The following is a 144179-nucleotide window of genomic DNA, read 5'->3' as shown; positions in this document are numbered from 1 at the left end:
TAGTTAGATTTGAGCCACGAGAGGAAATCTGGGACAGTCTGTAAGCACGTTCCTTCAGGAAATTTTTCAGCATGTTTCTTCCACTGAGGGCATTTCTCATGGTCTTCATTCTCCCTAGAGGTATTCTTTCACCGAGCATTTGACAAAGAAAACAAAGAAGATGCTACAACAAGCTGTCGGTATTAAGGTATAACTTTCATTGTAATGGCCCTGTGTATTTTCTAATCATTTTTATGAGGCACATTATTATCAGAATTTTATGCATATACCATGGCAAAAACATCAATTTTAATGCAAGTTCTCTTCTGCAATCTTGGATAAGCCATATGACCATGTGGTGTCTCAGTCTCCCCTTCGGTGAAATGGTGGAATGTAACAATACAAATCCTCCAAATAGAATATCTTGGGGATAAGTGAAGTGATAGATATAAGGTACCTGATAAATAGAAAGTCTCAACATGACATCCATTAGCACTGTTGTTGCCATCCTTTTCAAAGAACACTATCCTTTTCAAAGAACCTCAAGGAAGGAGGTAGAAGAGGGATTCTTTTACAAGGGAGCAATAAGTTGACTATGGTCACACTGCTTGTCAGATAGAAAACAGTGTATATAAAACAGTGTATCTTTCTCCACGTTGAAAGAGAAGTGAGAGTTGAAAACAGAATCTAAGTTTTAGGGAACAAGTAAGGGAAATTCAGAGGCTTGAGAAGGAAGAAAGAGTCAAATGAAAAATTAAAAGAAAACAACAGAGAGAAATACACTCCCAGTGACCTCCAAAGAGATGGAGAGATAAATGACAGTGATACAGAGATGCAGACATAGACATATACACACTGAGGTAGACCAGGAAAAAAGAGGACATGTTGAAAATAATGTAGAAAAGTACTATTCTACAGGACCACATCAACATCAACATAGGCTGTGCACTGAACAGTTGCAAGGATTTGCACTTTCAATAGGTCATGACATGACGGGACCCCAAGATCTGTGCAACCCAAATCTGCACCAAGACCGTGGGATCCACAGTTCCTACAGCAAGTTACTTGACAATAAGATAGAGTTGAACTTTAAGACTCTTAGGGAAATATTCCATTCCCTTCTAAACCTGATGGGTGGAAGAATAGTCAGATGAGAAGAAATCCAAGAAAGGAATATGATGTGACTTACAGTCCCCATACTTTCTTGACTATGAACTCTGAGAAAGCCACCAGCCTGAGGAGCACAAGCCACTTCATGTTTCTTTCCTTCTCCAAGTACTCAGGTAAGTTTGGATTCTTAGCATGTAATGCTGACTAGGAGCCGCTAGTTATATATGCTCTGACCTACCCTAGTTTTCTACTTTAGGCCAATAAAAGATTGGAAAAAAACACAAAGCTCTTGATAAAAACATTACCTTCATCAACGTCCTTGGCGAGTGTCCTTTGAAGCTTTTCAGAATACAGAGAATTGAACTGTAATATCTTCTTTGAAGCTTGGCTGGAAAAACAAACTGATCTCCATGAACATCTAAGAAGACGGAAAACCTTGCCTACTTGGAGAAAAAAAATACTAAAACATCATGAAATAGATACTAGGGGCCATGCTCGACACTCGTGGTTTCATGTAATTTTTCTAGAGACTTCATGAGATATTCATTCCTGTTTTTCATTGGAGAGGAGACTGCTAGGAGGATAAGTTGTCAAATGGCAATCTGAAGACTTCAGGAACAGGCCAGGGACATAAAACTGGCTTTAGGTAGTGGGTCTAATGGCAGACATCAGGGGCACCTATGATACAGGCTGCATCAAAGATTTACGGCAGAGCAGTACTTCAATTACATGGTTTCAATATTGGAAGAAATCTCATATGCATCCACAAGATATTATATATCATTCAACTACCTTACAAGGAAGAACTGCGTGCTAGGTTGTGGGTTAAAATCTTCAAAGTTAAAGCTGATCATGTCAAAAGTAGTCTTTATCTTAAGAGAGCTAGCAGTCTAGTTCTCAGAAACTAATGGCCCCAGGAGGCAGGAAATATGATACTAGGACCAGGTGGCCATGTTCAAATCTGGGCAACACAGGACTTACCACTGGGAGCAGCCTTTCCTCTACTTCACACATGCTGGAAAGCAGGCCAGTTGGCCATGTTTTCAAGAGAATCAGAAGTTTAGATATTTATTTACAACCTACTGATTTTAATGTTAGCAACAATTTCCCTCCCCCCCCTCAAAAAAAAAAATTGGGAATGAAAGCTCCACTGGGATGTGCTGAAATCAGCCTTCAGTCACTGCAGGTTTTTGTTTCTGGCCTAGAGTTGGGACTGCTGTGGGGACAGAGAGGAATTTAATTCATGTTGGTTGATTTTAAAAGAGACTGAATGCATACTAAACATGCTGACTTATTGGAAAAGACCCTGATATTAGGAAAGATTAAAGGCATGAAGAGAAGTAGAAGGCAGAGGATGAGACGTGTGGATGGCATCACCAAGTTGATGGATATGAGACTGAGCAAGCTCTGGGAGTTGGAGATGGATAGGGAAGCCTGGCATGATGCAGTCTATGGCATTGTAAAGAGATGGACACAACTGAAGGACCGAACTGAACTGTACAAATTGAGAACAAAGACTAATCTAATTGCGTCAAGTTGTTGACTAGCTACCTACAACAACACATTACTTAAGTGGCTTTAAAATTCAGACTTAAGATTCTATATTCAGAGTGGAATATCTTCTAAGGAAAAACAAAAATACTGCCCATCAAAAACAAAACCAAAGAAAACCAAAAGAAATAAAGGAAAGAAATCTGACACTATATTCAACAACTATATTCCCTTGGTATCTCTACTTTTCTTGAAGAAACCTCTAGTTTTTCCCATTCTATTGTTTTCCTCTATGTCTTTGCATTGATCACTGAGGAAGGCTTTCTTATCTCTCCTTGCTATTCTTTGGAACTCTGCATTCCAATGGATATATCTTTGCTTTTCTCCTTGGCTTTTTGCTTCTCTTCTTTACCCAGCTCTCTGTAAAGCCTCCTCAGACAGCCATTACGATTTTTGCATTTCTTTTTCTTAGGGATGGTCTTGATTCTTGTCTCCTGTACAATGTCATGAACCTCTGCCCATAGTTCATCAGACACTCTGTCTATTAGACCTAGTCCCATAAATCTATTTCTCACTTCCTCTGTATAGTCATAAGGGATTTGATTTAGGTCATACCTGAATGGTCTAGTGCTTTTCTCCACTTTCTTCAATTTCAGTCTGAATTTGGCAATAAGATGTTCATGATCTGAGCCACCGTCAGCTCCCAGTCTTGTTTTTGCTGACTGTATAGAGCTTCTCCATTTTTGGCTGCAAAGAATATAATCGATCTGATTTTGGTGTCGACCCTCTGGTGATGTCCATGTGTAGAGTCTTCTCTTGTGTTATTGGAAGAGGGTGTTTGCTATGACCAGTGCATTCTCTTCACAGAACTCTTAGCCTTTGCCCTGCTTCATTCTGTACTCCAAGGACAAATTTACATGTTACTCCTGGTGTTTCTTGACTCCTACTTTGGCATTCCAGTCCCCTATAATGAAAATGATATCTTTTTTGGATGTTAGTTCTAGAAGGTCTTGTAGGTCTTCATAGAACTGTTCAACTTCAGTTTCTTCAGCATTACTGATCAGGGCATAGACTTGGATTACCATAGTATTGAGTGGTTTGCCTTGGAAATGAACAGAGATCATACTGTCATTTTTGAGATTGCATCCAAGTACTGCACTTTGGCCACCTCATGCAAAGAGTTGACTCATTGGAAACAATTCTGATGCTGGGAGCGATTGGAGGCAGGAGGAGAAGGGGACAACAGAAGATGAGATGGCTGGATGGCATCACTGACACTGTGGACGTGAATCTGAGTGAACTCCGGGAATTCGTGTTAGACAGGAAGGCCTGGCGTGCTGTGATTCATGGGGTCGCAAAGAGTCAGACACGACTGAGCGACTGAACTAAACTAAACTTCATTTCAGACTCTTTTGTTGACTATGATGTCTACTCCATTCCTTCTAAGACATTCCTGCCCACAGTTGTAGATATAATGGTCATCTGAGTTAAATTCACCTATTCCAGTCCATCTAAGTTTGCTGATTCCTAGAATGGCTATGTTCACTCTTGTCATCTCCTGTTTGACCACTTCCAATTTGTCTTGATTCATGGACCTAACAGTCTAGGTTCCTATGCAATATTGCTCTCTACAGCATCTAATCTTGCTTCTACCACAAGTCCCACCCACAAGTAGGTGTTGTCTTTGCTTTGGCTCCATCCCTTCTTTCTTCCTGGAGTGATTTCTCCACTGATCTACAGTAGCATATTGGGCGCCTACCGACCTGGAGAGTTCATCTTTCAGTGTCCTAACTTTTTGCCTTATCATAGTGTTCATGGGGTTCTCAAGGCAAGAATACAGAAGTGGTTTGCCATTCTCTTCTCCAGTGGACCACGTTCTGTCAGACCTTTCCACCATGACCCATCTTTCTTGGGTGATCCCACATAGCATGGCTTAGTTTCATTGAGTTAGACAAGGCTGTGATCCATGTGACAGATTGGCTAGTTGTCTGTGATTGTGGTTTCAGTTTCTCTGCCCTCTGATGCCCTATCTCAGTGCCCACCATCTTACTTGGTTTTCTCTTACCTTGGACGTGGGGTTTCTCTTCATGGCTGCTCCAGCAAAGTGAAGCCACTGCTATTTACCTTGGAAGTATGGTAGCTCCTCTAGGCTACTGCATCTGATTTGGACATGGGGAAGTTCCTCTCCGCCACACTTCTGTGCTGCTGGTGCAGCTGCCAGGCATTTGCACTGCCATCACAATTGAGGCGAGCAATAACTCAACAACTTATTGTTCCTCATATTGTTTCTATTATTGTGAAAGAATCATATTTATGTTAACAGGTGTAAGCAAGACAATAATTAAAACTAACGTTCTGAAGTAAGCCTTTCAGTGGCTAGAAAAAAAAGGTTCACTCATAACATAAAGAACTTTGATTCAAACCCTGCTGTCTTAAATCTGGAACTGAAAGCATAAGTTTGTACTAACTAATTATATTCCTTTTTGTTTTATTTTTTAAGGAAAAGTGTTATTCTTACTGTGAACAATGTAAAGCCTACAAGCAATGACAGCTTGGTAACAGTGACTATTCAGAGGTCTAACATCTAGATTCTAAATACATTTCCCATCAGACCATCTTAAGGAGATGCCTGATTTCAGGACTGGGTAAAGAAATGCAAAAAATAATCTTGGGAATTGTGAATGACCAGAAAGCTGATAGGACGTTGTTTCTTATCATTTTGCTGTATCCCCAACACCCACTTCTCCCCTCCCCGAAACCCTTCCTCATGGCAAGCGCATGTCTTGTCCCATTTTGGTTTTGGATGAACTCTCACATCCCCTGCTGCTCATAAAACCCCTTAATACTTACCAAAAGAGGGAAATAAAACCAAGAATTTTGCTGGGTCTGAATATTGGTGGGAGTCACAGGTAAGAGATCAGGCTGACTGGTGTGTGTCTCTGACTCCCCCAGGATTCTAGGGGACACTGCTATACCACCTTGAAAGAGAACACAGTGAGTATATGTACAGACCTGGATCCTGGGTGACGTCTTCCTGAGGCAGTACTTCTCGGTTTATGATCAAGGAAATGACAGGATTGGCCTGGCACAGGCAGTGTATATGCTTGGTGTGGCTCAGGAATCAGTAAGGCCGCTCTGAGCAAACACTCACTCACACTTAGGGTACTCCTGCCCAGGATGCTGGTGAACTGTATTTGGTGGGCTGCAAACCCTACTCCCATTAAAGAATAAAGGGTTTCACTCTAATGGTGCTGAAACAAATGTATGTCTCTGTTTGAGTCTGGGAGGTGTACAATGATCGGGAAAGACCTAAAACAAAGTCTCAATCACAGTTGAGAGGAACCATCCCCAAACTGGACCCAAGAAATCAGAAGTCATCAATTCTCTCTCACCCTCTCTCTTTCCCTTCCCTCTTCTTTGATGGTCTTAGTCTCACAACATTCCACCTTAAGGCTTCTACACCTAGTGAGGAAGTCAAGCTACATGCACTAGAGTTTTATATCCTGAAAGCATCTTCCAGTAAGGAAAGAAGCTCAGAGCCATTAGAGTTGAAGGTTGTTCTCTGAATGACTCACCTCAGTTCACATGTACAGCCCTAGGTCAGCCATTCTGGCAGGGCCATGGTGTCCTATGATTGGCTTTATATGGTCATTGACCCTGACCCAGCAGCACACATGACTGCCAATTTCCTCCAGAACTACATGACTGAAGCTGGGGAGAGGCAGCCCCAAGGATAACGACTAGGGGGTGGTCTAGGCCATGGAAGAGTTCGTGATGACTCACCAACTCCATCACCTTCTCATTCAGAGGAATTATAAGGAGTAATGAACTAGACTCTCTTCATCACATCTAAGATGATCTTATTGCTGGGCTTCTCTTTCAGGGGATTTTGGGTGTGGTACTTCATGCAAAGCTGCTTTCCTTTTGTTCCCACAGCCCAGGCAGCAGCTCTCTGCCATATATGCCTGCTCTGTCCTTTCCAGTCTTACTTGGTAAGTGGTGGCACCAGTGGATCCCTGAACCATCCCCCTCCTCCAGGGCACACAATGCCCCTTCCTTGGCCTCCAATTCTGCTGGGGAGAATGCAGTGCATGTATTGAGAGACCCAGGGTACACAGAGCCTTCAGCCTTTCTGAGCTTCCTCCAGGGGTGGAGCTACAAACTATTTGCTTGGAGCTGCCATGGTTAGGCACTTTTGCAGTGGAAACATCTGTTTTTTCCATCTGGAGACCCTCAGTAGATCCCTCAACTAAGATACCAGGGTCAGAGGTTGATTTCCTTTCAGACTGACTGGTTTGAACTCCTTGTTGTATAAAGCACTCTCAAGAATCTTCTCAAGCACCACAGTTCAAAAGCTCAGTTCTTTGGCATTCATCCTTTCGTATGGTCCAGATCTCACATCTGCACATTATTACTGGAAAAACCACAGCTTCGACACTACAGACCTCACTAGCAAAGTGAGTTCTGGTTTTTAATACATTGTGCAGGTTTTTCATAGCCTTTCTTCCTTCCAAGGAGCAAGTGTGTTTTAATTTTGTGGCTGCAGTCAAGGTCCATAGTGACTTTGGAGCCCAAGAAAATAAAATCTGCCACTTTTCCCCCTTTTTCCTCATCTGTATGCCATGAAATGGTGAGACTGGATGCCATGAAAGTTGAGTGTCTTTTTGTGAATAGTTTTTTGAATGTTGAGTTTTAAGCCAGCTTTTTTCATCTCCTCTCCTTATTAATTAGTCTTTAGTTCTTTGATTTCTGCTATTAGTGTGGTGTCATCTTCTTAACTGGATGTTGATATTTCTCCCAGCAATCTTGATTCCATCTTGGGGTTTATACAGTCCAGCCTATCGAATTATTTTTCCTACATACAAGTTCAATAACCTGAGTGACAATGTATACCTTGTCATGCTCCTTTCCCAATTTAAAATCTTTTAGTTGTCCGTGTCTGATTCTAACTGCCACTTTTTGACCTACATACAGACTTTCAGGAGACAGGTAAGGTGATCTGCTACTCCCATTCTCTTAAGAATTTTCCACAGTTTGTTGTGGTCCACACAGTGAAAGGCTTTAGCATAGTCAGTGAAGCAGATGTAGATTTTTTTCTGGAATTTCCTTGCTTTCTCTATGATCCAATGGATGTTGACAATTTGATCACAGTTTCCTCAAACCAGTTTGTACATCTGGAAGTTCTCATTTCATGTATTGTGAAGCTTAGCTTGAAGGATGTTGAGCATTATCTTGCTAGCAAGTGAAATGAGCACAATGGCATGATAGGCTGAAGATTCTTTGGAATTGCCTTTTTTTTTTTTTCCCATTGGATTGAAAACTGACCTTTTCCAGCACTGTGGACACTGCTGAGTTTCCCAAATTTGGTGAAATTTTAAATGCAGCACTTTTACAGTCTCATTCTTTAGGACGTTTTAAACAGCTCAGCTGGAATTCCATCACCTCCACTACTTTGCTTGTAGTGACGCTTCGTAAGGCCCACTTGACTTCACGCTCTAGTATGTCTGGCTTTACATGAGTGACACCAACATCATCTCTATCTGGGTCATTATGACCATTTTTGTATAATTATAATTTGTATAATTCTTCTGTGTTATCTTTTCTCAATCTCATTTGCTTCTGTTAGGCATTTGAATTTCCTGTCCTTTATTGTGTCTGTCTTTGTATGAAGCATTCCTATGGTGTCTTCAGTTTTCCTAAAGAGATCTATACTCTTCACAATTTATTATTTTCCTCTAATTCCTGCACTTTTCACTTACAAAGACTTTCTTATCTCTCCTTGCTATTCTCTGGAAGTCTGCATTTCATTGGGTATATCTTTCCTTTTCTTGTTTGCTGTTCACTTCTCCTATTTTCTCAGCTGTTTTGAAGGCCTCCTCAGGCAACCACTTTGCCTTCTCACATTTGTTTTTCTTGGGGAAGGTTTTGGTCACCACTTACTGTTCTATAACACAGCACTTCCCATATGGTCTAGCAGTTAAGATTCCTGGTTTTCACCCAGGAAGCCCAGGTATTACTCCGGGTATGGGAACGTGGTAACACTTTTCAAAACTACTGTGGGCAGGAATCCCTCAGAAGAAATGGAGTAGCCATCATGGTCAACAAAAGAGTCCAAAATGCTGTACTTGGATGCAATCTCAAAAACGACAGAATGATCTCTGGTCGTCTCCAAGGCAAACCATTCAATATCACAGTTATCCAAGCCTATGCCCCAACCAGTAACACTGAAGCAGCTGAAGGTGAATGGTTCCATGAAGACCTACAAGACCTTTTAGAACTAATACCCCCAAAAGATGTCCTTTTCATTATAGGGGACTGGAATGCAAAAGTAGGAAGTCAAGAAAAACCTGGAGTAACAGGCAAAATTGGCCTTGGAATGTGCAATGAAGCAGGACAAGGACTGATAGAGTTTTGGCAAGAAAATGCATTGGTCATAGCAAACACCCTCTTCGAACAACACAAGAGAGGACTCTACACATGGGCATCACCAGATGGTCAAAACCGAAATCAGATTGTTTACATTCTTTGCAGCCAAAGATGGAGAAGCTCTATACAGTCAACAAAAACAAGACCAGGAGCTGACTGTGGTTCAGATCATGAACTCCTTATTACCAAATTCAGACTGAAATTGAAGAAAGTAGGGAAAACCGCTAGACCATTCAGGTATGGCTTAAATCAAATCCCTTATGATTATGCAGTGGAAGTGAGAAATAGATTTAAGGGCCTAGATCTGATAGATAGAGTGCCTGATGAACTATGGAATGAGGTTCGTGACATTGTACAGGAGACAGGGACCAAGATCATCCCCATGGAAAGGAAATGCAAAAAAGCAAAATGGCTGTCTGGGGAGGCCTTACAAATAGCTGTGAAAAGAAGAGAAGTGAAAAGCAAGTGAGTAAAGGAAAGATAAAAGCATCTGAATGCAGAGTTCCAAAGAAGAGCAAAGAGATAAGAAAGTCTTCTTCAGTTATCAATGCAAAGAAATAGAGGAAAACAACAGAATGGGAAAGACTTGAGATCTCTTCAAGAAATTAGAGATAGAAAGGGAACATTTCATGCAAAGATGGGCTTGATAAAGGACAGAAATAGTATGGACCTAAGAGAAGCATAGGATATTAAGAAGAGGTGCAACAATACACAGAAGAACTGTACAAAAATGATCTTCATGCCCCAGATAATCAAGATGGTGTGATCACTCATCTAGAGCCAGAAATCCTGGAATGTGAAGTCAAGTGGGCCTTAGAAAGCATCACTACGAACAAAGCTGGTGGAGGTGATGAAATCCCAATTGAGCTGTTTCAAATCCTGAAAGATGATTCTATGAAAGTGCTGTACTCAATATGCCAACAAATTTGGAAAACATAGCAATGGCTGCAGGGCTGGAAAAGGTCAGTTTCATTTCAATCCCAAAGAAATGCAATGCCAAAGAATGCACAAACTACCACACAATTGCATTAATCTCACATGCTAGTAAAGTAATGCTCAAAATTCTCCAAGACAGGCTTCAGCAATACGTGAACTATGAACTTCCTGATGTTCAAGCTGGTTTTAGAAAAGGCATAGGAACCAGAGATCAAATTGCCAACATCAGCTGATTCACGGAAAAAGCATGAGAGTTCCAGAAAAACATCTATTTTTGCTTTATTGACTATGCCAAACCCTTTGACTGTGTGGATCACAATAAATTGAGGAAACCTCTGAAAGAGATGGGAATACCAGTCCACCTGACTTGCCTCTTGAGAAACCTGTATGCAGGTCAGGAAGCAACAGTAACAACTGGACATGGAACAACAGACTGGTTCCAAATAGGAAAAGGAGTACGTCAAGGCTTTATATTGACACCCCGCATATTTAACTTATTTGCAGAGTACATCATGAGAAATGCTGGGCTGGAAGAAGCACAAGCTGGAATCAAGATTGCCAGGAGAAATATCAATATCCTCAGATACTCAGATGACACCACCCTCTTGGCAGAAAATGAAGAGAAACTAAAAAGCCTTCTGCACAACAAAGGAAAATATAAGCAAGGTGAAAAGACAGCCTTCTGAATGGGAGAAAATAATAGCAAATGAAGCAACTGACAAACAACTAATCTCAAAAATATACAAGCAACTTATGCAGCTCAATTCCAGAAAAATAAACGACCCAATCAAAAAATGGGCCAAAGAACTAAATAGACATTTCTCCAAAGAAGACATACGGATGGCTAACAAACACATGAAAAGATGCTCAACATCACTCATTATTAGAGAAATGCAAATCAAAACAACAATGAGGTGCCACTTCACACCAGTCAGAATGTCTGTGATCCAAAAATCTGCAAGCAATAAATGCTGGAGAGGGTGTGGAGAAAAGGGAACCCTCCTACACTGTTGGTGGGAATGCAAACTAGTACAGCCACTATGGAGAACAGTGTGGAGATTCCTTAAAAAATTGCAAATAGAACTATCTTATGACCCAGCAATCCCACTGCTGGGCATACACACCGAGGAAACCAGAATTGAAAGAGACACATGTACCCCAATGTTCATCGCAGCACTGTTTATAATAGCCAGGACATGGAAACAACCTAGATGTCCATCAGCAGATGAATGGATAAGAAAGCTGTGGTACATATACACAATGGAGTATTACTCAGCCATTAAAAAGAATTCATTTGAATCAGTTCTGATGAGATGGATGAAACTGGAGCCGATTATACAGAGTGAAGTAAGCCAGAAAGAAAAACACCAATACAGTATACTAACACAAATATATGGAATTTAGGAAGATGGCAATGACGACCTTGTATGCAAGACAGGAAAAAAGACACAGATGTGTATAACGGACTTTTGGACTCAGAGGGAGAGGGAGAGGGTGGGATGATTTGGGAGAATGGCATTCTAACATGTATACTATCATGTAAGAATTAAATCGCCAGTCTATGTCTGATGCAGGATACAGCATGCTTGGAGCTGGTGCATGGGGATGACCCAGAGAGATGTTATGGGGAGGGAGGTGGGAGGGGGGTTCATGTTTGGGAACGCATGTAAGAATTAAAGATTTTAAAATTTAAAAACTAAAAAACTAAAAAAAAAAAAAAGCCTCTTGATGAAAGTGAAAGAGGAGAGTGAAAAAGTTGGCTTAAAGCTCAACATTCAGAAAATGAAGATCATGGCATCTGGTCCCATCACTTCATGGGAAATAGATGGGGAATCAGTGGAAACAGTGTCAGACTTTATGTTTTGGGGCTCCAATATCACTGCAGATGGTGACTACAGCCATGAAATTAAAAGACGCTTACATCTTGGAAGGAAATTTATGACCAACCTAGATAGTATATTCAAAAGCAGAGACATTACTTTGCCAACAACGGTCCATCTAGTCAAGGCTATGGTTTTTCCAGTGGTCATGTATGGATGTGAGAGTTGGACTGTGAAGAAAGCTGAGCACCGAAGAATTGGTGCTTTTGAACTGTGGTGTTGGAGAAGACCTTTGAGAGTCCCTTGGACTGCAAGCAGATCCAAACAGTCCATCCTAAAAGAGATCAGTTCTGTGTATTCATTGGAAAGACTGATGCTGAATCTGAAACTCCAATACTTTGGCCACCTCATGTGAAGAGTTGACTCATTGGAAAAGACCCTAATGCTTGAGGGATTAGGGGCAGGATGAGAAGTGGATGACGGAGGGTGAGACGGCTGGATGGCATCACTGACTCGATGAACGTGAGTCTAAGTGAACTCCGGGAGTTGGTGATGGACAGGGAGGCTTTTAATTTTGTGGCTGCAGTCAAGTTCCATAGTGATTTTGGAGCCCAAATAAATAAAATCTGCCACTGTTTCCACTTTTCCCTCACCTTGAAGTGGTGGGACTGGATGCCATGAATGTTGCGTATCTTTTTGTGAATAGTTTTTTAAATGTTGGGTTTAAGCTAGGTTTTTAATATCCTCTCCTCATCGAGAGGCTCTTTAGTTCTTCTTTGCTTTCTGCTATTTTGGGAGATCTTCATATTAGTGGATGTTGATACTTCTCCCAGTAATCTTGATTCCAGCTTGGGATTTATCCAGACCAGTATATTGGATGATGTATCCTTCATATAAGTTTAATACCAGAGTGACAATGTATGCCTTGTCATTCCCTTTTCCCAATTTTAAATCTTTCAGTTGTTCCATGTTTGATTCTAAAGGCCGCTTTTTGACCTACATACAGACTTGTTAGGAGAAAGGTAAGGTGATCTGGTATTCTCATTTCCTTAAGAATTTTCCACAGTTTGTTGTGGTCCACACAGTGAAAGGCTTTAGCATAGTCAGTGAAGCAGATGGAAACATTTTTCTGGGATTCCCTTGCTTTCTCTATTATCCAATGTATGTTGGCAATTTGATCTCTGTTTCCTCAAACCAGTCTGTATAGCTGGAAGTTATCAGTTCATGTACTGTTGAAACTTAGCTTGAAACATATTGAGCATTATCTTTCTAGCAAGTGAGATGAGCTCAATAGCATGATAGGTTGAACATTCTTTGCGATTGCCTTTCTTTTGGATTGGAAAGAAAACTGATCTTTTCCAGCACTGGGGCCACTAATGAGTTTTCCAAATTTGCTGACATATTGAATGCAGCATATTTACAGCCTCATTCTTTAGAAGTTTTAAGCATTTCAGCTGAAATTTCATCACCTTCCCTGGCTTTTCTTGTAGTGATGCTTCCTAAAGCCCACTTGACTTCATACTCCAGCATATCTGGCTTATGTAAGTGACCCCAGCATCATCCCTATCCTGGTCATTATGACCATTTTTGTATGGTTCTTCTGTGCATTCTTGCCAACTCTTCTTACTCTCATCTGCTTCTCTTAGGTCTTTGAATTTTGTGTCCTTTTGTGCCCATATTTGCATGAAGTGTTCCTCTGGTATCTCCACTTTCCTTAAACAGTTCTAAGTCTTTACAATTATATTGTTTTCCTCTAATTCTTTCAATATTCACTTATGAAGACGTTCTTATCTCTCCTTGCTATTCTCTGGAAGTCTGCATTCCATTAGGTATATCTTTTCCTTTCTCCTTTGCCTTTCACTTCTCTTATTTTCTCAGCTACCTTTAAGCCCTCCTCAGGCAAACAATTTGCCTTGTCACATTTGTTTCTCTTCAGGATGCTTTTGATGACCACCTCCTGTACAATGTTACAAGGCTCCATCCATAGCTCTTCAGGCTAACAAACCTAATCACTTGAATCTAGTTTTTATCTACACTATATAATCATATGGGATTTTAATTAGGTCATAGTTGAATGTTTTAGTTCTAAGTTTCCTTACTTTCTTCTATTTCAATGTGAATATTGTTTGCTTCTGCCTAAGCATTGCTTCCAGATCACCACCCACCACTCCCAGTGGGTGTGGAGCAAAAACACACAATTTGAGGACTGTTACCTTGGGTTTGTGCTTGGTTTTTCACATGCTTAGCAGTGTGAGCTTGATCAAGTCTCTTAACCTCAGTTTTCTCATCTGGAAAATGGGCACCATGGTGATAATTCCACCTTCTAGGTTGCATGTGTGCCTGCGAAGTGCAAATGGCCTTGAGAGGGCTTTCTGGGTTTCTGAGTCTGGAACAAATATGAATTATTCTGCCACATGGGGGGAAGGAAATCTTCTGTTTAGAGGTTATGGCTGCCATCCCCAAGGCTAAATATTGGTTCAAGCCAAATGACATCTGTTTCTGAACCCTGACCCAGAACTCTGACTGAGCCGATGCTTCTGTTTTCTGGGCTTACACAAGAGCTAATGACTACTTGCTCAGATTACTCCCTTCCTCACCCTTACCAGTCAGCCTTTCCTTGTCAACTACTCCCCTGAAACCACACTCCAAGGAAAATCGTAAAGGCTTTTGGTCTCTTGTCAGTGCCCACATCTCCAGCATAGAAATAAGAAGCTGTTATGGCTACTTGTCATAGCAACAACTATGGCTACCTGTATAGCCCAATCTCAGCCTGTTAAATGAATCTTTCCCCATTTGCCCCTTCATGTTTAAATTACCTACAGTTGCCTTAGTAACCTTCCTATGCTTGCTGTTTAATGTCAAAATATGTATGGACCTCATCTAGTATTCTTTCCCAAGCATGATTCCAACCATGCAAATAAGTAACGAAGTATTTAGTCATCTAAGTACCTACAGAAATAGACAAAAGCAAACAACTCTTCATGCATTTCTTGCTTGCCCAAAAACACCATTAAGGTGATCTGCTGAAACGATATAATACATTGACATGTACACTCTAGAAGGGACATGTTTTTCTCTGGATTTGTTTTCCATCTAGTGCAGAATGTCTATCATAAGCCTGACCCTCCAGCAGCTGGTCACCTAATTTCTGCAGACTCAGCCCACTCCATATCCCTTCATATCCTTCAGTAAAATCGAGAGAATAGACTCAGTCAAAGTTCTCACTCCTGAAGAAAACAGTTTTTTTGCCTTTTAAGAAAACAATATTTGGTAACACATTCAAAATCTGGTGCTCCTTGCCTTGGATTCAAGGACCTGCACCAGAGGAAGGGAAGCCTCCCCTTCCCTCTAAATCTTTCACCACTCCCACCAGGGCCACAGGCTTGACTGGACCCCAAAGACTTCTGCCTGCTCCCTGATGTCCTCTGTACATCAGTTCAGTTCAGTCTCTCAGTCATATATCATGGGGTGCATCATGCCAGGTTTCCCTGTCCATCACCAACTCCCTGACATTGCTCAAACTCATGTTCATCAGGTCGGTGATGCCACCCAACAATTTCATCTTCTGTCTTCCCCTTTGCCTTCTGCCTTTAATCTTTCCCTGCATCAAGTCTTTTCTGATGAGTCAGTTCTTCCCATCAGGTGGCCAAAGCATTGGAGGTTCAGCTTCTGCATCGATCCTTCCAATGAATATTCAGGACTTATTTCCTTAACATGAACTGGTTGGATCTACTTGCAGTCCAAGGGACTCTCAAGAGTCTTGTCCAACACCACAGTTTAAAACCATCAATTCTTTGATAGTCAGATTTCTTTATGGTCCAACTCTCACATCCACTCACGATTTCTGGTAAAACCATAGCTTTGAGCACACAGACCTCTGCTGGTAAAGTAATGTCTCTGCTTTTTAGTATGCTGTGGTGTTTTTCTTAGATTTTCTTCCAAGGAGCTAATGTCTTTTTCTTCACAACTGCAGTCGCTACCTAGAGTGATTTTGGAGCCCAGGGAAATAAAGTATGTCACTGTTTTCATTGTTTTTCCAGGAATCTGCCATGAAGTGATCTAACTGAATGCCATGATCTTAAATTTTTGATCTGTATATACCACATCAATATGATCTAAAGAAAAAAAAATGCAAAAAGGCAAAATGGTTGCCTGAGGAGGCCTGACAAAGAAGTTAGAAAAGAAGAAAAGCAAAAGGCAAAGGAGAAAAGAAAGACATATCCATCTGAATGCAGAGCTCCAAAGAATAGCAAGAAGAGACAAAAAAAAAAAAAAAAAAAAAAAAAAAAAAAAGCCTTCCTAAGTGATCAGTGCAAAGAAAGAGAGGAAAACTTTAGAATGGGAAAGACCAGAGATCTCTTTAAGAAAGAGATGGAATGTTCAAGGAAGAAATGTTTCAGGCAAAGATTGACACCATAAAAGAGACATGGGATGGACCTAACAGAAGCAGAATATATTAAGAAGAGGGTGAAAGAAAACATAGAAAAACTGCAAAAAAATATATTGATGACTGAGATAACACTGATGGTGTGATTACTCACCTAGAGCTAGACAATCCTGAAATGTGAAATCAAATGGGTCTTCAGAAGCATCACTACAAGCAAAGCTATTGGAGGAGATGTCACTGCAGTAGAGCTATATCAGATCCTAAAAGATGATGCTGTTAAAGTGCTGTACTCAATATGCCAGCAAATGTGGAAAACTCAGCAGTGGTCCCAGGACTGGAAAGGTTGTTTTCCTTGCAATCCCCAAAAACGGCGATTTAAAAAAATGTTCAACTATCACACAGTTGCACTCATCTCCCATGCTACCAAAGTAACTTCTCCAAGCAAGTCTTCAACAGTACATGAACTGTGAAATTCCATATGTTCAAGCTGAATTTAGAAAAGGCAGAGGAACCAGAGATCAAATTGTCAACATTCGTTGGATCATAGAAAAAGCAAGAGATTTCTAGAAAAACACCTACTTCTGCTTTATTGACCACACAAAAGCCTTTGACTGTCTGGATCACAACAAACTGTGGAAAACTTACAGAGATGGGAATACCAGACCATCTTACCTGCCTTCTGAGAAATCTGTATGCAAGTCAAGAAACAACAGTTAGAACTGAACATGGAAAAGCAGACTGGTTCCAAATCGGGAAAGCATTATATAAAGGCTGTATATTGGCACCTTGCTTATTTAACTTATATTCAGAGTACATCATGTGAAATGCCCAACTGGATGAAGCACAAGCTGGAATCAAGATTGCTGGGAGAAATATCAATAGCCTCAGATGTCCAGAAGACACCACCCTCACAGCAGAATTTGAAGTGGAACTAAAGAACCTCTTGATAAAAGTGAAATAGGAGAGTGAAATATTTGGTTTAAACTGCACATTCAGAGAATGAAGATAATGGCATTTGGTCCCAGCACTTCATGGTAAATAGATAGGGAAACAATGGAAACAGTGAGAGACTTTATTTTCAGGGGTTCCAAAATCACTGCAGATGATGACTGCAGCCATGAAATTAAAATAGGCTTGCTCTTTTGAAGAAAATGTATGACAAACCTATACAATTTTTTCAAAAGTAGAGAGATTACTTTGCTGAAAAAGTTCAGTATAATCAAAGCTAAGATTTTTCCAGTTGTCATGTATGGATGTGACAGTTGCACCATAAAGAATGGTGAGCAATGAAGAATTGATGGTTTTGAACTGTGGTGTTTGGCAAGACTCTTGAGAGTCTCTTGGACTGCAAGGAGATCGACCCAGTCATCCTAAAGGAAATCAAAACTGAATATTCATTGGAAGGATTGATGCTGAAATTGAGCCTCCAATACTTTGGCCAACTGATGTGAAAAACTGACTCATTAGAAACAACCCTGTTACTGGGAAAGATTGAAGGCAGGAGGAGAAGAGGTTGACAGAGGATGAGATGTTTGGATGAATCCTCCAACTCAATGGACTTGAGTTTGCCCAAGCTGCAGGTGTTGGTGAAGAACAGCAAGCCCTCTCATGCTGCAGTCCATGGGGTTACAGAGTTGGACATTACTGAGCGACTGAACTGAACTGAACATAGCACATAGCAAATACTATTTGAAATTGGCATGTTTCTTCAGCAAGACTGGGGCTCCATAAGGCCCCAACACATATCCCCAGTCAAGTTTGCAGCTATGCTTAGAAGTCATTGCTTAGCATTCACAGGGCATTCTGGGGGACCTCCATTTTAGTTGACATAAAGAATAAAGGACACATTTATTCTCCTGTCTCATATAATTCCAAAGTCGAAAAGACAAATGAAAGAGCATTGATTTACATCAAACATCTGGCAGCAGAAAATGGATTCCTGAGTCAGGGAGCAAGCCAGGAGAGTTCTACAATTGCCTTAACTCTAAAAATAGTTTCCAACAGATACATGGAAGGTGTACGTAGGCATAGACAAACAGTCTCCCCAAAAAGAGAGATTTATGACTCTATATAGTTAGAGTTCACAGGAGACAGCTACATACAGAGAACTGTAGGAAGTAGATATGATACCATTCCAGGTTTCAGCAGAGGTGATTGTACCGGTCTGAATTCTAGGGAACAATCCTTGAGGCTCAAATTGCACCAAGTCTAATTGTGCCCCCATTACCAGTGTGGAAATTACTCATTTTTTCAACTATAAATTTATTTACTTTAATTTGAGGCTAACTACGTTACAATATTGTATCAGTTTTGCCAGATATTGTCATGACCCACCACGCGTGTACACGGGTTCCTCATCCTGTACTCACCTCCATCTCCCTCCCCGTAACATCCCTCTGAATCATCCCAGTGCACCAACCCCGAGCATCCGGAATCATGCATTGAACCTGGACTAGCAATTCGTTTCACATATGATAATATACATGTTTCAATGCCATCCCCCCAAATCATCCCAACCTCGCCCTCTGCCACAGAGTTCAGAAGACAATTCTATATGTCTGTGTCTCCTTTGCTGTCTTGCATACAAGGTTATTACCATCTTTCTAAATTCCATATATATGCATTCAGTTCAGTTCGCTTGCTCAGTCGTGTCTGAATCTTTACGACCCCATGAACTGAAGCAAGCCAGGCCTACAAGTCCATCACCAACTCCTGGGGTTCACTCAAACTCACATCCATCTTGTCCGTGATGCCATACAGCCATCTCATCCTCTGTCGTCCCCTTCTCCTCCTGCCCCCAATCCTTCCCAGCATCAGAGTCCTTTCCAAAAAGTCAAATCTTCACATGAGGTGGACAAAGTACCGGAGTTTCAGCCTCAGCACCATTTCTTTCAAAAAACACCCAGGGCTGATCTCCTTTAGAATGGACTTGTTAGATCTCCCTGCAGTACAAGGAACTCTCAAGAGTCTTCTCCAAGACCACAGTTCAAAAGCATCAATTCTTTGGCACTCAGCTTTCTTCACAGTCCAGCTTTCACATCCATATGTGACTATTGGAAAAACCATAGCCTTGACTAGACGAACCTTTGTTGGCAAAGAAATGTTTCTGCTTCTCAATATGCTATCTAGTTTGGTCATAACTTTCCTTCTAAGGAGTAAGTGTCTTTTAATTTTATGGCTGCAGTCACCATCTGCTATGATTTTGGAGCCCCCCCCCCCCACCAAAAATAGACTCTGACACTGTTTCCACTGTTTCCCCACCTATTTCCCATGAAGTGATGGGACCAGATACCATGATCTTCATTTTCTGAATGTTAAACTTTAAGTCAACTATTTCACTCTCCTCTTTCACTTTCATCAAGAGGCTTTTTAGCTCCTCTTCAATTTCTGCCATAAGGGTGCTGTCATCTGCATATCTGAGGTTATTGATATTTCTCCCAGCAATCTTGATTCCAGCTTGTGCTTCTTCCAGCCCAGCGTTTCTCATGATGTACTCTGCAAATAAGTTAAAGAAGCAGGGTGACAATATACAGCCTTGACGCACTCCTTTTCCTATTTGGAACCAATCTGTTGTTCCATGTCCAGTTGTTACTGTTGCTTCCTGACCTGCATATAGTTCTCTCAAGAGGCAGGTCAAGTTGTCTTGTATTCCCATCACTTTCAGAGTTTTCCACAGTTTATTGTGATCCACAAAGTCAAAGGCACAGGCATAGTCAATAAAGCAGAAATAGATGTTTTTCTGGAACTCTCATGCTTTTTCCATGATCCAGCGGATGTTGGCAATTGGATCTCTGGTTCCTCTGCCTTTTCTAAAACCACTTTGAATATCTGGAAGTTCATGGTTCACATATTGCTGAAGCCTGGCTTGGAGAATTTGGAGCATTACTTTACTAGCATGTGAGATGAGTACAATTGTGTGGTAGTTTGAGCATTCTTTGGCATTGCGTTCTTTGGGATTGGAATGAAAACTGATGTTTTCCAGTCTTGTGGCCACTGCTGAGTTTTCCAAATTTGCTGGCATATTGAGTGCAGCACTTTCACAGCATCATCTTTCAGGATTTGAAATAGCTCAACTGGAATTCCATCACATCCACTAGCTTTGTTAATAGTGATGCTTTCTAAGGCCAACTTGACCTTACATTCCAAGATATCTGGCTCTAGATGACTGATCATACCATCGTGGTTATTTTGGTGGTGACGATCTTTTTTGTACAGTTCTGTGTATCCCTGCCACCACTTCTTTATATCTTCTGCTTCTGTTAGGTTAGTACAATTGCTGTACTATTTTGAGCCCATCTGTGTATGAAATCTTCCCTTGGTATCTCTAATTTTCTTGAAGGGTTCTCTAGTCTTTCCCATTCTATTCTTTTCCTCTATTTATTTGCATTGATCACTGAGGAAGGCTTTCTTATCTCTTTTTCCTGTTAGTATACTGTATTGGTGTATTTGCAATATTTTATCAGTTTTGCCAGATATTGTCATGACCCACCACGCATGTACACGGGTTCCTCATCCTATACCCCCCTCCATCTCCCTCCCCTTTCTGGCTTACTTCACTCTGTATAATAGGCTCTAGTTCCATCCACCTCATTAGAACTGATTCAAAAGTATTCTTTTTAATGGCTGAGTAATACTCCATTGTGTATATGTACCATAGCTTTCTTATTCATTTGTCTGTTGATGGACGTCTAGTTTGCTTCCATGACTGGGCTATTATAAACAGTTCTGTGATGAACATTGGGGTACCCGTGTCTTTTTCAACTCTGGTTTCCTTGGTGTGTATGCCCAGCAGTGGGATTTCTGGGTCTTATGGTAGTTCCATTTCCAGTTTTTAAGGAATCTCCACACTGTTCTCCATAGTGGCTGTACTAGTTTGCATTCCCACCAACAGTGTCTCCACACCCTCTCCAGCATTTATTGCTTGTAGACTTTTGGATAGCAGCCATTCTGACTGGCATGAAATGGTACCTCATTGTTGTTTTGATTTGCATTTCTCTGATAATGAGTGATGTTGAGCACCTTTTCATGTGTTTGGCAGCGATCTGTATGTGTTCTTTGGAGAAATGTCTGTTCAGTTCTTTGGCTCATTTTTTGATTGGGTCATTTATTTTTCTGGAATTGAGCTGCAGGATTTGCTTGTATATTTTTGAGACTAATTATCAGTTGTTTCATTTGCCATAATTTTCTCTCAATCTAAAGGCTGTCTTTTCACCTTGCTTAGAGTTTCCTTTGTTGTGCAGAAGCTTTTAATTTTAATTAGGTCCCATTTGTTTTCTTTTTGATTTTATTTCCAATATTCTGGGAGGTGGATCATAGAGGATTCTGCTGTGATTTATGTGGGAGAGTGTTTTGCCTATGTTCTCCTGTAGGAGTTGTATAGTTTCTGGTTGTACATTTAGATATTTAATCTATTTTTAGTTCATTTCTGTGTATGGTGTTAGAAAGTGTTCTGGTTTCATTCTTTTACAAGTGGTTGGCCAATTTTCCCAGCACCACTTGTTAAAGAGATTGTCTTTTCTCCATTGTGTGTTCTTGCCTCCTTTGTCAAAGATAAGGTGTCCATGGGTGCATGGATTTATCTCTAGGCTTTCTATTTTGTTCCATTGATCTATATTTCTGTCTTTGTGCCAGTACCATACTGTCCTGATGATTGTGGCTTTGTAGTAGATCCTGAATTCAGGCAGGTTGATTCCTCCAGTTCCATTCTTCTTTCTCAAGATTGCTTTGGCTATTTGAGTTTTTTTTGTATTTCCATAGAAATTGTGAAATTATTTGTTCTAGCTCTGTGAAAAATACCTTTGTTATCTTGATAGGGATTGCATCAAATCTAAAAATTGTTTTGGTTAATATACTCATTTTCACTATATTGATTCTTCCAAGCCACGAACATGGTATATTTCTCCATCTATTAGTGTCCTCTTTGATTTCTTTCACCAGTGTTGTATAGTTTTCTATATATAGGTCTTCTGTTTCATTAGGTAGATATTATCCTAAGTATTTTATTCTTTTCATTGCAATGGTGTATGGATTGTTTCCTTAATTTCTCTTTCTATTTTCTCATTATTAGTGTATAGGAATGAAAGGGATTTCTGTGTGTTGATATATCCTGAAACTTTACTATATGCATTGATTAGCTCTAGTAATTTTCTGGTGGAGTCTTTAGGGGTATCTATGTAGAGGATCATGACATCTGCAAATGGTGAGAGTTTTGCTTCTTCTTTTCCCATTTGGATTTCTTTATTTCTTTTTCTGTTCTGATTGCTGTGGCCAATACTTCCAGAACTATGTTGATTAGTAGTGATGAGAGTGAGCACCCTTGTCTTGTTCCTGACTTTATGGGAGATGCTTTCCATTTTTCACCACTGAGAATAATGTTTGCTGTGGATTTGTCATTTATAGCTTTGATTATGTTGATGTATGTTCCTTTTATTCCTGCATTCTGGAAGATTTTATCATAAATGGATGTTGAATTTTGTCAAAGGCTTTCTCTACATCTACTGAGATATTCATATGACATTTATTTTTCAATGGTTATTGTGGTGTATTACATTGGCTGATTTGTGGATATTGAAGAATCCTTGCATCCCTGGGATAAAGCCCACTTGGTCATGATGTATGATCTTTTTATTGTGTTATTTAGTTCTGATTGCTATAATTTTGTCAAGGATTTTTGCATCTATGTTCGTCAGTGATACTGGCCTGTAGTTTTCTTTTTTAGTGGCATGATTGTCAGGTGTTGGTATTAGGGTGATGGTGTCCTCATAGAATGAGTTCATAAGTTTACCTTCCTCTGCAAATTGCTTCAAGAGTTTGAGTAGGATAGGTATTAGCTCTTCTCTAAATTTTTGGTAGAATTCAGCTATGAAGCCGTCTGGTCCTGAGCTTTTGTTTGCTGGAAGATTTCTATTTACAATTTCAATTTCTGTGCTTGTCATGTGTCTGTTAAGATATTCTATTTCTTCCTGATTCAGTTTTGGAAAGTTGTACTTTTCTAGGAATCTGTCCATTTCTTCCACGTTGTCCATTTTATTGGCATGTACTTGCTGATGGTAGTCTGTTATGATCCTTTGTATTTCTTTGTTGTCTGTTGTGATATCTCCCTTTTCTTTTCTAATTTTATTGATTTGATCCTTCTCCCTTTGTTTCTTGATAAGTCTGGCTAATGGTATGTCAATTTTATTTATCCTTTCAAAGAACCAGGTTTTGGCTTTGTTGATTTTTGCTATGGTCTCTTTTGTTTATTTTGCATTTATTTCTGCCCAAATGTTGAAGATTTCTTTCCTTCTACTAACCCTGGGGTTCTTCATTTCTTCCTTTTCTAGTTGCTTTAGGTGTAGAGTTAGGTTATTCATTTGACTTTTCTTGTTTCTTGAGGTAAGCCTGTATTGCTATGAACATTCCCATTAGCACTGCTTTTACAGTGTCCCACAAGGTTTGGGTTGTTTTGTTTCCATTTTCATTAGTTTCTATGCATATTTTGATTTATTTTTTGATTTCTTCTGTGATTTGTAGATTATTCATCAGCATGTTTTTCACCCTCCATAAATTGAAATTTTTAATAGTTTTCCTCCTGTAATTGAGACCTAATCTTACTGCACTGTGGTCAGAAAAAATGCTTGGAATGATTTTGATTTTTTAAAATTTACCAAGGCTAGATTTGTGGCCAAGAATGTGATCTATCCTGGAGAAGGTTCCACGTGCACTTGAGAAAAAGGTGAAATTCATTGCTTTGGGGTGAAATGTCCTATAGATATCAATTAGGTCTAACAGGTCTATGGTATCATTTAAGTTTGTGTTTCCTTGTTAATTTTCTGTTTAGTTGATCTAGCCATAGGTGTGAGTGAGGTAATAAAGTCTCCCACTATTATTGTCTCATTGTTAATTTCCCCTTTGATACTTGTTAGCATTTGTCTTACATATTGTGGTGATCCTATGTTGGGTGCATTTTTAATAGTTCTATCTTCTTCTTGGATTGATAGTTTGATCATTATGTAGCGTCCTTCTTTGTCTCTTTTCACAGCCTTTGTTTTAAAGTCTACTTTATCTGATATGAGGGTTGTTCTCCTGCTTTCTTTTGGTCTCTATTTGCATGGAATAACTTTTTCCAGCCCTTCACTTTCAGTCTGAATGTGTCCCTTGTTTCGAGGTGGGTCTCTTGTAGACAACATATATAGGAGTCTTGTTTTTGTATCCATTCAACCAGTCCTTGTCTTTTGTTTTGGGACATTCAACCCATTTACATTTAAGGTAACTATTGATAAGTATGATCCCGTTGCCATTTACTTTCTTGTTTTGGGTTTGAGTTTCTACACCTTTTCTGTGTTTCCTGTCCAGAGATCATTTAGCATTTGTTGGAGAGCTGGTTTGGTAGTGCTGAATTCTCTCAGCTTTTGGGTGTCTGTAAAGCTTTTGTTTTCTCTTTCATATTTGAATGAGACCCTTACTGAGTACAGTAACCTGGGCAGTAAGTTTTTTTCTTTCATCACTTTAAGTATGCCCTGCCATCCCCTTCTGGCCTGAAGAGTTTCTATTCAAAGATCAGCTGTTATCCTTATGGGAACCCCCTTGTGTGCTATTTGTTGTTTTTCCCTTGCTGCTTTTGATATTTGATCTTTGTGTTTGATCTTTGTTAATTTGATTAATATTTGTCTTGGAGTGTTTCACCTTGCATTTATCCTTTTTGGGACTCTCTGGGTTTCTTGGAGTGGGTGATTATTTCCTTTCCCATTTCAGGGAGGCTTTCAAATATTATCTGAAGTATTTTCACATGGTCTTTCTTTATGTCTTCTTCTTCTGGACTCCGATGACTCGAATGTTGGTACATTTAACATTGTTCCAGAGGTCTCTGAAGTTGTTCTAATTTCTTTTAATTTGTTTTTCTTTTTTCCCCTCTGTTTCTGTTATTTCTACCATTCTATCTTCTACTTCATGTATCCTATCTTCTGCCTGTGTTCTTCTACTCTTGTTTCCCTCCAGAGTGTTTTTTATCTCATTAATTTCATTATTCATTACATATTGACTCTTTTTTATTTCTTCTAGGTCTTGTTAAACTTTTCTTGCACCTTCTCAATCCTTGTCTCCAGGCTATTTATATGTAATTCCTTATTGTTTTAAAGATTTTTGATAATTTTTACTATCATTATTCAGAATTTTTTATCAGGTAGCTTCCCTATATCTTCCTCTTTGGTTTGGTTTCGTGGACATTTACTCTGTTCCTTTACCTGTTGGGTATTTCTCTGCCTCTTCATCTTGTTTATATTGCTGTGTATGGGGTCGCCTTTCTGTATTCTGGCAGTTTGTGGAGTTCTCTTTATTGTGAAGTTTCCTCGCTGTGGGTGGGGTTGGACAGGTGGCTTGTCAAAGTTTCTTGGTTAGGGAAGCTTGTGTCGGTGTTCTGGGGGGTGGAGCTGGATTTCTTCTCTCTGAAGTGCGAAGAAGTGTACAGTAATGAGTTATGAGATGTCATTGGGTTTGGAGTGACTTTGGGAAGCCTGTATATTGAAGCTCAGGGCTATGTTTCCTGTGTTGCTGGAGAATTTGTGTGGTATGTCTTGCTCTGGAACTTGTTGGCCCTTAGGTGGTGCTTGGCTTCAGAGTAGGTTTGGAGGCGTTTGATGAGCTCTTATCGATTAATGTCCACTGGAGTGAGGAGTTCTCCAGTATTCTCAGGATTTGCACTTAATCCTCCTGCTTCTGGTTTTTAGTCTTACTCTTACAGTAGTCTCAAGACTTCTTCATCTATACAGCACCAAAGACAAAACATTTAGGTTAATGATGAAAAGTTTCTCCACAGTGAGGGACACCCAGAGAGGTTCACACAGTTACATGGAGAAGAGAAGAGGGAGGAGGGAGATAGAAGTGACCAGGAGTAGAAGAGGGGGAATCAAAAGAGGCGAGAGCAAACTAGCCAGTAATCACTTCCTTATGTGCTCTCCACAGTCTGGATCCCTCAGAGATGTTCACAGAATTACACATAGAAGAGAATAGGTAGGAAGGAGACAGAGGTGACCAGGGGGATAAAGGTAGGAATCAAAAGGAGAGAGACAGTTCCAGCCAATAATCAGTTCCCTAACTGTTCTCCACAGTCCAGAACACACAAGAGATTCACAGATGTGGGTAGATAAGAAAAGGTGGAGGGAGGAGATAGATGTGACCTGGTGGAGAGGTCCCCAAGGGGGAGAGAGCAATTGGGCCAGTGATTTCACTCCCAAGTAAAATTGGTTGCTGAAGATTGGGTTCTTAAAGGTACAAAATTGTTAACAAATATCAAAAAGCAAAGATTAAAAATCTAGAGTAGAGGTTGGATTCTCAAAAATACAATAGTAAAGGAAAATAAAAACAAAATCACAGAATATATATATATATATATATATATATATGAATTTTGCTTTAAGAAACAGGGTCCTTTTTTCAAACTAATAGTAGGTTATAATAATGAAAATTAAAGGAGTAATGGAGGACTTAAAATTAAAAAAAAATAAACTTAAGGAATGAAAGTAGCAAAAAATATATGTAGGACTTTCTCTGGTGTTGTTGTGGACAGTGTGGGATGAGTTGCTTTCAGTTCCTTGATCGAGCTAATACCTCTCAAGATCTATAGGCCCCTTACTATGTAGTTGGTGCTAACTGCAGGGTTTTAATCTATTGAACCTGTCACTTCCAGGGCAGTTCCTTGTGTTTTAGCTTCTTCTGTTTCCTATTCTCTCGGTGTCTAATTTCTGCCCTGACCCAAAGGAGTGGTGGTGGACAATTTTTTAGGCTCACTTGTTCAGTTGTGCTGTGAGGAAGGATGGTTGCTGCCAACAGATAACAATGGAGTGTGCTTTCAGTAATTCGGCCACACTGGGTTTGCCACCGCTCAGAGTGTATGCTCCCCCTGTCTAGACTGCTCAGGCTCTAGGTTGCTCTGCTGGGAACTGTCTGAGGCAAGCCCTGGGTTGCATGCACATCCCAGGTCTAAGCCACTCAAGTTCAGGTACTCGGGTACTCAAAGGAGAAGACTCGGTTGGGCCTGCGTTTTGTGCCCTTCCCATGTCCGAGCTGCTCAGGATATCAGGTGTTTGGAAAGCATGGTCACTGCGACTTATTGCCTCTCCCGTTCCTGGCACTTGGTTTTCTGGGTATACAACCAGCACAACTTCTCAGGCATTTGTTGACCGTCCAGAATCCCAAGAAGTCTTGGTTAGCAACAAAGCCTGCTTGCAGTTTGGTAGATCATGCCTCCATGGGGCTGTGATTGCCCTCTTCCAGCCCTGGCTGCCCTCGCATGCCTGTCTCTGGCAGGAGATGGGCCAGTCGGCAGCTGGCTAGCGCTACTTACTCCTCTGTTCTGTGAGCAGGCCTGGCAGTGTCTTACTTTAGGGCTTTTCCTGGGGTAGCTATCCCAGGATCTGGTTTGCTATCTCAAGTTAGTTCCCTCAGATTGCCCTTGGGGCATTCTGGCCCAGTCCTTACTCTAAGCAATGCAGCCAGCACCTCCCTGCCCAGCCTCCTCTTGCTAGTGGCAGATGCAGGTGTCTGTGCAGCTGCTCTGCTGGGAGTCACCTTTGGGCATGTAATCTGTGGGTTTAAATTATTTATTTATTTTTCCTTCCAGTTATGTTGCCCTCTGAGGTTCCAAGGCTTGCCACAGACTCGCCAGTGAGAGTCTTTCCTGGTGTTTGGAAACTTCCCTTTTTTTAAGACCCACGTCCCAGGACGGATCTCTGTCCCTACCTCATTTATATCTCTTTGTATCTGGTACATTTTTTCCTACCTCCTTTTGAAGACAATGGGCTTCTTTCTGGGTGCCTGATGTCCTCTGCCTGCATTCAAAAGTTGTTTTGTGGAATTTACTCAGCGTTCAAATGTTCTTTTGATGAATTTGTTGGGGAGAAGGTGGTTTCCCTGTCCTATTTCTCCACCACCTTAGGACTGACCCCAAAATTATTCATAATTCCCATGAGATCAATAGGGCCCTGAAGACAATATTGCCTTGCTAGTGGGGAATAGTAAACCTGGTCTAAAAGCTGGTTTCTCAGCTTAGAAAACTTTACAGCAAGCCTTCAAAAATGCAATTGTTTCCAACAAATTAACAGTGATTGCAGACAGTGAAAGGAATAATTTATAAAAATTTAAAAATATCCAGCATCCAATGGTAAAGTGAGCACATCCACAATCCAGTTTAAAATTTCTATATAAATTGTGCAAGTATTTGTCCTAGTTTCATCTCAATATTGTAAGTTGATTATCCTCTGATTAAGATAATTAAATAAATTTAAAAGGAAAAAAATCCAGATGTGAAAAGAAGGCAGAAAATAACCATTATGAGGGAAAATGAATTAGTAAAAACACAAGTAAAATATTTATTACATAATTAGCAGGGAAGGACAATAAAATACATCAGTTCAGTTTAGCTCAGTTCAGTTGCTCAGTCGCGTTCGTCTCTTTGCGATGCCATGAATTGCAGCACACAAGGCCTCCCTGTCCATCACCACTCCTGGAGTTCACTCAAACTCATGTCCATCCAGTCCGTGATGCCATCCAGCCATCTCATCCACTGTTGTCCCCTTCTCCTCCTACCCACAATCCCTCCCAGCATCAGAGTCTTTTCCAAATAATCAGCTCTTCACATGAAGTGGCCAGAGTACTGGACTTTCAGGTTTAGCATCATTCCTTCCAAAGGACAAGCAGGCCTAATCTCCTTTAGCATGGACTTGTTGGATCTCCTTGCAGTCCAAGGGATTCTCAAGAGTCTGCTTCAACACCACAGTTCAAAAGCATCAATTCTTCAGTGCTCAGCTTTCTTCACAGTCCAACTCTCACATCCATACATGACCACCGGGAAAAAAAAAAAAAAAAAAAAAGCCTTGACTAGACAGACCTTTGTTGGCAAAGTAATGTCTCTGCTTTTCAATATGCTATCTAGGTTGGTCATAACTTTCCAAGGAGTAAGCGTCTTTTAATTTCATGGCTGCAGTCAGCATCTGCAGTGATTTTGTAGTCCAAGAAGATAAAGTCTGACATTGTTGCCACTGTGTCCCCATCCATTTTCTATGAAGCAATGGGACCAGATGCCATGAACATCGTTTTCTGAATGTTGGACTTTAAGCCAACTTTTTCACTCTCCTCTTTCACTTTCACCAAGAGGCTTTTTAGTTCCTCTTCACATTCTGCCATAAGGGTGGTGTCATCTGCATATCTGAGTTTATTGATATTTCTCCCAGCAATCTTGATTCCAGCTTGTGTTTCTTCCAGTCCTGCCTTTCTCATGATGTACTCTGCATACTAGTTAAATAAGCAGAGTGACAATATACAGCCTAGACTTACTCCTTTTGCTTTTTGGAACCAGTCTGTTGTTCCATGTCCAGTTCTAACTGTTGCTTCCTGACCTGCATACAGGTTTCCCAAGAGGCAGGGCAGGTTGTCTGTTATTCCCATTTCTTTCAGAATTTTGCACAGTTTATTGTGATCCACACAGTCAAAATCTTTGGTATAGTGATTAAAGCAGAAATAGATATATTTTGGAACTCTCTTGCATTTTTGATTATCCAGTGGACGTTGGGAATTTGATCTCTGGTTCCTCTGCCTTTCCTAAAACCAGCTTGAACATCTGGAATTGCACGATTCATGTATTGCTGAAGCCTGTCTTGGAAAATTTTGAGCATTATTTTACTAGCCTGTGAGATGAGTGCAATTGTGAAGTAGTTTGAGCATTCTTTGGCATTGCCTTTCTTAGGGATTGGAATGAAAACTGACCTTTTCCAGTCCTGTGGCCACTGCTGAGTTTTCCAAATTATGTTAGCATATTGAGTGCAGCACTTTTGCAGCATCATCTTTCAAGATTTGAAATAGCTCAAATGGAGTTCCATCATCTCCACTAGCTTTGTTCATAATGATGCTTTTTAGGCTCATTTGACGTCACATTCTAGGATGTCTGGTTCTAGGTGAGTGATTGACAATAATCCTTATATGCATGAAGCTGAAGAATATTCAGTATGTTAAATAGAGGCATGCAAAATAGAGACATGTAAAATAGAAATGCAAACACCATGGAAAAATTTATTGCACATCAGAGAGCTTTGAAGTAAATTTAAGTGTGCTAAAATATTTGTAAATGGAATCCCACAGGTAGTGAAAGACAGGAGAATAGAGCAAAAAAACTGCACAATTACTGGCTGAAAAATTTCCAGGAATGATGAATGCTTTAAACCTGTTAACACAGAAGCTCAATTAATTCAAGGACAAGAAATATGACAACTATACAAAGGCACATCATAATTCACGGTTTAAGACAATAACCAAAGAAATGTAACCACAAGGAAAAACCGACACAGTAGAACAAGAAATGGGCATGACAGCAGATTAAGCAAAAGAAACAATGTTAGCCAGAGGACACTGGAACCACATCTTAAACGCTGAGAGGAACATAATTTACTCAGAATTCTATCCCCAAGAAAAATACATATCAAAAACCAGATAAAGTACTTTTTCAGACATATAACAACAGCAAGACTGCATCACCACCAACAGACCAATGTAATAAATGTTTTTTTGAAAGGTTTCAAATCAGAAGGAATTTAAAACCAAGTGACAATCTGGGTCTACAGGGGGAATGAACAGTACTCAAAAATGATAAATATTTTATATGTATTAAAAGGCAAATATAGGGATTTCCTTGGTGGTCCAGTGTTTAAGGATCTGCTTTTCAATGCAAAGCATTTGCAAATGGCAAAGCATTGTTCCTTTGTCAGAGAACTAAGATCCCACATGCCACTGAGCACTAAGCCTGAATGTCTCACATAAAGTTAATGCTGCAAGTACTGAGCTTGCCCTCCTCAAATAGAGAGTCCCTAACACAAGGAAGTTCCTGCATGCCCCACTAAGACCCAGTACAGACAAAGAAATTATAAATAAATAATTTAATAATTGTCATAATTAATAATGATAGAATAGCAAGTTAAAGATGCATACCATGGATCTTAAAACTACTTAAAAAAACAGTTACAGTTAATAAAGTGACAAGATATAACAGGGAATCTGAAAAACTACACAGCCACAGAGAAGTCAGGGGTAAAAAGAGACATGGAAAGAAAGAACATGGGACAAACTGAAGATAAAGAGCAAGATGATCAAATTAAACCCAACTAGAGTTAACTCCTCAGATGTGAACCCAGACTGAAGATATAACCCAGGGTCCAGACGACAGTAAATCCCCATACACTGCACTGTGCAGCCAAAACAGAGCCTGCCAGGCCCCAGGGACCCATGTGCCTGGGCACAGAACAGCATCAAAAGTTTTTATGGAACAGTACATTAGAAGACTTCAATCATACAATGTACATCCTCTGTTTATAAAAAATGGCATTAGAAATTAATGTTCACTGGACAGAAGAATAAGGTGCTAGCATAGTGCAGACATTCCCTCTTTTACAACCCTAATTCTTCTCAGGAGGGAACAGATAAATTGACAGGTCTTATATCTCTTCAATACTAGACATACTTGACATATATGGACAACACTAGACATTCATGTTTCATTTTCATGGTTCAGTCTCCTCTCTCTTCTCCTCTTTTGCTCATCCTGGGCAACAGGGACTGCTCATCTAAACCACAGCTCAACACTACACACAAAGCTGGATGATATTTGCCCAGTCTTTCACATAAACCAGTGAAAACTTGTTTCCTCCTATTTCGCACTCTTGGCTCTTTTCAACCAACCACGGCTCTTGTCCTACCTCCTGGGATTCTGGTCCACTATCACTTGCAGCCATGTTCCCATACACAGGGCTTCAATTACACCAAATGAAATTCCTATTCAGAGTGGCCATAATACCCACAAAAAGGGGAAGAACAGGCAGCTCTTTACTCTCCTCTCTTGTTCCTTCTCTACATACATCCACTGAAAACCTGTGTAGCAAGTTTGTTACATACAAATATTCAAGTAGAAAACTTTCAAACCTGTAAAAGTGCATTTGCAAGTGCAATCACATCAGTTAGTTCACAGATCTGACACACATTCTCGTGGGTACATCCAAGACAAGTTGGTGTGCATTTGTGTACTTTACTGTACAGAACTGTATGGAGTACAATAGTGCAGGACTTTTATTTCAAACCTATGCTGTCTGAAACGAAGAATAAATGCAGTGATAATGTAGACAACACTACTTTCTATTTTTAAAGGTGTGCTTACTTGCTCAGCTATGTCTGAATTTTCAACAAATGGACTGCAGTCTGCCAGGCTCCTCTTGCCGTGGGGATTCTCAAGAAAAGAATACTGGAGTGGGTTGCCATGCCATATCCAGGTACTGCAAGATGAAAAATGTTTCTTTTGTTGTGTTTGTTTTTTTATGTATTATTTGTGTGAAAAGTATCATAAAGCTATTAAACTACAGTAATATATAGCCAATTGTCTTAGTTGGCTACCTAAGTACCTTCACTGGATTTATGAAGAAATTGGGATTTTTAAACACCCTTTTCATATGTAATTTGTTCATATACAGGGGACTCACTGTTCTGCTAAGACCTGTGGATCCAAAAATAAATGCATCCCCTCCAGGTCCAAGGAAGTCACATTCTTGTTTGGGATTTTAGAGGAAACGTGAGATCTCCATAATTCTAGTCATTTCAGTCTTTTCAAAAGACCTTGATCAGGACAAACAAATACTAAAGTAGAAATAGTCATTCTGTTTCTACCCACTTCTAGAAAGTGTTGCTAAGTTCTCAATACTGGAAATTGTAATGCTAGTGGACTAAATGGAGAAGTGATATGAATAGAAATAAGCTGAACAATTGAGAGAGATTTGGGACCTGAGTTGGAAAAGCAGTTTCAAACCAAATTGGGTTGTGTGGTATGTGTAATCCTCACTTCAGTCTTTAGAAGGTCTCTCGTGACCAGTCTGCCTCTATTTCCTGGAGCACAGATCAGATCCATCTGGCTGTTTCTCATTGCTGCTCCTTTCCCCTGGCTCCCACACTGTGCCCAGCCGTTCAGGCTATTCCATTCTTTTGGTTGTTGTTATTGTTGTTCTTTAAGGAAGGCGCTGCAGGCTATCTACAAAATTATGTATTCCCTGGTTCTCTTTCAAAAGTGAAAATAGTTTGTTATATAGCCATCAGCCCAGTAGCTACAGAACTGCACTTCCTAACTACCCATGCTCTTAGTTGTGACTGGTGATTTTGAGATGCAAGCAGATCTGTAAGAGGGATTTCTTGGAAGACTACTTTCAAGGAGCTGATTCAGCTGAGAGATGGGACTCTTCTTTTCCCCACCTACTTCCTAAGTAGGAATTTAGTTTCTGGATTTTAGTTGTGATGGCTGGAACTCCTGCAGTTGTATTGGACAATCATGTAACCTTGGAGATAGATAGCACCCAAGTTCTTGCTGGCCCACCTCCAGCTTTTTTTTAGTGGGAGAGAAAAATCAAATTTATCTTAGTAAAGTTTTAATTGTTTTAGTTTAACACAATGTGCATCCAAACTTAATCCTGATACTACTAGGTGATTAATATGATGTAGACTTGTTATTTTGTTGTGTTTAGTGAATATATGTATATTTTACATTTCTCTTATTTTTATTTTATAAATTGATTTACCAACCATTATACCTAAATTGTATACATGCAAAATTATGATTATAAGCATGCTTTACTTTAGATTTTGAATTTTTATGCATTCTTATCTTCTTTCCATTCTTGTTTTTTTCCATATGTGTAGAGCCTGGGTCATGTCCTTTCTTAGAACCTCATGCATATCCATCTCTGCAGGCCAAAACAGACTGAGAGTTGTTTGGGAAGAACCGAAGAAGAATGAATACAGAGATATGAATGAAGGGTGGTGGCCCTTGTTACTCATCGTGAATGTTATTCAGTAGGATCACATTCCCCTGCCCTTCTGTGTGCCCATAACCCCCAGGTTTGCCATGACAATGGAAGATACTTCGGCCAGTGGAATTGGAGTAGAGGTGATATGTCACTTCCAAATGGAAGTAGTATTTTCTGTCCCACTAGCTGGAATGGAGATATAATGACAGGAGCTGGAGCAGACATGTTAGACCAGAGGTAAGAAGCATAGGTGGAAGATGTGACAAGAAAGAAGTGGGCCCTCATCTCTGTGGAGAGACCTGCAATAACATTATATGAAAGATAATTGAAATTGTATTGTATTTAATACAATATTAATAAGGTTTTGATTATAGTCATTGAACTTGTAACCTAACACTCATAATAAAATAACTGATATTTGTGTTAGCCTTTTCTTGACATTAGGGTCTGAATGAGACAATATGTACTGAAGAATATTTACAAGTGAGTCAAGTGACAGCCCTGCCCTCTGGAAGCTGTGCTCTAGTGTGGGATTCAGAAACTGAAGCAAGAACAAAGCCACATGGCAGGAGAGCTTCAAGATCCTGTAGGAACCCGGGTGCAGGGGCGGGGGGGGGGGACCTCAATCAGTCCTGATTTCAGGAGCTTGCTTGAAGCAGAGACAATTCTCTATCAGTATTCTCACAAATATTCTATGTTGCCAAGTTTCATGTAAAAGTGATTTATTTCAGATTCCATCCAGAGAGTTTCCCCTTTGAGCCAGTACTTAAGATATGTGCTTGAGACCTGGTTTGGGAAGATTGCAGATGCACCAGGGCAACTAAGCCAGTGGACCACAGCTACTGAGCCTGAGTAGTCTAGAGCCTGTGATCCACATCTAGAGATGCATAGGATTGAAAAGCCAGTGCACTGCAATTACAGAGGAGCCCCTGCTCGCTGAAAATAGAGAGGTCCTGAGCAGCAATGAAGACGTACTACTGCTTCTAATTCACTTCAGTTGTGTCCAACTCTGTGCGACCACATAGACAACCACCCACCAGGCTCCCTCGTCCCTGGGATTCTCCAGGCAAGAACAGTGGAGTGGGTTGCCATGTCCTTCTCCAATGAATGAAAGTGAAAAGTGAAAGTGAAGTCTTTTAGTTCTATCTGACCCTCAGCGACTCCATGGACTGCAGCCTTCCAGGCTCCTCTGTTCATGGGATTTTCCAGGCAAGAGTAGCAGAGTGGTGTCTGCCTTCTCCTCAATGAAGACATAGTGCTACCAAGAATAAAAATAAAAATAAAATAAAATAAAATAAAGTAAAGTAAAATAAAATAAAATAAAATTCTCCCAGAGAAACCAGTGAGGCCTCAAGGGAAGCAGGACATGGAAAAGGATTAAACCAGTCTGAGTCTGATATCCTGCAAGTCACGGAGAAGGAAGCTACAGCCTGTTTTCACAGGGAAATTGGGATATAAGCTGTGCCTCAATCGTGCCCCAAACCAAGGCTAGGGAGCTGGGATTTCACTCTCCCGCTAGCGCCTCCCTCTAGCCCTTCAACTAGCACCCAGCTGGTGTCTCCAAGCCCTTGTATTAGATCCTCCAAAGACAAATCAAAGGAGACACTAGAAGCAAAGGACACCAAAGCTCAGGAAAATGCAACCTCAGATAATGTCTAGATTTCTGCACCCAGTCTGCCGTCTCCAGCATCTTATCTGACATCCTGTGAGTCTAAAGAACTCCATGAGTCTCTACATGTAAGCATATATATATATTTTTTAATTCAGGTTTTGATTTCTACAGGAGTGTAGTTGACTTACAGCATTGTATTAATATTAGTTGTACGGGAAATGAATTCCCTTATACATACACACGTACCTATTGTTTCTTAGATTATTTTCTCCTAAGGACATTACAGACAATTGAGTAGAGTTTCTGTGCTGTACAGTAGGTCTTTGTTATCTATTAAATAAAGTAGTATACATATATTAATCTCAAATTATCCCTCTCCCAACTTTCTACTTTGGTAAGCATAATTATTGTTTTGATGGAGGGAGGGGTCTACACACTTTTTGGATGAGGGTCTGTGCTTGTTAGAGTGGAGTGGCCAGGGAAAGCAAGCCTGAGAGACACTCATTTGAGACGATAGTATCACTAAGACAGAAACTTCAAAATGAATTTCTGTAAACCTCTTATTGCAAAACTATTTTGAAAATAACAAATATAAGAAAGAAGGGTGTCATGAACCCTATATTTCATCATTCAGCATCGATAACTACAAAACTAACCTCTGAGTCCCACAGATTGTCATAGACTTGAGACTATGCAACATCAAGGTGGTGGCCAATTGAGTTCCCAGCAGAGACAGTCTTGACTTGCATCAGTCTTTCTCATCTTGCTATGTTCTCACATGTGGTGGTTGAAGGGAAGGAAGAAGAGGGAGAATAAGAGAGAAAAAGAGGGAGAGTCTAATCTCATCATGAGGGACCACCCTCAAAAACCCATGTCAACCTGGGTACCTCCCAAAGGCGCTACTTCCTAATATCATTATATTGGGAGTCAAGGGTGGACACAATTCACTCCATAGCAGCTATGCATACCATAGCAGCTATCCGTTTTTAAATCAAGAACCGGCCTTCATTTCATTCTCTCTTTTACTCCTTATTAATTTTTCCTGAAGTATTTTAGGGACAAGATGAACATTTCTCAAAATACACATTTTGAGTATTTGTGGTAGAATGATAGGATATGAAAAAACTGCTCTTTTGTTCCCAAGAAAATGAATATTTTATATCCAGTCTCTGCGCAAATTTCCCTGATTCTCAAAAAGCAGATACCTTTCACAGTTTATTGAAAGAATGTAGTCATATGTTGCATTTGGTTGTCCTCCTTTAGGACTACATAAGTGTTCCTCTCCCAATTTTAATGTCATTTATTCATTCAGAAATGGGGAGGAAGCAAGGGTGTTTGTCCTACAGAATGTTGCACTATTGGTTTTAGAGCAGAAGTCCACAATACCAGCACAGTGGGTCAGAACCAGTACCAGTCTTTGGTCTATTAGGAACCAGACCTCCACAGCAGGAGGTGAACTGTAGTCCAGTGAATGAGGCAACATCTGTATTATAGTTGCACCCCATCACACTCTCATCACCCCTAGAAGGGACAGTCTAGCTTGTTTTCCTGGAATTGTTTGTAGTTACATAACTTATGCTTAATAGAAACAAAAATAGCATAAATATTGATGATTATTTTTCTTTCTCAGTGCTCACAATGGTGAATTTATGCTCTAGCAGCCTATCACAGTGACAAATTAGATGTTGCCTATTAACATTTGGACACATTCGGCCAGCTTAAAATTAAAAATTAAAAAACTAAGGTCATGGGATCCAGCCCCATCCTTCCTGGCAAATAGAAGGACAAAAGTTGGAAGCTGTGAGAGATTTTTTCATCTTAGCCTCTAAAACCACTGTGGATGTTGCATGCAGCCATGACATCAGAAGACATTTGCTTTTTGGCACGAAAGCTATGACAAACATAAACAGTGTGTTGAGAAGCAGAAACATCATTCTGCCCAAAAAACTGGTAGGTGTTTGGCCTTTTCATTTGGACTCCTAAAACTTCTCTAGAGTCCCCGTTAGTTTTTGAAGTCCCTCAGCTTTCTGGTCCTTCACGATTCCCAACATTATTTTGTACATTTCTTTACCCAGTCCTGAAATCAGCCATCTCTTTAAGATTGTCTGATGGGAAATGTATTTAGAAGCTGGATGTCAGACCTCAGAAGAGTCACTGTTATCAAGTTGTCACTGCTTCTATGCTTTAGAGTGGTCAGAGGAGGAAGTACACATCTTCCTTAAAAATTAAAATAAAAAGAAATATAATTAGTTGGTACAATCTTTTGCTTTCAGTTCAAGATTTAAGACAGCAGGATTTGAAATAAACTTTGATATATTATGTGTGAACCTCTTTTTTCTAGAGAGTGAAAACTTATTTCAGAACATTAGTTTTAATGATTGTCTTGCTTTTACCTGTTAACATACGTATGATTCCATCACAATAACAGAAACAATATGAGAAACAATAGTTGTTGAATTATTGCTAGCTGCAGATGAGATGGCAGTACAGAAGCGTGGTGGAGAGGGACTACCTCATGTCCAAATCAGGGGTGGCACCAAGAGGTTCTACCCTATTTCCAAGGGAGCAGCGGCTGTGCTTTGCTGGAGTAGCCATGAAGAGATACCCCACATCCAAGGTAAGAGAAACCCAAGTAAGATGGTAGGCACTGAGAGAGGGCATCAGAAGGCAGACAGACTGAAACCACAATCACAGACAACTAGCAAATCTGTCGCATGGATCACAGCCTTGTCTAACTCAATGAAACTAAGCCATGCCATGTAGCGTCACTCAAGATGAAGGGGTCATGGTGGAGAAGTCTGACAGAATGTGGTCCAGTGGAGAAGGGAAAGGCAAACTACTTCAGTATTCTTGCCTTGAGAACCCCATGAACAGTATGATAAGGCAAAAAGATAGGACACTGAAAGATGAACTCCCCAGGTCGGTAGGTGCCTAATATGCTACTGGAGATCAGTGGAGAAATCACTCCAGGAAGAATGAAGGGATGGGGCCAAAGCAAAGACAACACCTAGTTGTGCATGGGACTCGTGATAGAAGCAAGATTCGATGCTGTAGAGAGCAATATTGCATAAGAACCTGGATTGTTAGGTCCATGAATCAAGGCAAATTGGAAAGGGTCAAACCAGAGATGACAAGAGTGAACATAGGCATTCTAGGATTCAGCGCACTAAGATAGACTGGAATGGGTGAATTTAACTCAGATGACCATTATATCTACTACTGTGGGCAGGAATCCCTTAGAAGAAATGGAGTAGACATCAGAGTCAACAAAAGAGTCTGAAATGCAGTACTTGAATGCAATCTCAAAAATGATCTCTTCATTTCCAAGGCAAACCATTCAATACCATGGTAATCCATGTCTATGTCCTGATCAGTAACACTGAAAAAGCTGAAGCTGAACAGTTCTATGAAGACCTACAAGACCTTCTAGAACTAACACCCCCCAAAAGATGTTCTTTTCATTATAGGGACTGGAATGCAATAATAGGAGTTGAGAAACACCAGGAGTAACACACAAATTTGACCTTGGAGTACAGAATAAAACAGGGCAAAGGCTAAAAGAGTTCTGCCAAGAGAACGCGCTGGTCATGGCAAACATCCTCTTCCAACAACACAAGAGAAGGCTGTCCACATGGACATCACCTGATGGTTGACATCAAAATCGGATTGATTATGTTCTTTGCAGCCAAAGATAGAGAAGCTCTATACAGTAAGCAAAAACAAGACTGGGAGCTGACGATGGCTCAGATCATGAACACCTTATTGCCAAGTTCAGACTGAAATTGAAGAAAGTGGAGAAAAGCACTAGACCATTCAGGTATGACCTAAGTCAAATGCCTTAGGACTATGCAGCGGAAGTGAGAAATAGATTTAATGGACTAGATCTAGGTTCATGACGTTGTACAGGAGACAGAAATCAAGACCATCCCCAAGAAAAAGAAATGCAAAACAGCAAAATGGCTGTCTGAGGAGGCCTTGCAAATATCTGTGAAAAGAAGGGAAGCAAAAAGCAAGGGAGACAAGCAAAGATATACCCATTAGAATGCAGAATTCCAAAAAATAGCAAGGAAAGATAAGAAAGTCTTCCTCAGTGATCAATGAAAATACATAGAGGAAAACAATTGAATGGGAACGACTACAGATTTCTTCAAGAAAATTAGACATACCAAGGAAATATAGTTGTTGAATATAGTGCCAGATTTATTTCCCTTTTTTTCTTTTGGTTTCTTTGGTATTGTTTTTGATGGGCAGTATTCTTGTTTTCCCTTAGAAGATATTCCACTCTGAATGTAGAGTCATAAGCCTTAATTTTAAGGCCACTTAAGTAATGTGTTGTGATAGGTAGCTTGTCAACAACTTGATGCAATTAGATTTATTAGTCTTTGTTCTCAATTTGTTCACTTCAGTTCTGTCCTTCCCTTGTGTCCATCTCTTTGCAATGCCATAGACAGGAATCCATACCATCCAGGCTTCCCTGTCCATCACCAGCTCCCGGAGCTTGCTCAAGCTCATATCCATCGACTTGGTGATGTCATCCAACCATCTCATTCTCTTTCGTACGCTTCTCCTCTACCTTCAGTCTTTCCTAATATCAGGGTCTTTTCCAATGTGTCAGCATGTTTAGTATGCATTGAGTCTCTTTTAAAATCAACCAACATGTATTCAACTCCTCTCTGTCCCCACTGCACTCCCAAGTCTAGGCCAGACACAAAAACCTGCAGACTGAAGGCTGATTCCAGCACATTGCTGTGGAGATTTCATTTAAAATCTTTTTTTTGGGGGGGGGGAAGAAAAATTAGTTGCTAGCATTAAAGTCAATAGATTGTAATTCTCTTGAAAACATAGTCAACTGGCCTGCTTTCCAGCATGGGTGAAGTGGAGGAAAGGCTGCTCCCAATGGTAAGGCCTGTGCTGCCCAGATTCCAACATGGCCACCTAGTCCTAGTATCATATCTCCTGCCTCCTGGGGACATGAGTTTGTGAGAACTAGACTTCTAGCTCTCTTTAGATAAAGACTACTTTTGCCTTGATCAACTTTGACTTTGAAGCCTGTAACTCAGAGCCTAGCACACAGTTCTTCCTTGTACAGTTGTTGGAGATATAAATTATCTTGTGGAAGCATATGACATTTCTTCCAAAACTGAAACCATGCAATCGAAGTACTGCTCTGTCCTAAATCATTGATGCAGACTGGCATCATAGGTGCCCCTGATGTCTGCCATTAGACGCAATACCTAAGCCAGTTGTATGTCCCTGGGTTGCCCCTGAAGTCTTCAGTTTGCCTTTTGACAGCTTATCCTCCTAGCAGTCTCCTCTCCAAAGAAGACAGCACTGCCTATCTCATCAAGTGGCTAGGAAGATGACATGAAACCACAAGTGTCGAGCATGGCTCTTAGTATCCATTTTCATGATGTTCTTAGCAGTTTTTTCTCCAAGTAGGAAAGGTTTTTCGTCTTCTTAGATGTGCATGCAGATCAGTTTGATTTTCCATTCAAGCTTCAAAGAAGAGATTACAGTTCAATTCTCTGTATTCTGAAAAGCTTCAAAGGCCCTCGCCAAGGACACTCATGAAGGTAAAGATTTTATCAAGACCTTTGTTGTTGTTGTTTTCAGATCTTTAGTGGCCTAAAGGGGAGAAGTCGGGTAGGTTAGAGCATATATAACTAGGGGCTCCTGGTCACCAATACATGCTAAGAACCCAAACTTCCTTGAATACTTGGAGCCAGGAAAGAAACATGAAGTGGCTTGTGCTCCTTGCACTGGTGGCCTTCTCAGAGTGCATAGTCAAGTAAGTATGGGGACTGTAAGTCACATCATATTCCTTTCTTGGGTTTTTCTTTTCATCTGATTATTCTTCCAGCCATCAGGTGTAGAAGGGAATGGAATATTTCCCTCAGAGTCTTAAGGTTCAACTCTTACTTATTGATAAGTAAGTTTCTGTAGGAACTGTGGATCTCAAGGTCTTGGTGCAGATTTGGGTTGCACAAATCTTGAGGACCAGTCATGTAATGACCTATTGAAAATGCAACTCCTTGCAACTGTTCAGTGCATAGTTTTTGAAGATGTCAATGTGGTCCTGTGGAATATCACTTTTCTACATTTTATTCAACATGTCCTCTTTTATCCCGGTCTATTTCAGTGTGTATATGCCTATGTCTGCATCTCTGTATCACTGTCATTTATCTCTCCATCTCTTTGCAAGTCACTGGGAGTCTATTTCTGTTTGTGTTGTTTTCTTTTAATTTTTCATTTGACTCTTCCTCCTTCTTAAGCCTCTGAAATTCCCTTACTTGTTCTCTATATCTTGGATTCTTCTTTCAACTCTCTCTTCTCTTTCAACTTGGAGAAAGATAAACCATTTTGCACTGCTTTATATCAAACAAGCAGTGCGAACACAGTCAACTCAGAAACCTCTTGCATTTCAAGTTGCTCCCTTATAAAAGAGGATAAGAGTCCCCCTTCTACCTCCTTCCTTGAGGTTCTATGAGAAGGAATGTGTGAGAAGGCAACAACAATGCTAAAGACTGTCATGGTTGAGGCTTCCTATTTATCAGGTACCTTATATCCATTACTTCACTTATCCTCAAGTTATTCTATTTGGAGGGTTTGTATTGTTACATTCCACCATTTTATCGAAGGGGTGACTTAGACGCCACATGGTCATTTGGCTTACCAAAGATTGCAGATATGCATAAAATTCTGATAATAATGTGCCTCATAAAAATAATTAGAAAATACACAGGACTATTACAATGACAGTTATACCTTAACAATGACAGCTAATTGGATTATCTGCTTTGATTTCTTTGTCAAATGCTTGGTGAAAGAATACCTCTAAGGAGAGTGAAGACCATGAGCAATACCGCCAGTGGAAAAAACATGCTGAACAATTTCCTGAAGGAGCATCCTTACAGATTGTCCCAGATTTCTTTTCGTGGCTCAAATCTCACTACTCACCCACTGAGGAACATCTGGGATGTGAGTATTTTGGGAGGATGGTGCTCCACAGCGCCCCCTGGTACTCTAGCCTAGGACGGGGCTCATCTAGAGGTGCCAGGTGGGATGTTGGGGTTGGGGTTCCTGCAGGAGGCAGAGACACTGGAAAAGAGGGACCCCACCCAGAGGAGAAGGCACTCTCATTCTCAACTGTTGGTCTTTGTGATTGGGCCCGGAGATTACCAGGTGGCAGGTAAACATCCATTTCTGTATCAAACATGTGTCATTAGTTGGAGGGCGATTGTTCCTTATGAACTAAGTGAGCCACTCAGTTATAGGTGAAGAGTGAACCATCACTGATCAAATGGTAGAACCAACTGCAAAGCAATTGTGAATCCCCAGGTAGAGGAAATCAGTTGCCACAGATGCAAGAACAACAGCCGTAAAAAGTTACTGAAACTGTATTCTGAGTATGGCCATAAGAATCACTGTGGTTCCTGTTTTTAGATTAGAAAAAGGGCTTTCTTTGTGTTCAAGATGTCTTCAGAAAAGTGCATGCCAGCCTGAGAGATAGGCAAAGAGTAAATACATGTCAAATGAAAGGGTCACCTGTGTGATGTTGATTGGATGTGGTCTGAGTTTAGAGGAAGTGGCTGGGGTTGATCAAGAAGGACCTCCTGGAGAAGCAGGTGCTAATACTGGGTTTGAAGAGACTACAGAGCTTCCCAAATGAAGGCACCAGGGCTTCCCTGGGTTTCCAGTGGTATTGGAGGCCCAATGGTATGCCTCTGGGCTTTCCATGCAGAAGGTACCACTTCAATGCCTGGTCATAGAGTTAATATCCTGCATACAATATAGCACAGGAAAAATATACCAAATGCAGATATGTCTGTGACCAAAGTCTGTGAGCTGCACGGTGGTTAGAAAGTGGTCTCAAGAGATATGTGACATCCAGAGGGAAGAATCAGTTTGGGAATAGAGGGTGGCATCAGTTTGGGAATAGAGGGTAGCCAGTTCTGCTCTAACCCACTCCATCCTTCTCCTTGTAGTTGCTCTACCTGGGTAAAATCACCATTGGAACACCCCCTCAGGAATTCCAGGTTCTCTTTGACACAGGCTCATCTGACTTGTGGGTCCCCTCTCTCTTGTGCAACAGCTCAACCTGTTGTGAGTATACATACCCCCATCCGGCTCGTCTTTCACCTGCCCTGCCACCCTGTTTCCACTCTTGGCACCTGATGGCACTCATCTCTTGTGTCTGCAGCTAAACACGTTATGTTCAGACATCGTCTGTCTTCCACCTACCGGCTTACCAATAAGACCTTCACGATCTTCTATGGAGTTGGGATAATTGAAGGAGTTGTTGTTCATGACACAGTTCGGGTAACAGTATAACAAATGCTGAGGCAGGACTGGCTATGCAGTCACCACTGTTGGCAAAACAGATGCAGAACCATCTGGCAGGACCCTTCCTAGCCTAACTCCCATAGATATTGGCCATCTTACCCACAGGTTCATGTCTCGGGGGAGGCAGTGCCTGTGGTTACACTTGAGCAAAGAAATTAGCTAACCCAGAGAGTGGCTTGAGGTGTGGACTTGCAGCTCTTCTGCCCATGAGCAGTTCATGGTTCATTTTTCTGTGTGCGAAAAGAAGGCATAAAAGCACCCACTTTTATATTCACAGACTCTTCCAGCCACTTTCAGATGATAACTGGTTTAATCCTGCAACAACCTAACAGCAGTTACTGTGACTAGCTCATGAGACATATGAGGAAACTGAGATGCAGACAGCAAGGGCCTTGCTGAGGGCACACAGGTGGTAAAAGGTGGAGTTAGGCTGGCTTTTCAGGACTGGAGTTGCTGTGGGGTGTTGGGAGACAGGGTAAAGCTGATCTGGGGACCCTGGAGGTGGTCAAGGACTTCAGGTATCCAGAGTGGGAGGCCTGAGAAGTCAAGGGGCCTGATAAATGAATTATCACTCTAGATGACCCTTGAGTGTCTGATAAACTTATGGCCTGCCTCCTCTAAAATACTTGAGCAGTTCCCCTCTCTCTTTTTCTCTCTCATACACACTCACAGAAATATACACAGATCCCCAAAAGTGAATCCCCCAGACAGTAATTTCATAGAACCCTGCAAACAAGATTGTGTTTTTGGCTGCTGTCTTCTTAGACAGATGCAGAATCCTGAGTAATTACAGAGAATGCAGTCCATTCCTGTCATTAGGTCACAGTGATGCCAAAGATAAGGCTATCTTGGCCTCGGTATTTTTGTCCCTCAGGTGGCACCTATGGGACCTGGCCTGACTCTTGGTTGCCCCACATGAACAGAAGCCACGAGGCCAATTTGACTCACCTAGGTGGTGTTTTTCAGAGTGGCAGATGCTTTATAATTCACAGGCTCTCTCAAATGGAACTGAAATTCCTCTCCCAGCTTGATCTAACTATCTATGGGCCACCAAAGACAGAGCCCAGCCTGAATTCTTCTCTGAGGATCTAATGGCAATGCACCCCAGGCCAGTGCTAGCCCCACTTCCAGTATCTGCAAGTGTCAACACTCTTCTCTCCCACAGATTGGGGACCTTGTAAGTACGGACCAGACGTTTGGTCTAAGCATTGCAGAATCTGGGTTTGAGAACATAACTTTTGATGGTATCTTGGGCTTGAGCTACCCCAAGACATCCTGCTTTGGAGCCATCCCCATATTTGACAAGCTGAAGAATCAAGGTGCCATTTCTGAGCCAGTTTTTGCCTTCTACTTGAGCAAGTAAGTCTGAGGTGGACAATATCTTTGTCCTAATTAGATGTAAGATGCTTTCAGGTGCAAGAAAATTATAGAATACTTGATAAAGAAGTACCCTGAGAGGTAATCTAATCCAGGATAACTATGGCCCCAGGGCCCAACTGGCTTCACCCCTGGCTTTTATAAATAAAATTTTATTGGAACCCAACTTTACTCCTGGGATCAAGACCAGTAACATGGTCTAGGGGGTGAGTGAGGAGGAAGGCTAATGGAAGGCAACAGAAAACAAGTTGAAGGAAAAGGTATTAGGATTTGCTTATGAATTTGATAAGGAAGGAAGAAAAAGGATGGTGGATATCTTTCCTTCCTCATTAGCATTTCACTGGGAGCCCAGGACCAGCTACCCAATTTGTAAGAGCCAGTGAGAAATGAAAGTGTGGGACACAAAAGTGTGGGATCCCTTATTCAAGAAATATTAGGCATTTCAAGACAGGGAGAACAGAGGTGGAGTCCCTTCTGAGTGTGTTGCTCTTTGGACAGTAGAGGTCTTAGGCCATTGGAGCCAACACTGGGTGATCTGAACCCACACCCTTAGAAGTCCCAGGCCTTGAAAAATGACAAGGTGGACAAGGGGAAAGCCAAAGCATTTCAGCACTGTGTCCTCTGAGGGTGGATGAGCACTGAGGTCGGTGGAGGTCCAGGGGATCTTCAGAAGACATAGTGCCTGGAGCCCAGCCAAGTGCTTCTGGCCTCCTCTGTTCCACTCACTAGCCAGTAACAGACCACAGTCTGGATCTCAATCTCTCTTAGACTCAATTTCTGCATCTGTACATGGGGACCTTATTAGGGCCTTGATGGGTGGACCAGCACAGCTCTCAGACATTGCTGTTGTTTATGTCCTCCAAGGATCCCCCACTCTGTTCTCTCTACAGAGACAAGCAGGAGGGTAGTGTGGTGATGTTTGGTGGAGTGGACCACCGCTACTACAAGGGAGAGCTCAACTGGGTACCAGTGATCCAAGCAGGTGCCTGGAGTGTACACATGAACCGGTAAGCATCTCTCTCTGAGGGTCAGACGAAGTGAAGTTCCCACTACTGTACATGGACACAGGCAGACACACACAAATGCATTCTCAGACACACAGTCACACAGACATATACACCATCTTTGACGACAGAGACAGACACATAGACAGATGGAAACACACAAGCACACACATATAAACCTACACAAAGACACATATAAACATGCATAGCTAGTCAGAGACACACAAGCACACACAGAGACACATACAAACACACATACAAACTAACACACAGGCACATAGTTACACAAACAACCTATGGGTTCATAATCCCCAGGCCTTCTGAGCAAGGCTCTGGCCAGTGTTCTAAAAGGGACCAGAGAGGTCTGTGCAGATGGGAAAGCCCTGAACCCACTGCCCTTTGAGGTGGGGAGCATGGTTAGAGGACTCTACAGTGTGGTAAACAGAGGAACAGGGAGAATTTCTCCAGCTTGAACAGAGTTATGATAAGATGATCAAGATTGCAGGGCTACCTAGGACATAGGAAGTTCTCAGTACAAATAAATGTCATTTTAAAAACTGGGACAGTCCTGAGAAAATGGGGAAAACTGGTCTTATTAGGGAGCAGCTAGCCAGCAGTGGAGAGATGATGGCTGCAGTCTGAAGATGTGAAAGCAACTAATAAAAATGACACCCCATGCTCTTGGGCACACAGTGGGACAGGGGCTATAATAGAGAATCAGGAAGGTGGGATCCTGGAGTGACCTGTGGACAAGAGGCATAATTGATAGGTTTCTGTGTGGTACCTCAGAGAAAAGCTGACCTGTCCTTTGGAGTTTCTGTGGGCTAGTCATGTATTTCCTGGCCAGGGTCTCAGGGTCTGAGCTGGTTGTAGGTGCAGTGCTGGAAGACATGCTCTCCCAGAGGAGCCCCTCTCTCCTCCTACTATGAGAATCTGCTGCCCCTGGGAATCTCCATCTTCACTCTGTTTGAGACCTGTTATTTGTTCCCCATCAGATACAGCTCCCTGGATGTTTCTTATTATTTTCTCAGTTTTCATTCTCTCATTAAACAGAGAAGCATTGGGCGTCCACTGTGTGCCAGGCACTTTATGGAGGCAAGGAGAATAAAACCTGCCCTCACATCTAAGAAAGCAGATGTACATGAAGTGACTCACCCACATAGTGAATTGTGACTTTGGTATATGCTAGATATGAGGAGGATAAGGCAAAGGCCACCCATTCCAGTACTTTGCCTGGAAAGTTCCAGGGACTGTGGAGCTTGGTGGCTGCCCTCTATGAGGTCCCACAAAGCTGAACATGACTGAAGTGAGTTAGCAGCAGCAGCAGTAGCAGCAGACATGAGGAAGGGTCTACGGAGAGATACCAAGATAGGAGGCTGATAAACACTGGGGGAAAGAATTCCCAAAAACAATACAATTAAGGTGGAATCTGGAAGATGAGAAGAAACTTGCTAGTCAAAGGGGAGTGGAGTCTTCTAGGAAGGAAGACCAGCTTGTGTTAAGGTACAAAAGATCCTGGTGTATTCAAGTACTGCATTCGAGGATGTCAGGAAAGGTGCTGTGTCAAGAGTAAAGGAAACGTGGGCAAGAGATGAAGGGCTGTTTATGAGACAGTCGGAAAGGGGGTAACGCTGAGGAGACTCAAGTGACCTTGATGCCAGCTTTCTTCCATTGTCTCTCAGCATCTCCATGAAAAGATACGTTATTGCTTGTTCTCTCGGCTGCCAGGCCTTTGTGGACACTGGGACATCACATATCATAGGCCCAAGAAGACTGGTCAATAAGATAAGGAAGCTCATCGGCACCACACATTGGCTTTCCAAGGTGAACGGTCATGCCCCAGGGTCACTCCCAGTCTCCACACACAAGGATCTCCAGGGCCAACCTCTCTTCCTCTCTTTCTAACAGCACTATGTTTCATGTTCTGTGGTCAGTACCCTGCCCTCTATTATCTTCACCATCAACGGCATCGACTACCCAGTGCCAGCTCAAGCCTACATTCTCAAGGTGAGGGGACAATACTGAGGGTTGGTTCTCAAACTGGAGCTTGCAGGAACCCTTGGGCTGCTGCTGGAAGGAGGGCACCCTCTGGAGGCCATGTCACACCATTGGAGATGCTGTTGAGCCCTGTAGCTGGGTCAGTGACTCCCACAAAAGCAATCACTTGAAAGTAAAGGGCCGTGTGGGACACTGATCTTCCTGAAATAAATGTGGAGATACCATACCATATGGCATGGTGGGGGTCAGGGAGAGGGGAACACTAAGGTCCTCAGTCCTCAAAGAGCTTCAATTCAATCTGAACCCTTAGGTGCATGAGCATGAAAGTCAGCACTAGCAGTCCCTGAAATAGGCCATGTGACAAGGAGAATGACTGGGGACAGTCCCAGTGTGATGTCCCAGCGTAAGTTAACAGTCTCCATTCCCTTCTCAAAGTTTTCCTGGTTTGGATGATAAATTACATGGTCACCCTAGTTCTCAGCTGCATCTTCCCCTTGCTGCGGCCAGGTGCCTCCTTTGTGAGTTGAGGTACCTGACTCCTCTGTGGGGAGGTTGCATACGAAGGTGAATAAAGGGTGCACAGTGACTGCTCACCCCTGGCAAGGGTGGAGGCTTCATGTCAGGTCCCTTCGAGAGTTCAGAGAAGGCTGATGGGCTCAAAGAAGGCTTTGAGAAAGAGGGAATTTCAGGAATTCTAAAACCACAAAAATCATTGAGCCATATGGAGGGTTGCTTGGTTCTAGGCAAAACTGCATGGTATTCCATGCAAATGGCATCTCAAGGTGCTCTGCACTGGGGCCCTGGGGACTTACGAGGGGTGATGAGGGCTACGGACTGACTGGTGGGGATGGGGAACCAGAGTACATTATTCAACCAAGCCTGGAATGGCCAAAGAGGGTGAGTTTGGGCCAAAGGAGGCTTCTCAGATTCCTGAGTTAAGTCTTCAATATCGTGTTGTGGGCACTGCTCTATTTAAGATGGATAACCAACAACCAGTTACTTTGCAGCACAGGGAACTCTGCTCAGTTATATGACAGCCTGGATGGGAGGGGTGTCTTTGGGACCAGGACACCTGGATACATACAGCTGAGTCTCTTTACTGTCCAATTGAAACTCAGAATATTGTTAATCAGCTATACTAAAAAATAAAACATTAAAAAAAAAACTTTTAAATAAAGTATGGATTGTGAGGAGGCAGGAGGAGAACCAGCATTCTTTGCAGAGAAAACAAGCAGCAGAAGTCAGAAGGAAAGAAACAGGAAGTGAGAGGAACTTTGGACACACTTATTCTTTTCTAAAAAGTTATATTGAAGTGTGGCTAATCTTCAGTGTTCCATTAAGTTCTTCTGCACAGCAATGTGAATCAGTTATACATATAAAAATATATTTTTTTCTTATTCGTTTTCATATGGTTTATCACTGAATATTGAATATAGTTCCTTATGCTACACAGTAGGACTTTGCTGTTTTTCATTTCTCTTTTTCCCCAACTCCCAGTCCTCCACTCATCACACCTTTCCTCATGGCAACCTCATGTCTTGGCCTTCTTTGGTTTTGGATGAACTCTCACATCCCCTGGTGCTGAGAAAACCCCTTGATACCAAAAGAGGGAAATAAAGCAAAGAATTGTGCTGGGTCTGGATATTGAGGGAAGTCACCTGTAAGGGCTCATGCTGACTGGTGTGTTTCTCTGACTCCCCCAGGATAATAGAGGCTACTGTTATCTCGCCTTTGATGAGCACGATTTTAGTTTATCTAGAGAGACCTGGTTCCTGGGTGACGTCTTTCTGCGGGTGTATTTCTCGGTTTTTGATCGAGGAAATGACAGGATTGGCCTGGCACGGGCAGTGTAAATGCTTGGAGTGGTTCAGGAATCAGAAGGCCGTTCCTAACACACACTCACTCACACGTTGAGCACTACTTCCAAGGATGCTTGTGATCTGTATTTGGTGGTCTGCACACCCTCTTCTCAGTAAAGAATAAAAGGTTTCACTCTTAATGGTGCTGAAACAAATGGTTGCCTCTGTTTGAGTCTGGGAGTGAAAGTTCTAGAACCAAGACTGAATCAAAATTGAGAGGAGCCCTACTCCAACTGGCTTCAAGGAAAATGGAGACGTATTGAAATTATTCTGGGAATCCAGGATACAAAAATCAGAGCAAATACAAAGATCTCAGTGACTGGATCCAAGAAATCAGAAGTCATCAATTCTCTCTCACCTTCACTGTTTCCCTTCAGTCTACTTTGATGGTCTTAGCCTGGCAACTTTCTTCCTTAAGGCTTCAACACCTAGTGAGGGAGTCAAGCTACCTGCCCTAGGGTTTTGTATCCTGAATGCATCACCTAGTAAGGAAAAAAGATTGCAGACATCAGAGTTCAAGGGTGTTCTCTGAGTGACCCACCTCAGATTACATGTACAGCCCTAGATCAGCCATCCTGGCAGGGACGTGCGGTCATATGACTGGCTTTACATGGTCTTTTGCCCTGACCCAGCAGCACACATGATTGTCAGTTTTCTCCAGAACTACATGACTGAAGCTGGGGAGAGGCAGCCCCAAGGATAGCAACTGGCACATGGTCTAGGCCAGGGAAATTTTGTGACGACCCACCAACTCCACCACCTCCTCATTCAGAGGAATTATAAGGGGTAATGAAATAGACTCTCTTTGTCCCATCTGAGATGATCTTATCACTGGGCTTCTCCTCCAGGGGATTTTGGGTAAGGTACTTCATGCAGAGCTGGTTCCCACTTGTTCCCAAACCCCAGTCACCAGGTCTATGCCACATATACCTGCTCTGTCCTTTACTTGTCCCAGTTGGTAAGTGGTGGCCCCAGTGTATCCCTGAGCCATCCCCCTCCTCCACGTCATGCAATGCCCCTTCCTTGCCTCCAGTGCTGCTGGAGAGAATGCAATGCATGTATCAGGGGACCCAGTGTACACATTGACTTCAGCCTTTCTGAGTTTCCTCCAGGGGTGGAGCTACAAACTATTTGCTTGGATCTGCTATGGTTAGGCACTTTTGCAGTGGAAGCATCCGATCTTTCCACCTGGAGGCCCTCAGTAGATGCCTCAGCTGAGTCAGCAGGGGTCAGAGGTTGATTTCCTTTCAGATTGACTGTTTGATCTCCTTGTTGTATAAGGGACTCTCAAGAATCTTCTCAAGCACCACAGTTCAAAAGCTCAATTCTTTGGCATTCACCCTTTCTTATGGTCCAGATAGCACATCTGTACATGATTACTGGAAAGATCATAACTTTGACATTACAGATCTCCGTAACCAAGTGAGTCTCTGCTTTTTGATACACTGTGCAAGTTTTTCATAGCCTTTCTTCCTTCCAAGGAGCAAGTGTCTTTTAATTTTGTGGCTGTACTCAAGGTCCATAGTGGTTTTGGAGCCCAAGAAAATGAAATCTGCCACTGTTTCCACTTTTCCCTCATCTAAATGCCATGATGTGGTGGGACTGGATGCCATGAATGTTGAGTATATTTTTGTTAATAGTTTTTCGAATGTTGAGTTTTAAGCCAGTTTTTGCCTCTCCTCTCCTCACCAAGAGGCTCTTTAGTTCTTTGCTTTCTGCCATTAGGGCAGTGTCATCTTCATACCTGTGGATGTTGCTATTTCTCCCAGCAATCTTTATTCCAGCTTGGGGTTTATGCAATCCAGCATATCGAATGATGTAACCTGTATAGAAGTTAAATAACTAGAGTGAGAATGTATACCTTTTCATGCTTCTTTCAGAGTTTTAAATCTTTCAATTGTTCTGTGTCTGATTCTAACTGCCGATTTTTGATCTATATACAGACTTTTCAGGAGACAGGTAAGGTGATCTGGTACTCCCATTTCCTTAAGAATTTTCCAGTTTGTTGTGGTCCACACAGTGAAAGATTTTAGCATAGTCAGTGAAGCAGATGGAAATGTTTTCTGGAATTCCCTTGGTTTCTCTCTGATCCAATGGATGTTAGCAATTTGATATCTGGTTGCTCAAACCAGTTTGTACATCTGGAAGTTCTCCGTTCATGTAGTGTTTACGATTAGCTTGAAGGATTTTGAGCATTACCTTGCTAGCAAGTGAGATGAGTGCAATTGCATGATAGGTTGAACATTTCTTTGGAATTGCCTTTCTTTTGGATTGGAATGAAAACTGACCTTTTCCAGCGCTGTGGCCACTGCTGCATTTTCCACATTTTGCTGACATATTGAATGCAGCACTTTTACAGCCTCATTCTTTAGGATTTTTAAATAGCTCAGCTGGAATTCCATCACCTCTCCTATCATTGTTTGTAGTGTTGTTTCCTTAGGCCCACTTGACTTCATACTACAGTATATCAAGCTTTACATGAGTGACCCAAGCATCATCCCTATCCTGGTCATTATGAGGGTTTTTGTACAGTTCTTCTGTGCGTTCTTGCCACCTCTTTTTAATCTCATCTGTTTCTGTTAGGTCTTTGATTTTTCTGTTCTTTATTGTGCCCATTCTTGCATGAAATGTTCCTCTGGTAGCTCCAATTTTCCTGAAGCTATCTATATCCTTTACAATTCTATTATTTTTCTCTAATTCTTGCACTTTTCACTTACGAAGACTTTCTTCTCTCTCCTTGCTCTTCTCTGGAAGTCTGCATTCCATTGGGTTTATCTTTCCCTTTCTCCTTTGCCTTTCACTTCTTTTATTTTCTCAGCTGTTTTAAAGGCCTCCTCAGACAACCCCTTTTCCTTCTCACATTTGTTTCTCTTGGGGAAGGTTTTGGTGACCACCTCCTGTACATTGTTTTTTTTAATTTTTTTTTATTTTTTTTTGATCATTTTTTTATTTTTTTTAATTTTTTTTAATTTTTTATTTTTTTTTAAATTTTAAAATCTTTAATTCTTACATGCGTTCCCAAACATGATAGGGTGCAGCTTGCTTGGGGCTGGTGCATGGGGATGACCCGGGGTCCATGTTTGTACATTGTTACAAACCTCCATCCATAGTTCTTCAGGCTTCCAGACCTAATCCCTTGAATCTATTTTTCATTTCCACTATAAAATCGTAAGGGATTTGATTTAGGTTATAGCTGAATGTTCTACTGGTTTTCCTTAGTTCTTTCAATTTAAGCCTGTATACTGCTTGCTTCTGCCTAAGCATAGGTGCCATATCACCACCCACCACTCCCAGTGGGTGTGGAGCAAAAACACACAATTTGAGGACTGTTACCCTCAGTGTTTGTGCTTGGCTTTTCACGTGCTTAGTTGTGTGACATTGTTCAAGTCCTTCAACCTCAGTTTTCTCATCCAGACAATGGGCATCATGATGATAATTCCACATCTAGATGCATGTGTGCCTGCTAAGAACAAGTGGTCCTGAGAGGGCTTTCTGGGTTCCTGAGTCTGGAACAAATATGAATTATTCTGCTACCTGGGAAGAAGAAAATCTTCTGTTTAGAGGTTATAGGTGCCATCCTTAAGGCTAAATATTGATTCACGCCAAATTACATCTGTCTCTGAACCTGACCCAGAACTCTGACTGAGCTGATACTTCTGTTTTCTGGGCCTCAACAAGAGCTAATGATTACTGGCTCAGATTGCTCCCTTCCTCAGCCTTACCAGTCAGCCTTTCCTTGTCAACTACTTCTAGCCTGAAATCACACTGCAAGGAGAGTTGTGAGGCTGTTGGTCTCTTTTCTGTTTCCCATATCTCCAGCGTAGCAAGAAATAGCTGTTATGGCTACTTGTCATAGCAACAGCTATGGCAACCTGTAAAGTCCAATCTCAGCTTGTTAAATGAAGCTGTCCCACTTTGGCCCTTCATGTTTACATTACCTACGGTTGCCTTAGAAACCTTCCTATGTTTGCTGTTTAATGATCAATATGTGTGAACTTGATCTAGATTACTTTCCCAAGCATGATTCTAACCATGCAATGAACTTACCAGACATTTAGTCATCTAACTACCCACAGGAATTGACAAAAGCATACCACCCATCCATTTCTTGCTTGCCACAAACAACACTGAAGTGATCTGCTGAAACAATGTGATACATTGGCAGGTACACTCCAGAAGGGACACTTTTTGTGGATCCATTTTCCACCTAGTGCAGAATGTCTACCACAAGCCTTGCCCTGCAGCAGCTGGTCACCTGGTATTTGCAAACTCAGCCCACTCCAGATCCCTTCGACATCCCTCAGTAAAATCTAGAGAACAAACTCAGTCAAAGCTCTCCCTCCTGTGGAAAAGAAATTTTGTTTTTCAGAAAACAATACTTGGTAACACATTCAAAATCTTGTGCTCCTTGCCTTGGATTCAAGGACCTGCCCCAGAGGATGGGAAGCCTCCCCTTCCATCTAAATCTTTCTCCACTCCAACCAGGACCAGAGCCTTCACTGGACCCTGTGTCCACATTGGTATCATTCAGTTGCTAAGTCATATCTGACTCTTTGTGATTACCTGTTCAGCAACAAAACAGGCTTCCCTGTCTTTCACTGTTTCGTATAGTTTCCTCAAACTCATGTCCTTTGAGTAGGTGATGCCATCTCACAATCTCATCCTTTTATTCCTTCTCCATCTGCTCACATGCTTCCCAGCATCAGGGTCACTTCCATTGAGTTGGGTCTTCACATCATTGGCCTAAGTGTTGGAGCTTCATCTTTATCATCAGTTCTTCCATTGAATATTGTGCTACCTCTTCCAAAACAACCCTCATGTTTCTAATTACCTAACAATATTGACCATTGATAAAGCTTAACAGAAAAGGGATCTAGTTCTCTGGGAAATCCAGCACTGCCACCCTGCCTTTCTCTTACTTTTCTCTCCAGCTGGCATAGAATTGCTTCCCTACAGCTTCTCCAGCTTGAAGTTGTCTGCTGACCCAAAATTGTCAGCTGTCAATGAATTGTTCCATCCTCCTTCCTTAAAGACTTCTGCCTGCTCCCTGATTGTCCTCTGTACATCAGTTCAGTTCAATCTCTCAGTCATGTCCAAATCTTTGCTATATCATGGGATGCAGCATGCCAGGTTTCCCTATCACCAACTTCCAGAGCTTGCTCAAACTCACGTTCATCAAATTGATGATGCCTCCCAACAATTTTGCTTTCTGTCTTTCCCTTTGCCTCTTGCCTTTAATCTTTCCCAGCATTGGGGTCTTTTATAATGAGTTAGTTCTACCCATCAATTGGCCATAGAAATGGAGGTTCAGCTTCAGCATCAATCCTTCCTATTAATATTCAGGAATGATTCCCTTTAGGGTGGACAGGTTGGATCTCCTTGCAGTCCAAGGGATTCTCAAGAGTTGCCCAACACCACAGTTCAAAAGCATCAATTCTTTGGTGCTCAGCTTTCTTCATGGTCCAACTCTCACATCCACTCATGACTTCTGGAAAAACCATAGCTTTGACTACACAGACATTTGCTGGTAGAGTAATTTCTCTGCTCTTTTGTATGCTGTCAAAGTTTTCCACAGCTTTTCTTCCAAGGACCAAGTTACCTTTTTTTTCACAGCTGCAGTCACTATATGCAGTGATTTTTGGAGCCCAGGAAAATAAAGTATGCCACTGCTTTCATTGTTTCTCCATGTATTTGCCATGAAATAATGGAACTGGTTGCAGTGATTTTCGTTTTTTGATTTGTGTGTACCTCATCAAGACCATCCCCAAAAAAATACATTCAAAAAGGCAAAATGGTTGTCTGACAATGCCTTAGAAATAACTTAGAAAGAAGAGAAGCAAAAGGCAAAACAGAAAAGAAACACATATCAATCTGAAGGCAGAGTTGGAAAGATAGCAAGAAGAGATTTGGAAAAAAAAAAAAAAAAAGCCTTCCTAAGAGATCAGTGCAAAGATATAGAGGAAAACAGTAGAATGAGAAAGACCAGAGATCTGCTCAAAAAAATTAGAGGTAGGGAAGGATCATTACATGCAAAGGTGGGCCAAATAAAAGACAGAAATGGCATGGACCTAAGAGAAGCAGAATATATTTAGAAGAAGTTGAAAGAATATATAGAAAAACTAAACAAAAATAATATTAATGATCCAGATAACCACGATGGTGTGATCACTCACCTAGACCTTAGACATCCTGAAATGTGAAGTCAAGAGGGCCTTAAGAAGCATCACTATGAGTAAAGCTAGTGTAGGTGATGGAATTGCAGTTGAGTCATTTCAAATCCTAAAAGATGATGCTGTTAAAGTACTGCACTTAATACATCAGGAAATTTGGAAAGCTCAGCAGCGGCCACAGGACTGGAAGGTCGTTTTCACTGCAATTCCAAACAAAGGCAATTTCAAAGAATGTTCAACTATCACACATTGCACTCATCTCACATGCTACCAAAGTAATTTCTGCAAGCAAATCTTCAACAGTACATGAATTGTGAAATTCCATATGTTCCAGATGGATTTAGAAAAGGCAGAGGAACCAGAGATCAATTTGCCATTATCTGGTGTGTCGGGGGCCACGTTAGGTATTACTGACAAAATGGGGGCACGGTCCCCAGCCCCCTCTCCTCATTCCACAGGCACAGATCCAAGGGATGAAGGAGTTAGGCCTTGTAATTCTGACTTGTCTTTTCCTCTCCTCGGCTGAGTTGACTGAAAAGGAATATTAAGGTGCTTATTGTTCTCCAGAGGAGCATGACAAGGCACAAAGCCTTCTGCAGCATTGCTCAGAAAATAATTCATAAAGTTAATCATTGACATTTGTTCAAGGACTTTTACAAAAGAGTGTTCCAGGATGAGCAGATAGGCTGTAGCTTGAGGCCATGGGAGGGATTGATATATGAAGCCTATTTGTGAGGAGAATGTTTATGGCAAAGGAGTTTACTGAATTTAGGGTTTAGAAATAATTAGAATAGTTAGAAGTTAAAGATTTAAGGAATGTTGTAAAGTTAGCATATTTTACTATAGCTTATAGAAGTTAGGAATTATTGGAGACACTATAGCTAGAAGCCTTTTTAAGAGATAGTGAGCTCAGGATATTAGGGGCAAATAGGGAGGTAAGTAGTAAACTGAGGAATGTACCATGAGTTACAATGTAATCACAAGTTAAGTATAGGACACATTAGAAAGTGAAAGTGAAAGTGAAGTCGCTCAGTCATGTCCGACTCTTTGCGACCCCATGGACTGCAGCCTACCAGGCTCCTCTGTCCATGGGATTTTCCAGGCAAGAGTACTGGAGTGGATTGCCATTTCCTTCTCCAGGGGATCTTCCCAACCCAGGGATTAAACCCAGGTCTCCTGCATTGTAGACGGACGCTTTACCATCTGAGCCAAGGACACATTAGAAGAGGTAGATAATAGATGATAAGGCTGATTCCAAGAGAATCACTGAAGCAGGAAATCTGTTTGAAGAGCAACAATGATTTATGGAGATAATAAATCTGGGAGAGGGGGAACTGAAAATGTCAAACCTCTGGCCTAATGTTTTTGTAAAAGTATAAAGAGAATCTTAAACTTGAAATAAACAGGCAGTCCAAAAGAAAAATGACAGGCTGCCTCATTGCCAAAACCACTCATCTCTTCAGATTGAATCCCTGGTTGCTGGAGTTGGACTCCAGCACTGTTGGATCTTAGAAAAAGCAGAATTCCAGAAACATACCTACTTCTGATTTATTGACCATGCAAAAGCCTTTGACATTGTGGATCACAACAAACTATGGAAAACATACTGAGATTGGAATACCAAGCCATCTTACCTGCCTTCTGAGAAATCTGTATGCAAGTCAAGAGGCAACGGTTAGAACTGAACATGGAAGAGCAGACTGGTTCCAAATCAGGAAAGGAGCAATTAAAGGCTGTATATTGTCACCCTGCTTATTTAAATTCTATGCTGAGTACATCATGTGAAATGGCCAACTGGATGAAGCACAAGCTGGAATCACGGTTGCTTGGAAAAATATCAATAACCTCAAACATGCAGATGACACCACACTCATGGGAGAACATAAAGAGAAACTAAAGAGCCTCTTGATGAAAGTGAAAGAGGAGAGTGAAACATCTGGCTTAAACTCCACATTCAGAAAATGAAGGTCATGGCATTTCGTCCGATCACTTCATGGCAAATAGATGGGGGAACAATGGAAACAGTGAGATATTTTATTTTGGGAGGTTCCAAAATCACTGCAGATGATGACTGCATGAAATTAAAATATGGTTGCTTGTTTGAAGAAAGCTATGACAAGCCTAGCAACATTTTTAAAAGCAGAGACGTTACTTTGCTGAAAAAGTTCAGTATAATCAAAGCTATGATTTTTCCAGCTGTGATGTATGGATGTGACAGTTTGAGTTAAAAGAATGGTGAGTAATGCAGAATTGAAGATTTTGATCTGTGGTGTTGGAAAAGACTCTTGAGAGTCCCTTGGACTACAAGGAGCTCCAACAAGTCAAGAAAATCAATCCTGAATATTCATTGGAAGGATCGATGCTGAAGCTGGAACTCCAATACTTTGGCCAACTGATGTGAAGAACTTACTCATTAGAAAAGATGCTATTACTGGGAAAGGTTGAAAGCAAAAGAAGAGCATGACAGAGGATGAGATGGTTGGATGGCATCACTGACTCAATGACATGAGTTTGAGCAAGATCTAAGAGTTGGTGAAGGACAGAGAAGCCTGGTGTTCTGCAGTCCATGGGGTTGCAAAGAGTCAGACATGACTGAGTGAATGAACTGAACTGAACATGCTCCATAGCAAATGCTATTTGTAATTGTCATGTTTCTCCATCAAGACAGGGCTCCCCAAAGCCCAAACACATATTCCTAGTTAGTCTGCACCCATGCACAGAAGTCACTGCCTAGCATTCACAAGGCATTCAGTGAGTTCTGATTGCAGGGGGACCTCCATTTTTCTAGACATAGAGGAGCAAAGGACACATTTATTCTCCTGTCTCAAACAACTTGAAAATAGAAGAGATAAATGAAAGAGAAAATTTTTACATCAAATGTCAGGCAGCAGAGAATGGATTCCTGAGGCGGGGAGCAAGCAAGGTGAGTTCTACAATTGCCCCAACTCTAGAAATAGTTTCCAACACATACATGGAAGTACTATCTAGGCAGAGATAAACGGTCTCCCAAGAAGACAGACTTGAGGCTCTAGATAGTTAGAGTTCACAGGAGAGAGCTACATACAGCGAACTGTGTGAGTGTACAGGTGATACCGTTCCAGTTTTTAGCAGAAAGTTGACAGTACTGGTCAAGATTATAGGGAACAATCCTTGAGTCTCAAATTGCGCCAACTCATGGGGACACCCACGAGCATGGAAATTATTCATAATTCCCATGACATCACTATGGCCCTGAAGACAATATTACCTTACTAGTGGGGAACAATAAACCTGGTCTAAAGGCTGGTCTTATATCAGGTAAAAAACCTGAACAGCAAGCTTTCAAAAAATACAATTGTTTCCAAGAAATGAACAGTGTCTGCAAACAGTGCCATGAATAGTTTATAAAAATTAAAAATATCCAAGCATCCAAAGGGTAAAAATTGCTATATCCAATATCCAATGTAAAATTTCCATATGAATTGTGAAAATATTTGCCCTATGTCAATCAAAATATTGTAAAGTAGTTATCCTCTAATTAAGATAATTACATAAATTTAAAAAGAAAAAAAAATTCCAGTGTGTAAAGAAGCAAGAAAATACCCATAATGAGGGAAAAATCAATTAGTAAAAACAGAGTTAAAATATACATTACATAATTATCAGGGAAGGACATTAAAATGCTTCCTAGAGTAATACTCTTAATAGTCATGAAGCTGAAAAATATTGAGTCTGTTAAATAGAGAAATGGAAAATACGAATGAAAAGACTGTGGGAAAAAATTAATTGTGCATCACAGATATTTGAAAAAAAATTAAGAATACTGAAATATATGTAAATGGAATCCCACAGGAAGTGACAGAAGGACAATAGAGAAAAGAACTTCATAATCACTGGCTGAAAATCTTCCAGATATGATGAAAGATTTAAACCCATTATCACAGAAGTTCAATTAATGCAAGTACAAGAAATAGGACAACTATTCAAAGGTGCATGATAATTCATTGTTAAAAACAATCAAACCCCGCCCCCAAATGTAACAGAAGCAAAAACAGAAACAGTAGAACAAAATATGGGATAGAGAGCAGGTTAGGCATATGAAACAATGTTAGCCAGAGGACACTGGCACCACATCTTAAAATGCTTAGAGAAACATAATTGAATCAGAATTCAATACCCAAGAAAAATACATATCAAAAACAAGATAAAATACTTTCTCAGACATACAACAACTATGAGACTGTATCACCACCAACAACCCATGTAACAAGAAGTGTTTTTTTTTTCAGTTCGGTTCAGTTAAGTCGCTCAGTCATGTCCGAGTCTTTGCGACCCCATGAATCACAGCACGCCAAGCCTCCCTGTCCATCACCAACTCCCGGAGGTCACTCAGACTCATATCGATCGAGTCTGTGATGCCATCCAGCCATCTCATCCTCTGTCGTCCCCTCCTCCTCCGGCCCCCAATCCCTCCCAGCATCAGAGTCTTTTCCAATGAGTCAACTCTTCGCATGAGGTGGCCAAAGTACTGGAGTTTCAGCTTTAGCATCATTCCTTCCAAAGAACTGCATCACCACCAACAACCAATGTAACAAGAAATATATATATATATATATTTTGTTTGTTTGTTTGTTTTACCAGGACTCAAATGTGAGATCTCGATAATTCTAGCCATCTCAGTCCTTCAACAGACTTTGAGAGGGACAAACAAATATTAATGTAGAAATAGTTATTGTGTTTGTACCCACTTCTAGAAAGTATTGCTAACTTCTCAGTACTGGTCTTGCAATGCTGGTGGACTAGATGGAGAAGTGATGTGAACAGAAATAAGGAAGGTGAGACAGGTAGGTCAGAATGTGAGGTAACAAAGCCAAGGTATTTAGAAGCTGAAGAACTGAGAGAGATTTGGGACCTCAGTTGGAAAAGCAGTTTTTAAACCAAACTGGTTCATATGGTGTGTATAATCCTTACTTCAGTCCTTAGAAGATCACTACTGACCAGTCTGCCTCTTTTGTCTGAAGCACAGTTCAAGTCCATCTAGCTGTTTCTGATTGCTGTTCCTTCCTCCTGGCTCGCACACTGTGCTCAGCCATTCAGCCTAATCCATTCAGAAAAGATTTGTTCTTTAAGGTAGGCACTGCAGGCTACCTACAAAATGATCTGTTCTCTGCTCTCTTTCAAAACTGAAAATAGTTTGTTATATAGCCATGAGCCCAGTAGCTACAGGACTGCATTTCCTGCCCACCCATGCTCTTAGTCATGATTGGTGAATGATATGCAAGCAGACCTGTAAGAGGGATTTCTTGGAAGACTGCTTTCAAGGAGCTGATTCAGCTGAGAGATGGGATTCTTCTTTTCCCCACCTACTTCCTAACTGTTGTCTGGATTTCAGTTGTGATGACTGGAACTCCTTCAGTTGTATTGGACAGTCATGTAACCTTGGAGATGGATACCACCCAAGCTCTGGCTGGGCCACTTCCAGCTTTTTTTCAGTGGGAGAGAAAAATCAAGTTTATCTTGCTAAAGTTATAGTTATTTTTGATTTTTGCAATGTGCATCCAAACTTAATCCTGTTACTACTATGTGTTTAATATGATATAGCCTTATTATTTTGTCGGGTTTAGGGAATACATTTATGTTTTATAGTTCTTTATTTTTTTATTTTATAAATTGACTCATCAACCATTATACCTAAGTTGTATAAATGCAAAATTATGATTATAAGCATATTTTCCTTTAGATTTTGCATTTTTATACTTTCTTATCTTCTTTCCTTTCTTGCTTTCTCCATATTTTACAGCCTGGGCCATGTCCTCTCTTATAACCTCATCCATATCCATATCTGCAAGTGAAAACAGACCGAGAGCTGTGTGGGGAGAATGAAAGAAGAATGAATACAGGGATATGAATGAAGGGTGGTGGCCCTTGTTACTCATTACTCATGTTCTGAAGTGGGGTCACATTCCCCTGCCCTTCTGTGTGTTCACAACCCTCAGGTTTGCCATTACCATAGAAGATAAGTTGATCAGTGGAATTTGAATAGAGGTGGTATGTCACTTCCAAATTGAAGTATTATTTCTCTTCCACTAGCTGGAATGCCGATATAATGACAGGAGCTGGAGCAGCCATGTTAGACCAGAAGTAAGTAGCACAGGTGGAAGATATGACAAGAAAGAACTAGGCCCTCATCTATGTGGAGAGACCTGCACTAATATTATATGAAAGAGAATTGAATTTGTATTGTATTTAAGAAAATGTTATTTAGGGTTTGATTACAGTCACTGAACCTGTAACCTAACACTCAGGATAATGGATTTTTGTGTTAGCCTTGTCTTGGTATTAGGGTCTGAATAACACAATATCTACTGACATATACTTACAGGTGAGTCAGGTGACATCCCTGCCCTCTGGAAGTTGTGCTCTAGTGTGGGATTCAGAAACTGAAGCAAGAACAAAGCCAAATGGCAGAACAGCTTCAAGATCCTGTAGGAACCCAATGGGAGGGGAACCTCAATCAGTCGGGATCTCAGGAGATTGCTTGAAGCAGGGGCAATCCTTTATCAATCTCCTCATAAATTGGCCATGGTGCCAAGGTTCATGTAAAAGTGATTCATTTAAAATTCCTTCCAGAGTGTTTTGCCTTTTGATTCAGTGCTTCAAACATGTGTTTGAAACATAGATTGGGAAGATTACAAATGCCCAAAGGCAAATAAGTCAGTGGGCCACAGCTACTGAGCCTGAGTGTCCCTGAGGCTGTGATCTACATCAAGAGCACAGGATTGAAAAGCCAGTGCACTGAAATCACACAGTAGCCCCTCCTGCTACAAATAGAGAAGTCTTGGGCAGCAGTGATGACCTAGTGCAGCCAAACGTTTTTAAAAAATTTCTCCCAGAGAAACCAGTGTAGTCTCAGGGGAAGCAGGGCGTGAAAAAGGATAAAACAAGTCTTGGTCTGATTTCATGCAAGTCATGGAGAGGGAAGCTATAGCGTGTTTTCACAGGGAACTTGGGATATAGGTTGCGACTCAAACATGCCCCAACCCAAGGCTAGGGAGCTGGGATTTCACTCTTCCACTAGCCTCTCCATCTCATCTTTCAACTAACACCCACCTTGTGTCTCCAAGCCCTTGCAGAGTCCAAAGACAACCCAAAGGTGACATTAGAAGCAAAAGACACCAAAGCTCAAGAAAATGTAACCTCCGAAATTGTGTAGATTTCTGCACCCATTCTGCCATATCCAGCATCACATCTGAAATCCTGCCAGTCATCTCATGCAAAGGGTTGACTCATTGGAGAAGACTCTGATGCTGGGAGGGATTGGGGGCAGGAGGAGAAGGGGGCAACAGAGGATGATGGCTGGATGGCATCACTGACTCGATGGACCCGAGACTGAGTGAACTCCGGGAGTTAGTGATGGACAGGGAGGCCTGGCATGGTGCGATTCATGGGGTCGCTAAGAGTCGGACATGACTGAGCGACTGAACTGAACTGAACTGAAGGAACTCCATGGGTCTCCACATGTAAGCATTTTTTTTTTTAAATCAGCTTTTAGTCTATATAGGAGTATAGTTGATTTACAGCATTGTATTAATATTAGTTGTATGAGAAATTATTTCCCTTATACATAGATAAGTACCCATTCTTTCCTAGATTATTTTCCCCTACAGGATATTACAGACTATTGAGCAGAATTCCTGTGCTGTACAGTAGGTCTTTGTTGATTATCTATTAAATGCAGTGCTATACATATATTAATCTCAAACTCTCAATTTATTGCTCTCCCACATTTCCACGTTGTTAACTATAATTATTGTTTTGATGGATGGAAGGGTTTAGGCACTTTGTGGATCAGGGTCAGTTCCTGTGAGAGTGCAGTGATAAGGGAAAGCAAGCCTGAGAGAGATTAATTTGAGATAATGCTAAATGTTGAGAAGGACTCAGCCATGCGAAAAGCTGGAAGAAAAATATTCTAGATGTGGGATGTAGCCCCTGCTAAGGTCCAAGGTAACCAAGTTTAATAAATGGCTACCCTTCCATTGCCAATCTTCCTTCCATGTTTGGAACTTGGCCTACAGGTCAACCACCATGACCTCATCCCATGCTTCAGTTGTGAGTTAGCAGCAATAGGCATGTCAGCATTCCCCAAAGGGAGAATCTGGGGCTATCATGAGGCTGAATATGCTCTAGACTCAGGGAAGTGTACACAGACTTGTTATCACCAAGAGCATCGGGTACCTGGGGCACCACCAATGCCTCTGACTCTCTCCATGTACTTGTTCTCAGAAGTAGAAACACCAAGGAACTGATAAAGCAAATAAACAAGTAATGACTCTTGTTTCATCTTACCCCATGTGATTCCCATGGCCCTTTGACCACACTGCTCTCTGCCCCAAAACTCTTTCCTCTTTTGCTTCCTCTAAAGTGGCTTGTGAATTACATCAGCACCTGACTGTGAAGCCTGGTGGCTGGAACTCAACTCATGATCAATCTGCTGGGACCCAGAGACATCCAGCCTTTTCCTGAGTTTCTGTCCTTTTTCTCCAACCAGATTCATAAACCAAAGTCCCTAAAAACATAAGGGTGATTGTAATCCTTTCAAGACCTTTGAATCTCCAAGGCCTATTTGGAACATCAAAGAGGGAACACATGCCCCTGCATCCAGGCTATCCTCGGACCTCTGCCTCCCTCAGCCAGGGCTTCCTTGAGGAAACATAAGACACTTATCTAAGTTGCCAGAAGGCTAAGAAGAGTTTCTCACTGTGAATGCAGGTTCATGTTAACCAGTCACCCAAAGGCCTGTGTTGACTGAATGAGGAGAGGGAGCTCTGGGGATTCTGAGCTGGGAGTGAGTCTATCACCACCTGCAAGACTGCCTCCTGGGGTCACTACAGCTGAAGCTCCCCTGCGGTGCCTGGACCCCAGAAGAAACAGCCTGCAGTATTGCTTTCCTGCTGCTACAAGAAGGCAGGTCTGCTAATAAAATCAGAAGCAGACTTGAGGGGTAACGGGAAAGGAACTTCCACTCTGGTGCCTGCAGATATCTGAGAGCTGCCCAGCAGTGGATGCAATGCAGTTTTCTCTCCTCTTTCCCTTCCTGGAAGTCTCCTAACCTGGGAACCAGAGTTCCTGGGTCCCAAGTCTTCACTAACTTACCTACAGCTTTAGAGTGAATCATACAACCCAGGGTCATTTTCCCACCTCTTGGATGAGGGAGACTGGACGTATTCCAGAACACTTGTTTCAGAATGAAGCTCAGTGCCAATCAGTGGACAAGTGGCTCAGAGGTGCCTGTTGCTGAGGATGCTGAGTTAGCCTCTGGTGGGCAGGGGGCTGTAACTGTCTGGTGAGTTCAAGGGTCCTGGGATCAGAATTTGGAGTGGTAGGCCACTTGGCACAAAGCTGCTGTGACACCAAGAACCTTAGAGTCCTTGCCCACTGGAACTTACCATCTTTTGGGTTCTGTGGGATGGGATCAAGTACTTAAAAGTCAGAAGTTACCCATGGGGAAGTTTGTAAATTCCTCAGGAGAAACCCAAATTAGGCTGATGAATCATCTCTGCTAAAAAAAACTCTGGGAACTAGATATGCCGGAATTCTTAGACAAATTTTGTAATAGTTTAAATACTATTTAAAGTAGGTCATCTTTTGGATGACCTACCAGTTACTCTCTGGCTTGGGATGGTACCCACAGTTATAGTGGAATCAAATGGCTCTGGGGGAGGCTGTCCCTCTTCTTATGACTCAGTAGGAGTTGAGTATAGCTCTCTCCTTTCCACTTCTGAAGGAGGAATTCCAGCAGGAAGGACGTGACCTCCAAGTGTAACTGGAAGACTCAGGTAGGTCTGGCCCTCAGGTAGGCACTATTCTTTTCCCAACATTTCTTCCTGGGTCCTGTGCAGGCTGTCCACCTCCTGGTTTCTGGGTTCTGAATTCCTGCTCCCTTCTCTTGCAAATATCCATGCAGTCCCACTTGTGGTTTCCTCTCTACCCAGGCCCAATCCCTCACCTGCAGATGGCATTAAAGAAGGGAAAACCAAGAAGGGGTCTGCCCAGTTCATTCTTTCTAAAAATGTCCACATTCCTTCTGCTTCAAGACCCTGTCTTGAACCATTAACATCTCCAGCTGGATGATTCAGCTTATCAGAGGAATGGAGATGCAGATGGTGGGGGTAATAAAGTTGTCAGGTGTGGGGGATGGTTTTCAGATGATAAGAGATGAGTTGGTCCTCCAACCACTCCAACACCCCAGTGAATGAGTGGTCCGGACCTGCCTGAATCTGCTATCTTGGGCTCCTCAAGGTAACTCTAAGACAGAAATTTCAAAATGGACTTTCTATAAACTTCTTACTACAAAACAGTTTCAAACATAACAAATATAATAAAGAAGAGTGTCACGAACCCTATATTTTATCATTTGGCATCAATAACTACAAAACTAACCTCTTAGTCCCACAGGTTGTTATATACTGGAGACTTTGCAACATCAAGGTGATGGCCAATTGAGTTCCCAGTGAAGACATTCTTGACTTGCATCAGTTTCTCTTCTTGCTATCTTCTCACATGTGGTGGTTGAAGGGAACTTGGAAGAGGCAGAATACGAGAGAAAAAGAGGGAGAGGCTAATCCCATCATGAGGGACCACCATCAAAACCCCATGTCAACCTGTGTACCTCCCAAAGGCCCTACTTCCCAATACCATCACATTGGGATTCAAGGGTGGACACAGTTCAATCCATAGCAGCTATGTAGAACTGTTTTAAATCAAGACAGACACTCATTTCATTCTCTCTTTTACTTCTTATTCATTTTTTTCCTGAAGTATTTTAGGGACGAGATGAACAATTCACAAAATGTACATAATGAGTATTTGGGGTAAAATAATGGGAAGTTAAAAAAATGTTCTTTTCTTTCCCAATAAAATGAACATTTACTATCCAGTCCATGCGCAAATTTCCCTGATCTCAAAAAGCAGATGTCTTTTCACAGTTTACTGAGAGAATGTAGTCATATGTTGCACTTTGTTGTTCTCCTTTAAGACAAAATAATTGTTCCTCTCACAGTTTTAATGACATTCACTTGTTCAGAAACTGGGAAGAAACAGGGTGGTTTGTCTTGCAGAATGTCCCACTATTAGGTTTAAAGCAGGAATCCACAATACCTGCACAGTGGGTCAGGACAAGTACCAGTCCTTGGTCTCATAGGAACCAGACCTTCACAGAAGGAGCTGATCTGCAGGCCAGTGAGTGAGGCTTCATCTGTATTATAGCTGCTCGCCAACACTCTCTCATCAGTCCCAGAAGGGACAATATAGCTTGTTTTCCTGGAACTGTTTGTAGTTACATAACTTATACTTAATAGAAACAAAAATAGCTTAAATATTGATGGTTATTTTCTTTATCAGTGCCCAGAATGGTGAGTTGGTGCCCTAGAAATCTATCACAGTGAAAAATTAGATGTTGCCTGTTAACATTTGAACACATTTGGCCAGCTTAAAACTAAATATTAAAAAAACTAAGATCATGGGATCCAGCCCCATCCTTCATGGCAAACAGAAGGAGAAAATGTGGAAGCAGTGAGAGATTTCTTCATCTTAGCCTCTAAAACCACTGTGGATGGTGACTGCAGCCATGAAATCAGAAGGTGTTTGCTTCTTGGCAGCAATGCTTTGAGAAACATAAACAATGTGTTGAGAAGCAGAAACATCATTCTGCCCAGCAAACTGGTAGATGTTTGGCCTTTTCATTTGGATTCCTCAACTTTCTGTCCAGTCCCTACTGGTCTTTGAAGTCCTTTATCTTTGTGGTCCTTCACAGTTCCCAAGATTATTTTGTGCATTTCTTTATCCAGTCCTGAAATCAGCCATCTCTTTAAGAATCCATGCATCATCTCATGGGAAATGTTTATTTAGAAGCTACATGTTAGACCTCAGAATAGTCACTGGTATCAAGTTGTCATTGCTTGTAGGTGTTACATTGGTCAGAGTAGGAAGAACACATTTTCCTTAAAAAATAAAATAAAAAGGAATATAATTACTTGGTACAAACTTATGCTTTCAGTTCAAGATTTAAGACAGCAGGGTTTTAATTAAAGTTCTTTATGTTATGAGTGAACCTCTTTTCCTAGCCACTGAAAGGCTTACTTCAGAACATTAGTTTTAATTCTTGTCTTACTTTTACCTGTTAACATATATATGATTCTGTCACAATAACAGAAGCAATATGAGGAACAATAAAGAGTTGAATATAGTTTCAGATTTATTTCCTGTATTTCTTCTGATTTTCTTTGTTTTGTTTTGTGTTTTTTTGAATGGGTAGTATTTTTGTTTTTCCTTAGAAGATATTCCACTCTGAATTTAGTCATAATTCTGAATTTTAAAGCCACTTAAGTAATGTGTTGTTATGGGCAGCTAGTCACCAACTTGATGCAATTAGATTTATCAGTCTCTTTGTTCTCAATTTGTTCAGTCCAGTTCGGTCCTTTCAGTTGTGTCCATGTCTTTGCAACACCATGGACTGCAGCATGCCTGGCTTCCCTATCCATCACCAACTCCCGGAGCTTACTCAAGCTCATGTCCATCGACTCGGTGATGCCATCCAAACATCTCATCCTGTCTTCCCCTTCTCTTCCTGCCTTCCATCTTTCCTAACATCAGGCTTTTTTCCAATGAGTCAGTTCTTCCCATCAGGTGGGCAAATAATTGGAGCTTCAGCTTCAGCATCCATCCTTCCAGTGAATATTCAGGACTGATTTTATTTAGAATGGACTGGTTTGATCTCATCTCAGTCAATGGGACTCTCAAGAGTCTTTTCCAACACTATAGCTTAAAAGGCATATATGTGTGTCACTTGTCAGTGATGTCATGTTCCCCCTGATGCAATTTAACTACCATAACTGAATTTAAACAACATGCAAAAATGAGGATTAAGTCACAGTGCCCCATCTAAACACACCTGGCAACAGGAGAGGCTCCTGTTGTATTCAAGGGACAGGTATGGATATATCTCAAGCAGGAATAGGCCCTGGGAGTCCTGGATGAGTCATTAAACACGATTGTATTTACTTTGGCTGCCACAGTAGTTTTGTCTTTGATTATTTTTGTATGTTTGGTTTGGCAGACAAAATTTTTCATGACATAGACCCAATGAGGAAATTATATCAGAAATATATCCATTTCTCTTCAGCAGTTAAATTTTGTTGGTTTGTATGTCCCTGATGACCTTTCTTTATAAACAGAAAGGAAACACACATGTTCAGTATGCATTCACTCTCTTTTTAAATCAACCAACATGACTTAAATTCCTCTCTGTCCCCACTGCACTCCCAACTCTAGGCAAAAAATAAAATCCTACAGAGACTCAAGGCTGATTCCAGCACATCACTGTGGAGATTTCATTCCCATGGTTTTTTGAAAAAAAAAAAAAGTTGCTAACATTAAAATCTGTAGATTGTACATAAATATCCAAACTTCTGATTCTCTTGAAACCATGGCCAACTGGCCTGCTTTCCAGCATGGGTGAAGTGGAAGAAAGGCTGCTCCAGTGGTAAGGCCTGTGTGGCCCATGGTTCAACATGGCCACCTTGTCCTAGTGTCATAACTCCTGCCTCCTGGGGCCATGACTTTGTGAGAACTAAACTGCTAGCTCTCTTAAGATAAAGACTACTTTTGTTTTCATCAACTTTGAATTTGAAGACTTTAACCCACAAACTAGCACACAGTTCTTCCTTGTACATTTGTTGGATGATATAAAATATATTGTGGATGCATATGACATTTCTTCCAACACTGAAACCAGGCAACTGAAGTACTGTTCTGCCCTAAATCTTTGATGCAGCCTGGCATCATAGGTGCCACTGATGTCTGCCATTAGACCCACTACCTAAAGGCAGTTGTATGTCCCTGGGCTCTCCCTGAAGTCTTCACTTCACCATTTGACAACTTATCTTCATATTATCTCCTATCCAGTGAAGACATCAATGCATATCCCATGAAGTGGCTAGGAAGATGACATGAAACAATGAATGTTGAGCATGACTCTTAGTATCCATTTTTATGATGTACTTAGCAGTAGTTTGTTTGTTTTTTTGTTTGTTTTTTCCCTCCAAGTAGGCAAGGTTCTCCATCTTCTTAGGTGCCCATGCAGATCAGTTTGATTTTCCAGTCAAACTTCAAGGAAGAGGTTATAGTTCAATGTTCTGTATTCTGAGAAGCTTCAAAGTCCACTCGCCAAGAACACTGATGAAGATAAAGATTTTATCGAGACCTTTGTGTTTTTTTCAGACCTATTATTGGCCTAAAGGGCTAAACTAGGGCATGCCAGAGCATATATAACTAGGGCCACCTAGTCACCACTACATGCTAAGAACCTGAACTTCCCCGAGTCCATGGAGCCAGGAAAGAAACATGAAGTGGCTTGGGCTTCTTAGGCTGGTGGCCTTCTCAGAGTGCATAGTCATTTAATTATGGAGACTGTAAGCCACATCATCTTTCTTTCTGTGATTTTTTTTAATCTGATTTTTCTTCTACTCATCAGTTTTAGGATGGAATGGAATATTTCCCTGGCAATCTTAAAGTTGAGCCCTTAGATATTGATAAGTACCTTGCTATAGGAACTGTGGGACCCAAGGTTCTTTGTGTAGATTTGCATAGTTGCACAACTCTGGGGTCCAGTCATGTCATGACCTATTGAAATTGGAAATCTTTGCAATTGTTTAGAGCACAGTCAATGCAGATGTAGATGTGGTCCTGTGGAATGCACTTTTCTACATTTTATTTAACATGTCCTCTTTGTTCCCTCTCTATTTCATGTGTATATGTCTATGTCTGCATCTCTGTATCACTATCATTTATCTCTCCATCCCTTTGGAAGTCTCTGTGAGTGGATTTCTCTCTGTGGTGTATTCTTTTAACTTTTCTTTTAATTTTCTACATTTCCAGAACTTGTTCTATATCGTCTGGATTCTTCTTTAAACTCTCTCTTCTCTTTCAACTTGGAGAAAGATTGGGAGAGCTACTTATTCACTGTTTTATATATGACGAGCAGTGTGACCACAGCCAATTCACAAACCCCTTGCATTTCAAATTCCTCCCTTATAAAAGAGGATAGGAATCCCCCTTCTACCTCCTTCCCTGAGCTTCTATGAAAAGGATACAGTGGGATGGCAACAGCAAAGCTAATGACTGTCATTTTTGAGACTTCTTATTTATCTGATATATTCTATCCATCACTTCACTTAACCCCAAGATATTCTATTTGGAGGGTCTGAACCATTACATTCCATCATTTTTCCGAAGGGGAAACTGAAGCCCCACATGATCGTATGGCTTACCCAAAATTACAGAACAGAAGCTTTATTCAAACCTACGTCTTTGCCTTGGAATATGCATAAAATTCTTATATTAAGGTGACATAAAAATGATTAGAAAACACACAGTGCCATTACAATGACAGTTATACCTTAATACTGACAGCTAAATGTAGCATCTTCTTTGTTTTCTTTTTCAAATGTTTGTTGAAAGAATATTTCTAAGGAAAACAAAGACCATGAGAAATACCTTCAGTGAAAAAAAAAATGCTGAACGATTTCCTCAAGGAACATGTTTACAGACTGTCTCAGTTTTCTTCTCGTGGCTCAGGTATAACTATTCACCCCCTGAGGAACATCATGGAGGTGAGTGTTTTGGGAGGATGGTGCTCCACAGCGCCCCCTGGTGCTCTAGCATAGCACTGGGGCTCATCCGGAGATGCCACGTGGGATGTTGGGGCTGGTGCCCCTGCAGGAGGCAGAAACACTGGGCCAAAGGGGCCCCACGCAGAGGAGAAGGCACTATCATCCTCAACTCTTGTCTTGGTGACTGGGCCCAGAAATTATCAGGTGGCAGGTGAACATCCACTTCTGTGTCAAAGATGTGTCACTAGTTTGAGGGAGATTGTTCCTTCTGAGCAGAAGGCAATGGCAACCCACTTCAGTCCTCTTGCCTGGAAAAACCCAAGGTTGGAGAGGCCTGGTAGGCTGCAGTCCACGGGATCACTAAGAGTCAGACACAACTGAGCTACTTCAATTTCACTTTTCATTTTCCTGAATTGGAGAAGGAAATTGCAACCCACTCCAGTATTCTTGCCTGGAGAATCTCAGGGACAGTGGAGACTGGTTGGCTGCTGTTGATGGGATTGCACAGAATGGGACATGACTGAATTGACTTAGCAGCAGCAGCAGCAGCAGCAATTCCTTCTGAACTAAGGGAGTCATCTAGGTACAGATGAAGAGTGAACCATCTCTGATCAGAAGGTAGAACCAACTGCAAAGCAATTGTGAATAACCAGGCAGATGAATTCAGTTTCCACAGAAGCAAGAACCACAGTTGTAAAAAGTTACTGAACCTGTATTCCGTGGAAAGCCATCAGAATCTAGCACAGCACTTACTGATTTTAGATGAGAAAAAGGGCTTATTTTGTCTTCAAGAATGCCCATGCCAGCCTGAGAGATAGGCAAAGAGTAAATACATGTCAAATGAAAGGGTCACTTGTGTGGTGTTGATTGGATGTGGTCTGAGTTTAGAGGGAGTGGCTCGGGTTGTTCAAGAAGGACCTCCTGGAAAAGGGGGTGCTAAAGCTTGGTTTGAAGAGACTACAGTGTTTCTCAAATGAATCCACCAGGACTTCCCTGGGTGTCCAAAGGGGCTGGAGTTCCAGTGGTTATGCCTCTGCATTTCAAATGCAGGTTGTACCACTCCAACGCCCGGTCATACAATCAATATCCTGCATACAGTGTAGCACAGGGAAAAAATATCAAATGCAAGCACCTCTCTGACCAAAGACTATGAGCTGTGCGGTGGTTAGAAAGTGATCTCAAGAGATATGTGACACCCAATGGGAGGCAGCAGTGTGGGAACAGAGGGTAGCCAGTTCTGCACTAACCCACTCCGTCCTTCTCTGTGTTAAGTTCTATATGGGTAAAGTCACCATTGGAACACTCCCTCAGGAGTTCCAGGTTATCTTTGATATGGGTTCATCTGACTTGTGGGTGACCTCCCCCTTTTGCCCCAGTTCAGCCTGTTGTGTGTACAGACCCTATACCCAGACCATCCTTCACTTGCCCTGCCGCCCTGTTTCCACCCTTGGCACCTGATGACACTCATCTCTTTTGTCTGTAGCTACACAAGTTAGGTTCAGACATTACAAGTCTTCCGCCTTCCAACCTACCCAAAAGACCTTCAGCATCGCCTATGGATCTGGGAGCATGAAGGGATTTCTTGCGTATGACACCATTCGGGTAACTTTTAAACAGAAGTTGAATCAGGACTGGCTATGGAGTGACCCCTGCTTGCAGAACAGATGCAGGGCCATCTGTCAGGACCCTTCCAGGCCTAATTCCCATAGATATTGGCCATCTTTCCCACAGGATTCTGTCCCTGGGAAGGCAGTGCCCGTGGTGACACAGGAGCAAATGAATTAGCTAACCCAGGGAGTGGCTTGAGGTGTGGACTTGCAGCTCCTCTGCCCATGAGCAGTTCAACTCTCATTTCACTGGGAGCGAGAAGAGGGGGAAAAAGCATCCACTTTTATATTCATAGACTGTTCCAGGCACTTTCAGGTAATAATTGGTTTAATCCTGCAACAACCCCACACAGCAGGTGGTCTGATTAGCTCATGAGACATATGAGGAAACTGAGGTGCAGACAGCAAGGGCCTTGCTGAGGTCACACATGTGGTAAAAGGTGGAGCTGGGTTGGCTTTCAGGACGGCAGTTACTGTAGGGTGTTTAGGGACAGAATAAAACTGATCTGGGGACTCTGGGGGCAGTCAAGGGCTTCAGGTATCCATAGTGGGACACTGGAGGCCAGAGATGTCAAGGGGCCTGATATATGAGTTCTCACTCTAGGGTGCTTCTGAGAGTCTAATCGAATGTATGGCCTGTTTCTCCAAAGTACTTGAGTAGTTCCCCTCTCTCTCTTTCCCTCTCATGCACACTCACACAAATATACACATATCCCCAAATGTGAATTTCCCAGGCAGTAGTTTCATAAATCCCTGCAAGCAAGACTGTGTTTTTGGCTTCTGTCTTCCTGGACAGATGTAGAATCCACAGTACCTTACAGATAATTCAGTAGATTCCTGTCATTACGTCATAGTGATGCCAGAGAAGGCTACCTTGCTCTCGACTCATTTTGTCCACAAAGGGGCACCAATGGGTCCTGACCTGACTCGGTTGCCCCACCTGTACAGAAGACACAGGCCAATTTGACTCACTCAGGTGGTGTTTTTCAGAGGGCTGATGTTTAAAATAGCCTCTAACAATTGGAAATCAAATTCCCCTCCCAGCTTGGTCTAACTGTCTGAGGCCCACCAAAGACACAGCCCAGCCTCAATTCTTCTCTGAGGATATAACGGCAATGCACCCCAGTCCAGTCCTAACCCCACTTCACATATCTGTAAGTGGGAACGCTCTTCTCTGTCACAGATTGGGGACCTTATATGTACTGACCAGCCATTTGGGCTAAGCGTGGTGGAATACGCGTTTGAGGGCAGAGCTTATGATGGCATCTTGGGCTTGAACTACTCCAACGAATCCTTCTCTGGAGCCATCCCCATCTTTGACAAGCTGGAGAATCAAGGTGCCATTACTGAGCCTGTTTTGGCCTTCTACCTGAGCAAGTAAGTCTGAGATGGACAATCCCTTTCTCCAAATTAGCCTTAAGATGCTTTCAGTTGCACGAAATTATAGAACACTTGATAAAGAAGATTCCTGAGAGATAATATAACCCAGGATAAATATAGCCCTGGGCTGTACCTGACTTCACCACTGGCTTTTATAAATAATGTTTTATTGGAACACAACCCTGCTCCTGGGCTCAAAACCAGTAACTTGGTCTAGTGGGGGTGAGTGAGGAGGAAGACTAATGGAAGGCAACAGGAAACAAGTTGGAGGCAAAAACAATATGATTTGCTTATCAATTTGATAAGGAAGGAAGGAGAAGGATGGTGGATATCTTTCCATCCTCATTAGCATTCCACTGGGAGCCCAGGAACAGCTACCCAATTTGCAGGAGCCAGTGAAAAATAAAAGTGTGGGACACAAAACAAACATGTGGGACCCCTTGTTCAAGAAATATTAGGCATTTCAAGACAGGGAGAGCAGAAGTCGGGTCCCTTCTGAGTTTGGGGCGCTTTGAACAGTAGAGATCACAGGCCAGTGGTGCTAACTCTCAGTGACCTGAACCCACACCCTTAGAACTCCTAGACTTTGAGTTTCCTGAAAAATGACAAGCTGGACAGGAGAAACCCATTATGCTTCAGCACCGTGTCCTCTGAGTGTGTCTGAGTACTCAGGCTGCAGGAGGTAGGGCATCTTCAGTAGCTATAGTGGGTGGAGCCCAGCCAGGTGACTCAGCTTCTAACCTCCTCTGTGCCACTCATTAGCCAGGAACTGACCTCAGTCTGGATCTCAATCGCTCCTAGCCTCTATTTCTGCATCTGTACATGGGGACCTTATTAGGGCCTTAATGGGTGGACCAGCACAGCTAATAGACAGTGCTGTTGTTACTGTCTTCCAAGGATCCCCTCCTCTCTTCTCTCTACACACGCAGGGTGAAAGGCAGTGTGGTGATGTTTGGTGGGGTGGATAAATCCTACTGCCAGGGAGTGCTCAGCTCAGGGGTACCATTGATCCACGCGGGCAGCTGGAGTGTACATATGGACTGGTAAGCCTCTCCCTCTGAGGGTCAGCCCGAGTGATGCTCCTGCTGCTGTACATGGACACAGGCAGACACACACAAATACACTCTTAGACACACAGTCACACAGACATATGCATCACCCACAACGACACAGACAGACACACAAACACATGGAAACACACAAGCAGACACACAAAAACATACACAGAGACACAAGTAAATATGCATAGCTAGTCAGAGACACATACAAACACACATACAAACACATATATAAACAAACATACAAGCAGATAGATATGCAAACAACCAATGGTTTCATAATCCCAGGCCTTCTGACCAGGGCTCTGACCAGGGTTCTCAAAGGGTCCAGAGAGGTCTGTGCAACTGGGAAAGGATTGCACCCACTGCCCTGTGAGGTGTGGAGCATGGTTAGAAGACAGTACACTGTGGTGAACAGAGGATTAGGGAGAATTACTCCAGCCTGAACAGAGGTATAAGATGACCAACAGTCTGGGGCTACCTGGGACCAAGGAAGTTCTCAGTACAGATAAATGTCAGTTTAAAAACAGGGAAAGTCCTGAGCAAATGGGGAGAACCAGTCTCCTAAGGGAGCAACAACCGAGAAGTGTAGAGATTTGCTGAAGTATTAAGATGTGAAAGTAACTAATAAAAAAGACACCCCCATGTTCATGGGCACACAGTAAGGCAGGGGCTATAACAGAGAATCAGGAAGGTGGGATCCAGGAGTGACCTGTGGACAAGAGGCATAATTGATAGGTTTCTCTGTGATACCTTCAGAGAAAAGCTGACCTGTCTTTGAGTTTCTGTGGGCTAGTCATTTATTTCCTGGCCAGGGTTTCAGGGCCTGAGCTGGTTGTAGGAGCAGTGCTGGGAGACACGCTCTCCCAGAGGAGCCGATCTCTCCCACCACTATGAGAATCTGCTGCCCTCGTGAATCTCCATCTTCACTCTTCGATTGACCGAGCAGCACACATGATTGTCAATTTCCTCCAGAACTACATGACTGAAGCTACGGAGAGGCAGCCCCAAAGCGACTGGGAGATAGCCTAGGCCATTTAAGAGTTTGTGATGACCCACCAACTCTACCACTTCCTCATTCAGAGGAAATATAAGGGGTAATGAAATAGACTCTCTTCATCCCATCTGAGATGAGCTTATCACTAGACTTCTCCAGGGGAGTTTGGGTGAAGTACTTTATAGAGAGCTGGTTCCCTTGGGTCCCACACCCAGTCACCAGGTCTCTGCCATCTCATGCCTCCTCTTTCCTTTCCAATCCTACTTGGTAAGTGATGGCCCCAGTGGATCCATGAGCCATCCTTCTCCTCCAGGGCCCAGAATGCCCCTTCCTTGGACTTCAGTGCTGCTGGGGAGAATGCAAAGCATGTATCTGGAGACCCAGGGTACACAGAGCATTCAGCCTTTCTGAGATTCTCCATGGGTGGGGCTACAAACTGTTTGCTTGGAGCTGCCATGATTAGGCACTTTTGCAGTGGGAGAATCCATTCTTTCCACCTGGAAGCCCTCAGTAGATGCCTCAGCTAAGACAGCAGGGATGAGAGGTTGATTTCTTTTCAGATTGACTGGTTTGATCTCCTTGTTGTATAAGGGACTCTCAAGAATCTTCTCAAGCACCACAGTTCAAAGCTCAATTCTTTGGCATTCACCATTTCTTATGGTCCAGATTGCACATCTGTACCTGATTACTTGAAAAACCATAGCTTTGACACTACAGACCTCTGTAGCAAAGTGAGTCTTTGCTTTTTAATACACTAATACAAGGTTTTTCATAGCCTTTCTTCCTTCCAAAGAGCAAGTGTCTTAATTTTGTGGCTGCAGTCAAGGTCCATGGTGATTTTGGAGCTCAAGGAAATAAAATCTGCCACTGTTTCCACTTTTCTCTCATCTATATGCCATGAAGTGGTGGGACTGGATGCCATGAATGTTGAGTATCCTTTTGTGAATAGTTTTTTGAATGTTGAGTTTAAGCTAGTTTTTTCATCTCCTCTCCTCATAGAGAGGTTCTTCAGTTCTTTGCTTTCTATTATTAGGGTAGTGTTATCTTCATATCTGTGGATGTTAATACTTCTCCCAGTAATCTTGAGTCCAGCTTGGGATTTATCCAGACCAGCATATTGAATGATGTATGCTACATATAAATTACATAACCAGAGTGACAATGTATACCTTGTCATGCTCCTTTCCCAATGTTAAATCTTTCAGTTGTTCCATGTCTGATTCTATCTGCTGCTTTTTGACCTACAAAGAGACTTGTTAGGAGAAAAGTAAGGTGATCTGGTACTCCCATTTCCTTAAGATTTTTCCACAATTTGTTGTGGTCCACACAGTGAAAGGCTTCAGCATAGTCAGTGAAACAGATGGAAATGTTTTTCTGGGATTCCCTTGTTTTCTCTATGATCCAATGGATGTTCACAATTTGATCTCTGGTTCCGCAAACCAGATTATATATCTGGATGTTCTCACTTCATGTAGTGTTGAAACTTAGCTTGAACAATTTTGAGCATTACCTTGCTAGCAAGTGAGATGAGCACAATGACTGATAGATAGGTTGAACATTCTTTGGAATTGCCTTTCTTTTGCATTGGAATGAAAACTGACCTTTTCCAGCACTGTGGCCACTGATGAGTTTTCCAAATTTGCAGACATATTGAATGCAGCACTTTAAGAACCTCATTCTTTAGGATTTTTAAACAGCTCAGCTGGAATTTCATCACCTTCCCTAGCTTCTCTTGTAGTGCTGCTTCCTAAAGCCCACTTGACTTCATACTCCAGCATATCTGTCTTTATGTGAGTGACCCCAGCATCATCCCTATCCTGGTCATTATGACCATTTTTGTATAATTCTGTGCATTCGTACCACCTCTTCTTAATCTCATCTGCTTCTGTTATGTCTTTAAATTTATGTCCTTTATTGTGCCAATCTTTGCACGAAGTGTTCCTCTGGTATCTCCACTTTTCTTGAAGAGATCTATAATCTTTATAATTCTTTTTGTTTTCCTCTAAATCTTGCACTATTCACTTATGAAGACTTTCTTATCTCTCCTTGCTATTCTCTGGAAGTCTGCATTCCATTGGATATATCTTTCCCTTTCTCCTTTGCCTTTCACTTCTCTTATTTTCTCAGCTATTTTTAAGGCCTCCTCAGGCAACAACTTTGCCTTCTCACATTTGTTTTTCTTGAGGATGGTTTTGATGACCACCTCCCATACAATGTTATGAACCTGTTGGGAGCCAGTGTGAGGAACTCCTCCCATGGCAAAGGTCATGAGGAAGGAAGCTTGGCATACACAAAGGAATGATCAAGCCTCAGGAAACCCCCTGTTCCCGAGCATCTACCCCCAAATCAGAGTACTTTATGGGGAGCTCTCCCCCATAACTATTTCTCTCGGAGAAGGAGTTAACTTGCAGCTCCAAGTTAATAAAAATTCCTGGGCGTGACCAGAGTGTTTCAACTTACGAACTCTGAAGGTTCTCTGGCCTGCCTGATCAGGCTCATCTGGCTGCATGTGATTGCTTACAGCCTCCCAACTGTGAGAGGCACGGGATGTTTTAAAACTTTCTAAGCACAGACTCTTTTTGAGAAGTTAGAAGATCATTAGTATAGTATTAGTGGGTTGATTAGGAATTATATTGGTGAAGGGTTTTTTCATTTGTTGTGCCAATAATTACTGCTAATTCCCTGCCCTGAGTGTGACAAGGATGTCTCAGGTCAAACCTCTCTGCTGACAGACTAGCTCGTGTGTGTGTGACAACCTCTCAACCATAAACAGCACAGAGAGTTTGGAGCATTAGCATAGGGCTTTTTTCATTGATGAGTCAATGATTGCCATCAGGCCTCCATATCCTTAGGCACCTGGGAATATATTAATCAATGTATTTGGAATATAGAAAAGGAAATATAGTAGTTTTTGATGTTAGCAATACTAGACTTTTGAGTTAGTGAATCTTCTCTTTTGTTATAGATCACTGTACTTTGTTATAAATCACTATAAATCACTATGCTATGTAACTTTATACTATCTTAAGACAAAATAGATCTTAAGGGGAACATTGGTGAAGGGTTTGCATTTGTTGAGCCAATATTTGCTGCTAAATCTCCATATTCCTGCCCTTACAATGAATATAACTAGCATATAGGAGAGATAAGTATTAACCTTTAAGATTAATCATGTTAAACCTTAGGTTAAGTAAATTCCTTTCTTGATTGTAACTCACTACACCCTCACCCTATAGGAATGCAACATTATTTGGAGGGTGGCGCCTGATTTAAGAAAAAATCACCCCTGGAAAAATAAATTTTCTGGTTAACTGACTGGTATCAGAAAGGGCCATAAAATGTCAGCAGACCTCATGGCTAGAAGATGATGAAACTCATAAGACCTTTGTATAATTTTATATGAAGCACCTGATTGTGACAAGCGTCAGGTCTGCTGACCCCCACGTGACTCTGTATTCATCCCTATGTATAACAAAAAGGTATATAATCAAACCTGAAAAATAAAGAAATTGGATCAGTTTCTGGAAAGACTGATTCCCCCGTGTTGTTTCTTTCTCACTCCCCGTTTTCCTGGCTGAATTCCCATCTGAAATGTGGGTACTCACCAAGCCTGCTAATTCTGCCTGGACTTCTGAGATCGGTCCGGGGAGGCCTCAGTGCCTCCTCTCCTTTGGGAGAATGGAAAGACGTCTGTGGCCTACATAGGTGGTGATTGGTATTCCATGTAAACCAGTTGTTCAGCCTCTTTTCTCCACTAATTCTCCTAGTACACTAACTGTTTCTAATCTCCCTCTATATCTGTAATTAAATAAGTGTTTTCCAGGACGCCGACTCCATCCCCACCTTCAAATCACCCTGGATCCACCACGGCTGGACCCCGGCATGAACCTCCATCAATAGTTCTTCAGGCTAACAGACCTAATCCCTTGAATCTATTTTTCATCTCCACTATATAATCATAAGGGATATGATTTAGGTCATAGCTGAATGTTTTAGTGATTTTCCTTACTTTCTTCAATTTAAATTTGAATATTGTTAGCTTCTGCCTAAGCATTGCTTCCAGATCACCACCCACCACTCCCAGTGGGTGTGGAGCAAAAACACACAATTTGAGGACTGTTACCCTGGGTTTGTGCTTGGCTTTTCACATGCCTCACTGTGTGAGCTTGATCAAGTCTCTTAACCTCAGTTTTTTCATGCACCATGATGATAATTCCACCTTCTAGATTGCATGTGTGCCTGCTAAGAACAAGTGGCCCTGAGAGGGCTTTCTGGGTTACTAAGTCTGGAACAAATATGAATTATTCTGCCACCTTGGAGAAGGAAATCTTTTTCGAGGTTATGGCTGCCATCCCCAAGACTAAATATTGATTCCAGCCAAGTGACATCTATCTCTGAACCCTGGCCCAGAATTCTGACTGAGCCAATGCTTCTGTTTTCTGGGCTCCCACAAGAACTAATGATTACTAATCAGATTACTCCCTTCCTCGGCCTTACCAGTCAGCCTTTCCTTGTCAACTACTTCTCCCCTGAAATCACACTGCAAGGAGAGTCATAAAGGCTCTTGCTCTCTTGTCAGTTTCCCACATCTCCAGCATAGCAACAAGTAGATGTTATGGCTATTTGTCATAGCAACAACTATGGCAACCTGTACAGCCCAATCTCACCCTGTTAAATGAATCTTTTCCCATTTGGCCTCTCATGTTTGAATTATGTATAGTTGCCTTAGTAACCTTCCTATGCTTGTTGATTAATGTCAAAATATGTGTGGACCTCATCTAATTTTCTTTCTCAAGCATAATTTCAACCATGCAATGAAGTAACCAAACATTTAGTCATCTAACTACCCACAGGAATTGACAAAAGAAACCACCCTTCATACATTTCTTGCTTGGTCCAAAACACCATTGAATGATCTGCTGAAACAATGGGATACATTGGCATGTACACTCCAGAAGGGACACTTTTTCTCTGGATTTGTTTTTCATCTAGTGCAGAATGTCAATCATAAGCCTGGCCCTCCAGCAGCTGGTCACATAATTTTTGCAGACTCAGCCCACTCCAGATCCCTTCCACATCCCTCAGTAAAATCTAGAGAACAGACTCAGTCAAAGTTCTCACTCCTGCAGAAAATAGGTTTTTCGTTTTTTAAGAAAACAATATTTGGTAACACATTCAAAATCTTGTGCTGCTTCCTTGGATTCAAGGACCTGCACTAGAGGATGGGGAGCATTCCCTTCCACCTAAATCTTTCAACACTCTCACCAGGGACACAGGCTTTACTGGACCCCAAAGACCTCTGCATGCTCCCTGATGTCCTGTGTATATCAGTTCAGTTCAGTCTCTCAGTCACGTCCTACTCTTTGCTATATCATGGGTGCAGCAAGCCAGGGTTCCCTGTTCATCACCAACTCTCAGAGCTTGCTCAAACTCATCTTCATCAGGTCAGTGATGCCACCCAACAATTTCATCTTCTGTCTTCCCCTTTGCCTTCTGTCTTTAATCTTTCCCTTCATCAAGGTATTTTCTAAAGAGTCAGTTCTTCCCAAAAGGTGTCCAAAGTTTTGGAGGTTCAGCTTCAGCATCGGTCCTTCCAATGAATATTCAGGACTTATTTCCTTTAGTATGGACCGGTTGGATCTCCTTGAAGTCCAAGGGACTCTCAAGAGTCTTGTCCAACATCACAGTTTAAAAGCATCAATTCTTTGGTACTCAGGTTTCTTTATGGTCCAACTCTCACATCCACTCACGATTTCTGGTAAAATCGTAGCTTTGACTATGCAGACGTTTTCTGGTAAAGTAATGTCTCTTAGAAGTATGTCTACATAATAATGTCTACATAGAAGAACTGCACAAAAAAGATTAATGACCCAGATAACCACAACGATGTGATCACTCACCTAAAGCTAGACAATCCTGAAATGCAAAGTCAAATAGGTCTTCAGAAGCATCACTAAGAGCAAAGAGTGGAGGTGACGGCATTGCAGTAGAGATATATCAGACCCTAAAAGATGATGCTCTTAAAGTGCTGCATTCAATATGCCAGGACATGTGGAAAACTCAGCAGTGGCCGTAGGACTGGAAAGGTCATTTTCCTTGCAATCCCCCAAAAAGGTGATTTCAAAGAATGTTCAACTACCACACAGTTGCAATCACCTCATATACTACCAAAGTAATTTCTCCAAGCAAGTCTTCAACAGTACATTAACTGTAAAATTCCATATGTTCAAGCTGGATTTAGAAAAGGCAGAGGAAGCAGAGATCAAAGTGTCAACATTCGTTCGTTCATAGAAAAAGGGAGAAAATTCTAGAAAAACACCTTCTTCTGCTTTATTGACCATGCAAAGGCCTTTAACTTTGTGGGTCACAACAAACTGTGGAAAACTCACAGAGATGGGAATACCAGACCATCATACTTGCCTTCTGAGAAATCTGTATTCAGGTCAAGAAGCAACAGTTAGAACTGAACATGAAACGGCAGACTGGTTCCAAATCGGGAAAGGAGTACGTAAAGTCTGTATATTGTCAACTTGCTATTTAACTTATATGCAGAGTATCACGTGAAATGCCCAACTGGATGAAGCACAAGCTGGAATCAAGATTTCTGGGAAACATATCAGTAGCCTCAGGTATGCAGAAGACACCACCCTTACAGCAGAAATTAAAGAACTAAAGAGCCTCTTGATAAAAGTGAAATAGGAGAGTGAACCAGCTGGTTTAAACTTCATGTTCAGAAAATAAAGATCATGTCATTTGGTCCCATCACTTCATGGCAAATAGATGGGGAAACAATGGAAACAGTGAGAGACTTTATATTCAGAGGCTCCAGAATCACTGCCAATGATGACTGCAGCAATGAAATTATAAGATGCTTGCTTGTTTGAAGAAAAGCTCTGAGAAACGTATATAATTTTTTTTTAAGCAGAGACATTAATTTGCTGAAAAAATTCATTATAATCAAAGCTATGATTTTTCCAGTTGTCATGTATGGATGTGACATTTGCACCATAAAGAATGGTGAGCAATGAAGAATTGATGGTTTTGAACTGTGGTGTAGACAAGACTCTTGAGAGTCCCTTGGACTACAAGGAGATCCACCCAGTCATCCTAAAGGAAACCAAACCTGGGTATTCATCGGAAGGCCCAATGCTGAAATTGAACCTCCAATACTTTGGCCAACTGAAGTGAAGGACTGACTCATTAGAAAAGACCCTGTTACTGGGAAAGCTTGAAGGCAGGAGGAGAAGAGGATGACAGAGGATGAGATGGTTGGATGGAGTCACCGACTCGATGGACATGAGTTTGCCCAAGCTCCAGGTGTTGGTGAAGAAGAGCAAGCCCTGTTGTGATGCAGTCCATGGGGTGGCAAAGAGTCAGACATGACTGAGAGACTGAACGGAACTGAACATACCACATAGCAAATACTATTTGTAATAGGCATGTTCCTCCAGTAAGACTGGGGCTCCCTAAAGCCCCAACACATATCCCCAGTCAAGTTTGCACCCATGCACAGAAGTCAGTGCCTTGCATTCACAAGTCATTCTGTGATTTCTGATTGCAGGGGGACCTCCATTTCAATCGACATAAAGGACTAAAGGACACATTTATCCTCTTGTCTCAACTAACTCCAAAGTAGAAAAGGCAAATTAAAGAGCCTTGTTTTACATCAAACATCTGGCAGCAGGGAATGGATTTCTGAGGCGGGGAGCAAGCAAGGAGAGTTCTACAATTGCCCCAACTCTAGAAATAGTTTCCAACACATACTTGGAAGTTGTACCTAGGCAGAGACAAACAGTCTCCCCAAGAAGAGAGATTATTGACTCCATATAGTTAGAGTTCATAGGAGAGAGGACATACAGGGAACTGTAGGAAGGTACACATGATACCCTTCCAGTTTTCAGCAGAGAGATGATAGTACTGGTCTGAATTATAGGGAACAATACTTGAGTCTCAAATTGCACCAAGTCTAACTGTGTCCCCACCCACCAGTGTCAAAATTACTCATATTTTTAATATAAATTTATTGGAGGCTAATTACTTTACAATATTGTATTGGTTTTGCCATACACTGACATGAATTTTCCACAGGTGTACATGTGCTCCCCTTCCTGAACCTCCCTCCGACCTCCCTCCCCATACCATCCCTCTGGGTCATCATCACAGTGCACCAGCCCCGACCATCCTGTATCATGCATCAAACCTGGGCTGGCGATTCATTTCACATATGATAATATACATATTTCAATGCCATCCTCCCAAATCATCCCACCCTCGCACTCTCCCACAGAGTCCAGAAAGCTGTTCTATACATCTGTGTCTCTTTGCTGTCTTGCATACAGGGTTACTGTTACCATCTTTCTAATTCCATATATATGCATTAGTATACTATATTAGTGTTTTTCTTTCTTGCTTCTAATTGCTAGAATTTTGTTAAGGATTTTTGCATCTATGTTCATCAGTGATATTGGCCTGTAGTTTTCTTTTTTTGTGGCTTCTTTGTCAGGTGTTGGTATTAGGATGATGGTGGCCTCATAGGATGAGTTCGGCAGTTTGTCTTCGTCTGCAATTTTCTGGAAGGATAAATGTTAGCTCTTCTCTAAATTTTTGGTAGAATTCAGCTGCGAAGCCATCTGGTCCTGGGCTGTTGTTTGCTGGAAAATTTCTGATTACAGTTTCAATTTCCATGCTTGTGATGTGTCTGTTGAGATTTTCTATTTCTTCCCAGTTCAGTTTTGGAAAGTTGTACTCTTAAGAATTTGTCCATTTCTTACACGTTGTCCATTTTATTGGCATATAGTTGTTGAGAGTAGTCTCTTATGATCCTGACTCTTCATTTTGTTTATATTGCTGTGTTTCGGGTCACCTTTCCGTATTCTGGCAGTTTGTGGAGTTCTCTTTTTTGTGGAGTTTCCTCACTGTGGGTGGGGTTGGATGGGTGGCTTGTCATGCTTTCCTGGTTAAGGAAGCTTGTGTCGGTGTTCTGGTGGGTGGAGCTGGATTTATTCTCTCTGAAGTGCAATGAAGTTTCCAGTAATGAGTTATGAGATGTCAGTGGGTTTCGAGTGACTTTGGGTAATCTGTATATTGAAGCTCAGGGCTATATTCCTGTGTTGCTGGAGAGAATTTCCGTGGTATGTCTTGCTCTGGAACTTGTTGGCCCTTGGGTGGTGCTTGGTTTCTGTGTAGGTATGGAGGCATTTGATGAGCTCCTATCAATTAATGCTTCCCGGAGTCAGAAGTTCTCTGGTGTTCTCAGGATTTGGACTTAAGTGTCCTGCTCCTGGTTTTCAATTTTATTCTTATAGTAGCCTCAAGACTTCTCCGTCTATACAACACCAATGATAAAACACTAGGTTAGAAAAGATGGCGGAGGAATAGGACGGGAAGACCACTTTCTCCCTCACAAATTCCTCAAAAGAACATTTCAACGCCGAGCAAACTCCAAAAAACAACTTCTTTAGGCTGGCAGAGGACATCAGGCAACCAGAAAAGCAGACCATTGTCTTCAAAAACCGATTTTTAATCTTTGCTCTTAGGTTTTTGTTGTCAATTTTGTACATTTAAAAACCCAAACTTCACTACCCAAGTTTACCTGAGAGCGAGATTACTGGCTTGACCACTCTCTCCTCCTCTGGACTCTCCTTTTTCTCCACCAGGTGGCCTCTGTCTCTTTTCTCCCCCATCTCTTCTCTATCCAACTCTGTGAATCTCTGTGTGTTCCAGATTGTGGAGAACACCTAAGGAAATGGTTACTGGCAGGATTTGTCTCTCTCCTTTTCATTCCTCTCTCTTATCCTCCTGGTCACCTCTGTCTACTTCCTCCCTCTCCTCTTCCCCGTATAACTCTGTAAATACCTCTGAGCGGTCCAGACTATAGAGTGCACATAAGGAAGTGACTACTGGCTAGCTTGCTCTCTCCTCTTTTGATCTCACTGCATCTCATTCCAGTTACCTCTAACTACCCCCTCCATCTTCTCTTCTCCTTGTAACTCAGTGAACCTCTCTGAGTGTCCCTCAATGTGGAGAAACTTTTCATCTTTAACCTAGATGTTTTATCATCAGTGCTGTATAGATGGAGAAGTCTAGAGGCTACTGTAAAAATAAAACTGAAAACCAGAAGCAGGAGGCTTAAATCCAAAGACTGAAAACAATAGAGAACTCTTGAATTCAGGGAACATTAAGCAATAGGAGCTCATAAAATGCCTTCATACCTACACTGAAACCAAGCTCCACCCAAGGGCCAACAAGTTCCAAAACAAGACATACCACTCAAATTCTCCAGCAACACAGGAACACTCCCCTGAGCTTCAATATACAGGCAGCTCAAAATTATTCCAAAACCTTCGATGTCTCATAACCCATTACTGGTCACTCTACTGCACTCCAGAGAGAAGAAACTCAGCTCCACCCACCAGAACTCCAACACAAGCCTCCATAACCAGGAAACCTTGACAAGCCACTGATAGAACCCCACCCACAGTGAGGAAGCTCCATAATAAAGAGAACTCCACAAATTACCAGAATATAAAAAGGCCACCCCAAACGCAGCAATATAACCAAGATGAAGAGACAGAGGAATACTCAGCAGGTAAAGGAACAGGAAAGTTGCCCACCAAACCAAACAAAAGAGGAAGAAGTAGGGAATCTACTGGAGAAGGAATTCCGAATATTGATAGTGAAAATGATCCAAAGTCTTGAAATCAAAATGGAAGCACAGATAAATAGCCTAGAGACAAGGATTGAGAAGATGCAAGAAAGGTTTAACAAGGACCTAGAAGAAATAAAAAAGAGTCAAAATATAATGAATAACGCAATAAATGAGATCAGAAACACTCTGGAGGCAACAAATAGTAGAATAACGGAGGCAGAAGATAGGATTAGTGAAATAGAAGATAGAACGGTAGAAATAAATGAATCAGAGAGGAAACAAGAAAAACGAATTAAAAGAAACGAGGACAATCTCAGAGACCTCCAGGACAATATGAAACGCTCCAACATTCGAATTATAGGAGTCCCAGAAGAAGAAGACAGAAAGAAAGATCATGAGAAAATCCTTGAGGAGATAATAGTTGAAAACTTCCCTAAAATGGGGAAAGAAATAATCACCCAAGACCAAGAAACACAGAGAGTTCCAAATAGGATAAACCCAAGGTGAAACACCACAAGACACATATTAATCAAATTAACAAAGATCAAACACAAAGAACAAATATTAAAAGCAGCAAGGGAAAAAAAAATAAAACACAAGGGGATTCCCATAAGGATAACAGCTGATCTTTCAATAGAAACTCTTCAGGCCAGGAGGGAATGGCAAGACATACTTAAAGTGATGAAAGAAAATAACCTACAGCCCAGATTACTGTACCCAGCAAGGATCTCATTCAAATACGAAGGAGAAATCAAAAGCTTTCCAGACAAGCAAAAGCTGAGAGAATTCAGCACCACCAAACCAGCTCTCCAACAAATTCTAAAGGATATTCTCTAGACAGGAAACACGAAAAGGGTGTATAAACCTGAACCCAAAACAATCAAGTAAATGGTAACGGGATCATACTTATCAATAATTACCCTAAACGTAAATGGGTTGAACGCCCCAACCAAAAGGCAAAGACTGGCCGAATGGATACAAAAACAAGACCCCTCTATATGCTGCTTACAAGAGACCCACCTCAAAACAAGGGACACATACAGACTGAAAGTGAAGGGCTGGAAAAAGATATACCATGCAAATAGAGACCAAAAGAAAGCAGGAGTGGCAATACTCATATCTGATAAAATAGACTTTAAAACAAAGGCTGTGAGAAGAGACAAAGAAGGCCATTACATAATGATCAAAGGAACAATCCAAGAAGAAGATATAAAAATTCTAAATATATATGCACCCAATATAGGAGCACTGCAATATGTAAGACAAATGCTGACAAGTATGAAAGGGGAAATCAACAATAACACAATAATAGTGGGAGACTTTAATACCCCACTCACACCTATGGACAGATCAACTAAACAGAAAATTAACAAAGAAGCGCAAACTTTAAATGATACATTAGATCAGTTAGACCTAATTGATATCTATAGGACATTTCACCCCAAAATAATGAATTTCACCTTTTTTTCAAGTGCTCATGGAACCTTCTCCAGGATAGATCACATCCTGGGCCATAAATCTAAACTTGATAAATTCAAAAAAACTGAAATCATTCCAAGCATCTTTTCTTACCATAATGCATTAAAATTAGATATCAATTACAGGAGAAAAACTATTAAAAATTCCAACATATGGAAGTTGAACAACACACTTCTGAATAACCAACAAATCACAGAAGAAATCAAAAAAGAAATCAAAATATGCATAGAAACTAATGAAAATGAAAACACAACAACCCAAAACCTGTGGGACATTATAAAAGCAGTGCTAAGAGGAAAGTTCATAGCAATACAGGCATACCTCAAGAAACAAGAAAAAAGTCAAATAAATAACCTAACTCTACAACTAAAGCAACTAGAAAAGGAAGAATTGGAGAACCCCAGAGTTAGTAGACGGAAAGAAATCTTAAAAATTAGGGCAGAAATAAATGCAAAAGAAACAAAAGAGACCATAGCAAAAATCAACAAAGCCAAAAGCTGGTTCTTTGAAAGGATAAATAAAATTGACAAACCATTAGCCAGACTCATCAAGAAGCAAAGAGAGAAAAATCAAATCAATAAAATTAGAAATGAAAATGGAGAGATCACAACAGACAACACAGAAATACAAAGGATCATAAGAGACTACTATCAGCAGTTGTATGCCAATAAAATGGACAACGTGGAAGAAATGGACAAATTCTTAGAAAAGCACAATTTTCCAAAACTGAACCAGGAAGAAATAGAAAATCTTAACAGACCCATCACAAGCATGGAAATTGAAACTGTAATCAGAAATCTTCCAGCAAACAAAAGCCCAGGTCCAGACGGCTTCACAGCTGAATTCTACCAAAAATTTCGAGAAGAGCTAACACCTATCCTCCTCAAACTCTTCCAGAAAATTGCAGAGGAAGGTAAACTTCCAAACTCATTCTACGAGGCCACCATCACCCTAATACCAAAACCTGACAAAGATGTCACAAAAAAAGAAAACTACAGGCCAATATCACTGATGAACATAGATGCAAAAATCCTCAACAAAATTCTAGCAATCAGAATCCAACAACACATTAGAAAGATCATACACAATGACCAAGTGGGCTTTATTCCAGGGATGCAAGGATTCTTCAATATCCGCAAATCAATCAATGTAATTCACCACATTAACAAATTGAAAAATAAAAACCATATGATTATCTCAATAGATGCAGAGAAGGCCTTTGACAAAATTCAACATCCATTTATGATAAAAACTCTTCAGAAAGCAGGAATAGAAGGAACATACCTCAACATAATAAAAGCTATATATGACAAACCCACAGCAAACATTATCCTCAATGGTGAAAAATTGAAAGCATTTCCCCTAAAGTCAGGAGCAAGACAAGGGTGTCCACTTTCACCGCTACTATTCAACATAGTTCTGGAAGTTTTGGCCATAGCAATCAGAGCAGAAAAAGAAATAAAAGGAATCCAAATTGGAAAGGAAGAAGTAAAACTATCTCTGTTTGCAGATGACATGATCCTCTACATGGAAAACCCTAAAGACTCCACCAGAAAATTACTAGAGCTCATCAATGAATATAGTAAAGTTGCAGGATATAAAATCAACACACAGAAATCCCTTGCATTCCTATACACGAATAATGAGAAAGTAGAAAAAGAAATTAAGGAAACAATTCCACTCACCATTGCAACGAAAAGAATAAAATACTTAGGAATATATCTACCCAAAGAAACTAAAGACCTATATATAGAAAACTATAAAACACTGATGAAAGAAATCAAAGAGGGCACTAATAGATGGAGAAATATACCATGTTCATGGATCGGAAGAATCAATATAGTGAAAATGAGTATACTACCCAAAGCAATTTACAAATTCAATGCAATCCCTATCAAGCTACCAGCCATATTTTTCACAGAACTAGAACAAATGGTTTCAAGATTTGTATGGAAATACAAAAAACCTCTAATTGCCAAAGCAATCTTGAGAAATAAGAATGGAACTGGAGGAATCAACTTGCCTGACTTCAGGCTCTACTACAAAGCCACAGTCATCAAAACAGTATGGTACTGGCACAAAGACAGACATATAGATCAATGGAACAAAATAGAAAGCCCAGAGATAAATCCACACACATATGGACACCTTATCTTTGACAAAGGAGGCAAGAATATACAATGGAGTAAAGACAATCTCTTTAACAAGTGGTGCTGGGAAAACTGGCAACCCCTTGTAAAAGAATGAAACTAGATCACTTGCTAACACCGCACACAAAAATAAACTCAAAATGGATTAAAGATCTAAATGTAAGACCAGAAACTATAAAACTCCTAGAGGAGAACATAGGCAAAACACTCTCAGACATAAATCACAGCAGGATCCTCTATGATCCACCTCCCAGAATTCTGGAAATAAAAGCAAAAATAAACAAATGGGATCTAATTAAAATTAAAAGCTTCTGCACAACAAAGGAAAATATAAGCAAGGTGATAAGACAGCCTTCTGAATGGGAGAAAATAATAGCAAATGAAGCAACTGACAAACAACTAATCTCAAAAATGTACAAGCAACTTATGCAGCTCAATTCCAGAAAAATAAAAGACCCAATCAAAAAATGGCCCAAAGAACTAAATAGACATTTCTCCAAAGAAGACATATGGATGGCTAACAAACACATGAAAAGATGCTCAACATCACTCATTATTAGAGAAATGCAAATCAAAACCACAATGAGGTACCACTTCACACCAGTCAGAATGGTTGCAATCCAAAAATCTGCAAGCAATAAATGCTGGAGAGGGTGTGGAGAAAAGGGAACCCTCCTACACTGTTGGTGGGAATGCAAACTAGTACAGCCTCTATGGAGAACAGTGTGGAGATTCCTTAAAAAATTGCAAATAGAACTGCCTTATGACCCAGCAATCCCACTTCTGGGCATACACACAAAAGAAACCAGAATTGAAAGAGACACATGTACCCCAATGTTCATCGCAGCACTGTTTATAATAGCTAGGACATGGAAACAACCTAGATGTCCATCAGCAGATGAATGGATAAGAAAGCTGTGGTACATATACACAATGGAGTATTACTCAGCCATTAAAAAGAATTCATTTGAATCAGTTCTGATGAGATGGATGAACCTGGAGCCTATTATACAGAGTGAAGGAAGCCAGAAAGAAAAACACCAATACAGTACACTAACACGTATATATGGAATTTAGAAAGATGGCAATGACGACCCTGTATGCAAGACAGGAAAAAAGACACAGATGTGTATAACGGACTTTTGGACTCAGAGGGAGAGGGAGAGGGTGGGATGATTTGGGAGAATGGCATTCTATCATGTATACTATCATGTAAGAATTGAATCGCCAGTCTATGTCTGACGCAGGATACAGCATGCTTGGGGCTGGTACATGGGGATGACCCACAGAGATGTTATGGGGAGGGAGGTGGGAGGGGGGTTCATGTTTGGGAACACATGTAAGAATTAAAGATTTTAAAATTTAAAAAAAAAACAAAACAAAAAACAAAAAAACAAAACACTAGGTTGAAGATGAACAGTTTAGTCGCAGTGAGTGACATCCAGAGAGGTTCACAGAGTTACGTAGAGGAGATAAGAGGGAGGAGGGAGATAGAGGTGACCAGGGGGAGAAGAGGGGGAATCAAAAGAGGTGAGAGAACGTTCAGTTCAATTCAGTTCAGTTCAGTCGCTCAGTCATGTCCGACTCTTTGTGACCCCATGAATCGCAGCACACCAGGCCTTCCTGTCCATCACCATCCCCCAGAGTTCACTCAGACCCACGTCCATTGAGTCCATGATGCCATCCAGCCATCTCATCCTCTGTCGTCCCCTTATCCTCCTCCCAGCATCAGAGTCTTTTCCAAGGAGTCCACTCTCTGCATGAAGTGGCCAAAGTACTGGAGTTTCAGCTTTAGCATCATTACTTTCAAAGAAATCCCAGGGATGATCTCCTTTAGAATGGACTTGTTGGATCTCCTTGCAGTCCAAGGGACTCTCAAGAGTCTTCTCCAACACCACAGTTCAAAAACATCAATTCTTCAGGGTTCAGCTTTATTCACAGTCCAACTCTCACATTCATACATGACCACTGTAAAAACCATAGCATTGACTAGATGGACCTTTGTTGGCAAAGTAATGTCTCTGCTTTTCAATATGCTATCTATGTTGGTCATAACTTTCCTTCCAAGGAGTAAGCATCTTTTAATTTTATGGCTGCAATCACTACCTGCAGTGATTTTGGAGACCCCAAAAATAAAGTCTGACACTGTTTCCCCTGTTTCCCCATCTATTTCCCAAGAAGTGATGGGATCAGATGCCATGATCTTAGTTTTCTGAATGTTGAGCTTTAAGCCAACTTTTTCACTCTCCTCAAACTAACCAGTAATTACTTCTTTATGTGCTTTCCACACTCTGGATCCATCAGAGTTGTTCACAGAGTTACACAGAGAAGAGAAGAAGGAGGATGGAGTTAGAGGTGACCAGGAGGAGAAGAGGGGGAATCAAAAGTGGAGAGCACACGCTAGCCAATAATCACTTCCTTATGTGCTCTCCACAGTCCGGATCCCTCAGAGATGTTCACACGTTTACACAGAGAAGAGAAGAGGGAGGAAGGAAACAGAGGTGGCTAGGGGGATAAAGGGGGAAATCAAGAGGAGAGAGAAACATCCAGCCAGTAATCAGTTCCCTAAGTGCTCTCCACAGTACAGAACAAACAAAAAGATTCAGAGTTGGGTAGAGAAGAGAATGGGGGAGGGAGGAGATAGAGGCGACCTGGTGGAGAAAAAGGAGATCCAAAGGGGGCGAGAGCAATCAGGCCAGTGATCTCACTCCCAAGTAAAAATTGTTACTGAAGATTGGGTTCTTAAAGGTACAAAATTGCAAAAGAAATAACAAAAAGCAAAAATTAAAAATCTAGAGTAGATGTCAGATTCTCAAAAATACAATATTAAAGGGAAAAAAAAGTCACAAAAATTATATATATATGTGTGTGTATGTATGTATATATATATGTGTATATATATGTGTGTGTGTGTGTGTATTTATATATACATGAATTTTGCTTTAAGAAATAGGGTCTTTTTTTTAAAGTAATAGTAGGTTATAAAAATGAAAATTAAAGTAGTAATAGAGGACTTAAAAATCAAAAAAAATTTAAATAATGAAAATAGTAAAAATATATCTAGGATTTTCTCTGGTGTTGTTGTGGACAGTGTGGGGTCAGTTCACTTTCAGATAATTCCTTGATCCAACTTATACTTCTCAAGATCTCTTGGCCACTTCCAATGTAGTCAGTGCTAACATCAGGAGTTTAATCTATTGCACCTGTCACTTCCAGGGCAGTTCCCTCTGTTTAAGCTTCTTCTGTTTGCTGGTCTCTTCAGTGCCTAATTTCCATGCTGACCCAAGGGGGCGGTGGTGGAACATTTTTTTAGGCTCACTTGTTCTGTTGTGCTGTCGGGAGGGAGGGACACTGCCAACAGATAACATTGGTGTGTGCTCACAGTAATTTGGCCACACTGAGTTTGCCCCCGCTCATGACGTGTATGCTTTCCCTGTCTACACTGCTCAGGCTCTAGGTTGCTCTGCTGGGAACTGTCTGAGGTGGGCCCTCGGTTGCATGCACTTCCCAGGTCTAAGCTACTGAGGTTCAGGTACTCGGGTACTCCACAAAGGTGCAGACTTGGTTGGGCCTGAGTTTTGTGCCCTTCCCTGGTCCGAGCTGCTCAGGTGACCAGATATTTGGTGAGTGCGGTCGCTGCAACGTATTGCCTCTCCTGTTCCTGCCGCTCGGTTTTCTGGGTGTACAACCAGCACACCTTCTCAGGTGGATATTGACCATCCAGAATCCCAAGAAATGTTGGTTAGCAATGAAGTCTGCTTGCAGTTTGGTAGATGATGCCTCTCTGGGGCTGCTATTGCCCCCTTCTGGCTCTGGCTGCCCTCACTCCCCTGTCTCTGGCAGGGGATGGGCCAGTCCACAACTGGATACCTCTGCTCAGTCCTTTGTTCTATGAGCAGGCCTGTCGGTGTCTTAGTTTAGGGCTTTTCACCTGGTAGCTATCCCAGCCTCTGGTTTGCTGTCTCAAGTTAATTCCCTCAGATTGCCCTTGGGGCATTCAGGCCTGGTCCTTACTCTAAGCAATGCAGCCGCACCTCCCTGCCCAGCCCCCTCTTGTTAGGGGCAGATGCAGGCCTCTGTACTGCTTCTCTGCTGGGAGTTACCATTGGGCGTGTAATCTGTGGGTTTAGTTTTTTTATTTCTTTTTCCTCCCACTTATGTTGCCCTCTGAGGTTTCAAGGCTCACTACAGCCTCGCCAGTGACAGTGTTTCCTGGTGTTTGGAAACCTCTCTTTTTTAAGACTCCCTTCCCAGAACGGATCTCCATCTCTACCTCTTTTGCCTCTCTTTTTATCTTTTAGATCTTTTCTTACCTCCTTTTGAAGACAATGGGCTGTTTTTCTGGGTGCCTGATGTACTCTACCTGCATTCAGAACTGGTTTTGTGGCATTTACTCAGCGTTCAAATGTTCATTTGATGAATTTGTTGGGGAGAAAGTGGTCTCCCTGTCCTATTACTCTGCCACCATAGGACCGCCCCCCAAATTATTCATAATTCCCATGAAATCAATAGGGCCCTGAAGACAATATTGCCTTGCTAGTGGGGAATAGTAAATCCGTTCTAAAGGCTGGTTTCATTTCAGCTTAAAAAACTTTATAGCAAGCCTTCAAAAAATACAGTTGTTTCCAAGAAATTAACAGTGTTTGCAAACAGTGAAAGGAACAATTTATAAAAATTAAAAAAGTATCCAGCATCCAAAGGTAAAGTGACCACATCCACCATTCAATTTAAAATTTACATATAAATTGTGAAAGTATTTGTCCTAGTTTCATCTCAACTTTGTAAGGTAATTATCCTCTGATTAAGATAAATAAATAAATTTAAATAGAAAAAAAATCCAGATGTGTAAAGAAGCAAGAAAATATCCATAATGAGGGAAAATTCAATTAGTAAAAACACAAGTAAAATATATATTGCATAATTAGCAGGGAAGGACATTAAAATGCTTGCTACATTAATAATCCTTATATTCATGAAGCTGAAGAATATTGAGTATGTTAAATAGAGACATGTAAAATAGAAATGCAAAGACTGTGGGGAAAAAATTAATTGTGCATCAGAGAGCTTTGAAGTAACTTTAAGAGTGCTAAAATATATGTAAATGGAATCCCACAGGAAGTGAAAGACAGGAGAATAGAGGAAAGAACTTCATAATTACTGGCTGAAAACTTTCCAGGTATGGTGAAAGCTTTAAACCCATTAACACAGAAGCTCAATTAATTCAAGGACAAGAAATAAGACAACTATACAAAGGCACATCATAATTCGTGGTTTAAGACAATCAACCAAAGAAATATAACTAGAAGGAAAAATACAGTAGAACAAAAAATGGGGATGACAGCAGATGAGGCAAATGAAACAATGTTAGCCAGAGGACACGGGCACCGCATCAAGATGCTGAGAGAAAGATAATTGCCTCAGAGTTCTATACCCAAGAAAAATACATATCAAAAACAAGATAAAATACTTTCTCAGACATACAACAACTGCAAGACTGCATCACCACCAACAGACCAGTGTAATATTTTTTTTAAAAAAGGCCTCAAGTCAGAAGGAATTTAAAACCAAGTGAAAATCTGGATCTACAGGGGGAATGAACAGTGCACAAAATGATAAGCATATAGTATGTATTAAAAGGTAAATATAGGGAATTCCTTGGTTGTCCAGTGGTTAAGGATCTGCTTTGCAATGCAAAGCATTTGCAAATGGCAGAGTTTTGTTCCTTTGCCAGAGAACTAAGATCCCACATGCCACTGAGCAACTAAGCCTATATGTCTCAAATAGAATTTACATACTGCAAGTACTGAGCTTACCCTCCTCAAATAGAGAGTTCCTACCACAAGGAAGATCCTGCATGACACACTAAGACCCAGGCAAAGAAATTATAAATAAATAAATAATTTAATAAACATCATGATTTATAATGATAGACTGGCAAGGTAAAGATGCATACCATGGATCTTAAAACTACTTATAAAAAAGTTACAGTTAATAACGTGACAAAGGAAATAAAAGGGAATCAGAAAAACTACTCAATTACAGAGAGGTCAGGGATAAAAAGGGACATGGAAAGAGAGAACATGGGACAAATTGAAGATAAAGAGCAAGAGGATCGAATTAAACCCAACTAGAGTTAACCCCTCAGATGTGAACCCAGACTGAATATATAACCCAAGGCCCAGACGACAGTAGATCCCCATATGCTGAACTGTGCAGCCAAAACAGAGCCTGCCTCCCCTTAACACCCATGTTCCTTGGGCACAGAACAGCACCAAAAGTTTATACAGAACAGTAAATTAGAAGACTTCAATCATGCAAAGTACATCCTTTGTTTATAAAGAAATGGCAGGCATTAGAAATCAATGTTCACTGGACAGAAGAAGAATAAGGTGCTAGCATAGTGTGGACCTTCTCTCTTTTGCAACTCTAATTCTTCTCAGGAGGGAGCAGATAAATTGACAGAACTTACATCTCTTCAATACTAGACATACTTGACATAAATAGACAATACTAGACATACATGTTTGATTTTCACGATTTGGTCTCCTCTCTCTTCTCCTCTCTTGCTCATCCTGGGCAAGAGGTACTGCTGCTATAACCCACAGCTCAATCACTACACACAAAGCTGGATGATATTTGCAGAGTCTTCCCCATGAACCAGTGAAAATTTGTTTCCTCCTATTTCGCACTCTTGGCTCTTTTCAACCAACCACGGCTCTTATCCTACCTCCTGGGATTCCGGTCCTCTGTCACTTGCAGTCATGTTCCCATACACCGGGCTTCAGTTACACCCAAATGAAATTCTTATTCAGAGTGGCCATAATACACGCAAAAAGGGAAAGAACAGGCAGCTCCTTACTCTCCTCTCTTGTTCTTTCATTACATACATCCACTGAAGACCTGTGTAGCAAGTTTGTTCCATGCAAAAGTTCAAGTATAAAGCTTTCAACATGTAAAAGTACATTTGCATGTGCAATCACATCAGTTAGTTCACAGATCTGACACACACCGTTGTGAGCACATCCAAGACAAGTTGGTGTACATTTGTGTACTTTACTGTACAGAACTGTATGGAGTACAATAGTGCATGACTTTTATTTCAAGCCTATGCTGTCTGCAAGGAAGCATAAATGCAGTAATAATATAGATGGTACTAATATTCTATTTTTAAAGGAGTGATGAGTTGCTCAGCTGTGCCTGAATTTTCAACATATGGATTGCAGTCTGCCAGGCTCCTCTTGCCGTGGGGATTCTCCAGACAAGAATACTGGAGTGGGTTGCCATGCCGTATCCAAGTACTGCAAGATTAAAAGTGTTTCTTTTATTGTGTTTGTTTTTTATATGTTATTTGTGTGAAAAATATCATAAAGCTATTAAACTATGGTAATATGTAGCCAATTGTCTTAGTTGGCTACCTAAGTAACTTTGCTGGATTTATTACAAATTTGGGATTTTTGAACACCCCTTTCAAATGTAACTTGTTCATATACAGGGGACTTACTGTTCTGCTAAGACCTGTGGATGCAAAAGTGAACACATCCCCTCCAGGTCCAAGGAAGTCACATTCTCGGTTGGGATTTTACAGGAAACATGAGATCTTCAGTCTTTCCAAAAGACCTTGATCAGGACAAACAAATACTAAAGTAGAAATAGTCATTCTGTTTCTACCCACTTCTAGAAAGTGTTGCTAAGTTCTCAACACTGGATCTTGTAATACTGGTGGACTAGATGGAGAAGTGATGTGAACAGAAATAAGGAAGATGAAACAGGTAGGTCAGAATGTAAGGTAATAAAGACAAGGTATTTAGAAGCTGAGGAATTGAGAGAGATTTGAGACCTAAGTATGAAAAAGCAGTCTTTAAACCAAGTTGATCACGTGGTATGTGTAATCCTCACTTCAGTCCTTAGAAGATCTCTACTGACCAGTCTGCCTCTATTTTCTGGAGCACAGTTCAGATCCATCTATTATTTCTCATTGCTACTCCTTTCTCCTGGCTTCCACACTGTGCCCAGCCATTCAGCCTATTCCATTATTATTATTATTATTATTATTATTATTATTAATTATTTTGTTCTTTAAGGCAGGCACTGCAGGCTACATACAAAATGATCTAATCTCTGCTTCTCTTTCAAAACTGAAAATAGTCTGTTATATAGCCATGAGCCCAGTATCTATAGGACTGCACTTTCTGCACACCCGTGTTCATGACAGGTGTCTTGGAGATGCAAGCAGATCTGTAAGAGGGATTTCTTGGAAGACTGCTTTCAGGATCTGATTTAGCTGAGAGATGGGACTCTTCCCTTCCCCACCTACTTCCTAATAGTTTTCTGGATTTTAGTTGTGATGGATGGAACTCCTGCAGTTGTATTGGGCAATCATTTAACCTTGGAGATGGATAGCACCCAAGCTCTGGCTTGCCCACCTCCAACTTTGTTTCAGTGGAAAAGAAAAATAAAGTCTATCTTGCTAAAGTTATGGTTGTTTTAGTTTTTTGCAATGTGCATCCAAACTTAATCCTGATGCTACTATGTGCTTAATATGATATACCTTTATAATTTTGTTGGGTTTAGTGAATATATATATATATATATATAAAACATTTCTCTAATTCTTTTATTTTATAAATTAATTAATCAACCATTATACCTAAATTGTATAAATGCAAAATTATGATTATAAACATGTTTTCATTTAGATTTTCAATTTTTATACTTTTTTTTATCTTCTTTCATAGTACATCATGAGAAACGCTGGGCTGGAAGAAACACAAGCTGGAAACAAGATTGCCAGGAGAAATATCAATAACCTCAGATATGCAGATGATATCACCCTTATGGTAGAAAGTGAAGAGGAAGAAAAAAGCATGTTGATGAAGGTGAAAGAGGAGAGTGAAAAAGTTGGCTTAAAACTCAACATTCAGAAAATGAAGATCATGGCATCTGGTCCCCTAACTTCTTGGGAAATAGATGGGGAAACTGTGGAAACAGTGTCAGACTTCATTTTTTGGGCTCCAAACTCATTGCATATGGTTGCTGCAGCCATGAAATTAAAAGACGTTTACTCCTTGGAAGAAAAGTTATGACCAACCTAGATAGCATATTTAAAAGCAGAGACATTACTTTACCAGCAAAGGTCTGTATAGTCAAGGCTATGGTTTTTCCAGTGGTCATGTATGGATGTGAGAGATGGACTGTGAAGAAAGCTGAGTGCTGAAGAATTGATGGTTTTGAACCGTGGTGTTGGAGAAGACTCTTGAGAGTCACTTGGACTGCAAGAAGATTCAACCAGTCCATTCTGAAGGAGATCAGCCCTGGGATTTCTTTGGAAGAAATGATGCTAAAGCTGAAACTCCAATACTTTGGCCACCTCATGCAAAGAGTGGACACATTGGAAAAGACTCTGATGCTGGGAGGAGTTGGGGTCAGGAGGAGAAAGGGACCACAGAGGATGAGATGGCTGGATGGCATCACTGACTTGATGGCTGTGAGTCTGAGTGAACTCCGGGAGTTGATGACAGACAGGAAGGCCTGGCGTACTGCGGTTCATGCTGTCACAAAGAATCGGACACGACTGAGTGACTGAATTGAATTGAACTGAACTGATCTTCTTTCCATTTTGTTTTCTCCATATTTGTACAGCCTGGGCCATGTCCTCTCTTATAACCTCATCCATATCCATATCTATGGGCCAAAACAGACTGAGAGCTGTCTGGAGAGAACCAAAGAAGAATGAATTACAAAGACATGAACGAAGGGTTGTGGCCATTGTTACTCATTATGCATGTTCTGAAATAGGATCACATTTCCCTGCCCTTCTGTGTGCCCACCACCCCCAGGTTTGCCATGACCATGGAAGATACTTTGGCCAGTGGAATTTGAGTAGAGGTGATATCTCACTTCCAAATGGAAGTATTACTTTCTGTCTCACTCTCTGGAATGGAGATATAATGACAGAAGCTGGAGTAGCCATGTTAGACTAGTGGTAAGTAGCATATGTGGAAGATGTGACAAGAAAGAAGTGGGCCTTCATCTCTGTGGTGAGACCTGCACTAACATATTATGACAGAGAACTGAAATTCAGTTCAGTTCAGTTCAGTCATTTAGTCGTGTCTGACTCTTTTCGACCCCATGAATTGCAGCACACCAGGCCTCCCTGTCCATCACCAAATCCCAGAGTTCACTCAGACTGACATCCATCGAGTCAGTGATGCCATCCAGTCATCTCATCCTCTGCTGTCCCCTTCTTTTCCTGCCCCCAATCCCTCCCAGTATCAGAGTCTTTTCCAGTGAGTCAACTCTTTGCATGAGGTGGCCAAAGTACTGGAGTTTCAACATTAGCATCATTCCTTCCAAAGAAATCCCAGGGCTGATCCCCTTCAGAATGGAGTGGTTGCAGTCCAAGGGACTCTCGAGTGTCTTCTCCAACACTACAGTTCAAAAGCATCAATTCTTTGGTGCTCAGCTTTCTTCACAGTCCAACTCTCACGTCCATACATGACCTCTGGAAAAACCATAGCCTTGACTAGACGGACCTTTGTTGGCAAAGTAATGTCTCTGTTTTTCAAAATGCTATCTAGATTGAAATTATATTGTATCGAAGACAATGTTATTAAGGTTTGATTACAGTTATTGAACCTGTAACCTAACACTCAGTAAAATAACAGATCTTTGTGTTAGCCTTGTCTTGATATTGGGGTCTGAATGAGACAATATTTATGATGTACACTTACAAGTGAGTCAAGTGACAGCCCTGCCCTCTGAAAGCTGTGCTCTAGTGTGGGATTCAGAAACTGAAACAAGAACAATGCCACATAGCAGGAGAGCTTCAAGATCCTTCCCCTTGGGAGGGGAAACTCAATCAGTCCTGATCTCAGGAGGCTGCTTGAAGCAGGGACAATCCTCTCTCAGTCTCCTCATAAACAGGCCATGGTGCCAAGTTTCATATAAAAGTGATTTATTTCAAATATCTTCCAGAGTGTTTTCCCTTTTGATCCAGTGCTTAAGATACACATTTAAGACATGGTTTGGGAAGACTGCAAATGCCCCAGGGCAACTAAGCCGGTGGGCCACAACTACTGACCTTGAGTGCCCCAGAGCCTGTGATCTACATTAAGAGAAGCACAGAATTGAAAAGCCAGTGTTCTGCTACTACAGAGTAGTCCCTGCTTGCTGAAAATAGAGAAGCCCTGAGCAGCAATGAAGACCTGCTGCTGCTGCTAAGTCACTTCAGTCGCGTCCGACTCTGTACGACCCCATAGATGGCAACCCACCCGGCTCCCCCATCCCTGGGATTCTCCAGGCAAGAACAACGGAGTGGGTTGGCATTTCCTTCTCCAATGAATGAAAGTGAAAAGTGAAAGTGAAGTAGCTCAGTCCTTTCTGACCCTTAGTGACCCCATGGACTGCAGCCTTCCAGGCTCGTCCATTCATGGGATTTTCCAGGTGAGAGTACTGTAGTGGGGTGTCATTGTCTTCTCCACAATGAAGACCTAGTGCTACCAAAATTAAAAAAAAAAAAATTATCCTAGAGAAACCAGTGAGATCCTGGGGGAAGAAGGACATGAAAAAGGATGAAACCAGTCTGGGTCTGATTTCATGCAAGTCGTGGAGAGGGAACCTACAGCCTGTTTTCACAAGGAACTTGGGATATAAGTTGTGCCTCAAACGTGCCCCCACCCAAGGCTAGGGAGCTGGGATTTCACTCTGCCACTAGTGCCTCCTTCTCATCCTTCAACTAACACCCAGCTGGTGTATCCAAGCCCTTGTATTAGATCCTCCAAAGAAAAATCAAAAGTGGCACTAGAAGCAAAAAGACACCAAAGCTCAGGAAAATTCAACCTCAGATAATGTCTAGATTTCTGCACCCAGCCTGCCTTCTCCATCATCATATTTGACATCCTGCGAGTCTAAAGAACTCCATGAGTCTCTACATGTCAGCATTTTTTAACAAAATATTGAGGTTTTAATTTATATAGGAGTGTAGTTGATTTACAGCATTGTATTAATACTAGTTTTATGGGAAATGAATACCATCATACATACATATGTATCCATTGTTTCTTAGATTCTTTTCCCATAGAGGATATTACAGACTATTGAACAGAATTCTTGTGCTGTACAGTAGGTCCTTGGTGATTATCTATTAAATAACATAGTATACATATAGTATACATATATTAATCTCAAACTCTCACACCTCTCCCACCTTTCCACTTTGGTAACTATAATTACTGTTTTGATGGAGGGAAGGGTCTAGGAACTTTTTGGGTGAGGGTCTGTGCCGTGAGGGTGCAGTGGCCAGGGAAGGCAAGCCTGAGAGAGACTCATTTGAGATGATACTAAATGTTGAGAAGGACCTGGCCATGCAAAAAGCTGGGAGAAAAACTTTGTAGATGTGGGAAATAGCCCCTGCTAAGGACCAAAGTAACCAAGCTTAATAAATGGCTACCCTTCCACTGCCAGCCTTCCTTCCATGCTTGGAACTTGGCCTACAGGTCAACAACCATGACTTCATCCCATGCTTCAGTTGTGAGTTATAAGCAATGAGCCATGTCAGCCCCCTGCAAGAAGGGAGAACCTGGGGCTATCACGAGGCTGAATATGCTATGAACTCAGGGACGTGTCCACAAACTCACCAGGAGCATCAGGTGCCAGGGGCAACACCAATGACTCTGACTATCTCCATGTACTTGTTCTCAGGAGTAGAAACACCAAGGAACTGATAGAGCAAAGTAACAAGTATTGACTCTTGTTTCATCTTGTCCCGTGTGATTCCCACGGCCCCTTGACCACACTGCTGTCTGCCCAAAAACTCTTTCCTCTATTCCTTCTTCAAAGGTGGCTTATGAATAACAGCAGCACCTAACTGTGAAGCCTGGTGGCTGGAAGTCAACCCAGAGTCAGCGGGGACCCAGAGATGTCCAGCCTTGTCCTGTGTTTCTATCCCTTTTCTCCAACCAGATTCATAAAACAAAGTCCTGAAAAAACAGAAGTTTGATTGTTACCTTCTGAAGGCCTTTGAAGCTCCAAGGTCTATTTTGAGCATCAAAGAGGGAACATATCCGTTTCATCCAGGCTAGTCTCAGACCCTAGCCTCGCTCAGCCAGGGGTTCCCTCAGTAAATATATGGCACTTATCTAAGTTACCAGAAGGCTGAGAAAGGAATGCATTTCACTTGAATGCAGGTGGATGTTATCGAGTCACCCAAGATCTGTGTTGTGTGAATGAGAAGCGGGAGCTCTTTGGATTTGGAGTTGGGAGTGAGTCAGTCACCACCTGCAGGACTGCCTCCTGGGGTCACTACAGCTGGGCCGCCCCCACTGTGCCTGGAACCCAGAAGAAACAGCCCTGAACTTTTCTTTCCTGCTGCTACAAGAAGGCAAGTCTGCTGATAAAATCGGAATGAGACTTGAGGGGCAAAGGGAAAGGAACTTCCACTCTGGTGCTTGCAGACATCTGAGAGCTACCCAGCAGCGGATGCAATTGAGCTTTCTTTCATCTTTCCCTTCCTTGAAGTCTCCTAGCAGGGGAAGCAGAGTTCCTTGGTCCCAAGTCTTCACTAACTTACCTGCAGGTTTAAGGTGAGTCATACACCCCAGGGTTCAATTTCCCATCTCTTAGATGAGGGAGACTAGGCTTGTTCCAGAACACTTGTTCCAGACTGAAGCTCAGTGCCAATCAGTGAACAAGTGGCTCAGAGGTGGGTGTTGCTGACTATGCTGAGGCTGCCTCTAGTGGGCAGGGGGCTGTAACTGTCTGGTGATGTTCATGGGTCCTGGGCTCAGGACTGGGAGTGGTAGACCAGTTTGCACACAGCTGCTGTGACACTGAGGAACTTAGAGTCCTTTCACACTGGAACTTACCATCATTTGGGTTCTGTGGGATGAGATCAGGTGTTTATAAGTCAGAAGTTACCAATGGGGAAGCTTGTAGATTCCACAGCAGAACCCAAATTAGGATAACTAATCATCTCTCCAAAACAACAACAACAACAACAACAACAACAACAACAAAAACAAAACAAAAAAACCTCTGGGAAAATATATGCCAGGACTATTAGACAAATTCTCTAGTATTTTAAATACTATTTAAAGTAGGTCACCTTTTGGATGACCTGCCATTTGCTCTCTGGCTTGGGATGATACCCACAGTTAGAGTGAAATCAAAGGGTTCCTGGGGGAGGATGTCCCTCTCCCTGAACTCACTAGCAATGAGTACAGCTCTATCCCCTCCACATCTGGAGCAGAAATTAAATCAGGAAGGACACAACCTCCAAGTTTAACAGGAAGACTCAGGTAGGTCTGACTCTCAGGTAGGCACTATTCTTTTCCCAGTATTTCTTCTTTCCTTCCTGGGTCCTGTGCAGCTGCCCACCTCCTGGTTATTGGGTTGTGAATTCCTCCTCCCTTCTCCTGCAAATATCCACGCAGTCTCACTTGTGGCTTCCTCTCTACCCAGGCCTATCCCTCTCCTTCGGATGGCAATAAAGAAGGGAAAATCAAGGAAGGGTTGCCCAGATCATTCTTTTAAAAAATGTCTGCATTCCTTCTCTTTCCAGACCCTGTCTTGAATGATCAAGGTCTCCAACTAGATGCCTCAGCAGCTTAACAGGGGAGTAGAGATGCAGATAGTGTTGGAGATAAGGTTGTCAGGTATGGGGGGGATGGTTTTCAGGTTACAAGAGAAGAGTTGGAAGAAGGAGCATGTGGTCCTCCAACCACTCACTCATCGGGGACCTGCCTAAATCTGTCATCTTGGGCCCCTCAGGATATCACTAAGACAGAAATGTCATTCTATAAACTTCTTACTACAAAACCACTTCAAACATAACAAATATAAGAAAGAAGAGAGTCATGAACCTTATATTTCATCATTCGGCATCAATAACTACAAAGCTAACCTCTTAGTCCCACAGGTTGTCATAAACCAGAGACTATACAACATCAATGTTGTGGATAATTGAGTTCCTGGTGAAGACATTCTTGACTTACATCAGGTCTTTCTCTTCTTGCTATGTTCTCATTTGTGGTGGGGGAAAGGAAGAAGGAAGAGGGAGAATGAGAGAGAAAAAGAGGGAGAGGGTAATCCCATCTAGAGGGACACCATCAAAACCCCATGTAAACTTAGTACCTCCCAAAGGCTCTACTTCCTAATACTATCAATTGGGAGTTAAGAGTGGACACAATTCAATCCATAGCAGCTATGCAGATCTGTTTTTAAACCAAGACAGACCCTCATTTCATTCACTCTTTTACTCCTTGTTCGTTTTTCCTGAAGAGTTTTATGGACATGATGAACATTTCACAAAATATATATAATGAGTATTTGGGATAAAATGATAGGATGTGAAAAAAATGCTCATTTGTTCCCAATAAAAATGACATCTAATATCCAGTCCATGTACGAATTTCCCCGATTCTCAAAAAGCAGTTCACAGTTTATTGAAAGAATGTTGTCATATGTTGCACTTGGTTGTTCTCCTTTGGGACTAAATAACTGTTTCCCAATTTTAATGTCATTTTTTTTTTTTCAGAAACTGGGCAGAAGCAGGGTGGTTTGTCTTACAGAATATTCCTCCTATTGGGTTTAGAGCAGGAGTCCACAATACCAGCACAGTAGTCAGGACTAGTAGCAGTCCTTGGTCTATTAGGAACCAGACCTCCACAGCAGGAGGTGAGCTGCAGGCCAGTAAGTGAGGCTTCATCTATACTATAGCTGCTCCCCTACACTCTCTCATCACCCCCAGAAGGGACACTCTAGCTTGTTTTCCTGGAACTGTTTGTAGTTACATAACATATGCTTAATAGAAACAAAAATAGCATAAATATTGATGATTATTTTCCTTTCTCATTGCTTGGAATGGTGAGTTGGTGCCTCAGGAATCTATGACAGTGACAGATTAGATGTTGCCTATTAACATTTGGACACATTCGGCCACTTAAAATTAAATTTTAGAAAACTAAGATCATGGGATCCAGCCCCATCCTTCATGGCAAATAGAAGGAAAAAAGGTGGAAGCAATGACAGATTTCTTCATCTCAGCCTCTAAAACCACTGTGGATGCTACCTGAAGCCATGAAATCAGAGGACAATTGCTTCTTGGCAGGAAAGCTATGAGAAACGTAAACAGTGTGTTGAGAAGCAGAAACATCACTCTGTCCAACAAACTGGTAGATATTTGGCCTTTTCATTTGGATTCCTCAACTTTCTGTCCAGTCCCCATTGGTCTTTGAAGCCCCTTAGCTTTCTGGTCCTTCACGATTCCCAAGATTATTTTGTGCATTCCTTTACCATGTCCTGAAATCAGCCATCTCTTTAAGAATCCATGTATCGTCTGATGGGAAATGTATTTAGAAGCTACATGTTAAACCTCAGAATAGTCACTGTTATCAAGTTGTCATTGCTTGTAGGCTCTACACTGGTCAGAGTAGGAAGTACACATTTTCATTTAAAAAAAAAAAAGAATGAATAAAACTATTTGTTACAAACTTGCTTTCAGTTCCAGATTAAGACAGCAGGGTTTTAATTAAACTTCTTTATGGTATGTGTGAACCTCCTTTTCTAGCCACTGAAAGGCTTACTTCAGAACATTAGTTTTAAGTATTGCCTTGCTTTTACCTGTTAACATGCATATGATTCTGTCACAATAACAGAAGTTATGAGAAACAGTATATTGTTGAATATAGTTTCAGATTTCTTTCCTGTTTGTCTCTTGATTTTCTTTGGTTTTGTTTTGGATGGGCAGTATTCTTGTTTTTCCTCAGAAGATATTCCACGCTGAATGTAGTCACAATTCTGAATTTTAAAGCCACTTATGTAGTGTGTTGTTATGCATCACCAACTTGATGCAATTAGATTTATCAGTCTCTTTGTTCTCAATTTGTTCATTTTAGTTCAGTCCTTTCAGTTGTGTCCATGTCTTTGCAGTGCCATGGACTGCAGCATGCTAGGCTTCCCTATCCATCACCAACTCCTGGAGCTTACTCAAGCTCATGTCCATCGACTCGGTGATGCCATCCAAACATCTCATCCTGTCTTCCCCTTCTCTTCCTGCCTTCAATCTTTCCTAATATCAGGGTCTTTTACAATGAGTCAGTTCTTCCCATCAGGTGGGCAAATAATTGGAGCTTCAGCTTCAGCATCATTCCTTCCAGTGAATATTCAGGACTGATTTTTTTTTTTTTTTTAGGATGGACAGGTTTGATCTCCTGCAGTCCAAGGAACTCTCAAGAGTCTTCTCCAACACCATAGTTTAAAGGACATATATGTGTGTCATTTGTCAGTGACGTCATATTCCCCCTGTTGGGATTTAACCACCAGAACTGAATTTAAACAACATACAAAAATGAGGATTAAGTCACAGTGCTCCATCTAAACACACCCGGCAACAGGAGAGTTTCCTGTTTTATTCAAGGGACAGGCATGGATAGATCTCATACAGGAATAGGCCCTGGAAGTCCTGCATGAGTCATTAAATGCGATTGTCTTTACTTTGGCTGCCACAGTAGTTTCGTCTTCTTTGAGTGGGAAGACATTTCAATTTTTTTTTTCTTTTGTATGTTTGTTTTGGCAGACAAAATTTTTCATGACATAGACCCTAGGGGAAATTACATCAGAAATATATCCATTTATCTTCAGCAGTTAAATTTTGTTGGTTTGTATGCCCCTGATGTTCTTTCTTTATAAATAGAAAGGAAACACACATGTTGAATATGCATTCAGTGTCTTTTTAAATCAAATGACATGAATTAAACTCCTCTCTGTCCCCAATGCACTCCCAACTCTAGGTGAGAAATAAAAACCTGCAGAGACTGAAGGCTGATTCCAGCACATCTCTGTGGAGATTTCATTCCCATTGTTTTCTTTTTTTTGAAAAAAAAAAAAAAAAAGTTGCTACCATTAAAATCAGCAGATTGTACATAAATATTCAAACTTCTGATTCTCTTGAAAACATGGCCAACTGGCCTGCTTTCCAGCATGGGTGAAGTGGAAGAAAGGCTGCTCCCAGCGGCAAAGCCTGTGCAGCCCATGGTTCAACATGGCCACCTAGTCTTATTATCATATCTCCTGCCTCTGGGGCCCATGACTTTGTGAGAACTAGACTACTAGCACTCTTAAGATAAAGATTACTTTTGTCTTCATCAACCTTGACTTTGAAATCTTTAAGCCAGAGCCTAGCACACAGTTCTTCCTTGTACATTTGTTGGATGCTATAAAATATCTTGTGGATGCATATGACATTTCTCCCAATACTGAAAAAATGGAAATGAAGTATGGCTCTGCCCTAAATCTTTGACATAGACTGGCAATATAGGTGCCCCTGATGTCTGCCATTAGACCCACTACCTAAAACCAATTGTGTGTCCCTGGGCTGTCCCTGAAGTCTTCACTTGGCCATTTGACAACTTATCCTCCTAGCAATCTCCTCTCCATTGAAAAAAGTAATGCATATCTCATGACGTAGCTAGAAGATGACATGAAATGACGAATGTCGAGCATGGCCCTTAGTATCCATTTTTATGATGTTTTTAGCAGTTTTTTCCTCCAAGTAGGCATGATTCTCCATCTTCTTAGATGTCCATGCAGATCAGTTTGATTTTCCAGTCAATCTTCAAGGAAGAGGTTACAGTTCAATTCTCTTTATTCTGAGAAGCTTCAAAGTCCACTCACCAAGGACACTGATGAAGATAAAGATTTTATCGAGACCTTTGTGTTTTCTTCAGACCTATTATTGGCCTAAAGGGCTAAACTAGACCATGCCAGAGCATAGGTAACTAAGGGCTCCCAGTCACCACTACATGCTAAGAACCTGAACTTCCCCGAGTCCTCGGAGCCAGGAAAGAAACATGACGTGGCTTGTCCTTCTCGGGCCAGTGACCTCCTCAGATTGCAGAGTCATGTATGGATGGAGACTGTAAGCCACATCATCTTCCTTTCTGTGATTTTTCTTTCAATCTGATTATTCTCCTACTCATCAGGTTTAGGATGGAATGGAATATTTCCCTGACAATCTTAAAGTTCAACCCTTTCCTACTAAGTACTTAACTATAGGAAATGTGGGACCCAAGGTTCTTGGTGTAGATTTGCATATTTACACAACTCTGGGGTCCAGTCAGGTCATGACCTATTGAAACTGGAACGCCTTGCAATTGTTCAGTGAACAGTCAATGCAGATGTAGGTGTGGTCTTGTGGAATAACATTTTTCTACCTTTTATTTAGCATGACTTCTTTGTTCCCTCTCTACTTCACTGTGTATATGTCTATGTCTGCATCTCTGTATCACTGTCATTTATCTCTCCATCCCTTTGGAAGTCTCTGTGAGTGGATTTCTCTCTGTGGTGTTTTCTTTTAACTTTCTACATTTCCTGAACTTGTTCCCTATCTCCTGGATTCTTCTTTCAACTCTCTTCTCTTTCAACTTGGAGAAACATTGAGAGAGCTACTTATACACTGTTTTATATCTGACAAGCAGTGTGACCACAGCCAATTCACAAACTTCTTGCATTTCAAATTCCTCCCTTGTAAAAGAGGATAGGAATCCCCCTCTACCTCCTTCCCTGAGCTTCTATGAGAAGGATACAGGGGATGGCAACAGCAATGCCAACGGCTGCCATTGTTCAGAGTTCCTATTTATCAGGTACCTTATATCCATCACTTTACTTATCCCCAATATATTCTATTTGGAGGGTTTGAATCATTACATTCCATCATTTTATCGAAGGGGAGAATGAGACCCCACATGGTCATATGGCTAACTCAGTATTATAGAACAGAATCTTTATTCAAACCTACTTCTTTGCCATGGAATATGCATACAATTCTTATAATAAGGTGACTCATAATAATGATGAGAAAATACTCAGTGCTGTTACAATGACAGTTATAGCTTAACACTAATAGTTAATTGTAGCATCTTCTTTGTTTTCTTTGTCAAATGTTCGGTGAAAGAATACCTTTAAGGAAAGTGAAGACCATGAAAAATACCTTCAGTGAAAAAAAACATTATGAACAATTTCCTCAAGGAACATGCTTACAGACTGTCTCAGATTTCTTCTTGTGGCTCTAATATAACTATTTACCCCCTAAGGAACATCATGCATGTGTTTCGGGAGGTGATCCAAGGGCCCCCTGGTGCTCTAGCCTAGCACTGGGGCTCATCCGGAGATGCCACGTGAGATGTTGGGGCTGGGGCACCTGCAAAAGTCAGAAACACTGGGCAACCGGGTCCCCACGCAGAGGGAGAAGGCAATATCATTCTCAACTCTTGTCTTGGTGACTGAGCCCAGAAATTACCAGATGGCAGGCAAACATTCATTTCTGTGTCAAAGATGTGCCATTAGTTTGAGGGATATTGTTCCTTATGAGCAGAAGGCAATGGCAACCCACTTCCATCCTCTTGCCTGGAAAAACCCAAGGATGGAGAGGCCTGGTAGGCTGCAGTCCATAGGGTCACCAAGAATCAGACATGACTGAGCAACTTCATTTTCACTTTTCGCCTTCGTGAATTGGAGAAGGAAATTGCAACCCACTCCAGTGTTCTTGCCTGGAGAATCCCCAGGACGGTGGAGCCTGGTGAGCTGCTGTCTATGGGGTTGCACAGAATCCGGAACTACTGAAGTGACTTAGTAGCAGTAGCAGCCGCAGTTGCTTCTGAACTAAGGCAGTCAACTAGTTACAGACAAAGAGTGAACCATCTCTGATCAGAAGGTAGAACCGACTGCAAAGCAATTGTGAATAACCAGGCAGAGGAATTCAGTTTCCACAGATGCGACAACCACAGCAGTAAAAAGTTACTGAACCTGTATTCCATGTAAGGCCATCAGAATCTAACACAGTGGTTACTGTTTTTAGATTAGAAAAAGGGTTTATTTTGTCTTCAAGAATGCCCATGCCAGCCTGAGAGAGAGGCAAAGAGTGAAAACATGTCACATGAAAGTGTCACTTGTTTGTTGTTGATTCGATGTGGTCAGAATTTAAAGGGAGTGGCTGGGGTTGATCTAGAAGGACCTCTTGGAGAAAAGAGTGCTAAGGCTCTGTTTGAAGAGACTACAGAGTTTCTCAAATGAAGGCACCAGGACTTCCCTGGGTGTCCAACGGTCCTAAAGGTCCAGTGGTTATGCCTCTGTGCTTCCAATGCAGGAAGAACCACTTCAACACCTCGTCATAGAATCAATATCCTGCATACAATGTAGCATATGAAAAAAATATCAAAAACAAGCACCTCTGTGATCAATTCTATGAGCTTCACAGTGGTTGGAAAGTGATCTCAAGAGATATATAGCACCCAGATGGAGACATCAGTGTGTGACTAGAGGGTAGCCAGTTCTGCACTAACCCACTCCCTCCTTCTTCCTGTAGATGCTCTTTGACGGTAACATCACTATTGGAACACCCCCCCCCCCCGCCCCAGGAATTCCAGATTATCTTTGACACAGGCTCATCTGACTTGTGGGTGGCCTCCCTCTTTTGCCCCAGTCCAGCCTTTTGTGAGTATGGACACCTCATGCCCGACCATCTTTCACTTGCCCTGTCACCCTGTTTCCACCCTTGGCACTTGATGACACTCATGTCTTGTGTCTGCAGCTACACAAGTTAGGTTCAGACATTACAAGTCTTCCGCCTCCCAACCTACCCAAGAGACCTTCAGGATCGCCTACGGATCTGGGAGCATGAAGGTATTTCTTGTTTATGACACTATTTGGGTAAGATGTAAAGAGAAGTTGAGTCACTACTGGCTGCGGAGTGATACCTGCTTGCAAAACAGATGCAGGACCATCTTGCAGGACCCTTCCTAGCCTGACTCCCATAGACATTGGCCATCCTACTCACAGGATCCTGTCCGTGGGAAGGCAGTGCCCATGGTGACACAAGAGCAGATGGATTAGCTAACCCAGAGAGTGGCTTGAGGTGTGGACTTGCAGCTCCTCTGCCCACGGGCAGTTCAAGGTTCATTTTGCTGGGAGCGAGAAGAGGGGGAAAAACACCCATGTTTATATTCACAGACTGTTCCTGGCATTTCAGATAATAATTGGTTTAATCCTGCAACAACGCCACACAGCAAGTCATCTGATTAGCTCATGAGACATATGAGGAAACTGAAGAGCAGACAGCAAGGGCTTTGCTGAGGTCACACATGTGGAGAGCAGAGATGTGGTCCCTTCTGAGTGTGGGGCCCTTTGGACAGTAGGGGTCACAGGCCAGCGGAGCCAACTCTGGGTGACCTGAAACCACACCCTTAGAACTCCCAGGCTTTGATTTTCTTGAAAAATGATAATCTGGACAAGGAGAAACCCATTATGCTTCAGCACAGTGTCCTCTGAGTGTGTCTGAGTACTCAGGTTGCAGGAGGTAGGACAACTTCAGAAGATATAGTGGGTGGAGCCCAGCCAGGTGACTCAGCTTCTAACCTCCTCTGTGCCACTCATTAGCCAGGAACCGACCTTAGTCTGGATCTCAATCACTTCTAGACTCGATTTCTGCCTCTGTACATGGGGACCTTATTAGGGCCTTGATAGGTGGACCAGCACAGCTCGCAGACACTGCTGTTGTTACTGTCCTCCAAGGATCCCCCCACTATCTTCTCTCTACACATGCAGGACGAAAGGCAGTGTGGTGATGTTTGGTGGGGTGGGTAAATCCTACTTCCAGGGAGCGCTCAACTGGATATCATTGATCAAAGTGGGTGACTGGAGTGTACACATGGACTGGTAATCTCATCCTCTGAGAGTCAGTCCGAGTGATGCTCCCACTACTGTACGTGGACACAGGCAGACACACACAAATACATTCTCATACACACAGTCACACAAACATATACACCACCCACAACAACACACACAGACACACAGACACATGGAAACACACAAGAAAACATATATAAGCATAAACAGAGACACCTATAAACATGGATAGCTAGTCAGAGCCACACAAGCACTCACAGAAACACATAGAAAAACACATATAAACACATATACAAACAAAAGCACAAGCAGATAGATATGCAAACAACCAATGGGTTCATAATCCTCAGGCCTTCTGACCAGGGGTCTGATGAGGGTCTTAAACGGGTCTGGAGACGTCTGTGCAGCTGGGAGAGGATTGCACCTACTGCCTTGTGAGACATGGAGCATGGATGGAAGACTTTACAGTGTGTTGAACAGAAGATCAGAGAGAATTTCTCCAACATGAAGAGAGATATAAGGTGACCAACTTTCCGGGGCTAGCTGGGACAATGGAAGTTCTCATTACAGATAAATGCCAGTTTGAAAATAGGGAAAGTCCTGAGCAAATGGGGAGAACTGGCCTCCTAAGGGATCAATGAGTGAGAAGTGTAGAGAGATTTGCTGAAGTATTAAGATGTGAAAGCAACTAATGAAAAAGACACCACAGGTGCATGGGCACACAGTGGGTTAGGGGCTATAACAGAGAATCAGGAATGTGGGATCCAGGAGTGACCTGAGGACAAGAGGCATAATTGATAGGATTCTGTGTGATACCCTCAGACAAAAGCTGACCTGTCCTTTGGAGTTTCTGTGGGCTAGTCATGTATTTCCTGGCGAGGGTCTCAGGGTCTGAGCTGGTTGTAGGAGCAGTGCTGGCAGACACCCTATTTTAGAGGAGCCCCTCTCTCCCACCACTATGAGAATCTGCTGCCCTCGTGAATCTCCATCTTCACTCTTCAATTGACCCGTTATTTGTTCCCCACCAGATACAGCTCTCTGGAAGTTTCTCAATCATTATTCTCAAGTCTTCATTCACTCACTAAAAAGACAAGCCTTGGGCATCAACTGTGTGCCAGGCACTTTAGAGAAGCAATGAGAATAAAACTTGCCCTCACATCTAAGAAGGCAGATGCACAGGAATTGAGACACACACACAGTGAATTGTGACTTTGGTACATGCTAAACATGAGGAAGTGTCTACAGAGACTGTCAAGAAAGGAGACTGATAAACACCCAGGGAAAGACTTCCCTGAAACCATGACAATTAAGCTGGAATCTGGAAGATGAGAAGAAATTTGCCAGTCAAAGGGGAGCGGCCTGCTTTAGGAAGGAAGACCAGCTTGTGGCAAAGTGCAAAAGAGCCTGGTGTATTCAAGTACTACATTCAAGAATGTCAAGGAAGGTGCCGTGTCAGGAGCAAAGGAAAAGAAGGCAAGAGACAAAGGGCTGTTTAGAAGACATTCAGGAAGGGGGCAGCTCTGGGGAGACTCAGAGTGACCTTGATGCCTGCTTTGTCACACTGTCTCTCATCATCTCCATGAAAAGAAAGGTTATTGTTTGTTCTGGCAGCTGCAAGGCCCTTGTGGATACCAGGACATCACTGATCCTTGGCCCAAGAAGACTGGTCAGTAACATCCAGAAGCTCACTGGCGCCATGCCATGGGGTTCCGAGATGAAAGGTCATGCCCCAGGCTCACTCCAACTCTCCAACCACAAGAAGGATCTCCAGGGCCAACCTCTCTCCCTTTCTCTCTAACAGCACTACATTTCATGTTCTGTGGTCCATACCCTGTCCTCTATTATCTTCACCATTAATGGTATCAACTACCCTGTCCCAGCTCAAGCCTCCATCAACAAGGTGAGGGGAGAACCCTGACGGGTGGTTCTCTAATAGGAACTTGCAGGAAACCTTGGGCTGCTGCTGGGAGGAGGGCTCCCTCTTCAGGCCTTCTCGCACTATTGCAGAAGCTGCTGAGCCCTGGGGCTGGCCAGAGTCTCCTGCAAGACGAATCACTTGAGAGTAAAGGGCCGTCTGGGACATTGATCATCCTGAAATAAATGTGGACACACCACACGGTGCTGGCATGGTGGGAGTCACAAGGAGAGGTGAACACTCAGGTGCTCAGTCCTCAAAGAGTTTCAGTTCTATCTGAATCCTCAGACGGATGAACCTGGAAAGTCAGCTCTAGCAGTCCTTGAAATAAGTCATGTGACATGGAGAATGGCTATGGACAGTCCCAGTGTGCTGTCCCAGCATAGGGATTAACAGTCTCTCTTCCCTTCTCTCAGTTTTCCTAGCTTGGATGATAAATTACATTGTCACCCTAGTTCTCAGATGCATCTTCCCCTGGCTCTGGTCGGGTGCCCCCTTTGTGAGTCAAGTTACCTGACCCCTCTGTGGGGAGGCTTGATGCTAATGTGAATAAAGGATGCACAGTGACTACTCAGCCCCAGCACAGGGTGGAGGATTCATGTCAGCTCCCTAGGGGAGTTCAGAGCTGGCTGATGGGCTCCGAGAAGGCTTTGAGGAAGGGAGGGAATGTCAGGAATTCTAAAACTGTAAACTCATGAAGCCATTGGAGGGTTGGTTGGTTCTAGGGAAAACTGCACTGGATTCCATGCAAATGGCATCCCATGGTGCTCTGCATTGGGACACTGGGGACTTACTCGGGGTGATGAGGGCTACGGACTGACTGGTGGGCATGGGGAACCAGAGTACATTACCCACCCAAGCCTGGAGTGGCCAAAGTGGGTGAGTGTGGGCCGAAGGAGGATTCCCAGAGTTCCTAAGTTAAGTCTTCAAGAAGGTGTTTTGGGCACTGTTGGATAACCAACAATGAATTAATGTGTAGCCTGGGGAATTCCACTCAGTTATATGACAGCCTGGATGAGAAGGGTATCTTTGGGACCAAGATACATGGATACATATGATGGAGTCACTTTCCTATCCAGCTGAAATTCAGAATATGGTTAATCAGCTATACTCCAATACAAAATAATTTTAAAAAAATAAAGTATGGATTGTGGGGACGCAGGAGGAGGACCAGCATTCTCTGCAGAGAAAACAAGGAGGAGTCACAAGGAAAGAATCAGGGAGAGAGGGGAACTATGGACATACTTTTTCTTTTATGAAAATTTTATTGAACTGTGGCTAATCTTCAGTGTTGGGTTAATTTCTGCTGCATAGCAAAGTGACTCAGTTATACGCATACAGAAAAATATATATCTTATTTTTTTCATGTCGTTTATGACTGGTTATTTAATATATTTCCTTATGCTCTGCAGTAGGACTTTGTTTATCATTCCTCTGTGTCCCCAACTCTGAGTACTCCACTCCTCCACACCCGTCCTCATGGAAACCTCATGTCTTGGCCCTTTTTGGTTGTGGATGAACTCTCATATTCCCTGCTGATGGGAAAATTACTGGGGTCCAGCCCCGGTGGATCCAGGATAATTCGAAGCGGGGACGGCTTGGTGAGAGAGATGTATAGATTTAGAGAGAGATAAACAAAGAGTTTGCAGTTAAGAAAATAGAGGAGAGAAAGAGGCTGTATTCCTTGGTTTACATGGAAAGCTAATAAAACCTTGAGACAAGAGGTTTGCACCATCTACCTAGGCCACCGGCGCCTGCTTGAATAGTGAAAGGTGCCCCGCCTTGGGCTCCCTCTTGCATGGGTCTTGGAAGCCAGGGCAAGTAAGTAGACATGGCAAGTGTCCACGTCCCAGATGGGAATTCAGCCAGAAAATAGAGTAAAGGAGACACGGGGGAACCAATCTTTCCAGTGACTGTCCAATCCTTTATTGTCTGGAAAAGCTTTTTATACTTTTGGTTGTACAAAGAGATCAATGCTGCTGCTGCTGATGCTAAGTCACTTCAGTCGTGTCTGACTCTGTGTGACCCCATAGATGGCAGGCCATCAGGCTCCACCATTCCTAGGATTCTCGAGGCAAGAACACTGGAGTGAGTTCCCATTTCCTTCTCCAATGCATGAAAGTGAAAAGTGAAAGTGAAGTCGCTCAGTTGTGTCTGACTCTTAGCCACCCCATGGACTGCAGCCCACCAGGCTCCTCCACCCATGGGATTTTCCAGGCAAGAATACTGGAGTGGGGTGCCAATGCCTTCTCCGATAAAGATCAATGGATAGTACAAAATTATGTAGCATGAGCAGCCCTGACTCTTATCAAGACCAGGCTTTCTCTCTGCATACCTAGCTGTATACACAGGTCTTAGGTGATTTACAAAATTTTCTGGCCAGAAGGCCTATTAACATTTTATGGCCCTTTTCTGATAAGGATCTGTCAACCAGAAAACTTATTTGCCTTAATAGTGTTGTTCTTCCCAAAGTCTGGTGCCACTGTCAGAAAGCACTAAATAAAGTTACATTCTTACATAGCAAGGACACAACAATTTGTAACAAGGAAAGAGGAGTACAGTGATTTATAACAAAGAGAAAGTTCATTAAGTCAAAAGTCTAGTGTTGCTAACATCAAAAACTACTATATCCCTTTTTCTATATACCAGTTCCATTGATTAGTATCCTTCAGGTGCCTAAAAGATAAATAACATGGAGGCCTGGCAGCAGTCATTGACTCAACAGTGAAACCCATTACCAATATAATTTTTTGCTTTTTTAGAAAAGGCTCTATATCTTTAAGATGCTTTAAGCTTCATGCCTCTCATGGTTGGGGGGTCATAAGCAATCACATGTGTAGTTGTAAAATCCAGACAGACGGGTCAGATAAGTTAGAAAGCTATCAGAGGGGTTTAAGTCAAGACATTCTTTTTATATGCAGGAGACTGTTAGCTGGAGCTCTAAGTTAACTCTCTCCAGAGAAAGGTGGTCGGAGATAGCCCTCTGTTATGTCAGAAGAGTGGAAACCACAGTACAATAAGCAGGCAGACTCTGGTTTTGGGGGTAGATGTTAGAGAAAATTCAATGAGGCTCCCTTAAGGCCCGACTCACCTTTACCTGTTGGACCCCTTAACCTCATGACCATTGCCACAGGCAGGACACCTTGTGCTGGGTCCCAGCAGAAAATCCCATGATACATACCAAAAGAGGGAAATAGAACCAATAATTATTCTGGGTCTAGATATTTGTGGGAGTCGCACGTAAGGGTTGAGGCTGACTGGTGTGTGTCTCTGACTCCCCCAGGATTCTAGAGGCCACTGCTATACCACCTTTCAAGAAAACAAAGTGAGGACATCTACAGAGACCTTGATCCTCAGTGACATCTTCCTGAGGCTATATTTCTCAGTCTTTGATAGAGAAAATGACAGGTTGTCCTGGCATAGGCAGTATAAATGCTTGGAGTGGTTCAGAAATCAATAAGGTCCTCCAAGCAAACACTAAATCACACTTAGGGTACTCCTGCCCAAGATGCCAGTGAACTGTATTAGGTGGTCTGCACATCCTATTGTCAATAAAGAATAAAAGGTTTCACTCATAATGGTGCTGAAACAAATGTGTGCCTCTGTTTGTGTCTGGGAGTTGTACAATGATAGGGAAGCATTTAGAACAAAGTCTGAATCACAGTTGAGAGGAGCCCACCTCCAACTGGCTTCAAGGAAAGGGGAGAATCATTGAAATGATTCTTGGAATCTAGGACCCAAGAATCAGAGTAAATACAAAGATCTCTGTAACTGGACCAAGAGATCAGAAGTCATCATTTCACACTCTCACACTTTCATTCCCTCTTTTGATGTTCTTAGCCTGAAAACTTTCTTCGTTGAGGCATCTGCACCTAGTGATGGAGTCCAAGCTACTTGCCCTAGGGTTTTATATCTTGAAGGCATCCTTAGTAAGGAATGAAAAGATTGAAGACATCAGAGTTCAAGGGTGTTCTCTGAATGACCCATCTCAGATCACATGTACAGTCCTAGATTAGCCATCCTTGCAGGGCCATGGGGTCCTATGATTGACTTTACATGGTCTTGTGACCCTGACCTAGCAGCACACATGATTGTCAATTTCCTCCAGAACTACATGACTGAAGCTGGGGAGAGGCAGCCCAAAGAAAGCAACGGGGAGATAGTCTAGGCCAAAGAAGAGTTTGTATGACCCACCAACTCCACCACCCCCTCATTCAGAGGAATTATAAGGGGTAATAAAACAGACTCACTTCATCCCATCTCAGATGAACTTATCACTGGGCTTCTCCTCCAGCGGAGTTGGGGTGAAGTACTTCATGGAGAGCTGGTTCCCTTTTTACCCACACCAAGTCACGAGGTCACTACGGCATATGCCTGCCCTGCCCTTTCCATTCCTACTGGGTAAGTGATGGCTCCAGTGGATCCCTGAGTGATCCCCCTCCTCCAGGGCCCAGAATGCCCTTTCCATGGCATCCAGTGCTGCTGGGGAGAATGCAACGCATGTATAGGGAGACCCACGATACACAGAGCCTTCAGCCTTTCTGAGCTTTTCCATGGGTGGGGCTAAAAAACTGTTTGTTGGAGCTGCCATGGTTAGGCACTTTTGCTGTGGAAACATCCGTTCTTTCCACCTGGAGGCCCTCAGTAGATGCCTCGGCTGAGACAGCAAGGGTCAGATGTTGATTTCCTTTCAGATTGACTGGTTTGATCTTGTTGTATAAGGGACTCTCAAGACTCTTCTCAAGCACCACAGTTCAAAAGCTCAATTCTTTGGCATTCACCGTTTCTTATGGTCCAGATATCACATCTGTACCCGATTACTGGAAAAACCATAGCTTTGACACTATAGACCTCTGTAGCAAAGTGAGTCTCTGCTTTTTAATATACTGGGCAGGTTTTTCATAGCCTTTCTTCCTTCCAAGGAGCAAGTGTGTTTTAATTTTGTGGCTGCCGTCAAGGTCCATAGTGATCTTGGAGCCGAAGAAAATAAAATCTGCCACTGTTCCCACTTTTCCCTCATCTATATGCCATGATGTGGTGGGACTGGATGCCATGAGTGGGGAGTGTCTTTTTGTGAATAGTTTTTTGAACGTTGAGTTTAACCTAGTTTTTTCATCTCCTCTCATCATCTAGAGGCTCTTTAGCTCTTTTTTGCTTTCTGCTATTAGGGTAGTGTTATCTTCATATCTGTGGATGTTGATACTTCTACCAGTAATCTTGATTCCGGTTTGGGATTTATCCAGACCAGCATATTGAATGATATATCCTACATATAAGCTAAATATCCAGAGTAAGAATGTTTACCTTGTCATTCTCCTTTCCCAATTTCAAATCTTTCAGCTGTTCCATGTCTGATTCAAACTGCTGCTTTTTGACCTACATAGATACTTGTTAGGAGGTAGGTAAGGTGATATGGAACTCCCATATCCTTATGAATTTTCCACACTTTGTTGTGGTCCACACAGTGAAAGGATTTAGCATAGTCAGTGAAGCAGATAGAAATGTTTTTTTCTGGGATTGCCTTGCTTTCTCTATGATCCAATGGATATTTGCAATTTGATCTCTTGTTCCTCAAACCAGTTTGTACATCTGCAAGTTCTCAGTTCATGTACTGTTAAACTTAGCTTGGACAATTTTGAGCATTACCTTGCTATCAAGTGAGATGAGCACAATGGCATGATAGGTTGAACATTCTCTGGAAATGTCTTTCTTTTGCATTGGAATGAAAACTGACCTTTTCCAGCACTGCGTCCACTGATGAGTTTTCCAAATTTGCTGACTTATTGAATGCAGCACTTTTACAGCCTCATTCTTTAGGAATTTTAAATAGCTCAGCTGGAATTCCGTTGCCTTACTTAGCTTTTCTTGTAGTGATGCTTCCTAAAGCCCACTTGACTTCATATCCCAGTATATCTGGCTTTATGTGAGTGATCCCAGCATCAACCCTATCCCATTCATTGTGATCATTTTTGTATAGATCTTCTGTGCATTCTTGCCACCTCTTCTTATTCTCATCTGCTTCTGTGAGGTCTTTGAATTTTCTGTACTTTATTGTGCCCATCTTTGCATGAAGTGTTCCTCTGGTATCTCCACTTTTCTTGAAGAGATCTATACTCTTAACAATTTTATTGTTTTCCTCTAATTCTTGCACTGTTTACTTATGAAGACTTTCTTATCTCTCCTTGCTGTTCTCTGGAAGTCTGCATTCCATTGAGTATATCTTTCCCTTTCTCCTTTGCCTTTCACTTCTCTTTTCTTCTCAGCTAATTTTAAGGCCTCCACAGGCAGCCACTTTGCCTTGTCACATTTGTTTTTCTTGAGGATGGTTTTGATGACTACCTACTGTACAATGTTACAAACCTCCACCCATAGTTGTTCAGGCTACCAGACCTATACCCTTGAATCTATTTTTCATCTCCACTATATAATCATAAGGGATTTGATTTAGGTCATAGCTGAATGTTCTAGTGGTTTTCCTTACTTTCTTCAACTGAAGCCTGAATATTGTTTGCTTCTGCCTAAGCATTGCTTCCAGATCACCACCCACCACTCTCAGTGGGTGTGGAGCAAAAACACACAATTTGAGGACTGTTACCCTGGGCTTCTGCTTGGCTTTTCACACGTTTAGCTGTTTGATCTTGACCAAGTCTCTTAGCCTCAGTTTCTCATCTGGAAAATGGGCAATATGATGATAATTCCACCTTCTAGATTGTGCCTGCTAAGAGCAAATGGCCCTGAGAGGGTTTTCTAGGTTCCTGAGTCTGGAACAAATATGAATTATTCTGCCACCTGGGGAGAAGGAAATCTTTTGTTTCGAGGTTATGGCTGCCATACCAAAGGCTAAATATTGATTCAAGCCAAATGACATATATTTCTGAACCCTGACCTAGAACTCTGAATGAGCTGATGGTTTTGTTTTCTCGGCTCCCACAAGAGCTAAAGATTACTGGTTCAGATTACTCCCTTCCTCAGCCTTACCAGTCAGCATTTCCTTGTCAACTACTTCTCCCCTGAAATCACACTGCAAGGAGAGTCATAAAGGCTCTTGCTCTCTTGTCAGTTTCCCACATCTCCAGTATAGCAACAAGTAGCTGTTATGGCTAATTGTCATAGTAACAACTATGGAAACCTGTACAGCCAATCTCAGCCTGTTAAATGAATCTTTCCCCATTTGGCCCTTCATGTTTAAATTACCTATATTTGCATTAGTAACCTTCCTATGCTTGTTGTCTAATGACAAAATCAGTTGAACTTCATCTAGTTTTTCTTCCCCAAGCATAATTTCAGCTATGCAGTGAAGTAACCAAACATTTAGTCACCCAACTATCCACAGAAATTGACAAAAGAAAATCACCCATCATGCATTCCTTGCTTGTCCCAAAACATCATTGAAGTGATCTGCTGAAACAGTGTGATACATTTGCATGTACACTCCAGAAGGGACACTTTTCCTCTGGATTTGTTTTCCATCTAGTGCAGAATGTCAATCATAAGCCTGGCACTCCAGCAGCTGGTCACATAATTTTTGCAGACTCAGTCCACTCCAGATCCCCTCCATATCCCTCAGTAAAATCTAGAGAACAGATTTCGTCAAGCTTCTCACTCCTTAGGAAAACAGGTTTTCTTTCTTTCTTTCTTTCTTTTTTTTTAGAAAACAATATTTGGTAACATATTCAAAATTTTGTGCTCCTTGCCTTGGATTCAAGGACCTGCATCAGAGGATGGGAAGCCTTCCCTTCCACCTAAATCTTTCACCACTCCCACCAGGGCCACAGGCTTGACTGGACCCCAAAGACCTCTGCATGCTCCCTGATGTGCTCTGTACATCAGTTCAGTTCGGTTCAGTTCAGTCTCCCAGTCATGTCCAACTCTTTGCTATATCATGGGGTGTAGCATGCCAGGTTTCCCTGTCCATCACCAACTCTTGGAGCTTGCTCAAACTCATCTTCATGAGATCAGTGATGCCACCCAACAATTTCATCTTCTATCTTCCCCTTTGCCTTCTGCTTTTAATCTTTCCGTGCATCAGGGTCTTTTCCAATGTGTCAGTTCTTCCCATCAGGTGGCCAAAGTATTGGAGGTTCAGCTTCAACATTGGTCCTTCCAATGAATATTCAGGACTTATTTCCTTTTTCATGGAATGGTTGGATCTCCTTGCAGTCCAAGGAACTCTCAAGAGTCTTGTCTAACACCACATTTTCAAAGTATCAATTCTTTGGTATTCAGCTTTCTTTATGGCCCAAGTCTCACATCCACTCACAACATCCAGTAAAACCATAGCTTTGACTATACAGACCTTTGCTGGTAAAGTAGTGTCTCTGCTTTTTAGTATGCTGTCGGGTTTTTCATCGCTTTTCTCCCAAGGAGCTAGCATCTTTTTTTTTTTTTTTTTTAACAACTGCAGTCACTATCTACAGTGACTTTGGAGCCCAGGAAACAAAGTATGTCCCTGTTTTCATTGTTTTTCCAGGTATTTGCCATGAAGTGATGGGACAGGATGCCATGATATTCGTTTTTTTTTTTTTAACCTTACCACATTAGATCATCCCAAATAAAAAGAAATGCAAAAAGGCAAAATGGTTGCCTGAGAAAGCCTTAGAAATAACTAAGAAAAAAAGAGAAGCAAATGGCAAAGGAGAAAAAAGGACACGCCCATCTGAATTCATAGTTCCAAAGAATAGCAAGAAGAGATTAAAAAATAAATCAATAAAGCCTTCCTAAGTGATGAGTGCAAGGAAATAGAGGAAAAAGAGATTATTAGTTAGGGAGGGAATGTTTCAGGCAAAGATGGGCACAATAAAAAAGAGGCAAAAGATGGACCTAACAGAAGCAGAATACATTAGAAAATATTGAAAGAATACATAGGAGAACTGCACAAAAAAGATATTAATGACCCAGATAACCACAATGGTGTGATCACTCACCTAGAGCTAGACAGTCCTGAAATATGAAGTCAAATGGGTCTTCAGAAGTATTAGTAAGAGCAAAGCTAGTGGAGGTGATGACATCGCAGTAGAGATATATCAGATCCTAAAACATGATGCTGTTAAGGTGCAGCACTCAATATGCCAGCAAATGTGAAACACTCAGTAGTGGCGAAAGGACTGGTAAGGTCGTTTTCTTGCAATCCCCAAAAAAAGTGATTTCAAAGAATGTTCAACTACCACCCAGTTGCACTCACCTCACATGCCACCAAAGTAATTTCTCCAAGCAAGTCTTCAACAGTACTTGAACTGTGAAATTCCATATGCTCAAGCTGGATTTAGAAAAGGCAGAGGAACCAGAGATCAAAGTGTCAACATTCGTTGGATCATAGAAAAAGGAAGAAAATTCTAGAGAAACACTTTCTTCTGCTTTATTGATCATGTCTTTGACTGTGAGGATCACAGCAAACTCTGGAAAACTCACATGCCGGGGTCCAGCCCCATTGGATCAAGGGTAATTTGAAGCAGGGACAGAGTCAGCATCTTAGAAAGAACTATTTAATTAGAAATATAAAGAGAGATTAAGAAAGAATAGTGTAGTAGGAAAATTAGTGGAGAAAAGAGGCTGAATAACTTGGTTTACGCGGAAAGCTAATAAAGTCTCAAGACAAGAAATTTGCACCACCTACGTACGCCACCGGCATCCGCTTGAATAGTGGAGGGTGCCCCGCTGTGGGTCTGAGAAGCCAGGGCAAGTAAGTAGACGTGGTGAGCCTCCACGATCCAGCAGGGAATTCAGACAGAAAATAGAGTAAAGAAGACACGGGGGAAACAGTCTTTCCAGTGACTGGCCCATCCTTTATTGTCTGGAAATGCTTTTTATACTTTTGGTTGTACATAGAGATCAATGGATACTACAAAATTATGCAGCATCAGCAGCCCTGACTCTTCTCGAGACCAGGCTTTCTCTCTGCATACCTAGCTGTATACACAAGTCTTGGGTGATTTACATAATCTTCTGGCCAGGAGGCCTATTAACATTTTACGGCTCTTTTCTGATAAGGATCTGTCAACCAGAAAACTTATTTGCCTTAATAGTGTTGTTCTTCCCAAAGTCTGGTGCCACTGTCAGAAAGCACTAAATAAAGTTACATTCTTACATAGCAAGGACACAACTATTTATAACAAGGAAAGAGGAGTACAGTGATTTATAACAAAGAGAAAGTTCATTAAGTCAAAAGTCTAGTGTTGTTAACATCAATGCTACTATATCCCTTTTTCTATATCCCAATTCCATTGATTAATATCCTTCAGGTGCCTAAAAGATAAAGAATATGGAGGCCTGGCAACAGTCATTGACTCAACAGTGAAACTCATCACCAATATAATTTTTTGCTTTTTAAAATAGGCTCTATATCTTTAAGATGCTTTAAGCTTCATGCTTCTCGTGGTTGGGGAACCATAAACAATCACATGTGTAGTTGTAAAAATCCTGACAGACCGGTCAGGTAAGTTAAAAAGCTATCAGAGGGATTTAAGCTGAGACATTCCTTTTATATGCAGGAGACTGTTAACTGGAGCGCTACATTAATTCTTTTTAGAGGAAGGTGGTGGGGACAGCCCCCTGTCAATGTCAGAGGAGTTGGTGAGAGCATAATGCAATAAGGCGGGCAGACTCTGGTTATGAGGGGAGATGTTCGAGAAAATTCAGTGAGGCTCCCTTAAGGCCCAACTCGCCTTTGCCTGTCGGACCCCTTAACCTCATGACCTTTGCCATGGGTGGGACTCCTCATGCTGGCTCCCGGCACTTACAGAGATGGGAATTCCAGACCATCTTACCTGCCTTCTGAGAAATCTGTATGCAGGTCAAGAAGAAACAGTTAGAACTGAACATGTAAAAACAGACTGGTTCCAAATCGGGAAAGGAATACATAAAGGCTGTATATTGTCATCTTGCTTATTTAACTTATATGCAGAGTACATCATGTGAAATGCCCAACTGGATGAAGCACAAGCTGGAATCAAGATTTCTGGGAGAAATATCAATAGCTTCAGATATGGAGAAGACACCACCCTCATGGCAGAAACTGAAGAGGAACTAAAGAGCCTCTTGATGAAAGTGAAATAGGAGAGTGAACCATCTGGTTTAAACTTCACATTCATAAAATGAAGATCATGGCATTTGGTCCCATTACTTCATGACAAACAGATGGGGAAACAATGGAAACAGTGAGAGACTTTATGTTTAGGGGCTCCAAAATCACTGCAGATGATGACTGTAGCCATGAAATTAAAAGATGCTTGCTCATTTGAAGAAAAAGCTATGAAAAACCTATACAAAGTTTTTTTTTAAAGTAGAGACATTAATTTGCTGAAAAAGTTTAGTATAATCAAAGCTATGATTTTTCCAGTTGTCATGTATGGATGTGACAGTTGTACCATAAAGAATGGCGAGCAATGAAGAATTGATGGTTCTGAACTTTGGTGTTGGACAAGACTCTTCACAGTCTCTTGGACTGCAAGGAGATCCACCCAGTCATCCTAAAGGAAATCAAACTTGAATATTCATTGAAAGGACCGATGCTGAAATTGAACCTCCAATACTTTGGCCAACTGACGTGAAGAACTGACACATTAGAAAAGGCCCTGTTACTGGGAAAGATTGAAGGCAGAAGGAGAAGAGGATGACAGAGGATGAGATGGTTGGATGGAATCACCAACTCCATGGACATGAGTTTGCCCAAGCTCCAGGGGTTGGTGAAGAACAGTGAGCCTTTGTGTGCTGCAGTCCATGGGGTTACAAAGAGTCGGACATGACTGAGTGACTGAACTGAACTGAACATATCACAGAGCAAATACTTTTTGCAATTGGCATGTCTCTCCAGCAAGACTGGGGCTCCCTAAGGCCCCAACACATATCCCCAGTCAAGTTTGCACCCATGCACAGAAGTCAGTGCCTAGCATTCACAAGGCATTCAGTGGGTTCTGATTGCAAGGGGACCTCCATTTTAGTCGACATAAAGGACTAAGGTCCATCTAGTCAAGGCTGTGTTTTTTCCTGTGATCATATATGGATGTGAGAGTTGGACTGTGAAGAAGGCTGAGTGCCAAAGAATTGATGCTTTTGAACTGTGGTGTTGGAGAAGACTCTTGAGAGTCCTTTGGACTGTAATAAGATCAAACCAGTCCATTTTGAAGGAGATCAACCCTGGGATTTCTTTGGAAGGAATGATGCTAAAGCTGAAGCTCCAGTACTTTGGCCACCTCATGAGAAGAGTTGATTCATTGGAAAAACTCTGATGCTGGGAGAGATTGGTAGCAGGAGGAGAAGGGGACGACAGAGGATGAGATGGCTGGATGGCATCATGGACTCGATGGACGTGAGTATGAGTGAACTCCGGGAGATGGTGATGGACAGGGAGGCCTTGCGTGCTGTCATTCATGGGGTTGCAAAGAGTCGGACACGACTGAGCAACTGAACTGAAATGAATTGAACTGAAAGAAATAAAGGACACATTTATCCTCCTGTCTCAACTAACTCCAAAGTAGAAAAGACAAATGAAAGAGCATTGTTTTACATCAAACATCTGGCATCAGAGAATGGATTTCTGAGACAGGGAGCAAGCAAGGAGAGTTCTACAATTGCCCCAACTCAAGAAATAGTTTCCAACACATACATAGAAGATGTTCCTAGGCAGAGACAAACAGTCTCCCCAAGAAAAGAGATTTATGACTCTATATATTTATAGTTCACAGGAGAGAGGTACATACAGAGAACTGTAGGAAGGTATAGGTGATACCCTTCCAGTTTTCTGCAGAGAGTTGATAGTACTGATCTAAGTTATAGGGAACAATCCTTGAGTCTCAAATTGCACCATGTCTACTTGTGCCCCCACCCACCAGGGTTGAAATTACTCATTTTTAAAAATATAAATTTATTTATTTTAGTTGGAAGATAATTGCTTTACAATAGTGCATTGGTTTTGCCATACATCAATGTAAATCCACCATGGGTGTACAGGTGTTCCCCATCCTGATCCCCCCACCCACCTCCCTCCCTGCACCATCTCTCTGGGTCATCCCAGTGCACCAGCCCCAAGCATCCAGTAAAATTCATCAAACCTGAACTGTCCATTCTTTTCATATATATTATACATGTTTCAATGCCATTTTCCCAAATCATCCCATTCTCTCCCTCTCCCACAGGGTCCAAAAGATTTTTCTATACATCCGTGTCTCTTTTGCTATCTCGTATATAGGGTTACGGTTAATATCTTTCTAAATTACATATATATGCATTAGTGTACTCTATTGGTGTTTTTCCTTCTGGCTTACTTCACTTTGTATAATAGGTTCTAGTTTCATCCACCTCATTAGAACTGATTCAAATGTATTCTTTTTAATGGCTGAGTAATACTCCATTGTGTATATGTACCACAGCTTTCTTTCTTTCTTTTCTTTCTTCTTCTTCTTTTTTTTTTTTTTTTTTGAATCAACAGAAGTTTATTCCCTCACATTTCTGGAGGCTAGAAGTCCCAAATCAAAGTATTGGCAATGTTGGTTTCTCCTGAGGCCTTTTTCCTTGGTTTACAGATAGAAGCCTTCTCACTGTGTCTTCACATGTTCTTCCCTCTGTTTATGTTGTCTGTGTCCTTCTCGTCTAATGACACCAGTCATATTTCATTTGATCCCACCCATATGCCTTCATCTCAACCTCTTTAAAGGCCCTGTCTTCAAATGCAGTCACATTATAAGGTTCTGGCAGTGGGTCTTCAACTTGTGAACCTGAGGGATACAATACAGTTTATAACAAGGCTAAGTTAATTTATTTTTTACATTATCTTTTGCTGGAGTAGTTTATTCCAGCTGTATCCATTACTCTTTTTGGTGAGAGAAGGGTTAAAAAAGCAGTAGACTGTATTGCCAGTCACCCCCTGGTGTTTCCAAACATGGCTGAATAACCAGTGTCACATTCAAACCAAAGCAAGAGAAACCCATTCTGGGTGCAATTCTCTGTCAAAATCATCCAGAACCCTGGGAATTTAGAGGTTACCACAGAAAGCTATTTAAAACTATGCACACTGTTATCTCTACTTATTTTTTAGCATTTCACATTAACTCACAATCTTTTGAGGACAGAGAGTTAAATTCATTAACTTTTGTGTTTCAGTCATTTTCTTTTCATATGTAGTGGGGTTTATATTTCTTTTTTAAATGTATTTTTAATATAAATTTATTTATTTTAATTGGAAGTTAGTTTCTTTAAATATTGTATTGGTTTTGCCATACATCAACATGAACCAGCCACAGGCATACACGTTTCCCCTTCCTGAACCCTCCTCCCTCCTTCCTCCCTGTACCATCCCTCTGGGTCATCCCAGTGCACCAGCTTCAAGCATCCAGTTTCATGCATCAAACCTGGACTGGCGATTCATTTCCTGTATGATACTATACATGTTTCTATGCCATTCTCCAGAATCATCCTACCCTCTCCCTCTCACACAGCCCAAAAGACTATTCTGTACATCTGTGTCTCTTTTGCTGTCTCGCATACAGGGTTATCTTTACCATCTTTCAAAATACCATATATATGCATTAGTATACTGTATTGGTGTTTTTTACTCTGGTTTACATCACTCTACATAATAGGCTACAGTATCATCCACCTCATTAGAACTGATTCAAATGTATTCTTTTTAATGGCTGAGTAATACTCCATTGTGTATATGTACCACAGCTTTCTTATCCATTCATCTGCTGATGGACATCTAGGTTGCTTCCATGTCCTGGCTATTATAAACAGTGCTGCGATGAACATTGGGGTACACGTGTCTGTTTCAGTTCTGGTTTCCTTAGTGTGTATGTCCAGCAGTGAGATTGCTGGGTCATAAGGCAGTGCTATTTCCAGTTTTTTAAGGAATCTCCACAGTGTTCCCCATAGTGGCTGTACTAGTTTGCATTCCCACCAACTGTGTAAGAGGGTTTCCTTTTCTCCACACCCTCTACAGCATTTATTGCTTGTAGACTTTTGGATCACAGCCATTCTGACTGGCATGAAATGGTACCTCATTGTGGTTTTGATTTGCATTTCTCTGATAATGAGTGATGTTTAGCATCTTTTCATGTGTTTGTTAGCCATCTGTATGTCTTCTTTGGAGAAATGTCTATTTCAATCTTTGGCCCATTTTCTGAATGGGTGGTTTATTTTTCTGGAATTGACTGTAGGAGTTGCTTGTATATTTTTGAGGTTACTTGTTTGTCAGTTGCTTCATTTGCTATTATTTTCTCCGATTCTGAAAGCTGTCTTTTCACCTTGCTTATAGTTTCCTTTGTTGTGCAGAAACTTTTAATTTTAATTATGTCCCATTTCTTTATTTTTGTTTTATTTCCAATATTCCGGGACATGGGTCATAGAGGATCCTGCTGTGATTTATGTCGGAGAGAGTTTTGCCTATGTTCTGTAAGAGTTTTATAGTTTCTGGTTGTACATTTAGATCTTTAATCCATTTTGAGTTTATTTTTGTGTATGCTGTTAGAAAGTGTTCTAGTTTCATTCTTTTACAAGTGGTTGATGAGTTTTCCCATCTCCTCTTGCTAAAGAGATTGTCTTTATTTCATTGTATATTCTTGCCTCCTTTGTCAAAGATAAGGTGTCCATAAGTGTGTGAATTTATCTCTGGGCTTTCTATTTTTGCCATTGATCTTTATTTCTGTCTTTGTTTCAGTACCATACTGTCTTGATGACTGTGTTTTTGTAGTAGAGCCTGAAGGGAGGCAGGTTGATTCCTCCAGTTCAATTCTTCTGTCTCAAGATTGATTTGGCTATTTGATGTCTTTTGTATTTCCATTCCAATTGTGAAATTATTTGTTCTAGCTCTGTGAAAAATACCATTGGTAGCTTAATAGGGATTGCATTGAATCTATAGATTGCTTTGGGGAGTATATTAATTTTCACACTATTGATTCTTCTGATCCATGAGCATGGTATATTTCTCCATCTCTTAGTGTCCTCTTTGATATCTTTCACCAGTGTTTTATAGTTTTCTATAAAACTATATAGGTCTTTAGTTTCTTTCGGTAGATATAGTCCTAAGTATTTTATTCTTTTCATTGCAATGGTGAGTGGAATTATTTCCTTAATTTCTCTTTCTATTTTCTCATTATTAGTGTATAGGAATGCAAGGGACTTCTGTGTGTTGATTTTATATCCTGGAACTTTATTATATTCATTGATTAGCTCCAGTAATTTTCTGTTGGAGTCTTTAGGGTTTTCTATGTAGAGGACCATGTCATCTGCAAACAGTGAGAGTTTTACTTCTTCTTTTTCAATCTAGATTCCTTTTTATTTATTTTTCTGCTCTGATTGCTGTGGCCAAAACTTCCAAAACTATGTTTAATAGTAGTGGTGAAAGTGGGCATCCTTGTAGTTGTTCCTGAATTTAGGGGAAATGATTTCAATTTTTCATCATTGAGGATAATATTTGCTGTGGGATTGTCATATATAGATTTTGTTATATTGGGGTATGTTCCTTCTATTCCTGCTTTCTGGAGAGTTTTTATCATAAATGGATATTGAATTTTGTCAAAGGCTTTCTCTGCATCTATTCAGAAAATCATATAGCTTTTATTTTTCAATTTGTTTTTGTGGTGTATTACATTGATTGATTTGTGGATATTGAAGAATCCTTGCATCCTTGGAATAAAGCCCACCTGGTCATGGTGTATGATCTTTTAATGTGCTGTTGGATTCTGATTGCTAGAATTTTGTTAAGGATATTTGCATCTCTGTTCATCAAAGATATTGGCCTGTCAAATATTGGTTTGTCAATTTTATTTATCCTCTCACAGAACCAGCTTTTGGCTTTGTTGATTTTTGCTATGGTCTCTTTAGTTTCTTTTGCAATTATTTCTGCCTGAAATTTGAAGATTTCTTTCCTTCTACTAACACTGGGTTTAATTTCTTTCTTTTCTGGTTGCTTTAGGTGTACAGTTAGGTTATTTATTTGACTTTTTTCTTGTTTCCTGAGGTATGCCTGTATTGCTATGAACCTTCCCCTTAGCACTTCTTTTACAGTGTCCCACATGGTCTGGCTTGTTTTGTTTTCATTTTCATCACTTTCTATGAATATTTTTATTTCTTTTTTGATTTCTTCTGTGATTTGTTGGTTATTCATCAGCGTGTTTTTCAGCCTCCATATGTTGGAATTTTTAATAGTTTTCCTCCTGTAATTGACATCTACTCTTATTGCATTGTGGTCAGAAAAGATGCTTGGAATAATTTCTTTTTTTTTTTTTTTTAATTTACCAAGGCTAGATTTATGGACCAAGATGTGATCTATCTTGGAGAAGGGTCCGTGTGCACTTGAGAAAATGGTGAAATTCATTGTTTTGGGATAAAATGTCCTATAGATATCAATTAAGTTTAACAGGTTTATTGTATCATTTATAGTTTGTTTTTCCTTGTTAATTTTCTGTTTAGTTGATCTAGTCATAGGTGTGAGCGGGGTATTGAAGTCTCCCACTATCATTGTGTTATTGTTAATTTCCCCTTTCATACTTGTTAGCATTTGTCTTACATTTTGTAGTGTTCCTAAGTTGGGTGCCTTTATATTTATAATTGTTATGTCTTCTTGGATTCATATTTTGATCATTGTGTAGTTTCCTTGACTCTTTCACAGTCTTTGTTTACAAGTCTATTTTATCTGATATGAGGATTGCTGCTTCTGCTTTCTTTTGGTCTCTATTTGCATGGAATATCTCTTTCCAGCCCTTCACTTTCAGTCTGTATGTGTCCCTTGTTTTGAGGTGGGTCTCCTGTAGACAACATATATACATGTCTTGTTTTTGTATCAATTCAGCCAGTCTTTGTCTTTTGTTTGGGACATTCAACCCATTTACATTTGAGGTAATTATTGATAAGTATGAACCCATTGCCATTTACATTATTGTTTGGGGTTCGAGTTTATACACACTTTCTGTGTTTCCTGTCTAGACAAGATCCTTTAACGTTTGTTTTAGAGCTGGTTTGGTGGTGCTGAATCTCTCAACTTTTGCTTGTTTGTAAAGCTTTTGATTTTGCCTTCATATTTGAATGATATCCTTGCTGGGTACAGTAATCTGTGCAGTAGGCTTTTTTTTTTTTTTTTTTTCATCACTTTAAGTATGCCTTGCCATTCCCTCCTGGTCTGATGAGTTTCTATTGAAAGATCAGCTGTTATCCTTATGGGAACCCCCTTGTGTGCTCTTTGTTGTTTTTTTTTCCCTTGCTGCTTTTAATATTTGTTCTTTCTGTTCGATCTTTGTTAATTTGATTAATATGTATCTTAGGATGTTTGGTCTTGGGTTTATCTTGTTTGGGACTCTTTGGGTTTCTTGTACTTACGTGAGTATTTCCTTTCCAAATTGAGGCAAGTTTTTGACTATTATCTCAAGTATTTTATCATGGTGTTTCGTTTTGTCTTCTTCTAGGACTCCTATGATTCGAATGTTGGGGCATTTGACGTTGTCCCAGAGGTCTCTGAGATTGTCCTCATTTCTTTTAATTCGTTTTTCTTTTTCCTCTCTATTTCATTGATTTCTACCATTCTATCTTCTACTCACTTATCCTATCTTTTGTTTCCATTATTCTATTCTTGGTTCCTTCCAGAGTGTTTCTGATCTCATTTATTGCATTATTTATTATATATTGACTCTTTTTTATTTCATCTAGGTCCTTGTTAAACCTTTCTTGCATCTTCTCAATCCTTGTCTCCAGGCTATTTATCTATAATTCCTTTTTGTTTTCAAGATTTTGGATCATTTTCACTATCATTATTCAGAATTTTTTATGAGGTATATTCCCTATCTCTTCCACTTTTGTTTGGTTTGGTGAACATTTATTCTGTTCCTGTAGCTGCTGGGTATTTCTCTGCCTTTTAATCTTGTTAATATTGCTGTTTTGGGGATTGCCTTTCAGTATTCTGGCACTTTGTGGAGTTCTCTTTATTGTGGAGATTCCTTGCTGTGGGTGAGTTGGACGGGTGGCTTGTCAAGCTTTCCTCATTAGGGAAGCTTATGTCGGTGTTCTGGTGGCTGGAACTGGATTTCTTCTCTATGATGTGTAATGAAGTGTCCAGTAATGAGATATGAGATGTCAGTGGGCTTGGATTGACTTTGGGACGCCTGTATATTGAAGCTCAGGGCTATGTTCCTGTGTTGTTGGAGAATTTGCATGGTATGTCTTGCTTTGGAACTTGTTGGCCCTTGGGTGGTGTTTGGTTTCAGTGTAGGTATGGAGGCATTTGATGAGCTCCTATCGATTAGTGTTTCCTGGAGTCAGGAGTTCTCTGGTGTTCTCAGAAATTGGACTTAAGCCTCCCGCCTCTGGTTTTCAGTGTTATTCTTACAGTAGGTTCAAGACTAGTTCTCCATCTATACAGCACCAATGATATAAAACATCTAGTTTAAAGATGAAAAGTTTCTCGGCAGTGAGGGACTCCAGGGACGTTCACAGAGCTACATGGAGAAGAGAAGAGGGAGGAGGGAGATAGAGGTGAACAGGAGTAGAAGAGGGGGAATCAAAAGAGGGGAGAGCAAGCTAGCCACTAATCACTTCCTTATGTGCTCTCCATAGTCTGGATCCCTCAGAGACATTCACAGAGTTACGAAGAGAAGAGGGAGAAATGAGACAGAGGTGGCCAGGGGGATAAAGGGGGGGGGATCAAAAGGAGAGAGACAGATCCATCCAGTAATCAGTTCCCTAAGTGTTATCCACAGTCCAGAACACACAAAGAGATTCAGAGTTGGGTGAAGAGAAGGGGGAGGGAGGAGATAGAAGCCACCTGGTGGAGAAAAAGGAGAGCCAAAGGGGGAGAGAGCAATCATGCGAGTGATCTTGCTCCCAAGTACAAATGGTTACTGAAGATTTGGTTCTTAAAGGTACAAAAGCAAAGATTAAAAATCTAGAGTAGAAGTTGGATTCTCAAAAATACAATATTAAAGAAAAAAAATGTCAGAAGAAATATATATATGAAGTTTGCTTTAAGAAATAGAGTCTTTTTTTTTTCCCAAAGTAATATTAGGTTATAAAAATGAAATTAAAAGAGAAGTAGAAGACTTAAAAATAAATAAAAAGTAAATTTAAATAATGAAAATCGTAAAAATATATCTAGGACTTTCTCTGGTGTTTTTGTGGACAGCGTGGGTCAGTTCACTTTCAGATAGTTACTTGAACCAGCTTATACTTCTCAAGATCTATAGGCCCCTTCCTATGTAGCTGGTGCTAACTACAGGGTTTTAATCTATTGCACCTGTCACTTCCAAGGCGGTTCCCTCTGTTGTAGCTTCTTCTGTTTGCTGGTCTCTTCAGTGTTTAATTTCCACCATGACCCAAGGGGGTGGTGGTGGAAAATTTTTTAGGCTCACCTTGTTCAGTTGTGCTGTGGGGAGGGAGGGACGCTGCCAACAGATAACACTGGTGTGTGCTCACAGTAATTTGGCCACACTGAGTTTGCCCCCACTCATGGCGTGTATGCTTTCCCAGTCTACAGTGCTCAGGTTCTAGGTTGCTCTGCCCTGAACGGTCTGAGGTGGGCCCTGGGTTGCATGCACTTTCCAGGTCTAAGCTGCTTGGGTTCAGGTACTCGAGTACACCCCAAAGGTGCAGATGCTTTTAGGCCTTCGTTTTATGCCCTGCCCTGGTCTGAGCTGCTCAGGTGACCAGGTGTTTGGTGAGCGTGGTCACTCCTACTTATCGCCTCTCCTGTTCCTTCTGCTTGGTTTTCTGAGTGTACAACCAGCTCATCTTCTCAGGCGGGTGTTGACCATCCAGAATCTCATAAAGTCTAGGTTAGCAGTGAATACTGCTTGCAGTTTGGTAGATGACGCCTCTCTGAAGCTGCAATTGCCACCTTCCAGCTCTGGCTGCCCTCGCTCCCCTGTCCCTGGCAGGGGATGGGCCGGTCTGCAAATTCTGCCCACTCCTTTGTTCTGTGAGCAGGCCTGGTGGTGTCTTAGTTTAGGACTTTTCACCGGGGTGGCTATCCCAGGGTCTGGTTTGCTATCTCATGTTAGTTCCCTCAGATTGCCCTCTGGCCATGCAAGCCCTGTCCTTACTCTAAGCAATGCAGCCCGTACCTCCTTGCCCAGCCCCCACTTGCTAGTGGTGGATGCAGGCATCTGTGCAGCTTCTCTGTTGGGAGTTACCTTTGGCCATGTAACCTGTAGGTTTAAATTATTTATTTATTTATCCTCCCAGTTATATTGCCATAGAGTTATATTGTCCAAGGCTTGCCACAGACTCACCAATGAAAGTGTTTCCTGGTGTTTGGATGCCTCTGTGATTTTAAAACTCCCTTCCTGGGATGCATCTCCATCCCTACCTTTCTTGTCTCTCTTTTTATCTTTTACATTTTTTTCTACCTCCTTTCGAAGACGAGCTGCTTTCCTGGGTGCCTGATGTCTTCTGCCTGCATTCAGAAGTGGTTTTGTGAAATTTGTTTGACGTTCAAATGTTCTTTTGATAAATTTGTTGGGGAGAAAGTGGTCTCTTTGTCCTATTCCTCCAACATCTTAGGACCACCCCCGAAATTACTCATAATTCTCATGAGATCAATAGGGCCCTGAAGACAATATTGCCTTGCTAGTGGGGAATAGTAAACCTGGTCTAAAGGCTGGTTTCATCTCAGCTTAAAAAACAATACAGCAAGCCTTCAAAAAATGCAGTTGTTGCCAAGAAATTAACAGTGTTTGCAAACAGTGAAAGGAACAATTTGTAAAAATTTAAAATCTCCAGCATCCAAAGGTAAAGTGACCACATCCACAATTCAATTTAAAATTTCCATATAAATTGTGAAAGTATTTGTCCTAGTTTCATCTCAATTTTGTAAGGTAATTATCCTCTGATTAAGATAAATAATTAAATTTAAAAAGAAAAAAAATCCAGATGTCTAAAGAAGCCTGAAAATATCCATAATGAGGGAAAAATCAGTTAGTGAAAACACAAGTTAAATATATATTACATAATTAGCAGGGAAGGACATTAAAATGCTTCAGTTCAGTTCAGTTCAGTTCAGTTCAGTCGCTCACTCGTGTCTGACTCTTTGCAACCTCATGAACTGCAGCACGCCTGGCCTCTCTGTCCATTACCAACTCCCGGCGTTCACTCAGACTCACGTCCATCGAGTCCGTGATGCCATCCAGCCATCTCATCCTCGGTCGTCCCCTTCTCCTCCTGCCCCCAATCCCTCCCAGCATCAGAGTCTTTTCAATGAGTCAACTCTTCACATGAGGTGGCCAAAGTACTGAAGTTTCAGCTTTAGCATCATTGCTTCCTAGGAAATCCCAGGGCTGATCTCATTCAGAATGGGCTGGTTGGATCTCCTTGCAGTCCAAGGGACTCTCAAGAGTCTTCTCCAACACCACAGTTCAAAAGCATCAATTCTTCGGTGCTCAGCCTTCTTCACAGTCCAACTCTGACATCCATACATGACCACAGGAAAAACCAGAGCCTTTACTAGAGGGACTTTAGTCGGCAAAGTAATGTCTCTGTTTTGGATATACTATCTAAGTTGGTCATGACTTTACTTCCAAGGAGTAAGCATCTTTTAATTACATGGCTACAGTCACCAATTGCAGTGATTTTGGAGCCCCCCCCCAAATAAATTAAAATAAAATAAAGTCTGACACTGTTTCTACCGTTTCCCCATCTATTTCCCATGAAGGGATGGGACCAGATGCCATGATCTTTGTTTTCTGAATGTTGAGTTTAGGTCAACTTTTTCACCCTCCACTTTGACTTTCATCAAGAGGCTTCTTAGTTCCTCTTCACTTTCTGCCATAAGGGTGGTGTCATCTCCATATCTGAGGTTATTGTTATTTCTCCCGGCAATCTTGATTCCAGCTTGTGTTCCTTCCAGTCCAGTGTTTCTCATGATGCATTCTGCATATAAGTTAAATAAGCAGGGTGACAATATACAGCCTTGTCGCACTCCTTTTCCTATTTGGAAGCAGTCTGTTGTTCCATGTCCAGTTCTAACGGTTGCTTCCTAACCTGCATACAGATTTCTCAAGAGGCAGGTCAGGTGGTCTGGTATTCCCATCTCTTTCAGAATTTACTACAACAATAATCCTTATATTCATGAAGCTGAAGAATATTGAGTATGTTAAATAGAGACATGTAAAATAGAAATGCAAAAACAATGGGAAAAATTAATTTTGCAACTGAGAGCTTTGAAGTAACTTAAGTGTGCTAAAATGTATGTTAAAATGAATCCCACAGAAAGTGAAAGATGGGAGAATAAAGCGAATGACTTCATAATTAATGGCTGAAAATTTTCCAGGTATGATGAAAGCTTGTAACCCATTAACACAGAAGCTCAATTAATTCAAGGACAAGAAGTAAGACAACTATATAAAGGAACATCATAAATCATGGTTTAAGACAATCAATCAAAGAAATATAACCAGAAGGAAAGACAGACACAGTAGAACAGAAAATGTGGATGACAGCAGGTTAGGCAAATGAAACAATGTTAGCCAGGAGACACTGGTGCCATGTCTTAAATGCTGAGATAAATATAATTTACTCAGAATTCTATACCCAAGAAAAATACATATCAAAAACAAGAAAAAATACATTCTCAGACATACAACAACTACAAGACTGCATCTCCACCAACAGACCAATGTAATAAATGTTTTCTAGAAGGTCTCAAGTCAGAAGGAATTTAAAACCAAGTGAAAATCTGGATCTACAGGGGGAATGAACAGTACCCAAAAGGATAAACATGTAATATGCGTTAAAAGGTAAATATAGCGACTTTCTTGGTAGTCCAGTGGTTAAGGATTTGCTTTGCAATACAAAGCATTTGCAAATGGCAAAGGTTTGTTCCTTTGCCAGAGAGCTAAATCTCACATGCCACTGAGCAACTAGGCCTTCATGTCTCAAATAGAGTTTACATGCTGCAAGTACTGAGCTTGCCCTCCTCAAATAGAGTCCCTCCCACAAGGAAGATCCTGCATGCCACACTAAGACCTAGTACAGAAAAAGAAATGTAAATGAATAAAAAATTTAAAATTATCCTAATTAATAATGATAGACTATCAAGTTAAATATGTATACCATGAATCTTAAAACCACTTAAAAACTCTTATGCTTAATAAAGTGACAAAGGATATAAAAGGGAATCAGAAAAACTACTCAGTCACAAAGAAGTCAGGGATAAAAAGAGACATGGAAAGAAAGAACATGGGACAAACTGAAGATAGAGAACAAGATGATCAAATTAAAGCCATCTAGAGTTAATTCCTCAGAAGTGAACCCAGAATGAAGATATAACCCAGGCCCCAGACAACAGCAGATCCCCATACACTGCACAGTGCAGCTGAGCAGAGCATTCCAGGCGACAGGGCCCCATGTGCCTGGGCACAGAAGAGCACCAAAAATTTATATGGAACAGTAAATTAGAAGACTTTAATCATACAAAGTACATCCTCTGTTTATTAAAAAATGGTATTAAAATCAATGTTCACTGGACAGAAGAAGAATAAGGTGCTAGCTTAGTGTGGACCTTCCCTCTTTTACAACTCTAATTCTTCTCAGGAGGGAACATAAAAATTGACAGGACTTACATCTCTTCAATACTAGACATACTTGACATACATAGACAATGCTAGACATTCATGTTTGATTCTCACGATTCAGTCTCCTCTCTCTTCCCCTCTCTTGCTCATCCTGCGCAAGAGGGACTGCTGCTATAACACACAGCTCAATCACTACACACAAAGCTGGATGATATTTGCAGAGTCTTCCCCATGAACCAGTGAAAACTTGTTTCTTCCTATTTCGCACTCTTGGCTCTTTTCAACCAACCACGGCTCTTCTCCTACCTCCTGGGATTCCGGTCCTGTCACTTGCAGTCATGGTCCCATACACCAGGCTTCAATTACACCAAATGAAATTCCTATTTAGAGAGGCCATAATACATCAAAAAAAGGAAAAAAAAAAAAAGGGAGCTCCTTATTTTCCTCTCTTTTCCTTCACTATATACATTCACTGAAAATCTGTGTAGAAAGTTTGTTACATACAAACGTTCAAGTTGAAAACTTTCAAACATGTAAAAGTGCATTTGCATGTGCAATCACATCAGTGAGTTCACAGATCTGATACACATTGTTGTGGAAACATATAAAAAAATTAGATGTGCATTTGTATAGTTTACAGTACAGAACTGTATGGAGTACAATAGTGCAGGACTTTTATTTCAAGCCTACACTGTTTGCAAGGAAGCATAAATGCAGTGGTAATGTAGATGGTACTGCTTTTCTATTTTTAAAGGTGTGAAGAGTTGCTCAGCTGTGTCTGATTTTCAACATATGGACTGCAGTCCACCACGCTCTTCTTGCCATGGGCATTCTCCAGACAAGAATACTGGAGTGGGTTGCCATGCCCTGTCCAGGTACTGCAAGATTAAAATGTCTCTTTGATTGTTTGTGTGTTTTTTTTAATGTATTATTTGTGTGAAAAGTATCATAAAGCTAATAGACTACAGTAATATATAGCTAATTGTCTTATTTGGCTACCTAAGTAACTTTGCTGAATTTTTGAAGAAATTGGAAGTTTTGAACACCCCTTTCAAGTGTAACTTTTTCATATATAGGGGATGTACTCTTCTGCTAAGACCTGTAGATCCAAAAGTGAACAAGCCCCTCCAGGTCCAAGGAAGTCACATTCTTGGTTGGGATTTTAGAGGAAAAGTGAGATCTCCATAATTCTAGCCATTTCAGTCTTTTCCAAAGACCTTGATCAGGACAAACAAATGCTAGAGTAGAAATAGTCATTGTGTTTCTACCCACTTCCAGAAAGTGTTGCTAAGTTCTCAACACTGGATCTTGTAATGCTGGTGGACTAGATGGAGAAGTGATGTGAACAGAAATAGGGAAGGTGAGACAGGTAGGTCAGAATGTGAGGTAACAAACACAAGGCATTTAGAAGCTGAATAACTGAGAGAGATTTGAGACCTGAGTTGAAAAAGCAGTTCTCAAACCAAATTGGGTCATGTGGTATGTGTAATCCTCATTTCAGTCCTTAGAAGATCTCCACTGACCAGTCTGCCTCTATTTTCTGGAGCACAGTTCAGATCCATCTAGCTGTTTCTCATTGCTGCTCTTTTCTCCTGGCTTCCACACTGTGCCCAGCCATTCAGTGTATTTCATTCATTTATATTGTTGTTGTTCTTTAAGGCAGGTGCAGCAGGCTATGTACAAAATGATCTATTTTCTGCTTCTCTTTCAAAACTGAAAATACTTTGTTATATAACCATAAGCCCAATAGCTTCAGGACTGCACTTCCTACCCACCCGTGCTCTTAGTCATGACTGGTGACTTAAAAATGCAAGCAGATCTGTAAGAGGGTTTTATTGGAAGACTGCTTTCAAGGAGCTGATTTAGCTGAGTGATGGGACTCTTCTCTTCCCTACTGTCTTTCTAACTTTTGTCTGGATTTTACGTGTGATGGCTGGAACTCCTGCACTTCTATTTGACAATAGTGTAACCTTGGAAAAGAACAGAATGGGAAAGACTAGAAATCTCTTCAAGAAAATTAGAGATACCAAGGGAACATTTCATGCAAAGATGGGCTCGATAAAGGACAGAAATGGTATGGACCTAACAGAAGTAGAAGATATTAAGAAGAGGTGGCAAGAATACACAGAACAACTGTACAAAAAAGATCTTCACGACCTGGATAATAACGATGGTGTGATCACTCATCTAGAGCCAGATATCCTGGAATGTGAAGTCAAGTGGGCCTTAGAAAGCATCACTATGAACAAAGCTAGAGGAGGTGATGGAATTCCAGTTGAGCTCTTTCAAATCCTGAGAGACGATGCTGTGAAAGTGCTGTACTCAATATGCCAGCAAATTTGGAAAACTCAGCAGTGTCCACAGGACTGGAAAAGGTCAGTTTTCATCCCAATCCCAAAGAAAGGCAATGTCAAAGAATGCTCAAACTACTGCACAATTGCTCTCATCTCACATGCTAGTAAAGTAATGCTCAAAATTCTCCAAGCCAGGCTTCAGTAATATGTGAACCGTGAACTTCCTGATGTTCAAGCTGGTTTTAGAAAAGGCAGAAGAACCAGAGTTCAAATTGCCAACATCTGCTAGATCATGGAAAACGCAAAGGAGTTCCAGAAAAAACATCTATTTCTGCTTTATTGACTATGCCAAAGCCTTTGACTGTGTGGATCACAATAAACTGTGGAAAATTCTGAAAGAGATGGGAATGTCAGACCACCTAACCTGCCTCTTGAGAAATCTGTATGTAGATCAAGAAGCAACAGTTAGAACTGGACATGGAACAACAGACTGGTTCCAAATAGGAAAAGGAGTGCATCAAGGCCGTATATTGTCACCCTGCTTATTTAACTTATGTGCAGAGTACATCATGAGAAAAGCTGGACTGAAAGAAACACAAGCTGGAATCAAGATTGCCAGGAGAAATATCAATAACCTAGGATATGCAGATGACACCACCCTTATGGCAGAAAGTGAAGAGGAGCTAAAAAGCCTCTTGAAGAAAGTGAGAGAAGAGAGTGAAAAAGTTGGCTTAAAGCTTATCATTCAGAAAACGATGATCATGGCATCTGGTCCCATCACATCATGAGGAATAGATTGGGAAACAATGGAAACAATGTCAGATTTTATTTTATTTTTTGGCTCCAAAATCACTGCAGATGGTGACTGCAGCCATGAAGTTAAATGATGCTTACTCCTTGAAAGGAATGTTATGACCAACCTAGATAGTATATTCAAAAGCGGAGACATTACTTTGCCGACTAAGTTCCATCTAGTCAAGGTTATGTTTTTTCCAGTAGTAATGTATGAATATGAGAGTTGGACTGTAAGAAGGCTGAGCGCTGAAGAATTGATGCATTTGAACTGTGGTGTTGGAGAATACTCTTGAAAGTCCCTTCAACTGCAAGGAGATCCAATCAGTCCATTCTGAAGGAAATTAGCCCTGGGATTTCCTAGGAAGTAATGATGCTAAAGCTGAAACTCCAGTACTTTGGCCACCTCATGCGAAGAGTTGACTCCTTGGAAAAGACTCTGATGCTGGGAGAGAATGGGGGCAGGAGGAGAAGGGGACGACAGAAGATGAGATGGCTGGATGACATCACTGACTTGATGGACGTGAGTCTGAGTGTACTCCGGGAGATGGTGATGGACAGGGAGGATTGGCATGCTGTGATTCATGGGGTCGCAAAGAGTTGGACACGACTTAGCAACTGAACTGAACTGAACTGAACTGAACCTTGGAGATGGATACCACCCAAGATCTGGCTGGCACACATCCAGCTGTGTTTCAGTGGGAGAGAAAAATCAAGTTTATCTTGCTAAAGTT

At 41.4% G+C, this 144179-nt stretch overlaps 1 protein-coding gene and 2 pseudogenes across 1 annotated transcript; 2 read left to right on the top strand and 1 right to left on the bottom strand.

Annotated features, from left to right (window-relative positions):
- LOC102191027 overlaps positions 1 to 1236 on the bottom strand; it is a 9076-nt pseudogene extending 7840 nt beyond the window's left edge.
- LOC102190769 (pregnancy-associated glycoprotein 1-like) lies at positions 41298 to 50137 on the top strand. Its single transcript, XM_005701163.2, has 9 exons — positions 41298 to 41350; positions 42390 to 42540; positions 43548 to 43665; positions 43763 to 43881; positions 45071 to 45264; positions 46173 to 46289; positions 47969 to 48110; positions 48195 to 48293; positions 49988 to 50137. The coding sequence occupies exons 1-9, from the start codon at positions 41298 to 41300 to the stop codon at positions 50135 to 50137; spliced, it is 1143 nt and encodes a 380-aa protein (XP_005701220.1).
- On the top strand, positions 65538 to 119334 carry LOC102170219 (annotated as a pseudogene).

The sequence above is a fragment of the Capra hircus genome, chromosome 29, assembly GCF_001704415.2.
Source record: "Capra hircus breed San Clemente chromosome 29, ASM170441v1, whole genome shotgun sequence".
Taxonomy (NCBI): domain Eukaryota; kingdom Metazoa; phylum Chordata; class Mammalia; order Artiodactyla; family Bovidae; genus Capra; species Capra hircus.
Note: the sequence above shows the minus strand (reverse complement) of the source record. Positions and strands in the feature narration are given on the sequence as shown.

Bases quoted from the DNA above. Each gene is read 5' to 3' on its own strand.
- LOC102190769 (XM_005701163.2), top strand. From the start codon at position 41,298: ATGAAGTGGCTTGTGCTCCTTGCACTGGTGGCCTTCTCAGAGTGCATA. The intron at 41,351-42,389 runs GTAAGTATGGGG...GCTTGGTGAAAG, and splicing joins TTCTCAGAGTGCATAGTCAA to AATACCTCTAAGGAGAGTGA. The intron at 48,294-49,987 runs GTGAGGGGACAA...TGACTCCCCCAG, and splicing joins CTCAAGCCTACATTCTCAAG to GATAATAGAGGCTACTGTTA.